Below are 144,179 nucleotides of genomic sequence, written 5' to 3' on the forward strand. Positions count from 1 at the left end.
TTCTGTGCAATTACATTTACTCAAAATCAGTTCTCCAGTCCACAGATTCACTTGAGATGTTGCACATAACTTCATTCTTGGGCTCCTGCCCTGCAGCTTTAACAATATTAAAACAAAGATTCCCTCAGTGAAATACAGACTGAAATGTCAGACTGAAAGATCATAGACCTTGACACAGTATTAAACAAATTTTTTACATACAAAAATAATTATACAGAGGGATATTTTCAGCAGAATACAATCTTTAAATATTCAAGCGAATATACAAAGTATTTAAAAGCAACCTGATGGTCTTTACTGTGTAGTCTGATTTAATACATCAACAAGGGCCAGTGTGGAGACAGGTCATTGGCATAACCACTGTGTGCTTGGGGTTTATTATAACAGAAGACTAACTACTGCAGTAGCAGGAAGGAATTCACAAAACATTTCTTTATGAAAACCAAAACCTGAAAACTAACACACACACACAAACAAAATTAAAATGTACTAAAATTTAATCATTCATAAAAGCTTGTAATTTAATCTGTGACAGTAACACACAAAAGCAATATTAGAGTTGGTTTAGTATATTATATATTTTTGCTTTGAAAGCCATAGAAATCAGTTATCCCAGTTTTTTCCTATAAAAGACCCATTTTTCCAAAGTATTATGCACAAACATTTTTAATTAGAATATAATGACAGAATGAAAATAATGATATTCCATAACTTTTAAATATAAAATGAAGTCAATGATTCAAAAAGTTATTTGCTGCAGTGAGTTCAAAGGGAAAATTCATATAGTATATATCTATATAGTAATAGATATAATGTATAATTGTTGAACATTTTTAGTGCTTGATGGGGAAGAATGATGATAAAAAGGTCAATATGAAATAATTTTAATTATAGTAGTAATATCTAACATTTGAAATGCATCCATGCTCTTTTGTATAATTATCAACTATACTCAATTATACTTATTTTCACATCTGTTAACTGCTATTGCAAAGGACAAATACTATTGTCTTAATTTCCAAAAGATATACACAGAGCAATTTCTTTTTCCAGGGACCTTGTGCAAACCATTATAAGATCTAAATTCTTCACATAATATATAAAAACAGGAGAAGCCTCTTCAGATATGTTGTTACTTTGTCATTTTTTGACATCTGGAATGCTGGCACTTTCCAATTGGGCAACAGTTCTTCATTCCTGCAATCTACGATTTGTAAAAGGAAAAAAAGTTAGGGTCTTCATCATAGAGATGAAAGATCTTAAACAAAGGCCCAAAGATCATTGCTAATAATTGGCCATAGAAGGAAAAGCTGAGAACAAATATATACCACAATTGATAGCATTCTGACAAAAAGGGGTTATTTCACTTCATCATTGTGATTTGTTTCCACTGTAACTTCTCCATATGCATTTAGAAGTAGGAGGAAGAGAAAAAATTGAATTCTTTAGAGACTGTAAACTCTTTGGGACCGAGATTTTTATTTTGTATGTGTCCACAGTGCAGTGATATGAAGCCCCTCTCCTGATTGGAGCACCTAGGTACTACTGTCATAGCAACATGGTCTGCATTTCATCTGAGGCTACAGTATTCCAACTCATCTGGTTTGTATCCATTCACTAATGTTGGAAATCAGGAATGCAAAAAATGGCATTGCTGTGGTGTTATTTCATTAACAAAATGGCTATCTGACTGGAAAGATCCCTTATGGTTTTCTTTAAATGGATAACGAGTTAGTGACCTCATTAAAGCCGATCTTAAAAGCTTAGGTTGTAACAAATCGATTAAACAAATTAAGACGAGGCTCACAAACAATGGCAAGCACAGTAGAGAATCTGATATTTTGAATATCTGTCTCATATTTAAACATTTCTATTAACAAAACTACTAGCGATTCATCAACAAAACTGCATATCCATATTTTTACCAGTAATTTATCAGCAGCATGTAGTCCGAGTGTATACTCACTTTACTCCAAAAGTTGCAAGTGAAACATACTTGCTACACCACGTAACCTATCACAGCATTCCATCTGTGCCAATGAAAAGGATACTAGCTGCAAAGCTGCTGCCATTAAGGACCAGCAGCAAATGACTTCTAGTACTGACAGACCAGCAGATGGCACCTCTTCTAAACGTCACGAGGTAGGTGTGTTAAGAATGGAATCTGCTTGGCTGATGATACACTGGCTAAATTCAAATCCATTGCCTGAGGGCACAGGAAATGAGAGAGGTGTCTGGTACTATTTGTACCATGCTATTTATTTTTTTAAACCATATTTCTTTCCCCTCTTTATTTGTAAAGCATTAGGGTCTAGCCTGCAAATCACTAGGAAAGGATAAAAAGGTAAACTGCATAAAGCCCCAAACCACTAGGAACCAACAAGGTATTCAGATGACTGCTCCAACTCTGACCAATCTGAAAGCTATTTAAAGATGAGACATGTTTACATTTCATGAACTAAGTACATGATAGTTATAGAGATTAGAGAGACCCAGGACACAATGGCTGGGCAGAGGACCACTGATTCATGCAATCTTAGAAATCTCTTGGGAGTTAGTTTTTCCCCAAAGATACATGGCTGCTGCAGGACCGACCGATATACTGCTTCTTCAGATAAATTCTACCTGTACAACGTTAGCAGGGTTGCAAAACATGCATCTATTGATAGGTTGGGGGGAAAAGCAAAATACGTTGTTGGTAAAGTTTAAGGCAACTTTAAGGAACTGAAAGCCAGAGCAGCAGCTGACTATGTCAAATTAATGCTGTCTCTAACTCTTTTAATCTAGCTGGGCTGGGCTACCATAGCTCGCATGGTACACAAGAGCATCTGCTTTTCTGGGGTCCTGCGACAGAGGGCTCTCTGCATTGCATCAACAACAACATAAGGTTTTCTTGTTTTCTGCAGGAGAGCCATCTGCAGAACAAAGTAGTTTCTGGAATGGAGGGGGAGATTTACAAAGTAGCATACGTATAGCCAGCACAGTAGCCTTAAGGGTATAGTGCATGGAAGCTGTGTCATGCCAGTCTCCGTGTATGAGCACAGGCATATTTTTGTCCAAAACATGAAGCTTAAGGAATGATGGTCTCCTTTCAGGAGCACTTTAGACCAATGACTGTAGCACAGAGCATCTTGCTGAGATATGCAGGAAGATTATTTATAGCACGTGTCCAACCATAGTATTTTTTTGGTGAGCAACTTTTCATTTCTTTGCCATTCAAACTCCTGCCTCTCCCATCTCAATTTGTGATTGTCCTTATATCACCTCAGGCTGCGCAACAGCAGCAGCCACACCAGAAGCCACAGGAAGGCCACTAGATTTCAGCAGGGGAGAACAGGGCAACCAGAGGGCTCTGGGTCTTCCTTGCCTCTCACCTGGCTCAGAGCTGCTGCGTGAGGTGTTTCTTAGAGCAGCAGACATGACTTTTTTTTAGGCTTCTTCTTTTCCACTGGTGTTTTTCTATTTATCTGTCTGACCAGGTCATAAAAGATCTGAAAGAGAAAGGTGTGTTTAGCAAACCACGAGTCACAAACACATCACTTGAATTGCAGAGGAGGCTAAACTAGGCTGGTTGGCAAGTTGGTATGTTTCCTTGGTGGCTGAAAACTTAAGTTCTGGAATTAAAGCTTGTGTTTCGTTACAAAAGTTAAGGAGCAGAACATCCAGTGTCAACTTGGGTGAGCACAAGGGGGGGCAAAAGTGACTTAAAGCTCACCTTTGCCTCCTCTGCTCCATCTCAGAGCAGCACAGGGCTGCAGTAATGATACCAGGCAGCAAACGGCCAAAAGCAGCTGAAGACCAACTTAAGGCAGGGGTACCCTGACTCTTGCGCCATTCCCTCTTGGAAGCTGAGCGGGAAGTGGAAAGAGGCCCACCACCACTGAGGATCATCTTTAGATAGCAGCTACCCTCCAGGGGCTGATTAATATGACTTCAGGGCAACATTACACCAATGCCACAGCATAAAGTAGCTTCAACATATTGGAGCATCTGGCCCTCAAGTTCCTGGCTCTTCTCCTAAAACTTTCCTTCAATCTGCTCTGTGGGAGACGTGCATTTTTCAAGTTCTGCTTTTGCTGTACACGTTGGGGCTATCTGGTGACTTACCTCATCCCTCTTCTCTGTCCCAAAATCATGGGGAACCTCAGACTTGGCTAATCAAATTAGCATGAAAGAGCAAGAGATAGCTGCCCAGCACTGAAAACTTCTCCAGAAGGCACCAGTCTCAGTGTCTCCTTACTGCTGTATGAGTGCATTTCTTGTCAACTCCTTTGCTACAGTTTGCTCTGCCTACAATGATACTTAGCTTATTCATGGCAAAACTAGCTCTGCAGGGATGTTTGGAGAGATCTCACAGTATCAGAGAGGATTCTTTATCCCCTCGGAAACCCCCACCCGACTCATTGTTTATTTTTTCCTTTTCCGATATGGCTGATGACTCACAAATGCCTGCTGATTCCAAGGAGCTTTAAAGACCAGAAAAAAAATATCTGTAGAAATGAACCGCAGCATCTGGAAATGGAATATTTTCCTGATATTATCTCCTTTAAAGCACTGAAACATAGTCAACTGGTTTTAAATTAAACGATAAAGCCAGCATCATGGTCAAGCTTTAAAAATATAATATGTTAACAGTATTTAACCAGTCTTTCCCCTGCTAGTGACAAGCAGCTTCCAGTAAAGTATTTATAAGCAAGGGGCCAAGATTTTTGGTGCCCAATTGAAACACCTTTAAAAAAGCCTGAATTTCTGAAAGTGCTGAGTGCCCCCACTCTGAAAAAGCAGCCGCCTAATGAATCTAGCTAGGCAGGCAAAAATGGAGGTACCCACCAACCACAAGTTACACTGGAAAAATCTAGGCTCACACTGTTAGGGGTTTTTAGAGAGAGATTATTGCTAATTGTCTGCATAGAAGATTGCAGCACAGGAACGACATTCCCTCAAAGAGTCAGCTAAATGCCAGAGTTATACAAGCCACCAGAAAGGTGAACTTTGAAGATCTGCTAATGAGCATGTTCAGCATCATCTTTTCAAAGAAGATGCTCAGAAGTTTTCTGTGTACGTGCAAGGTTTAGCAGTACATTTTCAAATAATGGCAAAAGGAATTTAATCCCCCTCGCCTCCATATTTTAATACATTTAAAGAGCATCAAATCCAATATTAGCCAGAAAAATCAAAAGGCTGAATAGCCGAAGTGTTGCCCTTAATAACTCCAGCCTAAACAAACATGTGGCATAATAGTTCACTTTAGAAATGGAGTGTTCCTTCTCTTTGCTTTTCCCAGCTTGTGTGTGTGTGTCACAACCAGATTATGAAAAACATTTGTGGTATTGTCTCCAATTCACAAAATGAGAGCGTCTTGTGGCAGTGTGTCCTGTCAGGCTCAAACACTATGGGGATAGGTGTCCTGGAAACTGGAATATCTGGTACAAAGACAAATTTCACAAAACTGATTAAGCTGCCATTTGTGAGTCAAAGAAATCTTAGTTCCCATGACAATGGTCCCTGAATAAATGCATGTGTAAAGAAGGAATCTTGGGTAACTGGGAGTTCAGATTCTTGCCTGGACTATATAAAGATTAAGCCTACAAATTTGTTAAAAAAACCCTATAAAGCCCCATTAAACAGAGTGCAGAGATTAATGTCCATGGCAATCATTTTCTCTATGACATGCTAGTGGAGTGAATACACAGAGGGGGAATGGCAATATCTTGGTTTACTCATTAGGGATGATTTTATGTAACTGTCTTGTGACTGCATTTGATGCTGTCACTCACGAGTTAAACATATTCATTGTGTACAAGTGAAACTCTCTCCCTCCTGCACGGTTCCCTGGTGTATGTTAAGATGCCTCTGGCCACAGAGTTCTCAGTCACCACTATGTCAAGTGTGGAAATCTTATGTATTTAAAAAAGGTTTTCTGACTGTTCTGTGTAGTCCACTGTGAAGTATTCTGCAACTGATGCACTAGGTTCATGGTATCATTTACACTGCACTGGGGTCCACGTTTTACTACAATTTTAATGTTCACTCAGGGTTGAACTAACAGTACCCTCCACTTGGGGCTGACTCCGACTGCCACTTAGTGCAGCATGGCGTGCCATTCTCCTTCTGACTTGTCACCTTTGGTGCTGTGAACTTCACATGAGCTGCCAATCCCAGGTTCTACTGCTTTTCCTCATCTTTAACCCCCCACTTGGGCCCACCCTGAGGGCCCTTCACCCTCCATGGCTGCAAATCTGGGCTCTGTCAGCCAGGAAATGTTCAGTAGAGGCTAAAGAGCTCAGTATTGCTGGAGAGCAGAATGCCAGAGCCTTGCCACCACAGAATGCAGTGCAAGGTACACCTATTTGCACAGGTGTTTTCCAGTTAAACCTGTCACAAACTGCCCTGACATCACTCTTGTGCTGGGACTTGGCCACAGTAAAATAGCGGCTTAAGAGAGGAGGACGATGTGTCTATTTGGTAGGGCACCAAGACACTATTATACAGCTGATGAACATATGTAAAGCAAATTAATTTTGAGCAGAGCAGACAACACGACTAGAAATATGCTGGGAAATACGCAAACGCCAGTATTCAGAAGATGGCATCTTAAGAAGTTACATACCCACTTGGATAAAGCTCATTTTGGGTGAAATCCCTCCATTTATACCCTCCACTTCTGGCTGAAGTGCTGTGCTGGAGCCATGTACACTGAGACGAATCTCACTTTTTGGTACTTTGGAGAGACTGAAGAAGGGCATTTCATTACAGTGAACGGAATACAGCTATTGTACCCAAGATCAAGACTCCAGAAGCATCCTAAACCTAGATGATCAAGATGTGTACAATGGCCTGAACGCTGCTGCATTAGTGTTATTTCTATGGTGGTGGTGAAGTCAGAATATACAAAGGACAAAAGTGATTCACTATTGCCTAGCAATGGAACAGCTAGCAGTTACCTCATTAACATTGATTTTAGACTTTGCAGACGATTCTAGAAAGGCACAGTTACACCATTGTCTTGCTAAGTTCTGACCCTGTTCTTTGCCAACTACGCGTTCATCTTCCAGGTCACATTTATTGCCAACCAGAATCATTGGAACCTGTGTGGAGAGACCAAGGAGAAGCATATGAGCAAACACTGTTCCAACACACACACACTCCATATAACCTGGACTGGCCCAGAAAAGCCATCAGTGACAAAGGTTATTTCTTCAAAAATCATTGTCTCTGTTTGATAGGGCTACATTTCATAAGCACAAGAAAAATGATACAAGCTGGAGTATATAGTCCACGGACTTAGAGCTACATTGAACTCACAGACTAGACTATAGTTCAGGGACCTGATGGAAAGGGGCTGAAGGAAAATTGTGGCATGCAGCCACCATGACCAAGTTTCACTGACAATTAATCACACCATCTAACAAATGGAAATACTGCAGTTTAGGAAGTTACATGATACAAGGTTTATTTTGAGGTCATCCACTAACATCATACTAGTCAAAAACAATGGTATTGTTGAGATGCTTTCAAGTGACAAGAGGTTAAACTGCATGCCATCTTAAATTATGTTAGACAACAGGGTATGCAACATATTTCCAGAAATATATGCTGAATGTTGTCAGCCGTAGTGACCCGCAGTCTGTTGTCAAGCCATAGAAAATGGGGCCACCTTTGAAAAACACTGCCTTGATTTGGAACGAAAGGGACTAGATGCATGCACCTAGGAAAAGATTTCCATGGCCTTCCACATGTGCTGTCTCTTTTCCCATTAGGGGTGCAGGACCATGCTGCATTAACAGTTCTATGCAAACAAAATGGAAAGCCTCCTGCAATAATAAACATACTGGACAATTTCATGTTCATATTATACAAGTAATTTAGCAAAAATTGCAACTAATTGTTTGTAACATACTCATAAGAATCTTGATTAGTAGGACTGGATGAAATGCCATTTCTTCATTTAATTACACTCATCTTGTTTTAACATCAAAAACTGCTTACTGCCTTTGTCATAGAGTAACCCGCACCACAGTATCCTAGGCCCACTATAGTTAAGCTCTGCTCAGGAGGTTCAATGAGTAGAAACAGCTGTAGGTATGGCACATAATGAGGGCAAACCATCTGTTAAACAATCTGATGAAGGAGCTACCAACTGCTGGCTGTTTGAGGAGCCACCTGTCCATTCCCTCAGAAGGGAAGACATGCCTAAGGGAGCCCAGGGTCCCTGCTACATTTCCTGGGGAGTGTTACAGAAACGGGAGTGCCTTCAGAAAGTGACCTTGGCTACAACACACACTTGTTACTGATTTGTTTGCATTAGACAGAACAGAATGGAGTAGTGTTTACACACATCCAAAGAGCTGGGACAGTTTTTCAACAAACATGAAAGCAAACAATGGATGGAAATGAAGGGTTTTCTTGCACACTGGGAGAGGGCCAGTAAAATTCTTTTCTACTGTAAGTTCTTCAGGGCAGGGACTGTATTTATCTTATATACTGAACAGATTCAAGCATATTGCCAACATTCAATAAATCAAACGTTTCCCTTTCTAAGAATATATTCCCCAAAGCTTCCACGGCAAACAATCAGATGATTGTTTTGACTGTGATTGTTTCTATAGTTTTGACTGAACTACTTCTGAGTGTTTTTAATGGTTATCAGATTGTGTCAATTCAATACCATGTGACAATCCGATAACCATTAAAAACACTCAGAAGTAGTTGAGTCAAAAAATTGGAACATTTTTTCCAGCAGGCTTTAGCAGCGAGACACCTTTGAGGTGGTACCAACACGTGAATTTCAGAAGACTTTTCCTGTTTCTCCTCAGCCTTGTGTTCTATTGACGGATATCCCTGCACACCACCAGGGAAGAACACATTTAAAATGGCAGGGAGGAAAGCCAAAAAAGAGTTGGTAGGACTTCATATTTAAAGCGTAAAAGAATATTAAAGAAAAGAGCTCTCAACTCTACAATGTCTAATCTGTTTTAGATCTCCTGTAAATGAACTCTTTAAGCAACTACAATGTAGTACAGAAAGTCCTGGGTTGCATACCATTCTTTAAATCCTGCATTTCATATAAATCCCAATTCCTGAAATACTGAAATGGAGTTAAGGTAAGAAATCTCCAGCTCCTTGAGCATTTTAAGCACAGAGGTAAAATCAAGATCTGCACTACATTCCACTGCTGCATTTTACTTACATGCACACCACTGTTTCCCCATAGCACTGTAAGAGACAAAATTACAGAACTGCTGATAATGGGTGTGCATGTCATTCCCTTTCTGCACACAAAACTGAGCCACAAAACCTGTACTTTCTGGATGGAAAATAAGTTGCTCTACATTTCCTTCAAAGTATGCAAGTACTATAAAATTTCAAATTACTTTTATTATTTATACTTAATTTTGCATAGAAATGTTCTTAAGCAGAGCCTTAGTCAACTACATTTAAGACTCATTTAAACCTCAAAACAATATGGTTTCAAAAGAGATCAGTCAACATTTTATTTTTGGGAACTATGTTTTGCTTACTACAGCAAAACCTGAAGTCATGAAACAGAAGCTGCATGCAAAACAAAATCTCTGTTTCAGATCAAACTATTCTCCGCTACACAAAATATAAATATTCACAATTACATATGCATAATTAGAATCTCTCTCATTTTGTATGAGGCCAAAAGAAAATATCCATTTTCCCAGACATGGACACTGATGTAGAAATGTAAATATCTGAACACATTCAAAACTAACCAAAGGATGTTAAAAAGTGGTACAGCAGAAAAACGGAACACATAAATGAGATATACATTTGTCTAGATATGGAGAGATATGAGACACATGGTTGTTTTAAATGGCAAGAGTTAACTAACTGCTCCATACCAATGAAATTTCTAGACTTATTGCAATAAACTGAATTTGATTAAGTTTGGTTTTGATCATTTTCAAATTCAAAACACAAGACAGCAATTTATACTTTTTTGCACATAAAACATTTAACAGTTAAAATGCTGAAATTTTAAGAGACTCATTCTGCTAGCACTAAACACAAGATCATCTATATTCTTTTTCTCATGAGTACAAGGCTTAAAGAGGAAAAGATCTTATTGGAAATTTGAATCCATGAACTAACATCTAACTAATTAAAATAAATAAGTTTAATTATCATGAAGCAGAATTAAAGTAACCGTGTCAATTGTTTGATTAATTTGACTAACCTATGGTACAAATGCCACGGCAAGCCGTGTAGCTGGTTGAACAGCTCAGTGCATTGACCTAAATGCTAATAAAAGAATCATGCTACCAGCAAGCATAATCTCCACGTAATGAAGATTAGTTTTACTTAAATAAAAAGTTTACCAAGTTAAACCAGAGAGGGGATCAAAATCATTTAAAAGTAAGGTAGCCAAGGTTAAGAAACAAAGAAGATTTACAGGCAAATACAAAAGTTAAGAGACTACCCTCAGTTTCAAAACACATTTAGCACCACGGATATGTTTATCCTTCAGAGCAAACTACTGGATTGTTCAAACAGCTTTTTCATGAATGGCTATTTAAATACAATGCCTATGGCTTACTTATGATCTGGCCTAAATATGTGCAACAACTCCAGCTCTGTTTACTGATCCTCAGCACTACTCTTAACTGGATGAGTGTAAGAAGATAAGGTAACAACATGTGAATGAGAAGCTACCTCTAGCATCCCAGCTCAGCTTCAAGGACTATATAAATGACTGAAGCAATCCAACTTCAAAGAAAGCAGTTACTTTTGTTGTCAGTGGTTAAAATCTTTTTCACGCCCCTCAGGGTAAATCTTTGAAAAGATTACTAACTGTATTAGTCAGAGTTTAATTTCAGCTTCCTGTCATCTAAACATAAAATGACGAGGGTCACAAAACTGTACAATTCATCCCAACTCTGTCCTGTAAAACATCTGCAACTTCAACTCCATCAGAAGTTTTAGAAATATAGACTTCAGCTGAAAAAAATCCATCATGAAACACAGGACCATGCCACAGAACTAAAGCCTCTAATGACCGGAACAGCTCCATCTACAGGGTCCAGAGGCACATCATTACTGCATATTATCTCCTCCTATGATGTACAGGCTGATCAGTACTTTGCCAGTTAAAGGATTCAGTGTATGTTCTTTTTAAAATCATTCTTCACTTTAAGTGTTCTAAAAATTACCTAACCAATAATTAATTTCTATCATTAGCTGAAAATTTTTCAAAAACTAGAACTAAAATTATTTATTCCACAGCTGCTAGACCCTCTTGGGACTATAAGATTTTCGAAAACAAGGACTCTTGTAATAGAATAGTGGGAGGGACAAAGAAAACTATCCTGAGTTTGTAAGTCTCAAGAGTTTTAAAAGCTATATATAAAAGTAGACCCTTGATACACACACTTGTAATTCAGACTCTGAATATGCATGTTCTCCCTGAGGCCAAAATTCCCCACATCTGGGTGCCTAAAGTTAGGATCATAAACCCAGCCATCTAAATACAAGTTGCCAGATTTTCCTAAGTGATGAGCACCCACGTATCCCACTGTAATCAATGGGAGATGCAGGCTCTGCACATATCTGAAGTCAGGCCACATACATATGTAGGTGCCTAAATATGGACTTGGGAGTAAAACTTCCATACTGGTCTAAGTCACTCCTCCCAGGGCTACCATACACGCTTTCAAAGTTTGCTATCTAAAACCACAGTAACTAAAAACAGTACTGCGTTCAGGAAACAGCCCAAGACATCCTGCTCTATTCAACCTTAGCAACGAGCTTTCAAGATGAGCCAGCAGGATAAATATACAATTGAAAAAGTAGCTATTGACAAACTGCCAGTCAAGTTTTAAATGATATGCTGTTCCTGCAATAATCACAAGTTGATGGCCTTAATACTCAAAACCAACACTGACAGGTTTTGAAATACAGCAATGTTTTTTTGTTCATTGTAGAGTAAGCAGCAATGGAAACTGAACAGAAGCAACCCAGCCTCACCTAGGCCTAAAAAGGATTTATGAAAGTTGCTGCCCAGAGGGCCTTGAAGACTATAGTCCTCTCCTTCAGGACACAGATAGAAACACAGGATTCTCCAGGGAACTGATAATGGGATACAAAGCCTTTCAAATGCTGGTTTACCTACTGGTGAGTAGTGATTTAAAGTAGTTACCCATTTGCCAGCTGTTTGGTGGCCAATATGAAAACGACTTCTTGGTGGGCAGGTATACACATCAGAAACACTACCACAGATGAAATCCTTCTTGGCAGTCTCAGCAGAGACCACAGACCAAAAGGCCAAGGAAACTGGGTCACCTCCTCAACCCTAGATGCATGCAGATCACATGCCTTGGACATTCATTTCTACAAGGTAAAGATCACAATGAAAGCACAAATGTGGTTGGTACAGGTAGCTTGTTAGAGACTTACAAATATTAACCGTTCGGGTTTGAATTCTGCAATACAGTTTGCTTATCCAAACAGAAACCAAGCTACTACTCAGCGTCTAGAATCAAGACTTCCTGATCAGCAAGTGCAAAATGAATTTTTATTCCCCAGACCAGCTACTACAGAACATTATCGCTTAAAAGGTTACAATAGGTGCATGACAAATCTCCACTCACCCTAAAATCACTCAGTTGATATTAATGCAAAGTAAAAAAGTATTTTCAATCTCCAGTGAGGACTGGGGAAATTTTCTTGCAGAAAGAAAACTGACTTTGACCCAGTTTATTAAGACAGGAAATTGAACATGTTTTCAAAATAAAGCTTTTTAAAAACTAGTCACTGGCCCACATGCGACTATAAGCTCTTTGGGACAAGCTGTTTATCTGTATTCTGTATTGTTATAGCCAAACAAAAACCATCCAACACACGCTGAAATAAGTGAGACCTTGATCTTGGTCATGTCTCAAGCGAACTCATGGGGAGAGGGAACAGAACAGTATTCACTAGAGCAGGGGTAGGCAACCTATGGCACATGTACCCAAGGCAGCGCGTGAGCTGATTTTCAGTGGCACTCACACTGCCTGGGTCCTGACCACAAGTCCGGGGGGGCTCTGCATTTTAATTTAATTTAATTTTAAATGCTGCTTCTTAAACATTTTAAAAACCTTATTTACTTTACATACAACAACAGTTTAGTTATATATTGCAGACTTATAGAAAGAGACCTTCTAAAAATGTTAAAATGTATTACTAGCACGTGAAACCTTAGAGGGAACAAATGAAGACTCAGCACACCACTTCTGAAAGGTTGCCGACCCCTGCACTAGAGTAACAAGTCATACAAGACACATCTCTGCCTCATGCAATATGACCTAAGGCTATGTAACTAAGCACACTTCTCAATGCTGCCATTATCATCCATACAGCTGGAATAAAGGTAAGAAGCTTGGCTAACAAGACTTCTTCCCTCCTACATACTCAAGCTCTTACTTCAGTGCTGGTTGCCTCATCTTTAGGCCACACAAAAACGTACGTAGAATTAAAAGAAAGCTTGGCAACGCGTTTTAACCAATTTTATCCATTACTAAGTTTGTGACCCAATGCAAAAATCCGATTAATCTTTTTGGTGACTAGGCTGAACATGCATTTTCTACTTATAGCCCAGGTACAACACATTCAGGATGATTCTTCACATGTAAGCTTCCTCCTCACTCTATGGAAAAATTAGAGGAAAAGAAACTAAAGTACAGTAAAATTTGTTTAATTTTTTAAAACAATATTCTGATATAACCCATCTAGAAAAGAAAATGCCCATACTGGGAAAGACTATCGAAGTTAAAAATCAACTAAGAACAGATTTCCAAAAAAGTTCCGCAATCAGCATTTCCCATTGTTCTCACCAGGGCCACCTGGATGCTGAACACGTCTGAAAATCTGGCCAAGTTGTTTGTATGCCCAATGGGAGAAGAGCTCTTTTGAAAAAAGTCTACCCCTAATTTTGGATGCTGACCTCTTTAAAACCTGCTCAATAAAGTTAAAGTAAAAAAAAAATTAAGTTTTTCTAAAACATCTAGCACAAGCTTACTATACAGTAAAAAACATTCCTAGGCAACAGGAGTCTTCAGTCATCCATCAACTTACTCAAAAAAGCCAAATACCTGCTTGTTTACTTATGGAAGGATTTCACAAAGCAAAAAGTCCTTTACTTACATCTTCAGTGTCCTTAACCCGTAAAATCTGTTCCCTCAGGTCCTGTAAGTCATTAAATGTGGACTGTGCTGTAATAGAATATACTAGTGCAAACCCTTGACCGTTCTTCATATAGAGATCCCTCATTGCTGTAAATTGCTCCTGTAATCAAATATTTTAAAAGATAATTAGTTATTAATACAACAAACATTTCAAAAGGAATCCTTTTATTCTAATAGAGATAAGAATGTAGTAGCTAACATTACATTTACATTTTTACCCCTTACAGAAATTCAATGAAGCCTATGAATTTAATAAAAACATTAACTCAATTCCTTCCCTTCTTCCTCGCCCCTCCCTCCTGAGGAAAAAAATCCTGTTAGAACAGAGAAAAATAGCAAGAAAAAAAAGCAGAGGATGCTATAGAAGTAAATCTGGTAAATATTTTGCAGTGATAAATATGGACTACTGTACATCTAAAGCATATTACTGTTAATATTTGGTTAATATTTGAAATACCAGTGCAAATGTTATTTCGCTGCCAGAGAAGTGACAGTCTGCAAATATGTCCCTGCTCCAGTACTGTGCAGAGACTGCCTAGGTGCCACACACTTGTGTTTTTTTTTTTTTTGTGAACACCAATGTGTAGAAGAAAAAGAGTGAGCTCACATTTAAGCACATGCAACTGTATAGCAGTCATTTGCTGCACGTAAAAGGCTTGAAGGTTCAATGTGATGAAACATAAGGGTATGCAAGAATGGGTTGGAAAATCCAGGGACTGACCCAAGAGCTATCTTTTGTACAAGTCAGTGAAAGAACCTTCACTAGAAATTCTAACCATACTTTGATTTCTATCTGCCTGTGCTACTTTCAACAACATGGTATCCAAGTGCTTCCCAAAACAAACAGGTTTCAAAACAAACAGCAATTGTATTTTAAAACTCTTTTAAGAAGCAGATCCTCCTCCCATAGTGTTCTCAACTACTGGAGTCTGTTTAGTGACTCCCTCCCACAGGATGATAAAAAGGCTTGGCAGGCTTTCAGGAAGCTCGCCTCTTAGTGGATGCTAGGAGGAGGGGGATGACAGGGCTTCCCCCAGCATGGAACAGCTGGGCAGCACAGAGAAGCAGCAAGAGGGGCAGTTGATCTGGACAGGAAGGGATTCCCACAGGAGGCACAAGGCCCTTACATGCTCCAGTCACATGGGCTATGGGGGTGGAAGGACATCCTCAGCTGCTGCGAAGGAGAAGCCTCTCTTCAAATTTGTGCTCTGGACAAGCTGCTGTTTCATTGTGCCCTCCTAACATGGAAAGCAGCTGAAGGAGAAGAATGTCCCTTCCAGCACTATCTGAGGAACAGGCATAGCATGGAAGGCCCTGTTTGTTGGAGGAGGGTGCTTTAAGAAAGGAGGAAGCAGGCCCAAGTGCAGCAGCTTGACAGGGAACTTTGTTTGAAAAATATATTATATATATATAAATCATAGTTTCAATGATTCAGGACCTTCAAGTTGCGTCCATTGTTAGCTTATGGAATGGTGTGGTTTTATGATGGTCATCCCATACCCACCTTTGTCCTCTTATAGCTTGTTACCATCCCTCATGTCTCTGACTGCCAGCTCTTTGGGGTAGAGACTGTATCTTTTGTATGCGTTTGTACAATGCTCAGCACATTGTGAACTCTGGGCACCACCACAATACAATACATTACGAATGATCGTCCCTAAATTCTAGCATCGTGTTATAAAGATACCAGTTTATTCCTATGCAGAGTTGATAAGGTGTTTAGAATTTGGAGAACACTAATCCATTCATATCCCATCTGTGAGGGAAATTCAGCTGGGCAACATCTACAATCACTGAAGAGACAAGGTAGATGAGGTAATATCTTCAGTTGGACCAACTTGAAACAATCTTTCAAACTACACAGAGCTCTTCTTCCAGTCTGGGAAAGGTACTAAGAGTGTCACAGCTACATACAAGATCGAACAGATAGTTTAGTGTAAAAGTAGTTAGCACATATTGTAAGAGACCATTCAAGGTGTAGTGGCCCATTAACATCCCTATAATCATAGGACAAAAACTGTTTCAAAGTAGCAGTCATGTTAGTCTGTATCCATAAAAAGATCAGGAGTGCTTGTGGCACCTTAGAGACTAACAAATTTATTAGAGCATAAGCTTTCGTGAGCTACAGCTTGCTGCATCCACTGCATGCCTCCGATGAAGTGAGCTGTACCTCACGAAAGCTTATGCTCAAATAAATTTGTTAGTTTCTAAGGTGCCACAAGTACTCCTTTTCTTTTTTCAAGAGCATAGTGATTGTGTGCAGTTTTCCTGGGTTTGGCCATGTTCAGGTGACAGATTCACCACACTGGCTTTTGGGTTACTTAACAGAACACTGCAGTTTAGTGCACCTGCAGTCAATCTAACACTTTATTTTTGACAGGATGAGGCTATTTCACTGACAAATCCTTTTAAAATGCAACTTTATTTTTAACATTAAAAATTCTATATTTTAGATTTTTCTTACTGTCCCTGCTGTATCGAGGATTTCAAGCATACACTGTTGGCAGTCTACTTCCACTTGCTGGAAAAAAGGAAGAAACAAGCAACATTAAGAAAAAAAAATTTAATATGCTCAAAAGTGTGCTAGTGTGAGACATACAGAATTACAACCAAAGAGCCCTTTAACTTATGTTTTCCTTCATTCCTTCTCAAACCCACAAAAAAACAAAAACAAAACAAACTTGTTAAATTTTCCAAGCATTCCACTTACTAAAAATAATTTCAGATTAAAGAGGGTAATTCCAGAAAAAGCAACTCTTGACTACGAAGGTTTTAACAATTTTTTCACTTTATTGTCATGCACAAAAATCACCACTTCCTTTCCTTTTCTGGTTTGGAGCCTTTAATTGTAACAATTATTCTTATCTCTAAAACAATGGGGTTCTTTACAACAATCTGAGTGGAGAATGCAGCTCTAAGGATAGAATTACATCAAGCCACTCTATCAAGGATTCGAACAAGAGCTTCTGCTTTGTAATTGCAAGCTCATTTCCAAGAAGGCAGTGAAAAATGTCAGATGCCTTCAAAGTAAGCAACACTCATTTAAACTAAACAGTGAAGTGGTTTGTTTTTTAAAAACAATGACTATACTTCAGTACTTATATCTGTGATATTTGTATTATTTCCTTTACTTATAGTAGAAAATGTTGCAAACGCCATGGCATGATAAATTCTGATTCATTTATTTTTAAATGGCAATCAGTGTTATGTCAGCATACCATGAATTAAGACTCCATGACATTAAGGGTATGGCTACACTGTGATAAAAAAAATCCGGTCGCACCAAGTTTTAGAGCCCGAACTGCGGGGCTAAAAATTGCAGTCTAGACGTTCAGACTTGGATTTGAGCCCGGGCACCCTCTCCCTTTGGGGGGGTCTCAATGCCCAGGCTCCAGTCCAAGCCGGAACGTCTACACGGCAATTGTATAGCTCAGCAACCTGATCCAGCTGCTGCCACGTTACAGGTCTTTTAATTGCACATACCCCAAGGCCCTGATTATGCAAAGTGCTCTATACAGGCACAGAAAACCAGCTGCATGGATCAATTTGCAGGACTGGAGGCTAACAAGCCAACCTCACTACACTAACACAGATCCAAACTCACACCCCTTATGCAGACAAAATTCCCAGAACATGGATAAGTTTTGCCTGAATTAAAAAAAAAAAAGATGCAGTATCAGGCCCTAAAAGGGTTGATAGAAAATAGCATAATTTTATACTGTACCTTTCTGTATGAATCTTCTATTGTGGGGTCATATTTTTCAACAAAAATTCCCTGAACAAATTGTACAGTCTGAAAAAAAGGGAAAACAGTTAAAGAATAAACACAGATATAGCCTACTGACCTTCAAGTAGCAGCTCTTCAAAAACAGAATAGTGTAAATTCTGCGTCACATCAGTATTGCCAATCCAAGCATTCAAAGTCACGAGCCAGGACAAAAATTTAAATCTAATAAAATTTGGGTTTTTTGGTTGTTTTAGTTTTGAAGACTTCAGTATGTATGGTCATATTTTCAAGAATTTCTCAGCAACCATGAGGGTTAGAAACTTTTTTTTTTAAAGTGACAGCTGAGTGTCTCTCAGAATCTCACAAAGGAACTGGGCCTTCAGAAAAACCACCAAATATCGAGAGAGAGACAATACAATCTGGAAAGGTGTCACCACTGTGAAAGCCTCTGTATTTGAGGTCTAAGTTTTATTTAGAGCATCTCAGTCTTATTAAAATGCAGTAACTTTGACTGTAAGCTCTTTAGGGCAGGGACAGGGGTTTTTTGTTCTGTGTTTGCGCAGCACGTAGCACTGGGGTCCAGGTCCATGATTAAGACTCTCCAAGGTGCTAAGATAATACAAATAAAATATTAATACTGACAAAGATATGCAGCAAGATTTCAGAATGACAGATTAAAAAACTCTTTAAATCATTCACCTCTCAGTAACTGCAAAAAGAAAAGGAGTACCTGTAGCACCTTAGAGTCTAACAAATTGTAATTGTTTTTATAAAAATCAAAAAACGAATAAAAACCAATTAGAACAGTGCACCATACATTCAACAACAACAATTTATATTAAAACAGAAGAAAGGAGATACCACTTGTTTCAAAACCAAAGTTCTTTCCTCTCCTATGCATGCACTCAGAGTGAAACTAGGATGGGAAGCTTTTGACATGGCTGGTGTCTGGATATCCAGTATTTATCTTAAATTTGTAAAGGACCCTATATTTTAACTCTGTTCTTTTAGGGCTTTTCCACCAACCACGCTATGGTTTTCTACTTTTGCCCTGTGAGATAGATGAAATTCACTTTCACCTATCCCAGGGCTTCGCAAATGTCTTTCATAGTATGGATCAAATCTGAATAGAAAGGCATGTGCTTTAAATATTTCCTCTCCCATTTGTGATTGCAAAGCATCCCTGTAACAGCACCAGCATTTGCTTACATAGAAGAGTGAGCTTTTTAGCTTCTTTCAATGTGATTTAATAGCGGGAAATGAGGAGGATGTAGCATCAAGTGCGACCAGCCAGATCTCTGCAAGTCACAATTTGAGAAATTCGGAACTGCTCTATTTTCAGGATGGGGGATTTTTTGTTTTAACCAGAAACTGCTACGTAATCTACTAGATAAACTTGGGTCTGTGAACCAGGAACTACTAAATTCTAATGCTAATCTGTCCCTGACTTGCTACATAAATATAGGTAGTAGCAACCTCTGTGCGCGCACCCCCCCCCAAATAAATAGCAGGGCTCAAACATATTTTTGCTCCTAAATAGATGGTTTCAGACTTTGAAAGAGTAGCACACAGCCAGGAATCTGCAAAAGGCATCACTGTATTCTGGAGACTACAAAATGCCCACTGGTTTGTTTTAAACTAGCAAGAAAACAATTTTCTAGCTTTCATGCTAGAGAAGATTTCCTGCAGATGGGAGGCATGTGGCCTCACTCAAAAGCTCAACTCATTCTGTAGTCTAGAACAGTGGTTTTCAATCTGTGGTCCCTAGCCTCTGTGCGTCATTCAAAAATTTAAAAAGGTAGAAAAAACACTGGTCTAGAAAGACAAAGTCTCTTCTTCTCTACCATTTCCCTATCACATTGTATGGTGGTTGTCTCAAAGGTCTCTTCAGATAGAAGATCCCAGAAATACCACTTTAAATGAGATCATCGGTAATTCAATCAGCCATGGTGTTATATAAGGCAACAGGAGCCCTACCACAACAGACAGAATTCCTTAAGATTTTGGTGATTATATCCAAAGACTTCTGAATGGTTACTACAAAAAGGGTACAAAGACTTTGTTTTTGGTTAAGAGGCTAACACTGGAAATTGTGATTCAGTCATGACTCAAAAAAAAACAACTCTCTCATTGGTATACTGTTAATAGTTTCCCCAGGTTTGTAAGTTAGTCTTCACACAAAGGTGCTAGAACCTGGCAGACCACTCTGAACATCTTCTCGTATAATATCCCAACATAACTCATTTTGTAATCAATTTACGGTGCATCTAATAGAAGAAAGTTATTAACTGAATCCACAGGGCCTGGTTTTCAGAAGAAACTATTCAACCGCAGCTCCAAAACACACACTATGGGAGCTGCAGGGATCAACACTTCTGAAAATAAAGTTCCTTGTTTTCACCAGGTACAAGACTGCCCATTACATTGAAACATCACTGTATTTACATTTAACCACACTGTGGTTCTATTTGTTACCTAGTATTACTACTTCATCTTCCAAGCACTTTACAATATTTGCTGATCTCCCCAACACTCCTGTGAGATAGGTAAATAGTACCCTCACTTTATACGTAAGGTAATTGAGGCAGACAGGAGAAGAGATTCAGAAGTTCCTGGCTCCCAGCCACACCTTGTTCCATTACTTACATTACTCTCCTTTAGCACAGAGCTTGAATGTTTGCTCATTTTGTGTTTGTCCAATTATACATATGACCATTTGCAGCCAGATGCTGGTAATTTTACTTTCTCACTGATTGGCCAAAGGATCTTGCTTGCCATTAGAAAGGAGCAGAAGTCCATCACACAACAGATGACTATTAAAAGAAAGCTTTAAAATAACTGCGCATTCATTGCTTATAAAGGACTTTCATTATACGGCCATTAGTGCCAGAGGGCGAGCCAGGAGAAGTGTTGCACTATCAGCATTATATTGGGAAGCAAGAGTCAAAACAAGAAAGGAGGTTTTGCAATAAAACACCACCACATTGTGTTCTCAACTGTCATTCAAATACAGAACTGAATACCAATACCAGCCTCTTTATAAGTCATTTTAGTTTAAGTCACTTGGGGGTGGGGGAGGAGAGAGAAATTGTAAGATTACTATTGGCTAGGGTGATCAGACAGCAAATTTGAAAAATCGGGACGGGGGTGGAGGGGTAATAGGAATCTATATAAGAAAAAGACCCAAAAATTGGGACTGTCCCTATAAAATCAGGACATTGGGTTACCCTACTATTGGCAGCAAAACACCATAGTTATATTGTGTTTTAATCCCTTCCACTGTATTATTTTAAAGCCCATCTCAGAAGCTCTCTTCTGATGGCTGTCTGTTACCTCTCAATGCCATCGGATCTTGACTTGTTAATGGGGAACCAAAAATTAACAATAATCAGCATGTTGGATCAATATTTTCTTATGCAATGCAATGTATGGTTATATAATGTCAATAATGGCATTTGGCTTACCAAATATCACCGGACATGCACACTGACATTATTCTTCATTCATTCCAGTTGTATCACTGGTACAAAGCTGCTGATTAACGGAGTCACCCCCCACTTTACAGTGTTGTAGGTGAGATGAGAATCAGGCCATCATATATATTACTTATAACAAACAAAAAACAAGTTTATTTGTCCACAGAAAAGATCTGAGAATTAATGAGTCTGAAAAAAAAAAAAAAATCTAACTTTTACCTAAAAGTTAAATATTTGGAAAAACAAAAGTTTTTCAATTAAAAAAAGCTGCAAGACTGAACTGATTTAGATTTTACATCATAAGTGAGGAAACTTCTTCAAAGTTTGACATGTCTGACATTTTAGTGGCATGTACAGTAGGTTAGAAAGGTTTCAGAGTAGCAGCCGTGTTAGTCTGTATTCACAAAAAGAAAAGGAGTACTTGTGGCACCTTAGAGACTAACAAATTTATTTGAGCATAAGCTTTCATGAGCTACAGCTCACTTCATCGGATGCATTTGGTGGAAAAAGAGTCTCATTGCAGGACTCCTAAATCACAAATATTCTATTCCTGATGGGAAAAACAGACATATCCTAGGGGACTATGGGGGGAAGAACCTCATTATTAATTGCTGAAGTTACCATGGAAGAGTAGGGTTTTATACAAACACATTGTTAAGAATAAAGTTTTACACCTGCATAGTACCACAGGTTATTATGGGGAAATCGATTAAATAGTGCATCAAACCAAATGTACTGTTTAACAACCTGATATGCTTTACACCTCAGGTGTCTTCTCTCATTCACCCTCTGGATTCTGCAAGTAACTTACCAAGTACATCAGCTTTTCATCTCCATGTGTAAGTGAAAGGATGCAAGAGAAAACAATCTTACTATCCTTAACACCTTATTTTTGCCTACATTAAAAATAATTGGACAGCTACTCGCACCCCTAAGGGACAGGTGGCAGTGAATTTGCTTGCTTTAATAAGTTCCCACTAGTTCCTCCCTGCCTACTCCTTTCAGGAGCGAGCTGGTTGATTTAGATGTGATACATAGCTGACTGCACGCTCAGTACTACAACTAAGGACTGAAGTCTCCATTACAGTGCATGTCTGTCAGCAGCACTGCAACACAAACCACTGTGAAGCAACACTGATACTTCAGAAGTGAGCAGCGCCATCAAGCCACTGTTATCCTGCTACACTACCAGTGGCTGTTTCTTGCCACACTGGGTTTCAGTCTAGTTCCATCTGCAACGGAAAACACGCAGCCTTCGAGGAATGCCAGCTACCCTGCGCCTCAGGCATCCACAGTTCACGAGCATTCAAGCCAATACTCCTTGCTTCATTTTATTCTAGATTACGCATTTTCAATTTACATGCTAGGTTATATACATGCAAACTGAAAATAAAATAGCAACACAAGTCTTTTCACTGAAAACAATCTCAGTGCTCCATCTTTAAAGCTTTGGTAATTTTAAATTTAATACATTTACTACTTGAGCAGTTCAATAGCAATAATCCAATCCAGTGTCGTGTATGCAGAAAGTAATAAAAATGTCCCGATAGTGTAAAATAATACTATTTACAATGAGACATTGGTGAAATTTTTGATACTGCACTCCAATGCACAATTTTCAAGTCAGATACTGAACACTCACTCACCAAAGCAGACTTCCCAACGCCTCCTGAACCCAGGACCACTAGCTTGTACTCGCGCATGATGTGGTCTGTTCAAATACAGGCAATCTGAAAAACAGGGGGAAAGCATGGAATTAGGAGCTATGTTTGCAAGCATCACCTCAGAAACATTACGTTTTCCCAAAGAACCGCTGTCATAGCACATTTATTTGTAGGACAGACTAAGAACAAAAATCTCTTGTATAGCTAAGTACAAAAATCTCTTCAACAGCAGCAAAAAGATTTTTATTTTAAACCTGGGTACCCAAGCAAATGCGTAGTTTGATGGCTGCAATTTACTGTACTCAATGTAGCAACCATCAAATTCAAAAAAATAAATTAAAAACCCACAAAGTTCTTTTCACCAGGATGCTGGTAGATGTACAGAGTCTTATTGTTTCTGTTCGGTATTATTATACGGGACTTACCTTTGTTTGTTTTACAGACGTTCAATTATTCACCTATTTCAGGGAACTTGTGAGGAGTCTGACTCGAATTCATTTCTTCCCTTGGGACACCAAAACTAAGACCTGTTAACTTTTTGGGAATACTACAAAGTTAGTCTTTTCTTTCAGGTATTTGGGAAGAAAGAGGGTCAAATGTGGAGTTATTATGGTGGTATGTTTTGCTGTAATGATAAACGGGCATTTTGATATGTATCCATCCATTAAAGAGAAACAATTCTTCCCTAAAATCTATCTGCACAAAATATTACTACTTGCTTATGGCACCTTTCCTTCACTCTTCCAACTTTTAATTGCATAAAACTACAAGCAATTAAACAAGAAAACTGAACCAGTGAAATAAAAGAACCAGAGTTTACTTCACCCATCCACCCGCAACAGGGAATGATTTAGGAGGTCAATATTTTCTTTCTGAAAAAGGTCAGGCCTAACTTAATGCTGCCAAGTCAGAAACCTCTCTGCTCTTCCAAGCAACGCCTGTGCCTTTTTATGGAAATCTCTCAACTCCCTATGCAGCACAAGAAAATTTCTCATTCTCATCAAGATGCCCTGACAAATAAGGAGAATGACAAAGCCAGCGATAAACATTTTACACTATGTTTACATTATAAGCCAGGCTTGGCTGCCCCATCAACAGAGCCCAAGCAAACAATGACCTCACCAGCTAATTATCTGTTCATTCGTCCCCAGTAAAATAGCACTTTCTTCCCAAGTAAGGATTCAGAAATATGAATGCTATGAAACTGGATAGGTTTAGTTTCTCAAAGGGATTTCAGACTAACTTTGTCACATGATTTATGGGCCTTTCTAGGTATAATCTTATGATTTGTTGTACAAATAAAGATTTATTCCCTGTAGCAGGATATAAAAATAAACCAACTTGCTCACTGGAGTTAATAATGTACAGAGGGCATGGTCTGTGTTCCCAGCTCTGCCTCTGATTCACTCTGGGACCATCAGCAGGTCATTTATAACCTGTCTGTGCCTCAGTTTATACATCCATAAAACAAGGGTGAAGGTTGTAACACAAAAATTCTCAACAAGGAAGTTGCTCTATGAATGCAAAGAGCTACTGATGGGAAACTGATCCTGAACTCCAAAGATGCCCCGTAGCTAAATTACTTGGAGTTGATGTTCTTGAACAAGATCAAGAATCCATAAGTACATCCCCATTTGTTTTAAGTTCAAAACTGACATAGTATGAGACAGAGACAAATCTAAAGGCATTACCTAAAATTACCAGGCTGGATGATATATAAAAAAGTCTGATGTGTTTCAATTAGAGGATCAATCAGTCCCTCACTATAAAAAAAACACTAACATCAGCCTTGATGGAAACGTGCAAGATTTTGTAAATGGGCATACAAAATTGTACATGCACTGTTGAACTCATCCAGCCTGCTCAAACTCTAATCTGTATGTGCAAGTGAGATGCTGTATGCACAAACCAAAATATGTACAAATGTGTGAACAGATTATAGCACCTGCCTTTTAGAAAATTTAGCCCACTATATGTTTACTGACTATGAACAGTAGGGATGGACTGGACCGTCACTTCAGGATAAGCCTTTGTTTTAAAATGTTACGTTTATAACATTTTGCCCTATGATAACTGCAGTCCTGCTGCTTAAATGCTCCATTTTAACCCTTGTTATAACATGCTTGACCTGTGAGCCAATGTTGGGTAACCCACACACAAAACTGATCTTGCCTAACAATCTGTTTTATTTATTTCTCGCTTTTAAGCTAATAAAATTTACAATGGTTCTACCTTACTCCCAACCATAGACCTGATCTAGCAAAGCATGCAGATGTGTATGTGTGTGCGCACACGCAGATGTGGGGGCGGGGGGGCGGAAAAGGTGTTTTCTGGATCAGGGCCTTAATGCTCAGTGTTTTAACAGCTCAGAGTACTGTAGTGAGCTCATCACTGAAGTGAATGTTCATATAGAGCTATATTAAATTTAACAAAATGTATTCTAACAGATTAGTACAGTGCTACAAAAATTTAAACTACACTTGGGGAAATAAATACAAGTAATTTTAACAATGCAATACTATAGCTTTTTTTGTTTATACGTTCATTTACTCATAAATTTGCAACATTTGATTATCTGCAGTGGGGCTCCCAGTCAGTGTTAGCTAAAAGATTCTACCACACAATGTCAGTGGAGAAAAATTTACTGCAAGTATCATCTCTGAAGTCCTTTCTTGTGAGATCAAAAACTCACAACGGAATGCATCACTAACATTTTTAGGTCAGATTGATTTATATAGAAGGCTACATCTTATGGCAATTAATGTATCAATGCCCTTTATAACTAAAACAATAAATCTAAAATCTTGGTCACTATTTTAAGGAGCCAATGCAGTAACAACCTACAGGAATTCTTTGCAGAAGCAAGATTATTTGAAAGTTAGCATTTTGAATGAGACCTAACTACTCACTGTGGGATCTGAGTAACTCTCAAACAACAAGTTTATCCTCACAACGTGTTTGTGAAGTAGGAAAGTATCCCCATTTTATAGTTGCAGATATTGAAGCTGCGAGAGAGATTATGTGACTTGCCCAAGGTCACACAGGTCTATGGCAGAGCTAGTTACTGAACCCAGTTTGCTTGAGTCCCAGACCAACGCCTTAACCATAGACCATCCATCCATGCTCATGTGGTAATGGATGCATAATACATCACAGAAATCAGAGAGAAGAAACTTTTTAGGTCAAATCCCATCTACAAAGATACATAATTCATGAATGCGGGACACAAATCAGAATCTCCAACTGTCACATTAGTTCTAGTATGTGCCTCATGTGGCTAGTTGTGTTTAACAATTGATTCATCTGTAGCCACGTAAAACAGTAAAATATTTTGCAAATAACTCTGCTCACTGGGCCCTATGGAAAAAGCACTCTAGTTCTCTGCAGGATTATCCTAACAGCTTTTATTGAAAAAATAGTTGCAACTAGTAATAGTTGAATATGAGACTTCTAATGAGTCATTGTGGTTCAACGGTGCACAGGACAGAGAGTCAACAATCCAGTGTTCTACTCACAGTGATTCAATGGCAGAGCTGGGACAACTCAGGCAAGTCACTTCCCCTCTCTGTGCTTTAGTCTGCTCTGTACAACAAGGCTCCTTATGGAAGAAAGGCACTTGGAAAGTGTTTCTGAGTAGCAGCTGTGTTGGTCTGTATTCGCAAAATTTGTTAGTCTCTAAGGTGCCACAAGTACTCCTTTTCTTTTTTTTTTACTTTGAAAATTCTAAGTGCTATTAGTTAGTAGAAGTCTTACTCCATGTGGTGTGGCCTGAGGCTCTACCTCTTAATTCACACAGGACTCTGCTAAACCAAGGCCAAACCAAATCCATCTCTACAGGTGGGACTCCACCTCCTGCTTTGGACAGGAACTCTGTCCCAATGCAAGTTTCTCACACCAGACAGAATGATCATCTACTCGTCTCTCAAGGTATCCTTATGCCTCCTTTGCTGTGGTATCAAAGCTCTTGAACGCCTTTTTTTTTTTAAACACTTCTTGTATATAAAAGCAGGATTAATACCCTCTGTGCCGCCTCCGATCTTCAGTGGTCAAGAGTGAATAGCCCGCATAAGTCTGTACATCATTGCGTAATGGTAACTAAACAGGAAATACTAGCATTTTGGAAATCGTGTCAGCGGACTTGGTAACATGGAGGGAGGGAAAGAAAGGAAAGCAAAGCAAACCAGGAGTTGAGAGCAACCAAGTCTCATCTTAACTACTAGATCCTACAGAGACACAAGTCCTTTTTTTTTTGGGTGGTGGTAGAGGAGACCTAGGGAGGAGTGAACACTAAGGCAGGTTGAGTTCTATGGCACAAAAATTACAAGAGGATCTCAAGTTATTAATGAGCCAGACCACAGCAGCAATGCATGGAACACACTGAGTATATAGAAAATCACTGACAATGTTAGATGCAAGAGCTTTTCAAAGGGAGAGCAGTACATCCTCATTGGACTGGCAAGATGAAGTCTGTGCAGTCCAGAGTCTGACAAAATACCTGACATTGTCCTCTCTAACTTGTTAAAAACAACAAGTCATTGGGGAGGTGGTCTTATGTTCAGTTCAGTGCCCTATCCATTGGGCCACAGTACCTCTTCTTATGACCTGAACTTGACACAGGCAGAGGTTGTTTTATTTTAAATCAGTACACCGTTTTTGAAGGTAAAGATGCATCCAAGTTTTCTTTGCAAATTCATTTTGAATGATCGTTTTGCACCTACCACCATTTTGATTTGAGCCTCATTTTCCAAAGTTGCAAAATACAAACAATACTAAGGCCAGGTCTACACTATAGACCTATATTGGTATAATCACATCACTCATTGGTGTGAAAAATCTACACCCCGGAGCAACACAGTTATACTGACCTAACCCCTCCACCCCCTTGCATGTAGACAGCGCTATGTCAATAGAAGAGCTTCTCCCGGCTAACTTAGCTACTGCCTCTCAGGGAGGTATAATACTGTACGTGAAGACAAGCCCTTACTCACCTACCCGTGGCTGTGAACATCTTAACTCCCGTAGCTCAGATCTTGCCTATTTCAGTATCACTGTCTTCCCCAACCTCCCAGATTCTACAGCTGGGGAACCTGAGTCAGAGAGGTTGAGATCAACATTAACTTTGGGTGCCCATCCTTACACAACTTGGGGTTGTTTCTCTAGTGCTGATGAGCACCTGCCACTTCCAAAGACTTCCACTTTGTAAAAACTTTGAAACTAAAAGCAATCTGTGCAGGATTCCTCCCGTATGGCAACTAAATATTTAAAACCAGTTGAACAATATTTCCCTAAGTAGCAACATTTGCTTCCTTTTTTCAAAACCATCATTTTGGACTGAAAAAAAGAAGGGGGTTTTTAATTAACTGTGGGTAATATCGAAAGTAAGATCTATTGTTAGGATTTAAAAGGGAATGGATTTAAGGGAAGTATAAAAGCAGCTTGTTTTAGCCAGTCTACCCTTTCCTTTCCATACCACCACATTCTGGTCCCTCCCATTCAAAAACACAGTAATCAAGTTAAGGCTTAGATTTAGCCATGAACTCTTTCACTTCTTTTTTATAATCAAAAACACGTGGGAAAGTTTCAAATAGGGGTATTACAATAATTCTCATTTTTCTACAGTATTTTCCAGTTACTTTTTTTGTTTTGGATACTACAGGAAATCAAAGATCTTGACCTCTTGTGATTAATCTAGGCACTTATACGGCCATTACATGGATTAATTATCCATGGCACGTTTGCAAGATATTAATATCTGTTTATACAGCATCAACAGAGTGCTAGGGGCTTTTCATACAGGCACTACTACTATGCAATATCCTGGCCAATTTTTCATTTGGATAATTTCATTATATCTATCTAAATTCCCCTTAGGTTTCAGTTAGACACAGTATCACTCATTTCCACCCATAACTTTCTGTAGTGGTACTATGTGCTGTTAAGCAGTGACTACCCTTTAGTGGTGTATGCAGGAATTCCTCTGGATAAAAAGTACTTCTTCCAGCTTAATGATGGAGCACATTCGCTAAGCAGTTTAAGGAATCTTGTATTGCTCTGTGTATGGTATGGATAAATAGAAGTTTTCAGTTCCCAGGGCTTTCCATTGGGCACTTATTGCAAGCACTAATTTCATTTAAAAACGAAGAACAGAAAAATATATAAGAACTACAAGTCCTCTCTGGGGAACTGAACAACAGCTGCTTATTTGATAGACATCCACTTGAAAGGGCCAAGAAAGCCAGTAGGCAATCATAACAAGCACTCTTAAGTTACAAGTCATATGTAGTGGACAGCATTTTGACTGGCATATGTTTGGTATTATATTAGTCAAATAGGCCAGGATACAAATAATTGAATTAGAACTGCCCTACACACATGCAGAAAAAGCTACCTATTTAAAATAGATACTCAAGGGGCTGGTTTCTGATAGTTAGCTCTTTGAATAAGCAGCAATCCTAAATTACTGAATATCTCAGAAGAGCAACTTTCAAGAACAGCAGTTATAAATCCGCTAGGTCTGGATCTTATCTGCAGCAATGGACAAACCTCATGGTCATGTAGAGAGAGAGAGAGCGAGAAAGCCTGAGCAGGGAAAAGTGAGTGCTCTACAGCCTTAGCTTATAGCCAGCTGGCTGTTAGCTCATGCAGTAGAGGTTCATGCACTAAGCTCCAGATATCCCCAGTTCGATCCCGCCTGCCTATGACTGGAGTCTGTTGGCGTTACAGTCACACCACTGAAAATCTGGCATCGCAAGATTAATCTCCCCTGGTTTGTTACAGTTTTTCACTTGCCCCATGTCTTGACCCAACAATCAAAATGTAGCTGTTTGAAACGATGATTTTTAACGCACAAGGGTGTTAACAGACAAGACAACTAGGCAATGAAAAGGACCTGTTTCTAGAACCAGAATTAAAATACCCTCTTATTTTCTTCTATTACTACTGTCACAAATGACAACTTCCTCGAAAGCATAAGAAACTAGGACATCCGATTATTTATGGCAGCATCCATAATGTGCAAGGTTCTTTGCTGACACTCAAGAAGGAATGGTCCCTTCCCTGTGGAAGTCACAGTCTAAAGACAAATTAGGAGAAGGGGAAAGTGTTATTTTAATAAAAGTTAATTAGATGCACTATATACAGCCTAGCAGAAGTAGGTCTAACAGGGTATGTCCATAGTGCAAAAAACTAAACAAAAAAAATCACACCACAATAGCGAGTCTGAGGCTGGGCAACTGATCCCAGGTCATGCTATGGAGCTATAAATAGCAGCGAAAACATTCCCATTCCCTCTGAAGCCTAGGATCTGAGACCCACCCCCTGTCACTAGGTGGCATAGCCTGGGCTCCAGCCCAAGCAGGAACATCTACATGACTATTCTTGTTCCCATAGCGCAAGCCTGAGTCAGATGACCTGGGCTCAGACTTGATGCTGTGGGAGGCTTTTCTGCAGTGTGGATCTATTCTAAGAGAGACAAAGCTCCAGTTTAGCAGAGCACTTGAGCATGTGCTTAGGTCCATCCATTTCAGCAAAGCACTTGAACACATGCTTTAATCCCAATACTTTAGCATGTGCTTAAGTGCTTTGCCAAATGAGGGCCTAAATAAGCAAAGCGTTAGCTGTGGTGCACAAGGAGTTGGGAAAAGGCATGCATAAGGGCCATGTGGGAGAAAACACACAGGGTATGTGTCCACAGATATTAAATACCTGCAGCGGGCCCAGATCAGCTGATTTGGGCTCGCAGGGCTCAGGCTGTGGGGCTGTAATACTGCTGTGCAGATGTTTGGTTTCAGGCTCCAGCCCGAGCCCAAATATCGACTCGGCAATTTTTAGCTCTGCAGCGTGAGCTCGAGTCAGCTGACCCAGGCCAGCCATGGCCATGCCTCAGGTCTTTTATTCCAGCATAAAAATAAAACCTTTTTAGCAAAAATGCAACAAAAAGGTTGATGAGATATGATCCCGTTGATGTAAAGGACGGGACTCCTGCTCACTAGGTAAGTGAATATACATATAGGCCTCTGTCTATTTTAAATATATTTCTCCAAGCACTGTATCTTTGGGGCAAAATAAGTCATTCTTTGTCCTGAGAAAGTGCTTCGGTGCATCACTGCAACCATGCTCTCAGAGGATCCCAGTGAGGGTCCAACTATTGAATTATTACCAGACCTATATGTTTGGCCAATTGTTAACTCAGCATGAAAGCAGAATGAAAACTGTTTGTCATATTTATTGAGATCCCAAATGACACCGTTTTTCAGCAAGACAGCAGATGCCAGAAGTAGCTCAGAATGCCTGTTTTAATTACACAGTCTCTTCACACAGTTCACATGCAGTGAAAGATAGCATACTATCAGAAGAGGACAATTTTATGTATTGTTCAAATAAAGTGGAGTGGCATTCCAGGTTTAAGAATTGTGTAATTTACCAAGATAAGGATTTAACACATTTGTTGCAATACAGAAACAAACATGCATGTTTGAATTGAAAGGGCTGATCAATCCTATGAAAGGGTAACCAAGAGCAACGACAACATGCAGCACTTAATACAGCTCTTTACATTTTTAAAAAGAAAAGGAGTACTTGTGGCACCTTAGAGACTAACAAATTTATTTGAGCATAAGCTTTCGCTACAGCTCACGAAAGCTTATGCTCAAATAAATTTGTTAGTCTCTAAGGTGCCACAAGTACTCCTTTTCTTTTTGCGAATACAGACTAACACGGCTGCTACTCTGAAACCTTACATTTTTAAAACACTCTACAACCACAATTAATCCTGTTATCATCCCTGTGAAGTAATACTCATTTTATACCACGTAAAAACTGAGGCACAAAGTAGTAACTAGCCATAGCCCCCATAGCCACAGGGGAAGAGCCAGGACTGTAACTTGAGCAATGGACTGAGAGCCAGGAAATCTAGTCCATTATATCATATTCTTTCAGACAGGAAATACTGCACTAAAGGGCTCAATCACATTTGCACACACTGTGCTATGTAAGACCAGCGAATGTGCTTGTGCACATACATTAAGACAGATTTTACACAAGACTTAGATAAATACATGTACTTTAGCACTACAGAAGCAGAACAAAAAATATTAAGACATTTGTCAGCCAGCCTCTATTTTTAAAAGCATTTACTCACAGCCATTAAGAGGATTTAAATAATTCTGACTTTATAATAAATACAAGGATGGTCTTTGGGAAGCCATTCTGGAACTCGCAGCTGGTCCAACCCCTTTTTCTACTCTCCCAAAAAACTCTAGTCACTCACCAGGAAATTCCTAACCTGCGCCTGGGGAAAAATAAGCAAACCCACCACTGAACAGATGTTGGGTGTAAGAATTTCACACTAACCTGAAATGTGACAAGCTCTTTCAAACATAACTATGGAGCACAATTTTATATGTTTGAAGAAGGCGGTTTACATTTGGTTGGTTCCCCCTTCCTCCAGCAATTGCTGACGGAGCCACAAGTAACATTAGGTATGTGTCTTGCTCAATGTGCGAAGGCCTCAGCAGAAGTGTGGTTTGATGATTTTGCAAATCCTGGTGAAATGTGCAGCATGACTGGAGACATGTCCCCCATTTAAGCAAGACAGTGACAAAGGACATTTTTTAAAGCATAGTAAGTATCTACATTGCTGATTGCCCCTTCGAGAATATAGAGCTGCCTTCACAAGTGCATGATTCGTAACATTGTGAATGGAGATAGAAGTAAAAACACACCAACTTTTTGTAACTGCAGGAAACAGAGGTTTTTGGTTTGTTTGTTTTTTTTAAACACACTTGTATTACACATTTAGTATATTCTTAAAACCTTCCCCTCTTGCTAATCCAACCCCCACACTTTCATAATTGGCAATCCCATTTAAATATATGCTGAGAACATGAAACTCATACCTTGGCATACAAGATCTCTCATCAGTGTTAACAGCCCTACCGGACGTTTTTTCCCAAGCTCCCTACAGGGGATTTGAAAGGATAAAAAAAAGCAATTTAAAATGTTTCAAAACACTTTCAAAAAGGATACTGTACCATACAGTTTACAGAGCAGTCAAGGTTTTGGTTTAATTTTCAAGCCATTAACTATTTTGTTCCATCAAACAACTTTTGGCTACTGGAATCAAACTACCCCAAACACACAAAGATGCATTGGCCTCACCTCTGGAATAATGCAAGTTTGACTGTTTTAATACACATTGAATAATAGATTCACAGATTCCAAGGCCAGAAGGGACCACTGTGATCATCTAATCTGACCTCCTGTGCCCACAGTACTTCCCCCAAATAATTCCTAGAGATCTTTTACAAAAACATCTAATCTTGATTTAAAAACAGTCAGACTCCACCATGACACTTGGTAAATTGTTCAATGGTTAATTACCCTCAGTTAAAAAATTACCTCTTATATCTCATCTGCAATTTGTCTAGCTTCAGCTTCCAGCCATTAGATCATATTATACCTTTTGTGAGACTGAAAAGCCCATTACCAAATATTTGTTCCCCAGGTAGGTTTTTATACACTAATCAAATCACCCTTAACCTTCTCTTTTCTAAGCTAAATAGATTGATCTTTGTGAGTCTATGTTTTCTAATCCTTTAATCATTCTCGTGGCTCTTCTCTGAACCCTCTCCAATTTATTAACATCCTTCAACTGTGGACACCAGAACTGGACACAGTAGTAGCTGTCCCAGTGCCAAATGCAGAGACGAAATAACCATGGGTTTATCTTCAACCTTTCCAAGGTCCTCCAAGTCCCTAATTTTTCTCTCCCCTTTCACCTCTCAAAGATAGACTGTACTAGTCCTGCAGAGCTCCTCAACTCAGCAGACCTGGGCACAAAGACCCAAGGAAGAGTCTTGAACACATACCCTTCTCTTGGTACCTTTCTAAACAAAACCATTACTGTTAAGTACATCCATGAGAGGCCAGGGTCAATTAGAAAACCTGAAAGTGAATAAAAGTTGGACCAGTCCCCTGCATTCGTGATCTTCTCAAATCACCCACGGAAATTGCTTTTGAAATTGGAGACAATGTATATTGGATCAACAAGATTTGGAAAAGACATATAGTAGAAAATAGTTTTATGGCATGACTTGCAAGCTCAGTCATAAAACACCTTATACAATTACAATTGCATCCGATGAAGTGGGCTGTAGCCCACGAAAGCTTATGCTCTAATGAATGTTAGTCTCTAAGGTGCCACAATTACTACTACTGTTATACATTACGGTTACAGCGAATGGGCTGAAGCGTATTTCATGTCCTTAGCCCCTTTAAAGAGAAATTAAAAGTACAACGCTCCTGACAGAGGTTTCCAGAATCCGGAGAGTAAACCGCTTCCAAAAGGCAATGGAACACATACTTTTAGCAACCTAAATAATTTGATGCTGTTCTCACCAGCCTACCCCCCCATTGTTCATTCTTGCATCACATGCAAATAGCTAAAAGCTGACACGTATAAAAATTGTGTTTATACAAACCAGTGCTAATGGAAGGAAGGTTTTACCAAGGGTGTTTTTTCAATTATGATGAGTTCAAATTTAACTCTAAAAAAACTCCAAAGGTTGTTGTTTGTTTTTTTTTGTTGAAACTTAAAATCAACTCCATAGTGTGAGGGCAAAGGCCATGAAATCAGAGCTGCTCAAACCAGAATAGTGTCAAGTCTGTTTGGGAGCAAAAACCAATGAAAACCACAAAGGCAATAAACAACCGATTTGAGAATGCCAAGAGACCATGCTTTCCAACACTGGATTACAGATACACATTGCCTCGCCAATCCCAATGGAGCGGATATGCAGATTCTAGGGCAACCACAGAACGGGGAGGCAAAACTGGACCTTCGCTTTAGAAGCTAGCAGGCCATGTGGGAAGCTGCGCTTCAGAGCAAGTAGTTCCTGCAATATTACCTGGTTTCTCCCTTTCCCAACAAGCGCACGCACGCACAATTCACACTATCCTGCCAGTGTTCAGACACTCAGGATATCATGTTTTTGCTTATTGCCTCCACTCATGTAATCTGAGGGCTCCAGAAGTATCATTTTTTTTACCCCTTCAAAGTCTTTCTGTTCCCAAGTGCACCCAACAGCTCTAAAACCAAAACACAAATAAAAAGCCCACTATATATTGAAATCTCATGATATTCTGGAGCCTACCTCAGTTTTTGAACACTGGAGTTGGCAACGCTGTACTCCATTATTGTCCGAGTCCGCAACTACTCTGTATACTACAATCTTGCAGGTGTGAAATTAACACAGTCTATATTACAGGACACCACAACTCGTATATAGCTCTCTTTATACTGCAGTTTGCCCTGTGACTCCTCACAAGCAAGACTTACAAGCCAAAAGACACTTAAAGAAAAAAAAGACTGGTGGATACCTAGGGACCATGGTTCTCAAAGTTTTTCTTATTATGGTGCATTCCTCCATATCAATTCACAGGTTACCTCCCATCCAACTGTCCCAATTCAAGTCAGGAAACTTCTCTGTGGCGCTTGGTTATCTGAAACAGTGTTTAATAAATATCAAGGAGACAACATTAGGGAAAAAAACAATAACTTGATTTAATGCCTTGGTGGTGATGGCTGCTTCATTATATTCCCAGTATTTTAGAGCTGCTGTTTATTTCCTCTTCATGACTAGGACTTCAGACTTAATACTGAATCCTCCTCCTCCCCATTCCTCCTCATTGCCTGCATCCAATGTTCAGATTGTTAGCTTTCTTTAAAGGTTGTGACCTTTAATTTTGGGAGTCTGTAAATTGAATTGCACTTGCCTCTTCACCAAAGAAACACTGAAATAAACAAAACAGCTGTGCAGAGAGCAGAAAGAGGTTTAGGTTTTTTGAGTTTACTGGATCCCAAAAGCTCTTGGAAATGAAAAGGGCCAAATTAATTCTTAGTGTAAACCGGTCCAGATTGATTTGCAGAATCCTGAAATTGTGCTATATTTAGCAGGAAACTGCTTGAAGACTGAAAGATGCTTCACCACAGGAACAGCTGCAGCTCCATGGACCACCCACAAGTGATGCCATGAACCACAGTTTTAGAACCACTGGTTTAGCCACACAATGTAACTTTGGGCCTATTAATAAAAATTTTAAAATTTTAACCTCCCAGCACCTCTTCATAAATAGCCCTTTTAGAAATTAACGTATTGAACATACAAGCTTTCACCTTAAAAAGCTTCTCTTCAGATCCCACTTCCTCATACTTGGCAACCACCTCCCCACACACAGGCTACATCATAGCCATCAGACTTCTGGTAGATGCGTGAAAAGGATTTTCTTTGGAGCCAAACAAGTCAACTGCTGAAGCTGACCACCACTAGAAACTCCCTTCCTGGAGCAGACTGTACAGCCCACACAGCACTCCTCGCCCTTGGCTGTCCTGAGTACAGTCAGACTGGGAGTTAAAGAAGAGAATCACATCTAGGTTACAGTGTGATATGGGCCCGGGAGTCTTAGCCTAATTTCACCAGAACAAACTGCAAAATAATCACCCAATTTTGAGGATTCTGTTCCTCCCTCACTGTGCGCAGGCCACTACCATCGCTGTCAGAGGGAGTTTGGGAAATGGAGCAGTAAGTATTGAGTGAGCACACACAGCCCCTAACAGGGTCAGAAACACTGAAAAGCCTTGGAGGCATTCTGGTTAATTCATTTATTTTCTCTTTTTAATGTTGTGGAATTGTAATGTTTATGTTGAAACAGGACTATGTTCCTCCCCAAGTGCATGCACCCAATCCCATGTCCAAGAGATCGGAGTAAGGGTATTTCAATTTAGGCCTTGCATGGATGGGACTGTCAACAACACTCAGCACTGGCCTCTCTCTGCTCCCATTGACTTCGATGGGAGTAGCTTTAGGTCAGCATATATTTGAAAGTTCCATTCTACAAATCACCCTTGTCTAGCACTCCTCAAGCACTCTCATTCTAATGGTTTTTTCTTTGCAACGTAGATGTGACAGTCCAGTTACAGAAATGCAGAGATGGATTTCCTAGAATGGCTGATGCCACTTCCACACTATAAATAAAACATGCTATATAACCTGGCTTCCCTTCTACCCCATAATGTGGCCCAGTTATTACTGTAGTGTTGACGGTACATTGTACTTGTGCCTGGATAGAAAGGAAGAAATACTTCTCTATATCTCAAGCCATGGGGATCATCAGCACATTCAAAAACTAGTGGTCATGTGTCTTTTTATGTGCGTCTTAAAATTGGGTATTTAGATGGCTAAATATTCGCAAATGCACTTACAAAACTGCACTTTCAATTAAACGATAATATGAGAATAAGGCACAATTATTATTAAATAATGATACCTATTTCTTAATTAGCACTTTTCATCAGTAGATTTAAAAGTGCTTCACAATCTTTTTCATGTATTGATCCTCACAACACTACTCTGGAGATAGAGAACCATTATTATCCTCATTTTACAGACAGGGAATTCGGGCACAGATAAGCTAAATGACTTGACTAAAGTCACGCAGGAGGGTCTGTGCTGGAGCAGAGAAATAAACCCATCTCCCCTATGGCCTAGGCCAGTGCTGTATCCACTGGACCACTCTTGCTCCCAACTTGGAGCCTCTCTCAGGGGCGGGGGGGGGGGGACACCTGCTGGAAAATCAAGGTCATGGACTTCCAGGCATACAAGCCATTTGTATTTAGTACAATAACACATTAAGGCAAAGTCTGCCCCTGAACTTTACAGGACAGGGCCATATCATTTCTGTGGTAGTATTTCTCTCACTCTGTCATCCAACCGTCCAGCCAACTGAGGGAGTCTCCGTATTGATGATGATCAGCCTAATTATGATCTACAAGTCTAGTGCTTTTGAAAGAATACGAGACTCCTCAAGCACTTACCACCTTGCTTTGGGTAACATATACCTACAATTCAGATATAAGCCTAAAATGACCCTATGTTTCCTCTCTAGTTACCAAGCATCTTGTAAAACGCCCTTGGTATGCACATCAAAAAGGCATCAGCAGCTCAGAATTGCATTCCAATCCAGTCTTCATCATGTCATGTTAACCAGAGGAGAAGCTCCATGACCACAAACTCCCTCAGGGCAGCTTTTTGTGAGTTAGTGCCGCTGCCTGTTTCTTTAGAAGTTTCATTAATTAATTTCATTAATTCACAAGTTAATTAATATATGCGTAACTTTTAGTTTTATACAGAAATTCCATAGAAATAATTCTCTTTTAATGGACCCTGACACCTACTGTTTGTTAACCACCAGAAAATGACAGAAAAATCTATAGTTCATAGATACCTGCTTGAAACACTTTTTGCCAGTCTGTGGAGGACAATAACATTCTCTCTTCCCATGAATCATTGTAAAATCAATGTTTAAATAGCCTGCCTGCTGTTCCTCTTGTACTGAGCTTTACTAGTCAAAGATGCATGGTATGTTGTTACTTTTGTCCAGAGTTATTTGCATCAACCTTTCAGTAGCTAGGTTTATTCTCAAATCCAGACACGCTTCCAAAGCCCTGTTCTTTTCCTTGCCCTTCTGCAATACCATCAATTTCTTCCCAATAGAGACATTCACCTCTATTACTGTCCCTTGATTTTAAGTATCTTTTTACACTATATGGAATATCCTCCAAGGCTCAAAGGGCAGTTGAATGGTCCACCTCCTACTGAAAAATCAATAGGAGTTGGGTACCTAACTGCCCAATTCTATCTTTAAAAATATTCCTCATTTTGTCCATGCCCTTCCCATCTACTACTGAATTTGTTTTTACAAATACCAAATTTGCACTTTGGGGAAATGTAAACAATTCAATGTAACAGATGGGATGCTTTTCATAATCTCTGGCCTGCAGTACAGAGGGCTCAGTTTGTATCATTTGTCTCTACCAACAACAGCTATTTGTTGTTGTGTCTGCAGGTGTGCATTTACAGACCATGTTTTCCTGGTTTATGTTAGCTTTAATTATTTTATTGTAGTCTGAAATTCACATTGCCATAACAATTTTTCAGAGGAAATTCAAAAAGATAAAGAGCTTGCACTTTAACTATCCAAACCATACCCTACAAAAAAAGTCTTAAAGCACTTAGAATCATAGAATCATAGAATCATAGAATATCAGGGTTGGAAGGGACCCCAGAAGGTCATCTAGTCCAACCCCCTGCTCAAAGCAGGACCAAGTCCCAGTTAAATCATCCCAGCTAGGGCTTTGTCAAGCCTGACCTTAAAAACCTCTAAGGAAGGAGATTCTACCACCTCCCTAGGTAACGCATTCCAGTGTTTCACCACCCTCTTAGTGAAAAAGTTTTTCCTAATATCCAATCTAAACCTCCCCCATTGCAACTTGAGACCATTACTCCTCGTTCTGTCATCTGCTACCATTGAGAACAGTCTAGAGCCATCCTCTTTGAAACCCCCTTTCAGGTAGTTGAAAGCAGCTATCAAATCCCCCCTCATTCTTCTCTTCTGCAGACTAAACAATCCCAGCTCCCTCAGCCTCTCCTCATAAGTCATGTGCTCTAGACCCCTAATCATTTTCGTTGCCCTTCGTTGTACTCTTTCCAATTTATCCACATCCTTCCTGTAGTGTGGGGCCCAAAACTGGACACAGTACTCCAGATGAGGCCTCACCAGTGTCGAATAGAGGGGAACGATCACGTCCCTCGATCTGCTCGCTATGCCCCTACTTATACATCCCAAAATGCCATTGGCCTTCTTGGCAACAAGGGCACACTGCTGACTCATATCCAGCTTCTCGTCCACTGTCACCCCTAAGTCCTTTTCCGCAGAACTGCTGCCGAGCCATTCGGTCCCTAGTCTGTAGCGGTGCATTGGATTCTTCCATCCTAAGTGCAGGACCCTGCATTTATCCTTATTGAACCTCATTAGATTTCTTTTGGCCCAATCCTCCAATTTGTCTAGGTCCTTCTGTATCCTATCCCTCCCCTCCAGCGTATCTACCACTCCTCCCAGTTTAGTATCATCCGCAAATTTGCTGAGAGTGCAATCCACACCATCCTCCAGATCATTTATGAAGATATTGAACAAAACGGGCCCCAGGACCGACCCCTGGGGCACTCCACTTGACACCGGCTGCCAACTAGACATGGAGCCATTGATCACTACCCGTTGAGCCCGACAATCTAGCCAGCTTTCTACCCACCTTATAGTGCATTCATCCAGCCCATACTTCCTTAACTTGCTGACAAGAATGCTGTGGGAGACCGTGTCAAAAGCTTTGCTAAAGTCAAGAAACAATACATCCACTGCTTTCCCTTCATCCACAGAACCAGTAATCTCATCATAAAAGGCGATTAGATTAGTCAGGCATGACCTTCCCTTGGTGAATCCATGCTGACTGTTCCTGATCACTTTCCTCTCCTCTAAGTGCTTCAGGATTGATTCTTTGAGGACCTGCTCCATGATTTTTCCAGGGACTGAGGTGAGGCTGACCGGCCTGTAGTTCCCAGGATCCTCCTTCTTCCCTTTTTTAAAGATGGGCACTACATTAGCCTTTTCCAGTCATCCGGGACTTCCCCCGTTCGCCACGAGTTTTCAAAGATAATGGCCAAGGGCTCTGCAATCACAGCCGCCAATTCCTTCAGCACTCTCGGATGCAATTCGTCCGGCCCCATGGACTTGTGCACGTCCAGCTTTTCTAAATAGTCCCTAACCACCTCTATCTGTACAGAGGGCTGGCCATCTCTTCCCCATTTTGTGTTGCCCAGCACAGCAGTCTGGGAGCTGACCTTGTTAGTGAAAACAGAGGCAAAAAAAGCATTGAGTACATTAGCTTTTTCCACATCCTCTGTCACTAGCTTGCCTCCCTCATTCAGTAAGGGGCCCACACTTTCCTTGGCTTTCTTCTTGTTGCCAACATACCTGAAGAAACCCTTCTTGTTACTCTTGACATCTCTTGCTAGCTGCAGCTCCAGGTGCGATTTGGCCCTCCTGATATCTTTCCTACATGCCCGAGCAATATTTTTATACTCTTCCCTGGTCATATGTCCAAGCTTCCACTTCTTGTAAGCTTCTTTTTTATGTTTAAGATCCGCTAGGATTTCACCATTAAGCCAAGCTGGTCGCCTGCCATATTTACTATTCTTTCGACTCACTTAGTTGTTTCGACACTTAGTTGTTTAGGTACTTGCTTAAATGTAGTATAATCTAATAGCAATTTAAATGCAATACATTCTAATAGTAGGGCTTTGATAAAATTTGAGAATTTGTATGTCTAACACTTCCCAACTCTCAAACTCAAAATAATGTACAAACATTAATCAATCTTCAAAACCTTCCCAGTGCAGTAGGTAAGTATTATTATACCCATTATACAGATGAAGGAGTTCAGAGGTGAAGCAACTTGCCCAAAGCCATGGAAAGAGACTTAGTGGAAGAGCTGAGATAAGAATTCAGGAGTCCCTGGCTCTTGGTCCTGTCCTAAGAACATACCCTTGTCTATTCTCTCCCCCCCAGCCCCAATGTATACACTTTTGCTATTAATATGCTGCCTTCGTATGTCCTAGGTTTATAAAAAAATATACAAGCCAAAATGTCAAAATTCAAAATCATGAGTATCAACAAGAAAGCGTTATGAGAATAAGTTTGAAAAAAACTGTATCAAGAACCTCTGGATTTTACACAGGGGGAATATGGCTGCAAGAGTCATCTTTGGTCTCAAAATACAATGATTGAGGGGAAAACACCTTTGAAGTTTAAATCCTAAGACCTACTAGTCACTACTGAATAACAACTTTTAGGAAAGAGAAATAAATACATATTTGAGAAAGAATCATGTCTTCATTTTAAATGAAACAGCCATCAGTCCAAATGCAAGTCATAGAAGTGTACAGTATGGCTATGTTCAATAATGGTAAATAATCTATAGTGCTGAAAGTTAGCTTAAGAGAAATTCTGAATGGGTTTTGAGTGAATGCTTAGATTTTGAAAATCAGAGCAAGTCATTTATGATTCTGAAAGCGTTCCTCCTGCTGGAATTGCACAGGGCTAAACTTATTGGGTCCATGCCCAAGAAAGTAAGTTCTGAGGTGTCCCTTGTTTCCATACCACTGGAGACGAAACTCATGTGTCAAGAAGAAACCTTCTCCTCCAATAAAGACTTATTCCAGAGAGAAGCCAGTTTTAAAAGAACTATAGATTCAGTTTATATCATACTGACTTAGTTTCTGAATAATTGCAGAATCTTCTACTTGCATTTGTTCATTGCATTTCTCAGTGCATGCAATGTTACGAATAGTGAGTATTATTTTTATATATGCTGTGTACATGGCAACTCCCAACGAAGATGGCTCAGTACCTCTGAAAGCCAGCCATAGTATCTTATTGGCTATGTCTTCTCAATGTCAAATCTCAGAAGAATTACTAATCTGCAGTTTATGATATTTCAGTGATGTCAGCTTGAATATATTACACCTAGGCCTTTCAGGTTATTCGCATTTGCAACAACAACAAAATAAAGCTTTTTTTTCCTGGCACATCGCTCCCCGAATCCCAACCATTTAACATTCCTTCAGCATTCCCAGTTTATGCACTTGTTCCTCAGCTCTGAATAGCTCCAACCCATGAAACTGACTAGAAATGGCATAGAATCATAGAATATCAGGGTTGGAAGGGACCTCAGGAGGTCATCTAGTCCAACCTCCTGCTCAAAGCAGTGCCAATCCCCAACCAAAATCATCCCAGCCAGGGTTTTGTCAAGCCTGATCTTAAAAACTTCTAAGGAAGGAGATTCCACCACCTCTCTAGATAACGCATTCCAGTGCTTCACCACCCTCCTCGTGAAAAAGTTTTTCCCAATATCCAACCTAAACCTCCCCCACTGCAACTTGAGACCATGACTCCTTGTTCTGTCATCTGCTATCACTGAGAACAGTCTAGATTCATCCTCTTTGGAACCCCCTTTCAGGTAGTTGAAAGTAGCTATCAAATCCCCCTCGTTCTTCTCTTCCGCAGACTAAATAATCCCAGTTCCCTCAGCCTCTCCTCATAAGTCATGTGTTCGTCCCCTAATCATTTTTGTTGCCCTCTGCTGGACGTTTTCCACATCCTTCTTGTAGTGTGGGTCCCAAAACTGGACACAGTACTCCAGATGAGGCCTCACCAATATCGAATAGAGGGGAACGATCACGTCCCTCGATCTGCTGGCAATGTCCTTACTTATACATCCCAAAATGCCATTGGCCTTCTTGGCAACAAGGGCACGCTGTTGACTCATATACAGCTTCTCGTCCACTGTAACCCCTAGGTCATTTTCTGCAGAACTGCTGCCTAGCCACTCGGCCCCTAGTCTGTAGCGGTACATGGGATTCTTCTGTCCTAAGTGCAGGACTCTGCACTTGTCCTTGTTGAACCTTATGAAAAACTGCGTAAGGGGGCTCAGGCATGAGGGCCCTGAGCTCCGAGACCCGTCGGGCCGAGGTAATTGCCACGAGGCAACTTTGAATGAAATATATAGCATGGAGCAGGTGGCCAGAGGTTCAAATGGCGGTCCTGGAAGCCTGGAGAAGACTAAATTGAGGTCCCAGGCAGGGACAGGCTGATGCATGTGTGGGAAGAACCTATCCAAACCCTGGAGAAAACGATTGACCATAGGGTTTGCAAAGACCGAGAGACTGCCTAAATCTGTGTGGAAGGCGCAGGTAGCAGCCAAGTGGACCCTTATTGATGACCAGGACAAGTTCTGGTGCTTTAGGTGAAGGAGGTAGTCCAGTATAAATGGCACAGGGCGAGGAGCAGTGGCTGACTACATTGCTCCGCCCAGATGGAGAACCTTTTCCACTTAGCCAGGTAAGTAGCCCTAGTGGAGGGCTTTCTACTACCCAGGAGGACTTGTCTGACTTGGTCCGAACAAGAGAGCTCTGTGGCACTTAGCCATGGAGCATCCAGGCTGTAAGGGGGAGCGACTCCTGATTCGGGTGCCGGAGACGGCCCTGGTCCTGTGTGATCAGGTCAGGAACCAGCGGTAAGGTGAGAGGGGCCGCTATGGACATTTTCAGGAACGAGGTGAACCAGTGCGGACGCGGCCACGCCGGCGCTATTAGTATGACTCGAGCCCGGTCCCTGTGGATCTTGAGAAGCACACTGTGGACTAGGGGGATGGGTGGGAAAGCGTACAGCAGGCAGCCCTCCCACGAGAGGAGGAAGGCATCCTCGATAGACCCCACACCGTGGTTCCTGAGAGAACAGAATGTCTGGCATTTCTTGTTATCCGGAGTGGCAAACAGATCTATCTGGGGAGAGCCCCAAAACTGGAAAATTGAGCTCACCATGTCTGGCCAAAGGGACCACTCATGGCCATTGAATGTTCGGCTGAGGCTGTCGGCCAGTGTGTTTCGCACCCCTGGGAGGTATGAGGCCTGCAGGTGGATCGAGTGCTCTATGCAGAAATCCCACAGTGCAAGAGCTTCTCAGCACAGGGGAGAGGAGCGTGTATCCCCCCCCCCCCCGTTTGTTGATATAAAACATTGCCGAGGTGTTGTCCTTGAGGACTGAAACACATCTGCCTGTTATGTGTGTTTTGAAAGCGTAGCAGGCCAGACGCACTGCCCTCAGCTCTTTGACATTGATGCGAAGAGCGAGGTCCACTGGAGACCAGAGGCCTTGGGTCTCAGGTGGTAGTGATTCTGTGCATAAAAACTAAACAACTCCCGAGGTCCAAACTCACCCCAAAGTCCTCTGTACCATTCCAACCCCATTTAGACCTCAGCTGGAGCTTTGAATTGGAGCTGAGGTGCTAGAAGAAGGCCCCCTGTACTAGAATAAGTTTCACCCTAGAAAAATTACCCATTAAGGGAAAAAAAAATCTCTGAAGAATGAGTTACAGCTTCCAGATGAGCAAATTCTTTTTATTTTAGTCACTAAAAAATGCGTCATACACAAGTAACTTGGCTTAAAAAAAAGTGGGGGAGAAGGGGCAAGAACGTGGAGGAAGCTACTCATATTTAAACTCCTACTTACTGAAGTGAACCTTGCATCTTAAACATGCTGTACTATTAATTGGGTAAGACAGCCAAAACAGAACAGGAAATGATACTGAGAGCGGTGACTAATGCTTCCACTGAGGTTCAAGTACACATCAAATGGGTAGTTTTAGACAGACATGGCCAAATCTGACAAGATCAGAAAACTAAACCATTGCTGTCAACTGGAATTATTCAAACAATACTCAAGCAGATGGAAATATTTTGTTCTAAAATTTTGAGTGTTTATTTTGCAGAATGGACAAAGCTAAATATTTACTCCTCTCCCACGGTTTTTGTTCTCCCCAGAACACAAAGGGAATTTCATTCTTCAGGAAAGAAGGGTGCCATTTACAAACAGCCTTCTTCGCTTTGGATTTTTTCACCCTTTTGCAGTGCACCCAGAAACATCAAACTTACCTTGAAATGGACCGATTGCAAACTTGGATATGGCTATTCAAAAGATGGTGGGAGGCTATTATTGTTGCTACCTTTAGATTTCATTTTGAACAAGCTTTGCACTCAAGCCTTTGAAAGTTTACTTCACATAGTCTAGAAGTGTTGCAGAAATCTGAACACTCTTGGAGTCCAAAAAGGAATCTCTAGTCCACACAATTGGAAACTTTACTCTTATGATCTGAAGGGACATTAGAAAATGGTCCCAGGATAACAAACTTTTGTTTTCAGTGATTACTCTTTGTAAATTTATGAGAAATGTTACAACTCAGCAATTTGTTATTGTAATCAGATTTAATATAGATATCATAGGGACCTCTATTTAGAGTTGACATTGGTCACTAGGTTGCATGTTTTGTTTTTGAAATATGTAAATGCACCCAATACAAGATCTGATAGTTGAAATCTCTAAGTTATACTCAAGCCACCATTTGTGTTACTAACCCGATTCTCAGTGATGTTATTGTGTCCAATGCATTTTGAGAGATGCAAACCACGTTTACTTACTACAAGGAGCTCATGAGAATAGTTGAATTTAGACAAAAATATTTTAAGTTTATGGCTCAATTGTCTGATTAATCTTAATGTGCAGAGACTGTAGCAAAGCCACATGGGAAGATCAAAGTTGCCAAGTGAAAAACTAATTTATGCAATGCCATCTGTGAATTAACTTATCAAAATTGTTTGATGTAGTCTTCCAGAGACTTTAAAAAGAAAACATTCTCATCTCTGCAAGAGAAATATGCAGCTTTCCTATGAATGAACAGTAACTTAACACACCAATTGTATTCCGTGTATAGGTAAGCGGGCTGCTCTGCTACTGACTTGTCATGTAACTTGGGCAAGTTGTTTTACTTCTCTGCCTCAGTTTGTCCAATGTAAAACAGGGACAGTGATCCTGCCCACCTTTGCCCAGTGCCACAGGTTCTACAGATGAAAAGTACTGTATAAGAGTTAAGTGTTTATTATCAAAGCCAGGAGCAGTATTCACTAGGAAGTACTATTTTAGTCAATGGAACTTAGTAAAATGGGAAATCTAGTTATAGACCTTTCTTGTGAAATCATACTTGACTTTCTGTTAAAGAAACAAGAATTTGTCAATATACGTTAGCCAGTAACTGAACCAGCCATAAACCATAAACCTGAAGATGAAGGACCAGTCACCTTGCTTGTTAAGATTGGCCTAGAAATTGGGTTCAATTGCCAGCTGTTCCACAGCCTCTGTCTGATACTGGGCAATTAGAAGTAATGGAAGAGGAGAAGGACCTTGGAGTATTGGTTGATCATAGGATGACTATGAGCTGCCAATGTGATATGGCTGTGAAAAAAGCTAATGCGGTTTTGGGATGCATCAGGAGAGGCATTTCCAGTAGGGATAAGGAGGTTTTAGTACCGTTATACAAGGCACTGGTGAGACCTCACCTAGAATACTGTGTGCAGTTCTGGTCTCCCATGTTTAAAAAGGATGAATTCAAGCTGGAGCAGGTACAGCGAAGGGCTACTAGGATGATCCGAGGAATGGAAAACTTGTCTTATGAAAGGAGACTTAAGGAGCTTGGCTTGTTTAGCCTAACTAAAAGAAGGTTGAGGGGAGATATGATTGCTCTCTATAAATATATCAGAGGGATAAATTCAGGAGAGGGAGAGGAATTATTTCAGCTCAGCACCAATGTGGACACAAGAACAAATGGGTATAAACTGGCCACCAGGAAGTTTAGACTTGAAATTAGACGAAGGTTTCTAACCATCAGAGGAGCGAAGTTTTGGAATAGCCTTCCAAGGGAAGCAGTGGGGCAAAAGATCTATCTGGTTTTAAGATTCTACTTGATAAGTTTATGGAGGAGATGGTATGATGGGATAATGGGATTTTGGTAAGAAATTGATCTTTAAATATTCAGGGTAAATAGGCCAAATCCCCTGAGATGGGATATTAGATGGATGGGATCTGAGTTACTACAGAAAATTCTTTCCTGGGTATCTGGCTGGTAAATCTTGCCCATATGCTCAGGGTTTAGCTGATCGCCATATTTGGGGTCGGGAAGGAATTTTCCTCCAGGGCAGACTGGAGAGGCCCTGGAGGTTTTTCGCCTTCCTCTGTAGCATGGGGCATGGGTGACTGGAGGGAGGCTTCTCTGCTCCTTGAAGTCTTTGAACCATGATTTAAGGACTTCAATAGCTCAGACATGGGTGAGGTTTTTCATAGGAGTGGGTGGGTGAGATTCTGTGGCCTGCGCTGTGCAGGAGGTCGGACTAGATGATCAGAATGGTCCCTTCTGACTTTAGTATCTATGAATCTAAGTCATCTCATCTGTCTGCGCCTCTCAGCCCCTCCTGCCTATTTAGATTGTAAACTCTTTGAGGTAGGGACCATCTCTCACTAAGCACCAAAGTAAGGGCTACTAGGTACTCCTCATACAAATAATAAAAAGTCAGGGACTAACAAGAACATTTCACTTCCCTATCTGAAGGTGGAAGAGGATAGGAACTGAATCCTGACCTCAAAAGATTCCTGAGTGGATGTAGCCTGAATGAGCTTGTCATTTGAGTATGGAAAGACATAGACCCAGTTATGGCTCTTTTCCCAGATGAGACTGCATCTCTTTACATAACCACCCACCTCATGTTGCCAGGACCTTCCCTTTAAAGGTTGCTCAGGATGCCAAAACACTATTGCAAACAACACAGCTCCCCCTCCTCTCCTAAAACCAGAAGGGAGCTCTCCCAACCTGTTCTCCCTGGTTTGAGTAAGCTGTGCTCCCTTCCGCCTTGACTGATGCAATAAGCGTTTCCCCCACCCTGTTTGCGTCTTTATCTAGCAGCTGTAACCCTTTGAGATTGTTTAATCCAAAGCCATAGGCTGGTGACAGGGGTAACCGTCCTTGTCTAAAGGATGACAAGGGTGCACGTCCCTCTACATTACAGAACTTTCAATTTCTGCTGAAGTGAAAGAAAGCCTGCTTTGCATGTGTAATACCATGGTGCAACAAACTAATTATGTTTCTTCTCCCACCCCAACAAAAAACTACATAGGCAGAAAAATCTTTTCGTCAAAGAACAAAAGATAAAGTTTAGCTCCTACTTACTCCTTCCTTCAGAGAAAGAGAGAGCGTGCACTCCTAACTATTCACTGTCCTATTCCCAACTCCCAACACATCTTCAACCTTTCTGCCCCATTTACAGAATAATGAGTCTTTCCATCCCTCAAATATAGTAAGTCAACCAAGCTATCCCCCACCAAGGCAGGATTTTTCCCCATTGTGTATTTATCCTTTCTTCATGCCCGCTTCCTGTGCACCAGGACCCACCCCTCTCGTTTAAAACCACTCTTAATAATCTGGACCCTCACAGACTATGTATTCCAGGCCTTTATTTTTTGGACAAAAACTCATCCAAATTACGAAGACAAGGCTCCTGACCTGGGGAAACTACCTTGGGTTTTGTAAAGTTCTTTGTACACTCGCAGCATTCTATCACGGTTAAATATTAGCCTTTTAAATGCTTTGAAGGATATTAAACAACAACACGCAACCAGGTCCTCTCAATTTTAAATGATAAGTAGACAACAGCTCACTTAATTATACTGGCTCTGGTTAAGTTCAAGGGGTTCATTAAAAAAAATTATACTTGTGAATTATCGGGGGGGTAGCCGTGTTAGTCTGTATCCGCAAAAAACAACAAGGAGACAGATGCAACTGAAGTGGTTTTTTACCCATGAAAGCTTATGCCCAAATAAATCTGTTAGTCTTTAAGGTGCCACCGGACTCCTTGTTATACTTGTGAATGTTTGTTTTTGTTTTACTTGTTATAGGTAATACCTAAGGTGTCCAAAAGACACTATTTTACTCTGCTTTGTTCAGCTTGTTTTCTTTGTGCATTTGACAGCATTTTGAGTACACTTGGTATCCCTTTCATCTGTGCATGGCCCCGAACCTACAAACAACAGTGCCTGGGCAGATTGCTGCATTTCCGAGGATCCCATTAAAGTCAATGGGGCTCCATGAGGGTGAAGCAGTCTGCCCACGTGCTCAGCTATAAGACTGGGGCCCGACTCTGTTTCACTTGTTGCACGAGTCTTCTACACAGCAAGAGAAATACCAACTTTTTGTCAAGTTGACAGTGTCTCTTCAGAGCTTATCGAACCCTGGTCCCTACCCTTGCTATGGGGTACCAGCGTCCTTGCAGATAGGGGCCTGAGACATTTTCTTTAAAATTTCTCACAAGTGCTACCACCAGTTAGTAACAGCAATGAGCATACTAGGATCGTCAGGCTTCAGCTGGCAGCTGCCACTTTAAATATTCTGTTATATAGTCCTACACGTAATAAGGCTACATCACAAATAATTGTGGCTACATGGAACGCTGTTTACATGAGGGCTCCCATTACTGCTACCCTCAGTGAGGAAACATGGGAAAAAAATGCTAGTGTTGATGCAGACTTAACGGTCTTCAAAGTATTCCTTTTTGGAAGTGCCGACTACCAAACTCCTTCAAAATACTAAAAGCATGAGCACCATCAAAATAAAAATATAGACTACTTTCAATAGAAGTAGCATTCAAAATCACACTGGTAAATCATTACGCTTTGAACTTAACATTTTCCAGACATGGCATAAAAAGAATCTACACTAAGACAATGTATATGGTTCTCTTGCTACAAGAATTTGCTCATAGCCAAGTTACATATACTTGAAAATAGGAAGCTAGAATCAAGGTGCTGACACAGACTCAACTATAGGCTTGTAGACAGAGATGCTATAATTAAACTATGTGGATTGCATTTTTCCTGAAGAACTGCAACCCTTACAAAAATTAGACCTACAACCCTACTTTTAAAAAGTATGGGGGAGGGAAGAAGGGGAAAGGCAGACACCAAAAAACAACCAGCAAAAACATCAACTCCTACAGAGAACAACAACATAGCCACCAAAATGTTTTGCTTCTACACGTATTTGCACTGCAAACCAAGATTATTCTTCAGTATTTCAGTCCTCTGCTGTTCACTTGAAAGGCTCATATTGTGGCACTACTGAGATACAGATCAGCTGAAGGGAGGAAAGGAAGTGGAAGGAGAGCAAGCAACAACATTTACCAAACTGGTAGGAAAAAAAAATAGATGCTACCTCCTTTTTGTACTCCGACTTTCACATCACTTGTAACACCCTCTTATTTTTGGTAGGATACATCTGTGCTGAAATCAAAATATTTAATTTTTCAAATGGAAATAAGTTGCTAGTGTTTTAGAGTTTGGGGATAAAGACATTTAAATGAATGCCTGTAGATTAAACTGCCACCAGTTCCTTCAAGCTGTCTGTACTACAGAAACAAATGTCACTTTCTCCATTTTCCACCAAGAGATGGGCAGACACTTGGAATATTACAGCCACATGTTCTGGTTATTTTTACCTTGGAGTTAAACGTGATTCATTGCAACTATTACTATAAACAAGCCTGTTTAATTTTGAACATATGAACATATCACATGCCAAGTTCAAAGTTACTATAAACCAAGTCATGAAAAAATTTCTTATGATTTCCTCCAAAAAATTAATCTCTCACAAATACTCAAGCCCCAATCTAAAACCCACCATTTTTGGAATGGAAAGTTTTGTCTTGATCTACACTGTACTAAAACTGAAAGCCCACTCTTCTACATTGCATACTGAAATGTACAGGAGGAAAGATGGTCTGTGTTAACAGCACAGGACTGGAAACAGGAGACCTGAGTTCTACACTCAGCTTTGCCAAATTGAAATCTATGGACTATTACCGGTCCATTGAGAGACAGCAGGACATATAAGCTGGTTTCTCATTTTCAGCCGATAAACTGTATTAAGAGAAGCTAAAAGTCTATTAAATACTTTCCTAATATGAATTCTTCACGTCAGCAATTGTGCAGTTGCCACAGAATGTTATACAATCGAGAATGGGAAGGGAAGTGGACTGTGTAACCATAAACGGAAGGGAAGGTGTCCATCAGACTCACACTACAGAGATATGGTTCATATGAAAAAAAAATTACTGAGTCCATGGCAGAGATCTCAGCAACACCTCTGGCAAGTCACTTAATCACTACAATCAATTTCTCATCACTTAAACATGCATATTACATCCTCCACCCTTTGAGAGGTTTTAATGAATTTATTTTTGTGAGGCAAAGACCACCACAAAAAAATCACTATAAATAAATGAACAAAGTGGACTTTCAGCGCTATTCTCAAATTGAAATTAAAACATGATTTGACCGATGTCTGTTCATCTCACAGTCTATCTGCATTATTGTAACAGTCCCCATCTCTGTAGCAGTTACCACTGCTGTAACTATACAAGATAATTTTATTTAAGTGTCAAGAATCAATTACGCAAATACTCAAAAGTAACACAGAAGAAGAAGTATCACTATTACTTTTATTTTCAACAGTGTCATAGCCAATATGGAATAAAGTATAATGCAGAAACTATATAATTAACTATCATATACATAACAGAGTTGTTAAACCAGTTACTATGCAACACAGCAGACTACTTACTCTGTACTGCAGATGTAACCTTTTCAGTTAATAGGGTGTTTTTTCCCTTTTAAATTCAACCCAGGTAATGGCCTACATTATTTCTTTTAAGAACAAGAAAACCATGTAGTTCCAGGAACTCCAAAGAGACCGAATTAGGATTTTTGTACATCTGTAAATTAAAAATAAGGCAAGTGTTTTTTTTTGGACATTCATACAGAAATTTGTTCCTGGGGAGTGCAGACACTTTGTATTCCAAAATTTTCAACTAGAAGTGAATCTTCATAGGTGAGTAATAATGTCCTAAAAGTAAGACTTATGAATATGTTAAAGGAAATAATTTAACTACATTATTGAATTACTTCTTGGCACTGAAGTAGTCCAGGGTCTAATTCTATTACTAAGTGTTTAATTCAATTTGAAGTGCACATGGAAAATGCATTATTTGATTTAAAAAGGGAACTTTCAGCCAAGATTGATTTCGTTATGGCAACTTTCTAGTTACATGCTTCTCACAAATGTCTGGTAACCACAATAAGTCAGTTTAAATAACTCTTAAACTGGTCAATTAACCTCCATTTCCAAGTATCAGATACCACATTTACCCACTTGGCAAAGCTAATGACTAGCCAAGAAAACTATCAGCTATTTGAAGATTGCTTTTGTTCTTCATGTATGTCATTGGATATGTAGTTTTACAATAAAAAAAGGGTAATGCTCAGAGTTCAGTATGTTAGGGACATCTCAGGCTACATGCTAGTGCTACTGCTCCTATACAGTCTCCACTTAGTTCACGGGCACATGTTCACCTTCAAACCCTCTTACACGAAAAATCACACAAAAGACTTTGGACATATCCTTTCCTACAATTCAGCTGAGTATGTGCCTTCTATGAACTACTGTCCCAAAGAATCCTAGTTTCCTCACAATAAACCTTGAAGGATCTCACATTAGCGAGTTGTGAGAATCACTACCACCTGAGACTTTTTATAACTTAGGGCCCAATTCTGTAGCAGTCCAGTCAGCTTCAGTGTGACTACTCACATGATTAAAGTTAAACACCTGGTTAAAAGTTTTGCTGATCTGAGACCTTAGTTCTGTACTGCAGTTCATTTCAAGATAAATCAGAGAAACATTTAAAAGAGCAATTCATTAGTCTTGAAAATAGACCTGCCTCAGCCTTTTTCTTTTTAAAATAAACTTTTAGCCATAAGCATCAAAATACACACTTCTAAGAGACTGACTGCCCAACCTCCTTGCCATGCATTTTGAAATGCTTGCTACCAGCACTTCAACTAGGGAACAATACTCTGTGCATCTACCAGCCTGAAGTGCTCAAATGGCTAGGGTTATTTTGGGTCCTGTTGGTCTGCATTTCCAGAAAGTTGCTAGGGACATGTGCCAAATAGACAAGACAGAGGAGGAGAAAGCCAGAGGCAAAGCTCAGAGACCAACACATACTGCATCCTCAAATTAGACCAAATCACTGTGTCACTGGCTGTAATAGGCAGGCTCCCCCCAAAATGGACTGCAGTACCACTGCAGATTTAATACTAATGAGTGCTACCCTGGGAACAGAAAGACAGGAGCCTACCTAAGTTGTGCTTCCACAGGAAGTGCTTTGTATCTCTACTGTGGAAACACAGCGTCACAGTGAATTACACAGTTCAAATGTAGCAAACCACACAAGAATAAAAGGTCCTCCTGAGAAGGCATTAACACACAGCTGCATTTGGGCATTTCTCAGCTTTTGACCTCAAGCTACTAAAAGTTTTTAGCACAGGATTTTACAATATGGAAAAGTTCTTGACAGCTTTTCCTCTCTACGAGGAGACGACTCAGATCTTCTTTTCTCCCTCCACCACCATCAAACAAGTAAATGTTAAGGATACAAACACTAGACAAGTGATTTTGTGAGTGGTCATCTTCCATTTGTTGTCTGCTGACTCGTACTGTATGTCATTCATTTCAAATCATATATAAATTTTCATGTTACTTCATAAGGTTGTTGTGTAACTATTTTGAGATATTTGGTAAAAGATTCAACATGGAGCAGAGCTGAGGTTGTTTTGTTGAAACGTGTTATCCTTACCAAGTAATTTGTTATATAGACAGGGTAAGATTGATGATGTTTTTAACTATTCACTTCCTTGTTTATGTACTTAGGTTTTGTACGTGACATGATAAGGTGGTAGATGGTCACTCAGCAACCTTAACTCGTTTTAAAACAATGATGTTAGTTCTAAAACAACAGTCACAGATAAACCCACTGGCTTACTCTCTTCCAAAAAGTTGCATTCATTTTAAGAGGAGAATTTTGGCAAAATACGACTTTACGCGGTTATTTCTTTAATCCCATATAATGTATCGATACAATATTTTTTGCCAGTGAGAGCAGAGGAGGATACGAGTTTAAAGGATTTTTTTTTAAATTCAAATTATAGTACAATATGATGTTTTAAAAGCTGGGTTTTTCATTCTGCAATCATTCCTCGAAGGAGCATTTTAGATTCACACTACATCTTAAATATGAATATCTCCCAAGGTTAAACCAGTGTTTTTTGCAGCAATTGAGAGGCTCACTTTAAAGAAATGCATGTATGGTTAATATGAAATAGTATCCCATCAACTGTACTTAATGATTGTTTAACATCATCAAGGAGTTTTAATGAGATCAAACAAAATTAAAGTGAAAGAAGATTGTCCAGGGCCGTATTCTAACACGGTTTGTCTAAACTGGTTGTCATTTCACTCCTTCTGTGTCTCTTGCTTAAATCTCTTGTCTTCCCCCTACTGTGCACTTTGTCTTTATCCTCTTCCCCCAACCCTGGTGTTTTCAAGCTGTCCCTAGAAGCAACCTGCCAAGCCACAGGGAAAACACTTTGGAAACTAACACCGACATGGACTATGCATTTTAAAATTGCTTTTCTTCTTGCATTCAGGCTACCGCAGCTTTCAAGAAAAACTTAGGCTACCTCACAAGAGCTGTATGTTTAAATGCAAGTCTCAGTGGTAAAGAGTAAAGTCATGGACTTCTGATGAAAACAAAACGTATTTTTAGATAGCAAATCTTGCTAATTTGCTCATCCACCTGTTGTGTGCGATTACTGTTTTTTGTGGACAAGTTCTCAGCCACGATATCTATACGTACAGAGCTACAGCTGCACCATTGCAATGCATCTGGTGAAGATGTTCTATGCCAACGGGTCTCCCGTCATCATAAAAAAACCCACCTCCGCAAGTGGCAGAAGCTTTGTCGGCAGGAGAAGCTTTCCTGCCAACATAGTGCTGTGCATACGAGTGCTTGTGTCAGTGTAACTTATGTCGCTCAGGTGATGGAATAGTCACAGCCCTGAGTGACGCAAGTTTTGCTGACAGGCTGTAGTGCAGACCACAGGTTCTCAACCTTTTTCCTGAGGCCAACCCCCACCCCCCAACATGCTATAAAAACTCCACGGCCCACCTGTGCTACAACAACTGATTTTCTGCATATAAAAGCCTGGGCCGGCATTAGAGGGTAGCACGCAGGGCAATTGCCTGGGACCCCATGCCACAGGGACCCCCCCCACAAAGCTAAGTGCTCAGGCTTCTGCTTCAGCCTCAGGTGCAAGAGCTCAGGTACTAGGGCTTCAGCCCCACACGCTGGGGCTTCAGCTTTCTGCCCTGGGTCCCAGTGAGCTTAACACTGGCCCTGCTTGGTGAACCACCTGAAACCTGCTCTCGCCCACCCAGGGGGCCCTGGATCCCTGGCTGAGAACCACTGGTGTAGACATAGCCTAAGTGAGTTCTCATCTCTGTAAACCCTCATTACATTACTAAATACACCACAGCACATTTACTAGTTTTTTTTTTTTATTAGAACTGGGTGAAGGAAGGAAATTCCAATTCGCTGAGAAATTATTTTTATTACAAAATTTGGTTTCATTCCAAATCAGAATGAAATGCTTAGTCTAACTAAAGTCACGTTTGGGTCACATTTTAATAGCTGTGATATACAGGAGGTCAAACAGATGCTATATGGTACCTTCTGACCTTAAACTCAAACTCTATGCAATTCTCTGCAAAAGGAAAAAGGAGTCCTGGCTCCAGGACAGTCCACCTGGTGAGCTGCCCCAAAGCCACAGACCTCGGGAGCCTGGGCTGTTGAAGAGCTATGAGCAGCACATCCAGGACTTCCAGGTTCCTATCAGCTCACCAGCCAGGCTACCAAGGAGCTGTGAGCCTGGAAGCCTGCGCTGCCACGGACCAGGGTGGGCAAGCTGGCAGGGACCCTGCCTGGATTCTGTCGGAACTTTGTCAAAAAACGGTCTCCACAAAATGGTTCGATTTTGATGAATGGGCAAATTCAGATTAAAAAAATTTCATTTCAATTTTTTCCAACAGGCTGTTTATTATTAATCCAAAAACAGCTTCTATCCCAAGCAGATGACAACTGTATTCTCATTCAATTTTGGTGTAACGTTGACACTTAAGTATTCTGGACCTCTGATCCTCATCTGTAAAATATTAGCAGTTCTCTACCTCATCAGGATGTTGTGAGGATAAATACATTAATGAATGTGAGGCATATAGATATTATGGTAATGGGGGCTGTAAGTACCCCTGGCAGAGTGAAGAAAAAGAAAGAGGAGAGAAGACAAGAAGCCAAGACACAAGGCGAGGAGGGAAGCACCCTTTGTGCACTACAGAGCTGCCACGTATTCCACATTTAAAATGTGTTTTACATAAGAGGGAGGGGAAAATGTTCAGCCCTTAACTCTAGGTCAGTGTCTGCTAGATTATAAACCAAATTCCTGAAAATACTAACATTCCTTGAATAGCTGAAGCTGTATAAATCAAATGTATATACACAACCCGATTATGCTATGCAGCCTGCTCTAAAGGTCATGTTTGCATATGCAAGTCTAGGGATTCTCACTACCTTAAAAAGCACTTCCAAGTTTACTGTATAAGTAACACAAGAGCAACAAGACTGTCCCTACCCTCTATGCACATGGGCTAATTAAATGTCTGTTCTAACGATTATTGTTGAATGAAAAACATCCATTTTATGGTAATTAATTAACAATTTTATGTGTACCATTTTATATTTCAATGCCTTGGGTGATGAGCACCCATTTCAGAAAAAAAATCAAAATGCAGTGCTCAAATAAATCTATTCCTAATCAAAGATGCACCTCTTAAAGTTCTTTCACTAAAAAGCAAGAGCAACACAGACTTCACAGGAGTCTGTCTTGCAGTATGTTAATTACTCCACAGAAAAATAATTTTAATAACTTCATTTTATTGCAAGTGAGAGCATCTAGTATGCCTGCTAAATCCTTTATTATTCATCTCTCTCATTTAGTATTATTCCCCAGAGCCTGAGAAGAAAACCACACACACACTTCATTCCAGCACTAAAAGGCACTGAAAATCCATACACAAAAGTTAAAACATCAAAATACCAATATCTATATTGAGCATAAAAAGCTCTGCTTTCCCCTGGAACTCTCAACAAGCAGTGCAAAGTCTGTCTTAATTACCTGTTTGGTACAGTGTTCTGAAATCTTTCAAGTCTGCTTTTAAAACTATCTATTTTGCTCATAGCACAAAGAACTATGGAAGCTTTAGGTAAAACTTAAATATGTTCTCTTCATAAAGGGCTTTGGTAATTTGAAGACGACCCATCACCCTGTATCTGTGAATCAGTTCGAGGGGATAGCCAGGCATAGTGTGAGCAGACAGTACCCAATTCCCTCACATAGCTCGACTGCACCTCCATCCATTCTTGTGAGCCAACACCCAGGATATTCCACTCTTGGGCCTTTCTCTAGCAGACACTGCCAACTGTGTGGTAGAATCACGAGAGATGCAGGAAAGAAGGCTGGGAGGAGACCAAGTTTATTTTTGCTTGTAACCTAAACTTCACACAGCTCTCCATACGGTAGCATGAATTTGAAAGTTTAATTCGAGTATACATTCTGTACAGGGCAAGTAGCCATGCTTTCACAGGGATCTGGCTTTATTTGGCACACACAGTTTAGGCTGGACTCAGTCACATGTGAAACGGTCATAAACCTAAGTGAAGTAAATGTCTCTAAATTGCCTACCTCCCCACAAATGATACTGGCAAGCAAACCTCAAGCAAAATATTTGCCACTGTAAAGCACCAGGATTACTTTAACCCCTAAATTAACTAAGATGATCTTTTATACAAGTAAAGACTACACAGAACAGATGGTTCCACACTTGATGACACTATGACAACATTTATACAGCACTTTTTCAAAGATCTGATTAAAAGAGGATATATAGATGGGGAAACGAAGGAATTGAGAAGTTGACTGTCTCAGGATCACACAGCAAGTCAGCGGGAGTGGGGACCACCACCAAAGACTGTTCTACCCTTTAACACATGCTACCTAACTGCACTACCATGCAAGTGACCTAGGTTCTATTTTTAAGGTTGGTCTCTTGCTTCCTTGGGCCAAGCCCTGATATCTTTACCCAGGAAAGAATCCCAATGACTTCAAAGAGAATTTTGCTTGAGTAAGGACTAGAACATTAGCTTTTGGTTTACAAGGACCGAAAGCATTGCAAATTCTCTCTGATGATGATTTTAACTGAAGGGATATTCAGGTTTTTGACAGCTCTATTATCTACTCTGGGGAGAATCACATTCAGTCTTTCTTGGGCAGCAGAAGATCCTACAACAAAGGCCTTAAATGTTCTAAAAAAGGGGTACCATTACTTTCATGCTGTGAGTTTTAGACCTCTTGCCAGATTTTCCTAAAGATTTAAATCTTTCCAAAGCTGACAGGCTTAAGTGGACAAAACAACCTTGGCAGTCCATCCCTAAAACTTCTTAGGGAAATTAATTTTGCACCCATCTTCAAAAAGGAAAAGAGCTTCCTGTAGTTTAACACAGTTTTGTAGAGTCAGTTTTAGCTTCTAAAAAGATCAAGAAGCATTTCAACAGAAACAGCTGTTCAAAAAAAAAAAACTTATGGGCAATCTGGTTTCAAAAGATGACACTGAGTTTAACTTAGAGGAAAAAGAGAAGGCATCAATAATCATACACCATCTAATCAATGGACCAGGTAAGCAGCAATGGCAGTGATCCAGAAATACTCCCCTGCTCAACAACTCTCCTAGATAGAATTAAAAACCATCTCCAACAACAGCGGTTGCAGAAGTAATTTCAAGAGACAGGTTAAATATGACTGAGGCAGACAAAAGCCAAAAAAGAAAAAAAAGTGTCTCTTGAAATGATAAACCGCAAGCAACTAGAAAAGTAAATTTCACCAGTTTTAGTGCTGGAGATTCTTGCTGCAGTCCCAAAAAAAAAAAAAAAAAAAGCTCACAGCTTAAAATGCTTGAAAAGAAAGCTAAATTGCACTACATAACCGTACACAGAGGACTGTTTTGCCTTTAAACTATCACATGCACTTAACTTCATAGTAGGTGGTATATATATATATAAAAGGGTATTATCTTGGATGTCAGTTGTTTGTAAGGAAAGAGTTTTTCTGACTAGCCTCTCCCTAAAACTCCAGATGTATTCACATTAGAGAAGAGAATGCTATAAAAAGGGGCACAAGAAGTGCCAATTTGAACCCCTACTGAAGTCAATTCAATAAATCTAGCTCAACTCCTCCTCTTCCCACACGGGCCTTTCCAATTTTGTGAGCAGTCCACCGTAAACTCTATTTTCAAGTAATTTGTCAAAAAAAGGTACATGATACCATCCAGGTCAACTATATGAAACAGCAGAGTTCATCAGAGCCTGATATCCTGAAGTGCTGAGAGCCCACAACAGGGTGACAGGAATGAGAGCTGTCGGCGTTCAGAACCTTTGAAAAAGTCAGGCTCTACAGCTATTAGAACACATGCAATATTGCAATTTCAATGACAAATGTACATGTTCTAAACATGAAAACATTCAACATGGGTGATATCTTTGGATCCAACAAATACTTTAACAAAAACAAACATTCCAACAAGCCTCTAATCTGTGGTTTCAGCCACTCAAAAATTAAATGCAACTGGTCTGTTCTCCTGTAGTGTTCTCTCAAGCAGCAAAGTTATGCAATGTGGTTGATTGACAAACACAGTAACTGCTACTAGGTGTAACAAATTTCCAGAACGTAGTCTCCTCCAACAGCATTTGATAAAACAGTAAGTTACCTACTATTCACTCACTCATTCCAGTCCCTCAACACATATATTAAACACTGAACCTGCATACACATTCAACAGTCCCACTTAAAATGATGTAATTAAATTTATCTGCTTCAGTCATTACATCCATCACTGTAATCGTTTCAGCAACTCCATGATAACAGAGCTGAAACTCCTGTAAGGCAATATAAGCTCTGCTTATTGAGAAAAACAAATAAGCAGGCCCAAAAATCACACGTACGCCAAGTGCTCACGTATGAGGATAAGCACAATATAAACACCTAGACACACTATCAGGGCAATCCAATTTATTTCCCAACAAAGGACTGAGTAGCACAAGAACTAGTCTCAAACTTCTTTTCTCTTTTCGTAGTGTCCTCTTAAGTGACAGTAAGACAACAAGCTATCGTTGGTCAGAGCAACATCACATAGCATCTATACACAGAAATGTTTCACTATAGTCTAGGAAAACGCATAAAGGCCTAATAATAATAATAGCTGGTTTATTTGCGCTGCCTTAAATCCAAGGACCTCAGAGCATTTCACACACATTGAGTTAAGCCTTGAAACACACTTGAGAGGCAGAAATACACCGAGGTCACAGTTCACCTAATGTAAAGCACCACTGAAGGCCTCCCTTAATTAGGCTAAGCAGCTTTCACATCCAGTTGCAAAAATGATTTAGCAAAGCTTCATTTTAACATTAAAATTTTTTTACATTACATGTATCTGAATAATAATTAAAGAAGTCTGTCATTAACTATCTCTCTGGTTAATGGAGTAATTCTTTGCAGAGCAGGCTTTATTTAAGTGTCAGGGATTAAAAATGTCACTTTCAAAACAAAAAAAGAACACACACACACACACACACACACACACACCAGATTAGGCTCTCATTTATATCAGTGCCAATCTGGAGTCACTCCACTGACTTGAGGTAAGAACTGAACTTGACCTCAGTTGAAAACTGATTTCAGTGGAGGCACTCTGAATTTACACAGTAACACAAAACAGAATTTGGCTTTAGATTTTAAAAAGTACCTAAAAGCAGTCAGTCAAATTCATTTTTAGAAAGCGAAGGTCAAAGTCAATTACTGTATGTACACATGATCTTGCCCTCATCATATACTGGGGGTGGCCAACCTGTAGCTCCGGAGTCACATGTGGCTCTTCAGAAGTTAATTTGCGGCTCCTTGTAAAGGCACCGACTCTGGGGCTGGAGCTACAGGTGCCAAATTTCCAATGTGCCGGGGGGGTGCTCAGTGCTCAACCCTTGGCTCTGCCACAGGCCCTGCCCCCACTCCACCCCTTCCCGCCTCCTCCCCTGAGCCAGCCATGCCCTGGCTCCTCCCCCTCCCCCCCCAGAGCCTCCTGCACACCACAAAACAGCTGATTGGGAGGTGTGGGGAGGGAGGGGGAGGCGTTGATCGGTGGAAGGCTCTGGGAGCTTGGGGGGGTGCTAATGGGGGGCTACTGATGTGTTACTGTGCCTCTTTGGAAATGTACATTGGTAAATTCTGGCTCCTTCTCAGGCTCAGGTTGGCCACCCCTGTCCTATACAAAGTCAATATTTTAAATCTGACCATGGCACCCACTTAATACAGTGATGTGTACTGTAAAAAAAACCCTAGAAAGATGAAATAATCTAGGTATAGTAGATAGAACATTAACTCACAGGATAGGGCTGACCCAATAAATGGGCAGACTACTGTGTGGTGTTATAAAAGGCACAAGTTTCTCTGCAAGTTTTGTACCTCGTTTAGTTACAAATCCCAAAGTTACCATAATAGAAGCTGGCAAGGAATGTATATCCCATCCCCCACTCTCAATGTTTTCAGTCTGTTCACTCTGTGCATTTGACAGCATTGTGTGTAGAATATTATTTTTCACTGTTTCCACAGTACATTCTGCTTCTCCCTAACTGCAAAGACCATTAGAGCTAAACCAAAATAAAATGATTACTGACCAAAAATAAGCCATCCCTCCACTTCTGCCCTTAACCCACCCACACAATTTCAAAATGAGATTTAAAAGGTAAAAATAACTTTGTCAAACCAGTGCAAGTTACAAACGTCAGAGTTGAGGGCTCCTCCCTGAAAATCCTAACCCAACCCCCCCGCCTCTTTATGTTAAATGCATTAGCTAGAGTATGTCAGATAGCCTTAAGTACAATGGTATGTGGGGAAAGGCAGTCTCTCAGAAATCAAGGTCTGACCCATTTAAAGATGTGATAGATTTAAACTATCATTTTATACTGCATCTGGAAATGAACAGGAATAAGAATCTAAAACACAGGTATTAGGTGCTTCAGCAAGAAACATCAGTTACCAGCAGGTGGTCAGCTATACCCTAAAACGGATAAGTTTCACCACCACCTTCTATTCAACCTCCTCCTTCCCCACGCCTCCCCTCCCAAAAATGAGTTTAGAGAATGGGCAATAATTATCTAGATTATCAGAGTCACAGGGAAGCTGGGACAGTCCTCGAATAATGGGCCTGTTATCTCTCCATAAGGTTTTATCAACCACCAGAGACATGGACCCAACTGAAAAGTGGTAGCTTGGGGTCCCCGTGCCCCACCACTACAGGAATACCAACTGAAAGCCAAGCAGTGAAGACCTTGCTCTCCACAGAAGCTAAAAGCTCAGTCTGTTCTAATTGACCTTATCATCAATGTACAACAAAGGTTCCTCATGGTAAACAATGCTCTGCTGCCAAAGACTGCAGTCAGCAACCATTTGTCAAACTATCCACCATTCGATATGAGCCCACAGATCAGAACCTTCTGGATGCGATGGTGGAAGCAAAGTCACAGTTTTTCCATCCCAAACGGTCACAGCATGAGATGAACAGAAAGGTTACAAAGTGGTTTCATAAGCCTGTGATATGGGACCAATAAAATAAATCACCTGTCCTGATGGGAGAGGTGCAACCCAACCTCAGTACCCAGGAAGTAGTGGCTAGTCTATGAGAAAGCTCTGGCCCTTCCATTTCCATGAAACAACACTCCTCAGCTAGATGGAGCAACTGTGAAAATCCTATGGTTGTCATGGCAGCCGTAACAAGATACTAAATAGTTTTACACGGTTTGAATAAACTGAAAACGTAAGATGTATGGCCTAAATTTTCAAATTAACTAATGGTTTTTGGGTGCCCAACTTTGAACGCCTTGAATGAACCTGGTTTTAAGAGGGTGGATGCTGAGCATTTACTGTAAAAGTCAGGCCACTGGAAGATGTCTCAATTTGGGAACCCAAAATTACTAGTTACTTTTGAAAATATTGGTCTACCCATCAGAGTCTTTGTTTAATTGGAGTGAAGAGAGCTAGAGAAGAAAGCAATTTGTCAAGCTTCCACAACTGCCTGGAGATTTTTAATAAGATGCTTTTAAGAATCTACCTTGACCATCCATGTATGAACTCCTTTAATAACTTGTCAAATATGCTCAATTTCCAATAGCATAAGGTAAACTGGTCTTAATGTCATTAGCTATCTGCTTTATCTACCAAATCAGGTTTAGTATGAAAGAATTTTTAGCACATGCCAGTCAATGTACACAGAAACCAAGTTGCCAGCTATACAAATAAATCTCATTTGACCTTTGAGGATTCTCTGTTGTGGCCTGCTTAGACACTTATTAAGAAAAGCACGATCAAATCAATTCAGAACATATTCATCTGGGGCCTTACAGCTTAGATTAATGCCATTTAATCTTGTAGTTTTTTTCAAACGCTGGTGATTCTCTATGAAACAGAATTGAGACATGATTTATATACTATAACCAGGTTTTATTCTGAAAGCCTTACGTTACAACAAGCAATACTATTTTGACTAGTAAACGTGACATTTAACATAGTACCTGTGGAAGAAGCATATTACATGTCCCTTTATAAGGATCACTTTTTTTTTTAGAAACCTAAATTGATCAGACACAACCTATTATATGTTGCTGGAGGAAAGGAGAGTTAGAAAATAACTTTTATATAATAGATAAGTTAAGATCAAACTATAGAAAGTAATCTCCTTTGTATAATTCATAAAGAATGAACTAAGCAAATCTAATTAGGAAGGACAGAATTGGACATGTTCACAGTCATCTTCATAGTTTTTACCAAGCATAGTGGTTTTCCACACTATGGCTGAAGTGGGCCTATATTATTAAGTTAACATAAATGAACTACATCAGGAATAAATTTGGTTTGTCTCAAGTCTTGGAGTCCGAGTCCAGAGATGTTGTAGAAATGATAGCTCCCTGCCAAAGTGTCTCCATCCACAGACATCTAGGATTTTCCATGGGAACCCATGTTAGTATTCCAAGGAGAGGTGGAAGAGAAACACATAAAGGCCCAAAATGAAGGAGTAGGGGATCTTTAGGACCAGAACTGGGCACAAAGCCAAGTTCCAATCTGAGAACCTCCACTTAAATTATAAAGGGAGGGGTCACCAGAAGAACAAACTTCAACTGAATATTTTATGTTTTCTCTAATTAAAATAATTTGATGCTCAAAGCTTGTAACATTAAACAACATCCAAATGAGTAACCATTTCTGCAGTAACTTGCTTATACGCCCAAGGATACTTTTATTTTTCGTCCAAAATTAACCCTGAAACTGTCAGTGTGGAAGAAATGATCTAGCCATTCTAACATCCATTATTTCAACTTAAAATTGATAAGATGATATGCAAATCTAATAGATATGCAATAAGGTTACTTTTGTTTGTCCCCTAAACTACAAAATTCTAAATTTAGTCAAAAGTAAAAATTCAGCAAGATAAGAAAATAAAGGAGCTTAACTCTATGACTAATGACAACTTCTGTTCTTGTACAAGTGTGAAGAAGGGGGAACAAGTTTATTCCTAATTGTATTGATTTAAGAAATCAACCATGTTTGAAAACAATTCACACACAAAATTAAGTCCCTTCTATTGGGCTGATCTAGTCAAAATCATAGGGATTTATCATTCATATGTATCACATGTACATGATTGAAAAATTCATCTTGCATAGTGTTTTATGCTCTATTTGAAATACAATGAACTTCATTATAATATTTACAGTTAGCAGCAGAAAGCATACTACATTTTCAATCATATCCAATATCAGCAAAAAGCTAATAATGCTACAATCCCCTTTCCATGGTATGTCTTTACGTAAAGAGGCACTTCTTTGTCTGCACTGCACTCACTGTAAGAGGAAATAGTACAAACTCATTTGAAGTGCGGGCTTTTAGGACATTAATTGGCACTCTAGAGCCAACATGGTGGTTTAGCAAATTAATGAAATATTCTCAAAGCTTTGTTGCCACCCACATGGGCTATGGCAATAAATAAACCCTAACCTCTCTATGTATGGCATCTGAACATAGAAAGATTGGATCAAATAAGGTAGCCAAGTAAGATTAAATTTTCTTTCCAGCTTGTGACACCATTACTTATGGGATTTGGTTGGTTGGGGGGGCATGTGCACAAAGGCCTGGTCTACACTATAGAGTTAGGTGAACGTAAGGCAGCTTATGTCGATTTAACTCGGTGCATCTATGCTAAAATATCACTCCCACCGATATAACTTGCTGACTTGCACTGACTTAACTCCACCTCCGCGAGAGGCATAGCGCTTAGGTGGACATAGTTAGGGCAACACAGTGTCACTGGAGACACTGCATTGCTTAGATTGCCTGTTGCTGAATCTGTCCCACGATGCCCCACACTGACAGTTAAATTGGAGCAAGTGCTCCTAGTGAGGATATGCACTACTGATACAAGGAGTGTGGTGTGAACATGCAAAAGCAATTTAATTACTGCAGTGGCTATAAGTCGACTTAACTTTGTACTGTCCATTTGCCCAAAGAGTCATGTTTCTAGGATCAGAAGCTTTCACAAGTTATGTACACAGTTAGCTAATTAAAGCAAGAGTTGACTAAGGCACAAGGTTCACTGAGCACTCTTCTAAAGAGAAGGTTTCATGACAGTTGTGCTTTTTTTCTTATCCTTCTGCTAAATAATGACAAACATTTCAATTAACCTAAACCATATGAACATAAACGTCATTGTTTATTCTGCAGTTGTCCAAATGCATTCTTAATAATAAAATACCTATCTTACTGCCACATCAGATCAACATTAAAAACTTAACTGTTGCTCATCAAGAACACTTGCAACTGCTGTATAAACTGTTATGTGAACATAGGCTACTAGACAAGCTGTCTTCAACAGAATGAAAAGAAAAAACTTTAATCAGAGTGAAAAAAAATCAATATCTATCTCACAGCTTAGTATAAAGATACACTCTTGGGGGAATTCTGTACCACTGCACATGAGCAGAATTTATGTCCCCTGCAGATTTCTTTGCTTCCCCACAGAAAAATGACTTTCTGACGGGGAAGCAAAGGGAAGCCACAAGCCATGGTCATGCAACCCTCCCCAGCAATATGTTTCAGGGGCCCAGGGCAGCCGGAAGAAAAGTAAATCACTGTGCGGCAGGAGGTGATACTGGGGAAGGCTCAGCTGGTAGTCGCAGCTGGGCTGGGAGGACAGGACTTCCTCTTCCCCTGCACAGCATCCAGGATCAGGTCAGACCCACCCCCAGATTTCTTCTCCACCTGAAGGAAGCTCTGCAAACTTCCCCCCCACCCCCACCCCCGGGCTTCCTTCACCCATTGCTCCTCAGCTGCAGGGGGAGGGATCCCTGTACAGAAGCTGCTTTCCCACATCCACCCAACCCCTGTGCATCCAGACTCTCCTGCTGAGCCTCACCCCTCCCGCACTCAGAACCTCCCCCCAAAATGAGCCCCACTCCTCCTGCACCACCCTGACAAGCCACCCACACCCGGATCCCCACCACGCTCCAACCAGCTGCATCTGCCCCCCCCACACTGAGTCCCCCAGACCCATACCCCCCTGCCAAGGTCTCTTCCCCCCCACACCCGGACCCTCCCTCCCCCATTGAGCCTTAACCACCTTCACCTGGACCCTCCTGCCGAGTCCCATTACCATTGCACCCAGAACCCCCTAACAAGCCCCTGTGCATCCACTGAGCCACCCACACCCAGATTGTCCCACACAGAACCCTCTCAACCTACACCTGGATCCCCCCACACTAAGCCCCTCCACACTTGAATCCTTGTGCTGTGTCATGGTTGGGTGCAGCCTTATCTCGGAGTCCATGTCCCAGGGGAGCTGTACAGTGATCTCCCACCTCTGTGCAACCAGTGGCCTGTACTCCCCAATGCCATGCTGTAGCCTCCACATTTATTTGACAAATAAAATGTGCAGAATTTTAAAGTATTGTGCATAGAATTTTTATTTTTTTTGGCACAGATTGCCCTCAGGAGTAACAGAGACTTCAAAGAACTGTACTCTAGTGAGAAAAAAGCAACAACAAACTTCCCTTTACAAACGAAAGTAGGTCTACAATGGAAAAACAACCACCTATCCAGATACAACCCTGGAACTGGTTGAAGCTGGTTACCTGCCTCCAAAGTCCACTTCTATTAGAAGTAAGTACACAAAGTCAGCAAAAGTGCTTAAGGAAAATTGAGGTTCATACCACCTCATTTTAGAAAATACAAGGACATGCATAAATGCAGAAACTCTCTATAATAGTAATAAAGAAGAAGAAGAAGAAGCTAATGCCACTATTTTTTCAGTCCCAGTCCTGCAATCAGATCCACAAGTGGATCCTTGTACCCATGCAGAGGGCCAGTGAATTGTCTTCAATAGGGCTCCATACAGCACACGATGCTACCTACAGCAATCTGATTGCAGGACTGGGGAACAATTTTGAGTTCTAAGTGCGCACCTCTGCAAACAGTATCCCAAACATATGGAGTAAAGATTTAAACTTTAAATATGTTCAAAAGAGATCCACTTCCTGCATCACTAAAAATAGACACATTCCTTTAAACCAAGACACTATGGTTTTTTCTTTTAAAAAAATTAAATTGGTGGTTGATAACTTGTCTGTAGTTTTATACAACATTAAGTAATCTGGAAAAGAGAGACTATGTATCCATTAAAGAATATATGTAAAATTGCACTGAATGAATTTATTCTCCAGATAACACATCATGTCCTCTATGTGGACGTAGTATTACTTCCGTCCTGTACTATGATGCATCAGGACATACTAAATTTTAGATTTCATTATGCATGAAGACTGTGTTTCAAAGTACAGTTAAAATTTAGACATTATAGTATGCTCACATGTTGGCATTAATGCCATCTAACTAAATTTCAATTCTCTAATTATATCTGCAATGCCATCCTCATATTAGGTGAAGATGCATCAAATATCTCACAAAATAGTCTACATATATCTGTATATTTGACGTCTTTGGTTTCAATTCTAAACTATTCTGACATATTGTGTAAACACCAGTCTCCAAATGAAAACATTAATATGTCACTGGAACTACACTGTGCTAGTAAATTATGCCCTGTTCAGCATGTATTCCTCTCTAAAATCTTACCAAAAGATACCTAACCTAACCACAACCAAACTGAAGCCAAGAAACATGATTAAATAGTGTGTGTTTGGTTTAATTTGAGTCCTCAAACCCAATATAAACTTTGCTCTTCAAATACCAAGTGGGTCTACTAAATGCTAGCAAAGTTTTTGCATTTTATGTAGCCCCTAGGTTAGTTCAGTTACAAAAAGCTTTTAGATTCAGCTATCCTAAGTTTATAAACACCATGAGAAATAGCTATGAAAATAAAAGGATAACTCACTTCACTGTTGAGGATCTTAGTTTGATGGAACACCAATATTCCCCTTGTCCCCGTGTGTCCCGCTTTGATGAAAATACTGTGTATGAAAACAAATTATTTTTAGACTCACTATGTGAAAGCACAGTACTTCCTGTCTCAGCTCCACCTTAAAAACTACACTCTTTTTGAGTTCTAAAGCTAGTATTTCATAACCCCTGCTATCAAATGCAATGGAGAGGATGTCGAAGGGACAAGGTGTTAGAAACTTGACATGTCAATTCCCTAGACCATAACTCAGCACAAGAAAAGTTTGGTTAAAATACACTGTCGCTCTTAAGGCAATCATGTCATATTAAAACGATGGCATTTTTATCTGTCACAGCTATGAATAGACTCAAATATTTTTATTTATAACACTGATCTTTTCCATAGCAACAGGATGTGAACATGGCATTCCCAGTGTAATGAAGTCACTATAGCAACATGATAATGATGTCAGAATAATCAGAAAGTATTTCATACTTCGGAGATGGTGCACCGCACTAGCTGTATGTAAATTAAAAAGTTACAGATACTGTAGAATCTAGCCTCTTCTGCTTTAAATTTCTCTTTCACTTAAAACTCACAGAAACAACATTAAGGTATACAGTGTGTTTGATTATTAAGATCTGTTTCTTAGTGACTTCAGTCCTTATTGTCTCACAATTTCAGAAACGTCCATTCTAAACATATTTCGCCTCGAGGAGTCTGCCATGGCCAATTGGATAAAGAATCAAGTGCTATTCCATTAACAAAGGAGGAGAATTTTTTCAAAATATTACACAGCAAAACAGGGCAGTTCACAATTCAACCCTGGCCTTCCTCAAATAACACAGTGAGTTAGATTACTTGACATTGCTAAAGTTCAAACACATTTGGTGCCACATTTTAGACTGCGAACAATACACAAAGCCAAAATTACAAACTACTATTCTGTAAATTAAAAGCAATTTAATAAACACAAACACGAACAAGAAGTTGTGGTACACATTTACAGATTATTGAAAATGAAAGAATTTTTAAAAATCTGGTTTTCGTTACCTGTGGTGTTTGTTTACTGTTTGCAGTTCATTCCAATATATGACTAGAACAATGAAAATAGACAAGTCAGTTTCAATTTCTGTTTTTCAGACATTAACACGAGATTGCAATGCTTGGTTACAAACATTGCATAGAAGGATTTAAACTCAAACTCAAAATTATCTGTAATTAAGTTTTAAAAAAACCATACTGGCAACATAACTATAGCTATTAGGTTTTGTCAAATTTCCTAAACAAAAATGCCCACAAAATTTGGAGCTAAACAGTGTGCCTTTCACCATGAATAATTTTTGCAGTTCGATGAAGGGGGAAAAATTAAATTCGATGGTGTCTGGAGGCATAATAGTTTTTTTTTCTACTGAATACTACTGGAAAGACTACCCTACTGGTAATACTTGTGGTAGTCAACTCCCTATTTTAAAAGTTTTAGAGTGATGTAGATAATGTAACACAACCCATGCTCAATAAATCATTTGATGTTTAAAAGTTTCAGCGCCGATCAGAGGTACATACTATTCTATGTACATGCCAAAGTTAGCCAAGAAAAAATTCTGAAAGATTCCTACAAGTCGGAATTTAGCTATCAATAATGAAAGCAGCCCTTGAAATATATAATTTGATGTCATGTACTACCCAGACTTGGAGGGCTGTAACTTACAAAATTGAAACAATCCCGTTCACCCTCACATTTAAATAGAAGACTGGCAGAAGGCAAGGAGAGAAGACAATCCCCCCTACAGTGACACCTTCAGAAAAGTGACAATGTAATAAAATGTTTGAAAATAGGAAGTACTATGAAGACATGATCATGCAAATGAAAGATGATGCTCTTTTCCCCTTTCCCCTACTGCCCAAAATAGCAATCCAAAGCTAGCTTGTTGCTCTCAATGCCTTGATAATTCAGGTAACATTTGCTTTGTATTGTTTTTTGTTTTGATTTAGGGCCACAGAAAACTTTAAACCCATGTTGGAGAACAGTTTACAAACTGTCTCAATGGCCCTTCCCAAACTTTCCTCTTCAAAGTCAGGGCAGTAGGAACAGGAAAATAAACTCTCAGAATCGAAAATTCAGAAACACAAATCCAAGTATCACCCACCTCAAATAGATCTTTCCCACACAGACCACCTAAGCCTCGTCTCACATGTTAGCCCCAAGTTATCTTCAAAGACAAGGTATGAGAACCACAACAGCCTTTTATGCCCCCTTGCAATGACTTTGGGAGCAGTGAGATGGCCTGCTCCCCTTCAACTTGGGTTCCTTGCCTCCCTCTTCAGTCTGGGCTGTAAAGCCCCTCTAGGACTGAGAAACACCCCAGACTCCATGGACCAGTAAGAGAACTGGGGGATTGTCTCAGGCCCAATTATACAATCTGGGGAGAGTTTCTGCTACTGCAGCACTGAAAAGGCAACAGGAAGCGGTGAAGAGTCCAGGAGCGAGGTGGGTATGCCAGGTTGCCAGACAACTTCACTCCCTCCTCACACCCCAAAATAGGGAAGTGCAGCATCCTTGGCAGCTGATCGTCCCCACATCTGGAGGTCTGAGAGACGCTGGGGAATTCCTGGTTTCACTTCCTCCATTACCATGGCTAGCATGCACCAGGTGGGTCTAGGAGATGTGGGAGCCTGGCTAATGGCAGCATCTCAAGGCATGCACGAAACTACCCTGCTAGCTCCCGTGTGGCACCCGTGCCCATGACGGCTCAGGCCGTCCCCCACATGCCCGCCGCCAGCCAAGCGCGGTGCCAGCAGGGCAGATGGGCAGCCCGGGGCCAGTGCCCACCCCGGGGAACCACGACGGAACCAAATCCAGGGGAAGGGAGAGAGAGACCCGCTGCCGGGCAGCGCCGCCAGCCCCGGGACGCCCTGGGGGCAGCGCCCCGCCACCTCCCCCTTTCTTCCTCCACTCAGTGCCCCCCGCTCCCTAGAGCCGAAGCCTGCCCCGGGCGCCCCCTTCCCCCTGGGGGGTCAGCGGGCCCCCTGCCTGCCTCCTGGGGCCCTTGGTTTTACCCTGGGGGTAGGAATCCCGCCCCTCACTCCCCTCCTCCCGCAGGGCTGGGGGAGGACACAGGTCAGTGGCCCCCCCAGGGGTCAGGGCCCTCTTTACCCCTCGCTCCCAGCGGCCCCCCCGTTAGCCTGGGCTGGGGAATGAACGCCAGGGCCCCCCCCATGCCCCCTTCCCCAGGGGTCCCACTGACTCGCCCCGCTTTACCCCGGGGGTCCCCGACCTCCCCCTGCCTGGGGGGGCCCGGCCCTTCCCGCCCCGGGGACGGGCGCCCTCGGCCTCGCTGCGGGGGAGCCCCGAGCGGGCCCGGCCCGGCCCAGCAGCGCCGCCGCCCGACTCACCCGCCGCCGGTGCCCGCCGGGCCGCCGCCTTCCGCCCGCCGCTCGCGCTGGCTGCTCCGCTCGGGGCTCGGCTGCTGTGCGCGGCGGCGCCGCGTCCGCCCCGCCCCGCCCCGCCCCCCTCGGCCCCCGGCTCCCAGCGCCCCGCCCCCCCGGCCCCCGCCCCGGCCCCGCCCCCCGCCCCGGGCCCGGCCCCGCCCCCCCGCCCCGGGCCCGGCCCCGGCCCCGCCTCCCCGGCCCGCCCCGGGCCCGGCAGCGGCCTGGGGAGGAGCCGGCGGGGCGGGCCCGGGACAGCCGGGGGAGCTGGAGGGGACCGGGCCCCTTGGAAGGATCTGAGGGGGAGGGGGGTCCCCGGCTATGGGGGGAGGGGGAGGTGGAGGGGTCCCCAGCTATGGGGGGGATCTGGAGGGGGCGAGTTGGAGGGGTCCTGGGCTATGGGGCAGGATCTGGAGGGGATGGGCACCGTTGGAGGGGTCCCCGACTATGGGGGGAGCAGGAGGGGATGGAGGGAGGTGGAGGGGTCCCTGGCTATGGCAGGGGATCTGGAGGGGATGGGCACCGTTGGAGGGGTCCCCGACTATGGGGGGAGCAGGAAGGGGCAAGTTGGAGGGGTCCTAGGCTATGGGGCAGGATCTGGAGGGGATGGGTGCTGTTGGAGGGGTCCCCGACTATGGGGGGAGCAGGAGGGAATGGGGGGAGGTGGAGGGGTCCTGAGCAGGCAGGGCAGGCTCTGGAGGGATGGGGGCTGTTGGAGGGTTCCCCAGCTATGGGGGGAGCTGGAGGGGATGGGGGGAGGTGGAGGGGTCCCCAGCTTTGAGGGGAGCTGGAGGGGGCGAGTTGGAGGAGTCCTGGGCTATGGGGGGGGGGAAGCTGGAGGGATGGGGTCTGTTGGAGGGGTCCTAAGCTATGGGAGGGAGCTGGAGGGGATGGGGTGTTTGGAGGGGGATGTGGGGAGGTGCTCCGGCTGGAACTTTTCTATTGGAAATTCCTGTTAACAATTTATCTGGTTCCTACTGGTCTGAATTATTGACCAGAGTTAGGGCAGAGCGAATTGTGCTGCTGGTTTTTATTTTTCCTATCACTTGATGTCATGTTTTATTTATTTATGCAGGGCCCTTTGCGTACCTCATGCTTTACAGACAAACAAAATACAAGTTTCCTGCTATGAAGAGCTTACAGTCTGTCCCCAATTCTGTTGTCACTTGTTCTGTGTGGGGGGACCTCTCCCCTCTACTCCTCCAAACTTGGTTAAAAATCCACTTCTTCAGGTGCACAATACCCACAAAAGCTTATGCCCAAATAAATCGGTTAGTCTTTAAGGTGCCCCCGGACTCCTTGTTGTTTTTGTAGGACATGTACTGGCCCTCTGCAAAGAGGTGCATTCCATCTGTGACTCCGGAGAAGACAAGTAGTTCTTCTTCTGTTGTCTCGGGGGGCCCACAGCCCATTTTTCAGCTAGCGGTCAGCATCATACTTTTTATTTCAGCCTGATTCAAACCTAGAAATGCTTCTCAGCTTCAAGCATGGATGTTTTGGATAATGTAAAGCGGGGGTTCTCAGCAAGCGCAGGAGTGTGATCCCCTTATAAACACATTTTAAAAATATATTTATTACTATAATAAATGCTGGAGGTGAAGCGGGGCTTGGTGGTGGAGGCTGACAGCTCATGACCTCCCACCTAATAACCTTGTGACCCCCCCTGAGGAGTCCCAACCCCCAGTTTGAGAACCCCTGATATAAGGTGTTCATTATGTGCACATAATTGTTAAAAGGCCAACTGCAGTTTCATTTGCTTTTCATACATAAATTTGCTGATCTCTTTCAAAATTCTTTCAATTTATGATGACTTAATAATCCTGATTGTGTAACAAAATAGAATAGACCTGGCAAGCCATACATAGCTGCTGGGCCGGGATAAATTTACAGACAGAAAAAATCATATCAATTTATTTTGGACCATGGTGTAAGCCATTTAATTTTAATGCCATAACTCAGTTTTAATAAATATAATCTCAGGAGAGTATGAAAGTGCTCATAGTTCAAAAATATGATTGGATTTACTGTAGCATCACAGTATAATCATTAAATATTGTGTTACAAACAGCACTTTACACTGAGAGATTGTCAGGCTCCAAAACAATGTAAATATTTATATGGAGTTTACTAAACTTCCAGTTTAGTTGAACTAGTTTTTAAGCCCCAGTTCTATTAGTATATTAAACTTTCAATTGATTAGATTGTGTTGGATGTGCTGCCTGCTTCTGTTCTTTATTGTTACTTTTTCTTTTACAGCACCCAAAAATGCCTCACTCCTTACCGTACAAGATAAATTGCACATAGTTCCCAACTTAGAGAGTTTGTACTCCTTTCACTCAGGATGTAACCAGGGAAACAAGCAATTGGCTGGGGAACTGCTGGCAAAGAAACAGCTCACACTCTAAAATGACATTGTTACTTGTTTTTCAACAAAGGCATGTGGCTCAGCATAGTTATAAAATAATGTAAATAAATATGTATCACAAATGTCTCAGAGTGAAATTCACCTTCTGCAAAGGGGCAATTCAAGGCCTATTTAAGGTTGAAATCTTAAGTGGGACTTGAATGGGAAACAGGACTTGAATTTCATCCTAGTAAAGCAAGAACGTGGTTGATCCACTTCATGTGGCTGTCTTGGTAGAAGTAGATCTTAATGAGGAGTGGGTAATGGCACTCATCTTGCTTTAGTTCTCCTTTTAGCCTTGTCTACTTCCAGATCTCATGCTGGTACAACAAACATGTTCTGCTGAACTAGATTCATCCATGGTATAACTCCTGGCTTCCCCATACAACAGCAGGTAGGAAAGTATTTAAATAAAGACAAACATCATGAAACTAACATGACGCTTGCTACTATCTCCTTGTTCATCTTGTATATTCTATCCCTTTCACCTACCCTTTGTCTGTCTTGTCTCTTTAGAGCAGCGGTAGTCAATAGGCAGACCATAGGCCACATCTGGACTGCCAGATGCTTTTGAATGGACCACAAAATCAATTTACTTACTTATTATTTTTATAATTATTTTCTCTGGAGTCTGGACCTTCACTATACCTTGACCGAGAAATTTGGACCTTGACAAAAAAATAAATTGACTACCCCTGCTTTAGACTGCAAGCTCTTTGGGGTGGGGGCTGTACCATGCTTAACACAGTAGAGGCCCATTCTTGACTGGACCCTACACACTACTGTAATAAACATGATAAATAATAATAGAAAACCCTGGCTGGTCCAAATTCATTTAAGGGGTGGACCAAGGAAAGCTGAGGAAATTGACAAAGTAGCTGAGTGAGGACATCCCAATCAGCATGAGAAGACAGATAAGGAAAGAAAAACACCCTCTCACTTATCATATCAAACAATGTGTTGACAGTTAACAGTGCAGGGTGGGGTGTAATGTCTTCAGGAGGTATTGTAAAGTGGAACCATATTGAAGAACTGATGACGTGATGTAAAGTTTTAAAAATCAAAAATACATAATAGAACAGCAGTAACATTGAAGAACGGGAATATATATTCTTTCATCTCTTCTTCCTATTTTGTTTTTATGTTGATTTTCGATTAGACTGTAAGCTTTCAGGGGGACTGGGTCTTACGTAATATGCAGAGAGTCTAATTCAAAGCCCACTGAAGTCAATGTAAAGATTCTCATGTTCTGAGGGCTGTTAGACTTCTTCCCCAGTTGTGTAACTTATAATTCATCTGTAAAATACAGGTTTGAATTTTGCTCAAGACAAGCTCAGATCTAAGATAAACCAGTTTTAGAAAATATACAGAATGCCTGTTTTTGCCAGTTTAAAGCTTTAAATGCCCTTGAAAGTAAAGCCATTCAATCTCTCTGAATTTGAATGTTTAGCTCTCAGTGAGTATTACTGGAAACCAATAGAAATATCTCTATGCATTTTAAGCACTGCTTTTTCTAATTATATAACCAGCTGTCAAGAGACATAAGAACTGCAGCCACTACCTCTGGAGATATTCCAGGTTAGGCTACACAAAGGACTCTCAGGCTGCTGTGAGAGGTGATGCTAAGCTGCCCTGCAGCAGCTGCAAGCAGATAGAATGAGATGACGCATGGTCCTTCACTATGCCCCTCATTTGTCTATTCTGCTCCTATTTCACTTGTGAACTTCAATGGATACGAGTAGGAGATTTTCATGAGGACTGATTATAAAATAGTAGTACTTTGCATTTACATTGCCTTTCATCCAAAATGCTCTAACAGAGATGGGTACATATTATTAGTTTCATTTTAGAGATGCAGAAAAGGAGAGGTTAAGTGTCTTGCCCATAGTCATACAACCAGTCAGTGGCAGGGAGACGAATAGAATCCTGACACCCTCCTCAGCTCTAACTACTAGATAATACTGCTTTCTCTCACTCCTTCTTTCTGTAGTGGAGATCTATAATGCAGCAGAATTTTGCTTCTAGCTGCAATTCATGGGTTTTGATAATGAGCTATAAAGCCCTATCATTTGGGGCTTGAATCTTAGCTACCTGCAACTTCTTTCTCTCTCCCTCCTTGTACCATCCTGACAGATGAATCACTCTTGCTCACCATCCCTTGATTTAAGAAAAGGAGTACTTGTGGCACCTTAGAGACTAACAAATTTATTTGAGCATAAGCTTTCGTGAGCTACAGCTCACTTCATCGGATGCAACCTTGATTTGTATGGCTCAAGGCAGGATGTTCTCAGCAGAGGGCTCTCTGAATCCACTCCTCCTGTAGGTCTAACAGAGTGCAGACTAGCTAACCTTTAGGGCACTATTGACTCAGGATTTTGTCTGAGAGAGCTCTGACTACAGCGTGGGGATGTTCCCTTTGAGTTTATATATATTTCTGTGGAATCTGTAAATGTAGGGAGTGTTCTTCTGACAGAAAATTACTGGCTGCATAAAGTCAAAAATAGGGGGCCAAATCCTGAAGCCCGCTCCTTACACAGGCAAACAGTTAATGGGAGTTTTGACTTTAACTGCTGTAAAGTCAATAGGGATGAAATTCAGTCCTGTGTAGAGGGCCAGCACAGGGGTGAGGCATGACTTAAATTCCCCTATTTCTTAATGGGGCTTAATGGAATTGAAGTGCTACATAAAATTTGTGCTATGCCTTGGCACAAGGGTGAATTTCACCTGAGGAGTCTCTCTAAATATATAATAAACAGTGCCCCTAATATCCATCCATCCATCTTCTTTCTGACTCAGCATTACTGATTCTTCCTTTATTGTACCCAGTGAGTCATTCACTGTTATTCATTTCATAACCAGCATTTGGGATCATATTCTATGTTTCAAAACAATAAGGAGGGCTGAGGCACTCAGGGCCTGATTCAGCAACAGGACCTGTTTAGCTTATGTTGCTGGAAAGGTTGATTTGTCCAAGTTTCTGCTGGTTTACATGGAACCTGAGCAGATTGATTGCTGAGTCAGACCCTGCAGGTGTGTGAAATCAGATCTGATGGAATATGTACTTTGGTAACAAAGCAATAAACTCTTTTAGAGAGAGAGAGAGAGAGAGAGAGAGAGAGAGAGAGAATGAATGAATGAATGTAAGGCCAGTTCCAATGTCCATTGCAATTAATGGGAGTTTCCTATTGAGTTCAGTGGGTGCTAGACTGGGGCCTTAGGTCTGGTATGATGCACCATCCTGACATCTCTGGAAACGTGATTCCCTCCATTTATCAGCAGAGTAGGTATTGCCACAGTAGCACAAGCCTCCATACATGGGGCCTGACTCACCACTATATTACTCCACTCTCCCTTGTGCAGTGGATGCTTCTTTGCTGGTAAGTAGACCGAGATCGTTGCCTCATAGTGGTAAATATTGTAAACATACCCAGCATCTTTTTGAGACTGGCACATTCTCTAAATGAAAACACTCCATTGCACACACACCATTGAGCAACCCTCCCCTGGTACCAACTTGCAGGCCTAGCTCTCTTGGGCTGGATTTGAGCCAGCATCCTTGGCACAAAAGACTGATTTTCTGCTGCTTTGCAGTTTGTGTCACTACTTATACCCATGACCTAGATCCGAATGGCAAGAGATTTACTTACACTTTGCAGCATAGGTGCTGGGGGTGCTGCCACCACCCCGACTTGAAGTAGCTTCCATCAAATACAGGGGTTACAGTTTGGTTTGGCACCCCCCCCCCCACTATACAAGTTTTTCCAGCGCCCCTGCTTTGCAATGTACATGACAACACGAGCTGCAGGGCACAGAATCAAGCCTTCTATATCCCTGTTACCTGCACCCTGAGCCTTGCACTCCCTCAAGTGATGCTGAATTTTACAGTTTCAGCACATATCGAAAAAACTATCTTCAGTCTTAGTTCTACAAAAGACCTGAGTTGTTGCACAAAAATCTTATTTCCAACCAAATCCATCCCTGGTGTAAATCTACCGATGTCAATGAGGTTACACCAGGGATCGTTTGACCTGCTATGTTTGGGATCTGGCAGGAGTGAGACTAAATGCAAAACATGGTCATCCTGACCCCCTGCACTGGGCTTGAAACCCATTGCCTGGAAAGACTGCACCGGTCTGTGGGTTAGACAGATGTTCATACAGACAGATGAAAATGAATCAATCCCCTGGGATGGTTTTTAAAATTACAATTGCCCAATTGGATCAATTATCACAACTTCAGCTGATGCAAACATCTACTTAATATCCATTTGCCAACTTAATGAAATCCAGAAACAATTTGCAATCTCATAATGAGCCTGGATTCCTAACTGATAGAATCACAGGACTGGAGAAGAGTGGTCATCTCAGCAAAACAGATCAATGGTACATTTAAATGAAAATGTGTTTAGCACTATGCAGGCTCCTAATATGTTATCAGCATCAGCATCATCATCAAGTGAAGTGCCAACTTCATTATGACTGTCTGAGCTATGCAAACAGTACAGAAACAGGGTCGTTTTTTTACCTCCAAGTTTTGTGTTTGATTTTTAAAAATATCATTAAATAATTGCTACAAACAAACTCATCATGAGCTTTTGAAAGGCAAACAATTTTTCCTTAACATAATAATGTATCATTAGATAAGATTATTAATTATATTAGCAATGCATAATAGCTAGCATTTTTATGGCTCTTGCACACAGCATGTATGTGTGTGTGTGTGTGTGTGTGTGTGTGTGAGATCAGAAGCATTGCAAGTGCACTTTGCCTCATATCACCATGCTATGCACCACCATGATGCAATGCACCAAAAACATTCCTGCTGGAGGTTAGACGATGAAGATCATTTAAAGTGCACCAGCAACCTGCAAAGTGTCTGGAGGAAGGTGAACTGCTAACATATCAGAGAGACATCACAAGATCAGGCAGATGGGCTCCTAGACTGAATACGTCCTATGCCTCCAAACTGTGGTGGGTCTAAGCATATGCACTGTCCTATGAGCCACAGTATGTGTGAACCTATGTGGCTAATCATTCCTTCCCCCAACTTCTGGGAGCAGAGTAGACCCTGAGTGGATGGGTCACTCCAAGGGGGCCTGGTGGTTGGTGAGGCAGTGTTGATTCCGATGCATCATTCTCTCATCTGCTTCCTGGTACCCTACAGAAGCGCCTCTGCCAGTATTCAATGTGGCTGCTGGGAGCAGGGGCTGGGGCCAAGAAGAGAGGTTTTTGCTCTCTGTGCCATTCTCCTCCAGAGTCAGCAGATATCTTCAAGCAGGTTTATGGGTGTTTTAGGGCTGGATCCCCGTGGGAGGCCTTGGTTCCAGTGGGAGTTAGGAATGCCTAGTACTTCCCAGGACTGAGACCTAGCTGTGACTCAGTGCCTGCACCTGCAAGCATGAGGCAACTTCCTGGAAGAAGGGGCCAGAAAATCAGTGTGGGGGGGGACTGACCATTCACAAGGCTGGGGCTCACTTCATCTTAGAAATGCAACATCCAGCAGAGTTGTAGTCTGTGACCTTCCCTGCTCTGTGCCCTTGAGGGGAAGATAGGAAGGGAACTCCTCAAGATGAGCCTCAAGGAGTTTCCTCCTGCCTCGGCAGGTGCAGTCTGGCACAAACTCTCCTTTCAAACCCCCCAGCTTGAGATACTGAGCAAAGCATTGTCTCATGCTCCTTTCTTGTTGCCTTTGCACAGGGAGTCGATGCATTTCCTCAGAGCCCGAGTCTTGCCGATAAAACTCCCAAAAGGCAGCGAACTTGCTAGGGAGGGCAGCATAGATCAAGCCTCCTGTGGTTTGACTCTAACAAGACACTGCTCATAAGCACAGACAGATTCCCATTTTTTGGGTGAATGGGATCTTAATGGCCCGATTTTATTATTTGCCTTCCAAAAGCAAGAGCTTCCCTGTGTGAGGCTCTGAAAATGTGTGTTTGCTGCCAAGATCAGCTGTTGGCAATGAGAAAAGCCCAAGTGAGCAAAGGATATGAACCTCCTAGCTCTAATTATGTCCCTTGCTTGCTTTCTAATCACAGCCATTGATTTCATAGCTATATTTAAAAATAGTTTTCCAAGCAATTTGTTATCCAACCCCTCCCCATGTTGTCCCTGCAAGTCTATTCATGGAAGAGAGAGGTGCTTTCAAAGTAGAGCTTGGAATGTTTATTTTTGGACAGTAGAAGCAATTTTGTATTGCTTAGGCATCAGCCAGCCAGTGGCAATAGGCCCATTTCTCCCCTGCCTGCCACCTCCTGCAGTCACTTGTGCAGAGTGGGTGTAAGCTATTACCACCTCTTGGAAGGCATGGAGAATTCCAAGTGGGGAGAAATTTACTCCTGCTCTGGGCAGGTTTAAGTGGCTAAACCAGGTGAAATGCCACAGAGAATGTGGCCCTGGGAGTCAGGACTCCTGGTATGTCCAGCCCAGTACTGGGCTGGAGCAGTGTCTAGTGGGCAACAGGAAGGGACTGGGTGTTGAAACACCTGGGTTCTGATCTTATCTCTGCCACTAAGGTTCTGTTTCTCTTTGGGAAGCTCCCTTTGCCTGTCAAATGAGATGGCAGGAGGTTTAATTAGCTAATGTATGTAAAGATCTTTGGACTTCTCCCCTAGTGCTGGAGCAGTGCAGGAGAACAGAATGAGAGGGCCTGGTGGGAGACCTGGTTAACAAACTAGCACGCTGCCGTCCCAGAGGGGTATAGCCAGACCTTGGTTTCTCTGCACTCACGCTGCTTTCAGCAGTGCGTGCTTTTCCGTTTCAGTAAGAAAAGCTGCGGAGTACTTTGCCTGTGGCACCAGAAGTCATGTGATGGCTCAGGGACTCTCCACTCAGTTGCTAGTGTTGTTCCACAGTCCTGCTCCCAACATACTTGTAAACACAGAATTTTGGAGAGAGGGTGAGAGATTACATGAGCAGCAGCGCAAAACTGCCATGAAAATTTAGCAGCCCAAGCGCACAAAAAAACAAAAACAAAAAAACCTACTCATCCACCCTTCTCTCTGACACTTGGTGGAAATGAAAATAATGAATATTTTAGTCATCCATAAAAGAAGAAAGTTACTCACCCCCAGCAAGAAGAACTAGGTGAGGCTGTATGATGGCATGGTGTGGCGCAGTGTTCATTCAGAGAAATGTAATGAACAAGAGCACAGCAAACAGTGAAACAGGCATTTATACAATATTTGACAACCCATCAGTCCTAATCTTCATGCAAATTCTCTAACATTTTCAGGCATAAATCCAGCTTCCTGTTTCCTTCACTACAATATATCCTTGGACCCGACTCTGCTCTCCCCTGCACGGGTGTAACCTGGAATAACACAGCTGAAGCCAATGGATATGCCTGGTGTGAATCAGGAGTGAAAGGAGAATCAAGCCCCTAAATCTACAGAGCAGTTCTGACACCAGTAAAGGGTCACTGGAGAAATTCTCTCCAGTGTGCAAGGGCTGATATACCAAGTTCAAAATAGAGAAAGGAGAAATATTATTCCTTTAGCTGGCGTCAAACTGTTTGCTGATTCAGTGATCAAAGGCAGTTGCAGGCACAGTTTCTGCCCTCAACCAACTTCCTGTTGCACCATACTCTGGATCCTAATTTTCGCTCATTCAACTTTACTCAGTGCTACCAAGAAGCAGCATCTTATCTCACCACCCACGATCACCTTACAAACTCTTTTTTGTCTGCTCAGAGACAAGGTGAGATGCAAAACTTTACATGTGAGCTCACATCTTGACAAGGTCTCTTTCTATCTGGAAAGTATTTCAGCCTTCATGTTGCCAATCAGAGCTGAAATCAGGGGAGGAGTATGACCATGGGAAGGAGGAAAGGTGGGGAAAAAAAAAAAAGGTTAAGTGAGATTTTATGAACTTCAGGAAAAGTTTTGGAGCTTCAGTTTGAATTTGAAGCAAAGTTCTTCATTTCATGCAAACAGGGACTGCAGGAACAACAACAACAACAAAACAGCAATGGTTTGCTTATACACAGCACTTTCCATGCATTAGTCTTCAAACACACATCTCTCCTTGCACACAGCTGTTTCTCTCTCTCTTGGGGGTAGGGCACCACATTGTTATCCCCACTTTACGAAGTGAAAACTGAAGCACAGAGAGCTCATTCTCTTCTCACACCAGCATAAAATAGAAATAATCCCTCTGAAGTCAATGGAGCTGAAATTATGTGAGAACAGGGTCTGGCCCAAACAGTTCCCTTGACTTTCTGAAGGGCACACAGCCGGATAATGGCAATCAGGAATAGTACCCAGGGGCTGGATTCCCCATTGTCTTGCACTAGGGGGAGTCATTTACACTTGTGCAAAGGCAAATTAAAATGCTACAAATTAAATGGCACCAGTTCATGGTCACTTTGCACAGGTGTAAGGCCCCAATTCTGCAAAGCACTTAAGAACATACTTAACTTTCATGGGACTTAAGCATGTTCTGGAGTCCTTTACCAGATCAGGATCCAAGTGCCTCCACAATGTTCAAGCCAATATAAACCCAGTCAGCTTGGATCAGGTGCCTGACTTCTCTTAAATCTGAAGTGTATGTAAGTCACTCTTCTGATCCAGAGCTGGTGCTTACTGGTGTCAACACCTAAAGATTACAAAGAAGGAAAGTGTGAGCCCTCAGCTACTTCACTTTCTGCCTCCACTCCTGACAACCATCCTCCAGGAGCATTAAAGATGGAGCATTTAGCACCTGGCTAAATTAAATGAGGCAGGAGACCTAATTGCCTGGGGTTGGTTTGGGCAGATGTCACTAACCTACGTGGCTGGGTTTGTAAGGACAGCTGTGAGTTAATGCAATCACTGGTAACTGGATAAGAGAAGTGGGTTTTCATGTCAGGCTGCTGTGATATCCAAGGAGGAATTATTTATCCCATAGCCTTGGTAGCCATCTGGCATGCAACAGCAATGCCTCCCCACCTCTGCTCCTTCAGGTGCCGTTAGCTGCAGCACATCCTGAAGCAGCTGTTTCAGAAAAGCTCATTTCACAGCTCTTGCCTATTAACTATTCCACTATAATTACATTTAAATTATAATACTTAGCTTTTATATAGCACTCTTCATGCTCTGGAAGCAATTGGAGGATGAGCCAATAATAAATATTTGTGTTCTGTTTCTCCACCCACAAAGGACAAACATACATTCATTCAGGGTGGCCTTGATTTTAGGCTAAGAGAAGAAAGCAGGAAAGAGAAAGTGCAGCCTGCATGAGAGAGCGAGAGCACATGCGTGCGCACACACAGTACATGCATGTCTCCTCTCACTGTCTGCATAGAATTAGCAAAATAAAAGTGTCTGCTGCACTCCACACACAGTGGGAGAGTGGTTAACACTTTAACCATGTAGAAAACAAGGCTTCCCCACCATTGTGAATGGTGATTAACACCTCCTGAAAAAGGATGGTCTAGTGGTCAGGGCATTTGGCTAGGCAGCATCAAGAGATGTGGATTCTACTGTGCCCCAAATCTCTGTGCCTTTGGATAAGCCACTTTGGGGCTGTCTATGCTGTAGCTGGAGGGGTGGATCTCCCAGCTCAGGTAGACATCCATGAACTAGCTCCACTCGAGCTCGCACTCTAAAAATAACAGGGTGGCAACAGCAACTCAGTTCAGACCCCAGAGTGCAGCCCCTCACATGCACCCAGGTGGCTCGCCCAAGCCCCCGCCACAAAGGGACTGGTTGTACTTGGGGGCTAGTCCAAGTGGCTGCTGTCACACTGCTGCTTTTAAAGCACTAACTCAAGCAGAACTCATGCATGTAGGTCTACCCGAGCTACAAATCGCAGCACCCTGCTGCCATGTAGAGGTACCCTCACTCTGCCTCAGTTCCCCATTGGTATGGCAGGACAATATTTCCCTGCCTCACAAGGATGCTGTGCAGATGAATACCTGAAGGGGTTCAGCTCCGGGGTAACGTGGGCCATATAGTGTACAAAGGGCACTGGGGGACACGGTCATCCTTACGCTGCATTGTCTGGACTTGCTCGGAGCAGGTTGCAGCTGACCTCAGGCCAGATTTTCAGGTATTCAGCACCCAGCACAAACATAGCAGGCTGAGCTCCCCTGAGATTCCAGCCCATGGGTGTGACAACTCCCACAGCTGCGCGAGCCTGGTCTGTTTGGTACCTTCATCATTGCTACTGCTGGGGACCTGCAACAGCTGGAAATCTCTGGCAAAATAAGCCTAATGTAGATCCTCTCAACTTGTAAGGCAAATCCTGAACTCCTCACTGGAGTCAACAGTTTCCTCCTTGCCCAGTAAATAGGCTAAAAGCTGAGAAGCAATGAGCAGGTCTGATTCCCACTGAATTTAGGGTCTGCCCAGTCAATTGGAAATAGGAAGTTTTACCAGAGTAACAGCTGGATGGTTTGTCCCGAATTCTCCAAACCTTTTGAGGCTTCCCCATCAATAAAATAAACCCATAGGGTCAAATTCTGCTCTCAGTTATATCAGTGCAGCCCTGTTGGCTTCAGATTGTTTGCTTGACTGTAACTCTGAGCCAAACTCAGCTCATGGTATCAAAATACTTTAATCACACCATGTGCTGACCTGCATTCCCATAGCAGAAGTAGAGGGGAAAGTAGCTGAATCTCCATGAGGTTACCCACAACCTTTCATTAGCACAACGCATGCATTTCTGCAGCGCCTTTAGCAAAGCAGCGTGGCTGCATTTTGGACATATTTTGGCGTGTTAGCTTTCACCACATTGCCAAGGCTGTGCTGGGAGAGGAACTGTTCGCATAAATAACTGATGGATTTTAAAATAGTTCATCTACCATCCCAGTGTTTAGCAACAGAAATTAGGAAAGATAACACACTAGAATAGGACATTAGAAATATAGCAGTTGGGCTTCTGAATAGCTGGCCATCCCTTGCAGTGCTTTTAGTTTATTGAGCAGCTTTTGTGTCGCTATCCAGCTCCGGACACTGCAGCATATCGGGCCAGATTGCTCATTTGCTTGTAAGATGATTAGTTACATGCATTGCAGCTATTAGCACTGACAATTTTTTCAGCATGTGGGTGAGCAGTTGACTAGACAGAGGCAGCCATAGTGCAGGGAAAAGTTGAGCAAGCTTCTCACATACACCTCTCTCAATACATCTCAGTCCTGATAGGCAATACCTCCAGATAGCCCTGCCTTATGCCATCACACGGCAATACTAACATATCTCAGTGCTGACAAGCAGCATTTCCTGCTACTCCCATCCTGAGACCGCTCCACATTTCAGCCCCCTACCCCTGCAATGTGTCTTATTCTGAACCAGCAGCACCCCTGCTATTCCAGTTCTGGGACCTCGCACAACTGTCTAGTCATCTTAATCCCAGTTTGTGACAACACGGCTAGTCCAGTGCTGGGTGCCTTTTGAGAATAGATGGCCAGCCATGCTACACTGGATGTAGGTGGTGTGACATGGGTAAGTGAGGGGACTAAAATGCAAACCTCCATGTTCACTGAACTTGTAACCCAAGGCAGGGTTTGTCACACTAGCAATGGGATCAAGGTACCTAGAAAAAAAAGCTTCCTAAAAAGCTATTTGCTAATGATTTCCACATTAGAAGAAAGAATTTAATGACGCTACAGTCCCACTGAAGCAGGGCTGTTTTAGAGACCATGTCTGAGGTGAGAAGATTTACACTTGAACCACCCTAGATCGGGTCTGTTCATGACCAGTCACAGGATACATTCGTTACTTTCCCTGCGTACACAAGCATGAATGAGACCTCTAAAGCTTCAAAGCCTTTTCCTTCACTTTGTCAATGGTCTTAGTTCTTCCCGAGATACTAGACACACAAACAAGTTGGATAAGAACAAGAACCAGCCCTACCTTGCCTCCAAACTCAAACCTGATTGAGTCGGTTCCATCTTGAGGTGCAAATGCAAGTGTCTAGTTAACTTTATTGCATGTTTATTTTAACTTTTGTGGCTTGCGCTTCTTGCTTTCAGGGAGGAACAGAAGCAGAAGCATCAAAATGGCTCGAGAGAAGCTGTTCAGTCCTCAAGAGATTGAGACTCACCTGGTATCTTTCTCCTGCTTTCAAATGATTGATAGGCAGTAAGAGATTACCTTTCTCCGGTGGGCATCAAGCCATCACAGTTTTGTTTAGTGACTCGTCATTCACTTCAGACATATTTTTGTTGTTGCTGCTTTTTCTCTAGCTTTGCTGAGAAAAGATCATCAAGCCAAAATCCAGAGGAAGAAACTCAATTTCTGCTTTGGGGAAAGTTCACATCTCTGTCCAGCTGATGTGAAATTGTGAGCTGAGTGATTTTTTTCCCCCCCATTTCAGAAAAGTAACAGAGCATTTATTATAAACATTGTTCAGGCTTTGGCTACAAAGTATGGCTCAGCTGATATAATGATTCCTAAACTTCCTACAGCACAGACATGGGAAGGCTTTAATTTACAGTGTGTATATGAAACTTCACAGAATATACACCTGGAACATTCTTGCACTGTAATCTTTCAGAAAGCACAGTGTTGTCATTCATGTTGCTATTCTGTTCCCGGTTTCCCTCATTCTATTAACTAATAAAGGCTCCTCCTTACCAGAGAAGAGGATGATTTTTTAATTAAATATTTTTGCATGTGAATTTACTGCTGGTGAAAACATAGCATTGACATCCATAGCGATTAAAGCCCATAGGCCAGGTTTAGCACAGACAGCATTGTCTAGTGCAAGTATGGCTACAGCATTTAGTAACCCCTTGCTAGCACACCTCAACCACATAGAAGGATAATTCCTTCTGCATGGCACACACACTCACAGCCCTAGTTTCTGCCAATTCTGGGCATTAATGTCATGATGGAAATGGAGCAAAGTCATTAAACTAATAGCACATGGGCCCAGGGTTACCAGCTTTTTGATGCAAAGTGAGTGGGTGTTTGAAATACCTGGTACCTCAATTGGTGTGTGTAACTGGGCTCAGACTCACTAGCAGCACCTCCTGCTGGTCATCTCAGGGAATTAGCATTCCAGCCTCCAGAGCACCCTCTTCAGGCCAGTGTCTCACCTTGCTGCTGGCTCCCTTGTCCCTCCCAGGACCCCAGTACCCCTTTCACTGGGTACTGCCCCCTGGCTGTACCCCACAGTTCTGGGTCTCCCCCTCCCAGGGGAACCCCCCAACCACTATCCCTACCTCGCCTCAGTCATAGACTCCTGCCAGTCACCAGCTAGCCTCCATGCCCTGGGGCAGACTGCGGTATGAGCCACTCATCACAGGCAAGGTTGGGTTTGGACCTGCTGCCTCTGCCTACCCCTGCAACACCCATACCTAATAGACTTAACCAGGCCCTCAGCCTGGGGCTTGCCTAGGCCAGAGCTCCCTTGGCTTTTCCCCAGCCCTCCTCCAAACTAGGTGTCCTGCTCAGCACCTTAAAGCCAGGTCCTTTTCTCTCTAAAGGCAAAGAAAGACTTTAGGCTTCTGGCTCACAGCCTTTTAAGGCCCTCTGGGTCTGTTTGCTGCATGGCCCCCAGCTGTGGCTGCTCTGCCAATCAGCCTAGCTCTTCCCCTGCCCCAGCCCTCTCCAGGGCTATCTTAAACCCCTCTGGGCCCCAGTGGGTGTCCACCTTGCTATAGGGTGACACCACCAAAATACATGCAGGCAACTGGGTATCCCACTGTCTGCTTAATACTCCAACAAATATTCTGTGCTGCAAGCAATAGCATTGTGAGCAAGTCACAAGTCCTGCAATGGAATCATTGTAAGGCACATAATAGAACTGTGCTCATGAGACCATCATCCCAAGGAACAAATATGCTGCAGATGGGGGACTTGTTTTCCAGTGGCTTTTAGAGTGGTTTACCTCCCATCAAATACATCAACTTTCAGGGATCCCATGATATCCACCAGCTCATAAGCTGGCAGGAAGCTAAATCATCACTTACTATGCCTTTAAAAGGCTTCACTTGCATTTGCAAAACTAATGCACAAATACAGCAAAGATATATCAGGCTGTTTAATCTTCCTGTTTTATTGGCTACAATTTATTATGCATTAAGATATGGTACCTGACTGACTGGTTCTCTCTGCAACATGAATATATTATAGCTGGGAAAAAATACATGCAGCATTTCAGGCAGAGGCAATCAGGATTCTCTTGTACTAAGTGAGCATACCCATTGCTGATTATCTCTACAGCATACACCCATGCTGATTTCTCTCCCATACAACACATCTGCTGTTACCACAGGGCTCCAGCCAATATAGCTATCTCTGCCATTCTGAATCTATCTCATTGACATTCTAGCTGTGACACTGATCTGCCCTTCTATGGGCAAATAGAAACGCTTCCTGTCATCCAAGTTGCTATGTAGCAGACACACCCTCGCAATTGCATAAGCTCCAATCAGATGTCAATAGTCCTCTGACTCATACCATGCTGGGGCATTGGATCTCTCTCCATTGATATATCTGGATGCTTGTCATAACCATCTAACAGATGTTCTGGAAACTAACCATTTTTTTCCATTGTGGTTTAATGCTCAAAGAAGGGCTGATCTCCCCATAGGTAGGTGCTGTGAAAATGTCCCCTGCATGGCTCTATCAGTGCACATGAATTTTGACCTGTGATATCCCCTATTGTTCCATTACAAATTTGCCAGTAGCATGGAACCTGGAAGGGGTGGCCTTGTGACTTGCACATGTGTCCTCATGGACTAAAATGAGACAATCACATTCACACTTGTGACAAAGTCCACTTGGAGCTGAGGGCAGCAGTGTGAAAGCCCCATTTCACTATCCCACAGCACCACTGATTAACTTGTGCATAAGCCACAGCACCATCCACCTACTAGTGCACAAGCGTGCTGTACCATGAGCTAAGAGTGAGCTAATCCATTGTTTTCTCTATTAGTGCACCAGTTCTCCACACCATCGGTCCACCAGCACCCGATCACATTTGGCCAATTATCCTCTGCTCAGATCCCCTTTTAAAGTGCAGTGTTTTCCTCTTCTGACAGTGATGACATCAGTGATGGTGAACAATAGTGTAAACAATTAGAGTGAGCTGTTAAGGCCTCAGACTAAGGTCCCCCCTAAAATAACTCTAATGGAACTAGTACTAGGTTTGTCCTGTATAACTCTGTAAAAAGGGGAATTCTGTTGAAGGATGATCCAGTGGGATCACTAGCCCAGGATTCAGGTGAGCTGGGTTTACTTCCCTGCTCTACTGCAGACTTCCTGCATAACCATAGACAAATCACTTTGTCTCTCTGTGCCTCAGTTCCCCATTTGTTAATAACAGCACTTCCCGCCCTCCCTGTGGTGTTGGGAGGATGGGGTCCATAGAAGATCCAGTGGGGATGGGGCCCATAGAAGTAACTTAGAAAGAGTTGGGACTTGAACCTAAGAGTCTTGACTCCCAGCTCTGGCAGCTCTAATTCAAGAGCACACTCCATCCCAGAGCTGGGAGCGCTACTCTGACTCCGAGTGCTCTGCTCTAGTCACGAGAAGGCACTGCTTTCTAGTCAGAGCCAGTCTTAGTCATGAATGAATTACTGGCTCTGTTCATGACAAATATGACCTGCCTAGGAGATGCAATAGGCAGGAAATGGACCAGGGCCAGTTTCCTTTCCCAAGGGAGAGAGAGGCAAAGAGTGCAGAGGGGCTGGGCTATGTTTTGCACCGCTGGAGCACATTTCTGCTGGGCTGGATGGCAAGGATGTTGTTCTTGGGCTGTGGGTGGGTAAGCTTTGCCAGCAAGAAGACCAATGGCCCTCAGGCTACTGAGCTGCCACTCCCTCCGAGAGACTTTTCTCTTCCATTTCACACAGGGAAAAGCAGTTGCTTCAGGACTGTCCTTGTGGGAAGACAGGATCTGATCTGAGTGCTTCCTGACTGGCCCAGTTTGTGGTGCTGAATACAAACATATGTGTGGGTGTGAGTGAAGTTCTGACCCTTCCAGCCCATCCAGTGAGGGGAAAGGCATGGAGGTGAGCTGGGCTGCATCTGTAATTTACCATGGAGCCATCCTCCCTTTTCCTGCTAGCAAATAAATAAAGGATCTCAGAGCACACTTCTCTACAGAGCAAGGCTATTTGGTTCACCTTCAGCAACTCCTTCACTCACCCATAGAGTTTCCGCTTTCCAAGTATTGAATACAATTACATTACACAGCATGTAGCAGCCTCTCCTAACAGGCCCTGTGGCCCTCCAGCTTTGCTGCAGCGCTCTGGACTGACTGCAGCAGAAATGTAATCCGTTTAGTGATCGCAGCGAGTGGAATTGAAAGTGCACTCTCCCAGGCTCTGACACGCTTGGCACTGAGGGGTAGGAGCACGCAAGGATGCAGGATGCTCAATGCATGATTTCCCCCCCCCCCCAAAATAAAATAAAAGGAAGGAAGGAAGGAAGTGAATGTAGTGTGGGCAGAAGGCACTGGGGTTTCAGACCTAGAGAATGAAACGCACTGGCTGCAGGACAGGTACAGTAAAGGCAGACACTTCCCCAAGCCTGGCCTAGAGAGAGCAAGTCTCGGAGTAAGCTGCTCATGCATCCAATGAAGTGAGCTGTAGCTCAGGAAAGCTTATGCTCAAATAAATATGTTAGTCTCTAAGGTGCACAAGTCCTCCTTTTCTTTTTGCGAATACAGACTAACACGGCTGCTACTCTGAAAATTGGTCATTCAGTTTCTTTGTCTATTAATTACTGTGGCCATGTCTATGCTGCAACCACTACAGCAGCACTGCACTGCACTGCGTGGCACTGCAACCACACCACCGTAGCACCCTTCTTCCAGTGGCAACAGAAGTTTTCCCATTGAAGTCGTTAATCCAAGAGGCAGTAGCTAGGCTGATGGAAGACTCCTTCCGTCAGCCCAGCCATGGCTACACCAGGGGTTAGGTTGACCTAACCGTGGTGCTAATTGTGTGAAATTTTTCGCAGAGCAGCTAGGTCGATCTAATTTTTAAGCATCGATTAGGCCTGAGCATCTCCTCTGTGAATGCCAACAACGGTGCTATTTAATGCTGCTTGTGATATGGACATAAACAGAAGGACTCCAGGGGATGTAACCACCTGTCTATATCAGGAACACGTGTCATGGTGCATTGTATCTCCAGTGGGGGTGTTCACTGGAATAGCTTGATCAGTGGAGCTACATCAGCACAAACACCCCTCTCTTCCACTCCCTGCATATACAGACACTTAAGCGGAACATCTGGAAAAAGTCACTAAGAGGCAACTCTTCTAGGGGGAAGCGTGGAAAGCTCCATCTCTTGGACCCTTTAAAATTGCACGGGACAAAGCATTAAATAACAATGCTGGCACCAAAATCTTTCACTGTGATGAATGCATAACAGGAAACATAGTACCTGATTTGTCTTTCCTTTGCTCTAATTTTACACTACAGTAATTCCATTGACTTGGAGCAGAGTTACACATGAATTGCACCAGCACGAGAAGAGAATGAGGCCAATACATTTGAAGTAAGAGCACTCCGGAATCTTATTTATTGTATTTATGTTGATTGATCCTTATATATATTAATGAGAGGTAGATTTCTGCTTGATCACAGCTACTCTCTAGCTAGCAGTGTAGTCTCTGGAAAAGCAAACACTCTGCTCCTCATTTGTCATGCAGTCAATATCACCCACATGATATAAACAGGAATAGTCTTGGGCTAAAAGAACCTTTTTATTTTGCTAGAAACAGTAAAAAAAAAACCCCACCTTAAAAGCCAGGTGACATTTGCTCAGCGTTATGCCAAACAAGGTTCTGGATACAGTGTGAAATGAAGCTGCAGCTTTATATTCCAGGCATGTTTGTGCTGAGCTCTACTTAACAAATGCTTAAATAGTCCCCAATTAATCTGTAACTCATTTTTGTCTTGTAAAATACATGTTCAAGTCAAGGGAGCTCTAAGTTAAACAGTGAATATTTGCTGTCAGAGAAAAGGAAATTATTTACTACGCCTAAACCAATATTTAGAGAAGGAATATGGAAAATTTAGTGCAAGCCATAGGGGGAGCACATAAAAATAAAGTGTGTGGGATAGCACAGCCCAGTGGTTAGAGAAGGGGGGTGGGGCACAGGACTCTTGGCTGAAAAGCTCACAGGAGCAAGCTTGCTAGCGGGATTTTGACTACATCCTGATTTCTGATGGGCCAGAGATACAGTGAGGAATCTTTTCTTGGGGTATTTAAATATTTCCACCTGTGGACCCAGCTGACATCAGAACTGCAGAGAGATATGCTAAAAGCATCCACTCTCCACATATATAATCTCCACATGTTCTAAGCACTGTCCCAATATTCATGAATCCTCCCAGCAATGGGAGGGGAGTGAGCATTATTAACCTTATTTTACAGATGGGGAGACTGAGGCACAGAGATTGAGGGCCTGATTTACAGCGGTGCTGCGTTGGAGCTGGAGGTTTGGGGCTCATGACTCTACAGTCTAGACCATACTGCCACTCAAGCACAAAGAGAAAGAAAAGTCACTTTCTCTAACCTAAATAAAACCTTTAAAAATAAAATCACAGGGCCTCGGCTGCTTGTCGGTGTACTAGGAGGCCTCTCTGTTCATCTGAACCAGTTCCGCAGGCCCTAGCTGGCCAGCCTCCCACCCAGGCCCAGAGGTTTTCTGATAACTCAAAAAACTGACTAAGAGCCCGAAAGTGCCTAACCCTACAGGGAGGCCCTGACTCAGTGCCCACTGAAGTTAATGGGAGTATTTCCAGTGACTTCAAAGGGCATTGGATCAGGCCCTGAATGTGGTACAATTGGTCTGGCCATGCACTCAGGGGTGCACAGGGACTGACACCTCCATATTCCCAGGCCCCAGTGCACTGTGTCCCTAAGAACGAGGAGGAGGCAGGATCCTGGCGTAGCCTACTGGTGACATGTGTCATGCCTCTGGTCTCAGAGCAGACTCTCGCCTGGGCGTTTCACCTTGTGGTTCAGTATGGGCCCCAGGATCTCCTCATTTGGCTCCCCCTGCTGACAGTTGCTCCAGGCCTGCAGCAATCTACTTCTTTCTCCTTACTTTGCTTACCAGCCTGGTCACATATGTTCCTGCCCTTTTTGGGCTATGCTATAGCCCGGCGGTCTCATCCCAGGTTTCCAGCCCAGCAACAAATTTCAGTCTTTTCCAGCCCTTATTTCCTGGGCTTCCATGCCACCTTTGTCATTGGGCTGGTAGGGGAACCCACATCTGCCTCTGCTCTCCAGGCTAGGGTCCCTGCAATAAACAGCTACGGTCTGCCTATTCAGACCCACTGCTTCCTCCCGACTCAGAGACCTGTCTCTAGACCTTTCCAGCAGGGCCTTCCTGGGTGCACAGGCAGGATTGTGTCATTTGTCTTAAAGGGGGGCAGTGCATCGCATCCAGAGCAAAACAGAATCCTCTAAGATTGGGGTAAGGAGCTGACTTTTCCTCTGTCTATCGTAGAATCATAGAAATGTAGGGCTGGAAGAGTCCTCAAGAATACACCAAGTTCAGTCCACTGTGCTGAGATAGGACCAAGTGAACCTAGATATTGGTATATGCCATTGGTAAGACCATTACTGGAATACGGTGTCCAGTTTTGATGCCTACACTTTTAAAAGGGTGTAAAAAAATTGGAGTAATTCAGAAAAGAGCCACAAGCATGTTACCAGGTTTGGAAAATGTATCTTACAGAGAGATGCTTGAGGAGCTCCGTCTAGTTAGTTTATCAAAGAGAAGGTTAAGAGGTGATTTGATCACGGTCTAAAAGTGGTGAGAAGATCTCTGATCATAAACATCTCTCTAATCTAGCAGACAATGGCATAACAAGGACTCAAAGGATGCAAATTTTTCACAGTGAGGATAATTAACCCTTGGGATGGATTACCCAGGGGTATGTTGGATTCTCCATTGTTTGACTGCTTTAAATCAGGATTGGATTTCTTCTCAAAACATATGCTCTAGTTCAACTACAAGTTATTAGGCTTGTTGCAAGACACACTGTATGAAATCTCATGGTCTGTGTTGTGCAGGAGGTCAGACTCAATGATCATACTGGTTCTTTCTAGACATAAAATCTATGAATCAAGCACCCAAGAGTTTTAATGAAGGGCTTTGTAAGATGTCTTTAAACTTTCCTATGTTCTTTGCAATCAAAGACAGTGTTTCAGGGGACAATTTAAGGTGGCTATAAATCACCCATTTACCCGAGTGACCCACTATTTTGGGAGCTGATTAAAATGTTTGCTTCTGGTAACCTAGTAACCTGCAATGCTATGATGTATTCACCTACAGCATTATGTTCCGTGGACCCTTGGTTGCACGCTTGCCAGACTTATGGTAACATAGCTGCTTTGGAGATACTTCCTCCCTTAATGTTGCTGGGCAGGCAGTGGGAGATGGGATTTCCTCAGCAAATTAAACTTCCAGAAGATAAGGAAATCAAACATTTGCTGGCTGCAGCAAACAGCATAATAAAAGGCACAGTGCTGCTAAATGCCACAGAGACCTTTTGTTCCATGGAAGCCTCACTCCATGTCAAACACAGAACTCAGATATGAATTCTGGGGCCAAATTCTGCACTGGAGCCAATGTACTGGTGTAACGGAGAGCCTCATGGATCCATTATGGATCTGACTGTGCAACCATTAGTCATGCATATGGGCACCTATTCACCTGAGTAGTCCCACGGAAGCGATACCTGAAATGGTGTAGCAACCCGTGGGTATGTTGTCCACAGACTTTGTCCCATCTCAGATGAACACCTAAAGCTGCTCCCCAGACTTGCTGCAGCAGCAACACAGAACTTCAGGCTTAGCTAGGAAGAGTTATTCCTTTTGCCTTTGGGGCTGATCGTCGTCATCTCCTGTCAAAGCCGCCAAGGTGCTTAGCACCCTGCAGGATTAGGCCTTGTGTTACTGGGGCCCAGTTCATCAAGGCGTTGAGCCACTGACTTCCATGACTCAGGCCATTGTCACCCACATCTCAGCATTAATGGACTGTGTTTCCGCCCTGAAAATGGGTAAAGCTAAAATTAGCAGGTTCCCTCCCCCCCAACTTTAGGCAGCATAAGAGGAAGGACCCCAAAAAAGGGAATTAGTGATGCCTTATCTTGCTGTATTTCAGGACACACTTTCCCCATATTTCTTCTTTAGCGAAACCTTAATGATTGTGCCTCCGCCACCTCCCATAAATACAGCCAGTCTGTCACCTTGCAGGCTCCTTATTGGGCTCTGATGTGCTATAAAGCACTAAATCCCATTCACAGGCCTCTAACAAATGTTTCATTATTATTTAGCAGGCAATCCATGTGGTTTTAATTCCCCTCCACTTAGAGGGAGTATGTTGCAATTTCCCCAAAGCCACCCTAACTTATAGCAAGCACTTGATGCATTTTTATGAGGCTCCGAGATTTATCATTGAGAAAACTGATTGTGAGCAATCTATTTTCCTAAACATTGCTGCTGAAGTCTTGGCAGTGAGTGAGATTAGCAAAACTGAGTTTTCTTCTCCACTAAAGGGAATGTGCCTGTGTGCGTGTGTGGCTGCAAAGAGATTTTTTTTTAACTTAACTCTGTTTTAGAGGAACAGAGCCCCCCTGTCAAGATGCTTGGAGATGAAAGGAAATTGACAAAGCCTCCATTTCTGGTCTACATAACGGAAAAGATTGGATCCAAAAAGCAGAAATAAAAAATAAAATGATATAAACAGTGTTTCCTTCCCAGAGAGCTTCCCCAGCAAACTCAGAACACTAACAAATTCTCAGCGATCAGGGTGCATCCAGTTTATCTTCTTGTTTGCACAGAGACTAGTCCTGAAAGGTGTGGCCGAGCTCGCTTTGAAATTCATGGGCGTTCCACACACTCCAGACCTTTTCAGGATCAGAACTTTGGAAAGCAATTTGCTTTCAAAAGTTCTGGTGGTGCTACCAAAGAAACCCTTCCTTCCTTCCTCCCTGCTTCACTACTCACATCCTCGTATATGATGTCTCTTTATTTTCTTCCCAGTGGAGATTGTTGCTGGTATATATGTGTATAGATATTGGACCCTCTCATCCCTTTGCACTTAGAGTCAGGTTTAACTTTCTAATTATAAAATATTTATTTCCCCAATACCCCCTGGAACTAGCTGACTATGAAAAGAACATTTCTGTTGCAAGGGACATCATCATTGGATAGACTTATCCAGCTAGGGTTAGGTTTTTAAAAGTGCCTAAATGATCTAGGAGCACAAATCCATGTGACTTTCCATGGGATTTGTGCTGCAAAATCACCTACACCTTTGAAAATTCCACCACTAGGTTCTTACCTAGCACTTGACCCCTTGGTATCTGAGGGATGGGAGTCAGGACTTCTGGGTTCTATATCTGCTTCTGCAAAAGACGGATTATGTGCTCTCATGGCGCAAGTCTCATGACCATTTGGGACTCCAGTTGGCTCCCCTGTAAAATGGGTATAATAATAATAATACTTTCCTACCATGCTGAGGAGTTGTGGGGTTTTATTATTCACGTTTGTAAATCAGTTTCACACAAAAAGGCTACACATGTTTAAATGACTACTTTTTGGGGGAAAAGAAGGTTGTGCATCCACCTGTGAAGAAACAGACACAGGAAAACACTTCTTTCAGTTATGGCCATGTAAACCCAGAGTGATTCCAATTAGTCCCTCCAATTTGAAATCATTGGGGCTACTCTGTATTTACACTGGTGAAAGCAAGCACTCTCCTAACTAAGCATTTTGCTCAGAGTATTATTTTGGGCTGGAGGGAAGCATTATAAAGATATGCAGAAGAACCATAAGCTCCAAAGCTCTCAGATACGATGGTGATAAACATGGTATAAGAACCTAGAATAATATAGAATAAAATAAAATAGAATCATTACTCTTTCTTGATAATTACTATTGTGAATAATAATATCTAGCTCTGATATAGTGCTTTTCATCAGTAGAATTCAAATGCTTTATAAAGGAGGTCAATATCACTATCCCCATTTTACAGATGGTAAAACTGAGGCACTGGGCAGGGAAGTAACTTGCCCAAGGTCACCCAGCAGGCCAATGGCAGAGCTGGAAATGGAATACAGGTCTCATAGATTCATAGATTCATAGATACTAAGGTCAGAAGGGACCATTCTGATCATCTAGTCCGACCTCCTGCACAGCGCAGGCCACAGAATCTCACCCACCCACTCCTATGAAAAACCTCACCCATGTCTGAGCTATTGAAGTCCTTAAATCATGGTTCAAAGACTTCAAGGAGCAGAGAAGCCTCCCTCAAGTCAACCATGCCCCATGCTACAGAGGAAGGCAAAAAACCTCCAGGGCCTCTCCAATCTGCCCTGGAGGAAAATTCCTTCCCGACCCCAAATATGGCAATCAGCTAAACCCTGAGCATATGGGCAAGATTCACCAGCCAGATACCCAGGAAAGAATTTTCTATAGTAACTCAGATCCCATCCATCTAATATCCCATCTCAGGGGATTTGGCCTATTTACCCTGAATATTTAAAGATCAATTTCTTACCAAAATCCCATTATCCCATCATACCATCTCCTCCATAAACTTATCGAGTAGAATCTTAAAACCTGATAGATCTTTTGCCCCCACTGCTTCCCTTGGAAGGTTATTCGAAAACTTCACTCCTCTGATGGTTAAAAACCTTCGTCTGATTTCAAGTCTAAACTTCCTGGTGGCCAGTTTATACCCATTTGTTCTTGTGTCCACATTGGTGCTGAGCTGAAATAATTCCTCTCCCTCTCCTGTATTTATCCCTCTGATATATTTATAGAGAGCAATCATATCTCCCCTCAACCTTCTTTTAGTTAGGCTAAACAAGCCAAACTCCTTAAGTCTCCTTTCATAAGACAAGTTTTCCATTCCTCGGATCATCCTAGTAGCCCTTCTCTGTACCTGCTCCAGTTTGAATTCATCCTTTTTAAACATGGGAGACCAGAACTGCACACAGTATTCTAGGTGAGGTCTCACCAGTGCCTTGTATAATGGTACTAAAACCTCCTTATCCCTACTGGAAATGCCTCTCCTGATGCATCCCAAAACCACATTAGCTTTTTTCACAGCCATATCACATTGGCAGCTCATAGTCATCCTATGATCAACCAATACTCCAAGGTCCTTCTCCTCTTCCGTTACTTCTAATTGATGCGTCCCCAACTTATAACTAAAATTCTTGTTATTAATCCCTAAATGCATAACCTTACACTTCTCACTATTAAATTTCATCCTATTACTATTACTCCAGTTTACAAGGTAATCCAGATCCTCCTGTATAATATCCCGATCCTTCTCTGAGGCTCTGTCTAGTACTTTAGGCTGCAGTGCCTCCCTGGTGGCCTAACCTAAAAATGCAAGTCAGAGAGCGGAGCCTCACTGCACAGTTAAATAACACAAAGGCACTCCTTGTCCCACAGGCCTCAGAATCTAAGAAGTAGGCAAAACATGACCGGTGACTACATAGAGAAATGGAAGGGTGGGGAAACATCTCGCCAATTCCTGCAATGCGTACTCACTCCTGACTCAGGCTAAACTCCTATTGAAGTTAACGGGGGAGTGTCATAAATTATCAAAGTGGGCCAACTCCTGGCAAAACTTTAACGGGAGGAGGAATTAGCTGAGACGTGTATCGGAAAGGGGGGGATAATCTTGAGGTTGCAGAGAACGCTGGGCTTAGAGATGAGCAATATGGTTTGGATAAAATAAGAGCAGAGTTAATTCTTGAATCCAGACGCTCATCAAAATTGTTTTGAGGCTTAAAATAGTTCAGATCACTTGTTCCCCTTTATTGTTCACTTCCAGGCACCTCAGCACTTCCTACTTATGACCAGGACCAGAAGCAGAAATGCCAAAATACCATATGAGAAGTTTGCTGTTGCAAAATATATAGCCATGTTTTGCAAGGGGCCTGGATAGTTCAGAAAAGAGCAGGAGAGCATCTGAATCTGGCTGCTTCTCTGGCACAATAATACCAAGCTCCATCCATCATTAACTCAGGCCTCCTGTGTTTATTAAAATATTCATTTTTTATTTAGCATCTATATTGCCCAGAGGCCCCAGTCAGGATGTGGTCCCAGTGGTGCTAAGATGTGAAAGTACATAATTTTTCTCTCCGGCTAGCCAGACAGCAAAGCAGAGTCCTTTGAACAAGGGAAAGGACAGAATATTGGAATGCAAAGGTTCTGCAGCAACTAGGACTGGAGAACTCGGAAAGTTTGACTCTGGATGTGGTCATTAGGAGTGGCAGACAAAACTGTGCAGAGGGAACCGGAAGGCTGGGAATGACTGTTGGGAGGCAGAGTCTGAAGCATGTCGAGAAGACAGCAGAGTGAGAACCACCACTGAAGAAAGGTGAAAAGGAAGTACAATGCATGAGAAGAAAATGGTCAGAGCCATGAAAATGAGCTGATGAAAGAAAAAAGGGATGGAACCAAAGAAGAAACCAACAGAATCAGGGAGCAAGTGAGAGCAGAGAAAGTGGGAAAGAAAGAAAAACAGATGAGAGAAACCCCACCTGCAAAGGTAAGTGAGCCCCTGATTACTATCTCTCAGTGCCCTGAATGTGTGGGAAGAGCTTGCATTGCTGCTGGGCTTGTCCTTTGTTTGCATAATGATCATTGTCAGTGTTTACCCAGTGTATTTAATGGAGCACACGTGGCAAAGAGCGAGGGAGATTCCAGAGCATTATATCATCCATAGTAAAAGCGAATGCTCCTTCCATGACCAATGATGACTGGTGTTTGCTTTTCTCTGCAGGAAACAGCAGCCGGTGTCTCCAGGTGTGGGCCTGTATCATGGAAAACCTATGATATAATTAACAATCTCTGTCACAAGGACCAGACAGGCATTTGAGATGAGAGGTGTTTACACTGGCTTTTCTGCAATGCAGCTAGGTCTCTCCAGCAGTGTCAACGGGCTTTAGATCAGGCCCCTTCTCCTGTTGAACGAAATTAGATCCACTCTTATAATTTTTGCTTAGTCCATAAATCCCTTTGTTAGCTGTGGGGTTTCTGAAGGCTTTCCCCCTCTTCATTTGTGCAACTTCACTGGCAGTGGGGAAGGGGAGGGAATTACTTTCAGGGGATTTTGCTGCACAACTGCAAAATGAAGCAGAACTGTCAAAAACTTTTTGCTGGAGCAATTAAATATTCAGGGAAAATTTGGAAATACAGTGACCAGGCCCATTTGTGTAGTCAGGTTACATGATTGTGCATGGAAGGGAAGAGCTCTTCCACAGAGATTTCTGATCTGGTGAGATCGGGGGGCAAAATCTCCTGAAGCCAGTTCAGAAGATTTCAGAAGCTTTCTAATCTGAAACCCTAACACTGGTTCAACCTCAGGACCACACCCCAGGCCCTAGTTTAATTTAATCTGGATCTGCATGGGGATCCAGCTGCCACAGCCTAAATCTGTTTGAGTTCTTACATCATGCCCATCACTAGGATGTATGAGCAGCTTTGTGGTACCTGGGGGAATAGTTCTATCAGACATACGTTTCCAATGTTTGGGGCCTGAGTATAGCCCCTGTCTGAACTTCCCATACATCGAAGCAACAGCGAGAAGGGCGTTCTTGGCTGTCATCGCAGCAGATCATATTGACCCTGCTGATCATATTGACCCTGCTCTTTCCACCGCCTCTACCCCTGCATCCAAAATTGAATTTGCTCTGATCTGTTCTTTAATTCCCCCACCCTGAGGAGCCTGCATCTGCATGCTCCTCCTCCTGCTGCCGCCCACTGGCTGAGTCAGCATGTGTGCCTGGGTGTTGGCTCAGAAGGGTTTTTTGTGCGCACTCCTGGCACTCCTTTGTGTTAGAAGTGAAGGGCTCCATGCATTACAGTTACTGTCAGCCAGCTGAAGCTGCCAGCATCATGACTTATTAGCTGAGGAGTTGGGCAGTGGGTGAGCAGCAGCTCCTCCAAGAGCACATGCCAGCACTATTATTCAGAGAGACAGCAATCCAAGAAGGCAAAAATAATGTGGAAGCATTGCTATCTGCTGCTGTCTTCATTCCCTTTGAGTGCACACAATGGATTTCACTCCTGTGCCTCTGACCTCATGGGGTGAAGACTTCATCCTTCAGTGCATCACACATGGGTTTAGTTAACACTCTTTGGGCCAGGGTACAGAATCAGAGCAGCACTTGGCTTTGTCTAATGCTGTACACACAGAGTATCCCAAAGAATTGTTACTAAAGCAGTGAGCTACATCCTGGCAGAGCCATGACTGTGCCGGCAAATGCAACAGCCATACTGAATTCAGCAACAGCAGCCGGGGACATTAGAACTTGTCTTAGTGAGCAGAAATGATCTATCCATCCATCCATCACCTTTTTGATCTTTCTGTTTTCATATATGCCTGCCTGCTTTCTGCCTCTCTATCACCATATATAATCCTCTGCCTATTTATCATGGTATCTAAATGCTGTCAGTCTGGCTCATCCTCTACATTACCCAGAAAATAACATGGGACCTTTCTTTTCCACCCCGGCAGCCCTCCCAGAGAGGATCAGAAGGAACCCCGGCTTGCGTACCTCCTCCAGAGGGAGGCGGAGATTAAATGAAATATCATTCCTATTTCTTTCAAGTCCAAAGCCCTGATTCTAACTCTTAATCTGCAGCATAAGTGTAGGGAAAGCCAATGGAGTGACTCCACATTTACACCATTGCAGCAAAGAGGAGAATTTAGCCTAAATATTTCAGAGGTTGCACAATTCTACCCCAGATCTCCACAGGCTCCTATGCTTTGCCTCTGAAGCCCAGACAGGCTTACGGAGTCATTCCCCTTGTGATAAGGATCAAAGCGGTGGGCTGGCTTGTGCCCATCTTCACATAGAGGCAAATGGGGGCTGTAGCTGAGCTGACAGCAGTACTCCTTTCTGAGGCGATACAAGCGGGATGGAGGTGGTGTGGGATAGGGGATGGGAGGGGAGAGGTTTTCCTTCAGAGAAGCTCAGAGGGATTGACTTACAGCTGGAGCTGCCTGTGTATCACAGCCACTCATCCCTGAGCTATGAAGTACGGATGCAGATGCAGATCCAAAATTCCCAGCTGGCCCCAGAGATCTGGTTCAGGCCTAACTAAGGATATATGTCAGGTTTCAGAGTAGCAGCCGTGTTAGTCTTTATCTGTAAAAAGAAAAGGAGTAATTGTGGCACCTTAGAGACTAACAAATTTATTTGAGCATAAGCTTTCGTGAGCTACAGTTCACTTCATTGGATGCATTCAGTGGATGAAGTGAGCTGTAGCTCACGAAAGCTTACACTCAAATACATTTGTTAGTCTCTAAGGTGCCACAAGTACTCCTTTTCTTTTTAAGGAGATATGTGACTCTTTTCAGATAAAATAAAATCTCTTTCTAAACTGGAGGCCAGAACTCAAAGTGAGCCTGAGCCTTTGGACTTTTCCTCAGGTGGGAAATAGTTTGGTCAACTTTCCCCTCCACATCCCACTAGATTCCCTTTTCACCATGGAGCCTCTAGGGTGAAATCCTGGCCCCATGGTTGTTAATGGTAAAACTCCTATTGATTTCAGTAGACCAGGATTTCACCACAAGTTTCCAAGGAGCTCCAGTGGTGGAATACAAGGAAGAAGGCTCTTCCTACAGTATTTCCAGTCCAGGAGGGAGCAGGAAGAACTCAGAATGCTACCTGGAAAAGATGCCTTTTATGAGCCTTCCAGCCCCATTTCACAGACTCACTGCATCTGGATTAGTGCCTCAGATTCTGGGAAAAAGAAAAGGGTACTTGTGGCACCTTAGAGACTAACAAATTTATTTGAGCATAAGCTTTCGTGAACTACATTTGGTGGAAATGCATCCGATGAAGTGAGCTGTAGCTCACGAAAGCTTATGCTCAAATAAAATTGTTAATCTCTAAGATGCCACAAGTACTCCTTTTCTTTTTGCGAATACAGACTAACACAGCTGCTACTCTGAAACCTGTCAGATTCTGGGGTTTGTCCAAATGGGCCCTCTAGGCCTTCAGCAGATAGCCGATTCTTCATCATAATGGGCCATATCATGTCCTTTACTTCCATGAGCAGAAGAAACAAACACAGGAGAGGACCTTAGGGTCATGTTTTGGGAGCATCACAGAAGAGGGAAATGCCCCCTCTCGTGCATTGTCACCCTGACCCTGAAAGTCCCACAGTCCCAAACTTTGGCAAGTTAATGGCAGCTCAGTCAACTTTTCCTCTCTGCCCTGTACATCCTCTCTCAGAGGAGGTTGCAGGGCTCAACCCTTGCAGAATGGAGCATGCTCTTTGGAGGACTGAAAACAGAAGGAGAACCCAAGAGGCAAAGATAGCTCTGTGCCTTTGTAGATCCTGGGGGATCTGCTGATTTTGTGAAGGACAAGCCCTGTTACTTCCATGGCAGGACAAACCCAACCTCCTGAGGGAAGAATGCAGAGGGAATTGTGGGAGTGCAAACTCCAATGTGGGGAACATGCTGCATACACAGTCGCTGTCACTTCCCTTCCTCCAAGCTGATTGAGAGCTCAGCTTTTCCAAGAGAGAGCAGGCTCTCAGCAAGTCAAGCAGCATGGTGTGGCATGGATTACCCAGTTTCCCACCACTGGACGTGCCATGTCACCCCTCATCCCTGGGAATTAAATGGCTCTATGTTGGTTTCTAAACCAGCCACACTGATCTGACTGTTTGGCTGGGCCAGCTCAAGATGACCGAAATTTGACCCTGGGAGCTAATTAACCAAGACACCTAACCCAGACTTTGCAACCAACAAAACTTGCCTGAAAAACCATTACAACACCCCTGACTCACTCCCGGCCCTGGTGAAGATTAGGAGAGTCCTTTCTTAGGCATTTTGTTGCTTGTTCTCTTTAGAAATTGTGTTTATTTGCAGCTGGACAATAACTGCAGAGGAATGATGGAGAAACACTTGCAAAGAATCACAACAAGGAGACAGGCTCAGCTAGGCCGAGGTAATTGGTATTTGCAAGGAATCAGAGATTCTGTATGAGATTTTTTTATTAGCACTCATAAAAAATATCACATTTTACATTGAATGTGTTCTCTTCACCGAGAAGGAACCCAAACTGTTTTACAATCTATACTTGAGGATCACTTCACTCATCACTTCACTGTAGCCACCTCTGGAGTAGAATGGACTGCGGCAGCTGTTTAACAGCACACAGCAACACTACAGAAAAGTTTAGAGCTAGAAGAGTATCAAATCCAGTTGAATCCATAGAGGGATTTAGGGAGGTGGAATGTAATTTACCTGATTTTAAATGTAGTAGCCAAGACAATGGAGTTAAGACTTCAACTTTCACAGAAAATTTCCATGGGACTTTAGTTTTACATCTGACCCAAGAGTTTGGATCTTCAATCTTTTGTCCAAATTTTAGATTTTCAGTAAGAAGAAAAAGCAGGTATTTTAAGAGTTGGAAACTGAACAAGTGCTGTGCAGAGCACTAGTTAAGAAGCACTGATATAGTCTATTACCTGGCCGCTTTCTGCAATGTACAGATGTGTTCTTTATGACTCTGCATTTTTCATACCAACCAAGAGCATTTGTGGGTTATGCTATAGATAAATATTCAAAATTAAAGAAACATATAGTATACATGATTGAACTTATAAATCTACTGAAGTGCATACAAATGTGGTGTGTGTAGGAACTTCAAGAGATTGGTTTATCTATACCGTATATATAAACAAAGGAAACATATCATTCATTCTTTAATCTCATTGACAGTGAGAACTTTTGGGGCTCAGTTTTGATTGTGAGCGAAATGAGTTTGTGGTAGGATCAACTCAGCCAATAGTGGACACTTATCCACACCAAGAAACTCCTACACAGCAAGTTTATAACACATGGTCTTGAATAACCAAGGGCAAGAAGTGCCTCCCAAAAACTAACCTGTGATGTTTGTGGGGGAGCAGGGAAGTAAGTGAGCTTTGGCTAACACAGTCTGCACCAAGTTGGTTTAAGAAAGAAGTATTGATATCCCTATTTGAGAGATGGGGAAACTGAGGCAAGGTGCAGTTAAGTGATGTGTCCAAGGATGCTGTCAGAGCTGGGAACAAAGCACAGACAAACAAACAAATTCCTGCCTCCAATTCCTGAGCTAAAGCCCTGCATCGTACTCCCTCCCTCTGAAATGTTAATTTCATCATGGTTAAATGTCAGAGTTATCAACCATCAGCAGAGATGCTTGATTAAATGTCAAAACAGTTTCTATTGTGTAATCCAGATAATCTGGCTAATTTATTGGGTTGATTTAAAGGCCTAAACCTGTCCTCCAGCACTTCAATTTATTAATTTTTTTAATGAAGAGGGAAGGAAGGAAACTCCTGGGCTACGAAGCGTCGTATTCAGTGAGTTGCGTCTGATTGACAGCTGCCAGAATCCCTCCAGGAGCGTTTGTTTGCGGCTGCCTGTCAGGTACACAGTAACAAGAAAGTGGAAAGTCTTTCAGAAAGAAAGTGAGAAGCAATTTCCTCTAATGTTATGTGGGAAATGAACACTCAAGACTATTATCACTTTATGGGTTTTGTGTCTGTGTCTCCTGTGCACCGGGCTAGAGTATTAATCCCAGGAACCAAACACTCCAAAAAAGGTTCATTTACTGAGCATTACAAAATAGCTAGAAAGAGTAAAAGAAACCATTTCTGTGTTTCTTCAAAATAACCACCTGTTTATTATCATTGTGCAAATAGGAAATTAAATAGGGAATGGGAGACATGGGATGGATTACTTGATGATTCCCTGTTCTGCTCATTCCCTCTGGGGCACCTGGCATTGGCCACCTGCCATTGGCCATTGGCAGACAGGATGCTGGGCTAGATGGACCTTTGATCTGACCCAGTGTGGCCGTTATGTTCTAAACTGAGAGAAAGAGTGACTTTGACACCCTCCCCTGGAAGTGTAGAGTAGTGGACAGGGAGTCAGAAGAGCTGATTTCTATACCGACTCTGCTGTTCTCCTTATGGGTAAGTCACTTCATCTCTCTGTCCCCTATTTCCCCTCCTGCCCCTTGTCTATTTAGATCCAAAGCTCTTTGGGGCAGGGATGGTCTCTTGCTATGTATTTGTACAGTAAATAGCACATTGGGGCCTTGATCTCAATTGAGGCATCTGTAATACAATAATAATGACATATAGTGCCTTATTGAAAAGTCTGAAAGAATTAAATAGGTTAATCTAATAAGGTTCTACAGAAGTTACTCTAAATGCTATAAAATATCAACTCAACGGTGTATTTTCTGTAGTGTTTTTTTAAGCATTCCATAGAATTCTAGAGCAGGGACATAAGTATTAAATTCTATAGTATGGTCCAAACAACTTATAATTTCCTATTAAATTCTACAGGACTCTGCCCCAAAACAAAAAACAGAACTCAAAGGTTTGCAATGGATCTAAGCCCTCCTGCTTCCAGGCATGAACCAACCTCTAACTAACGCGGGATAAGGAAGAAACGTCCCCTGGGGGCAAGTTAGCCCACATTTTCCCACTACTGGATTTCTTACACCATCCTCAGAAATAGCTGGCTCAGGCCACTGTTAAACATGAAATACTGGAATGGATGAAGCTCAGGTCTGATGTGGAAAATGAGACAGGTTCAGCTATCCCAATCCCAAGGGTTTGAATAACCTAATAACTCAATGGCCTGCATAAAATGGTGTGTGTGTCTGTCTGTCTGGGTGGTGTCAGTCTATTCCTTTGTAGTGAGCTACCCATTTCATAACTGACTGTAACCGGCATCGCCTTTGATGACAACCTCGGCTGAGAGGCCAGGTTGTGCCTTTATCTTTTGCCCCACACCTAGTGCTGGCTGGGCAGTCAGGGATATGTAGTAAAGTGCACATTATGTCTTTACTCCACAGGTTGTTGCAGTTCTGTGGGGACTGGTTAGGTGCTCCGATGCTGGGGTAACAAGTGCCATGTAAGCACCTACAATAGATATTTAGTTTAGCTCCTGATTGAAACTTCCTTCCTAGTTTCCCCTGCTGAGTGCCTATGGCTGCATTGTGGGGCAACCATATTGGCATATAGAATCATAGAATCATAGAATATCAGGGTTGGAAGGGACCCCAGAAGGTCATCTAGTCCAACCCCCTGCTCAAAGCAGGACCAAGTCCCAGTTAAATCATCCCAGCTAGGGCTTTGTCAAGCCTGACCTTAAAAACCTCTAAGGAAGGAGATTCTACCACCTCCCTAGGTAACGCATTCCAGTGTTTCACCACCCTCTTAGTGAAAAAGTTTTTCCTAATATCCAATCTAAACCTCCCCCATTGCAACTTGAGACCATTACTCCTCGTTCTGTCATCTGCTACCATTGAGAACAGTCTAGAGCCATCCTCTTTGAAACCCCCTTTCAGGTAGTTGAAAGCAGCTATCAAATCCCCCCTCATTCTTCTCTTCTGCAGACTAAACAATCCCAGCTCCCTCAGCCTCTCCTCATAAGTCATGTGCTCTAGACCCCTAATCATTTTTGTTGCCCTTCGTTGTACTCTTTCCAATTTATCCACATCCTTCCTGTAGTGTGGGGCCCAAAACTGGACACAGTACTCCAGATGAGGCCTCACCAGTGTCGAATAGAGGGGAACGATCACGTCCCTCGATCTGCTCGCTATGCCCCTACTTATACAACCCAAAATGCCATTGGCCTTCTTGGCAACAAGGGCACACTGCTGACTCATATCCAGCTTCTCGTCCACTGTCACCCCTAGGTCCTTTCCGCAGAACTGCTGCCGAGCCATTCGGTCCCTAGTCTGTAGCGGTGCATTGGATTCTTCCATCCTAAGTGCAGGACCCTGCATTTATCCTTATTGAACCTCATTAGATTTCTTTTGGCCCAATCCTCCAATTTGTCTAGGTCCTTCTGTATCCTATCCCTCCCCTCCAGCGTATCTACCACTCCTCCCAGTTTAGTATCATCCGCAAATTTGCTGAGAGTGCAATCCACACCATCCTCCAGATCATTTATGAAGATATTGAACAAAACGGGCCCCAGGACCGACCCCTGGGGCACTCCACTTGACACCGGCTGCCAACTAGACATGGAGCCATTGATCACTACCCGTTGAGCCCGACAATCTAGCCAGCTTTCTACCCACCTTATAGTGCATTCATCCAGCCCATACTTCCTTAACTTGCTGACAAGAATGCTGTGGGAGACCGTGTCAAAAGCTTTGCTAAAGTCAAGAAACAATACATCCACTGCTTTCCCTTCATCCACAGAACCAGTAATCTCATCATAAAAGGCGATTAGATTAGTCAGGCATGACCTTCCCTTGGTGAATCCATGCTGACTGTTCCTGATCACTTTCCTCTCCTCTAAGTGCTTCAGGATTGATTCTTTGAGGACCTGCTCCATGATTTTTCCAGGGACTGAGGTGAGGCTGACCGGCCTGTAGTTCCCAGGATCCTCCTTCTTCCCTTTTTTAAAGATGGGCACTACATTAGCCTTTTTCCAGTCATCCGGGACTTCCCCCGTTCGCCACGAGTTTTCAAAGATAATGGCCAAGGGCTCTGCAATCACAGCCGCCAATTCCTTCAGCACTCTCGGATGCAATTCGTCCGGCCCCATGGACTTGTGCACGTCCAGCTTTTCTAAATAGTCCCTAACCACCTCTATCTCTACAGAGGGCTGGCCATCTCTTCCCCATTTTGTGTTGCCCAGCACAGCAGTCTGGGAGCTGACCTTGTTAGTGAAAACAGAGGCAAAAAAAGCATTGAGTACATTAGCTTTTTCCACATCCTCTGTCACTAGCTTGCCTCCCTCATTCAGTAAGGGGCCCACACCTTCCTTGGCTTTCTTCTTGTTGCCAACATACCTGAAGAAACCCTTCTTGTTACTCTTGACATCTCTTGCTAGCTGCAGCTCCAGGTGCGATTTGGCCCTCCTGATATCTTTCCTACATGCCCGAGCAATATTTTTATACTCTTCCCTGGTCATATGTCCAACCTTCCACTTCTTGTAAGCTTCTTTTTTATGTTTAAGATCCGCTAGGATTTCACCATTAAGCCAAGCTGGTCGCCTGCCATATTTACTATTCTTTCGACTCATCGGGATGGTTTGTCCCTGTAACCTCAACAGGGATTCCTTGAAATACAGCCAGCTCTCCTGGACTCCCTTCCCTTTCATGTTAGTCCCCCAGGGGATCCTGGCCATCTGTTCCCTGAGGGAGTCAAAGTCTGCTTTCCTGAAGTCCAGGGTCCGTATCCTGCTGCTTACCTTTCTTCCCTGCGTCAGGATCCTGAACTCAACCAACTCATGGTCACTGCCTCCCAGATTCCCATCCACTTTTGCTTCCCCCACTAATTCTACCCGGTTTGTGAGCAGCAGGTCAAGAAAAGCGCTCCCCCTAGTTGGCTCCCCTAGCACTTGCACCAGGAAATTGTCCCCTACGCTTTCCAAAAACTTCCTGGATTGTCTATGCACCGCTGTATTGCTCTCCCAGCAGATATCAGGAAAATTAAAGTCACCCATGAGAATCAGGGCATGCGATCTAGTAGCTTCCGTGAGTTGCCGGAAGAAAGCCTCATCCACCTCATCCCCCTGGTCCGGTGGTCTATAGCAGACTCCCACCATGACATCACTCTTGTTGCACACACTTCTAAACTTAATCCAGAGACACTCAGGTTTTTCCACAGTTTCGTACCGGAGCTCTGAGCAGTCATACTGCTCCCTTACATACAGTGCTACTCCCCCACCTTTTCTGCCCTGCCTGTCCTTCCTGAACAGTTTATAACCATCCATGACTGTACTCCAGTCATGTGAGTTATCCCACCAAGTCTCCGTTATTCCAATCACGTCATAATTCCTTGACATCACCAGGACCTCCAGTTCTCCCTGCTTGTTTCCAAGGCTTTGTGCATTTGTATATAAGCACTTGAGATAACCTGTTGATCGCCCCTCATTCCCAGTATGAGGCAGGAGCCCTCCCCTCACAGACATTCCTGCCTGTGCTTCCTCCCGGTATCCCGCTTTCCCACTTACCTCAGGGCTTTGGTCTCCTTCCCCCGGTGAACCTAGTTTAAAGCCCTCCTCACTAGGTTAGCCAGCCTGCTGGCAAAGATGTTCTTCCCTCTCTTCGTAAGATGGAGCCCGTCTCTGCCCAGCACTCCTCCTTCATGGAACACCATCCCATGGTCAAAGAATCCAAAGCCTTCTCTCCGACACCACCTGCGTAGCCATTCGTATGATTATTCCAATACTTTGTTACCCTGGAAGGCTTAACACAGGGCATGCAGGTCATGGTAACATGTGCAACCGTCTAACCTCTTACTGTTTGGAGGCCAGCATGGAAAATAAAAATTTCCTTTAATCTTTAAAGACAGCAACAGGATATTCCCCTTTAGTTCTAGCATTAACAGCTACAGGGGTTTGGTTGGAGTCCCTGCAGGAGACAGATTCCCTCACTGAATGTAGGGAAATGCCAAGTCTCAGAGATCCCCACGCTCCAGTTTGAAAGCTGTTAGAGTGTTTTCAAGCTGGGAGCTTTAGACATTTATATTGTATGATCACAAGGCTTTAGTTATCCAGGATTTTTCACAAAGGGCATGTTGCAATCGTTTGGTTGGCAGAACTGTTATGCATTAAGAAAGGGAATGGCTTCGCTCTGTAGTCATGATTTCAAGTAGCAGACAAAGGGTATTTTGTTAATGCGCTGGCCTGGAGGAATTAAATGCATTTTTGCTGGAATGATTTGGGTCCATTTCGTCAGGCTTGGCAGAACTAGATCTGAGAGAGAGCTGCAGATTCAGCAAAGATGTAGCCACCTCTCCCATATCCCTTGGAATACTGTGATTGCTATCACAAACACTCGCACACTCACACGCATTTGAACAGGTACTGGTATGACACTTGATACACTGGGGGTATCTAAAATAACAACCAGGCTAGGGAAGGATTAGTTCTTTAAATGGTCAAATTAAGGAGAACTCACTTAGGACTAACTTGGCTTTCCTCATAGGGTACAAACACAGGAGATCTGATCTCAACTGGGAGGAGGGGATTAGATTATCCCTAGCTCTATGTTATTTAACTTGGCTATTTAAACAGCTAATTATCCACCAATGGGTCTACTTTGCCAGATATCACATTTTATCTAGCTGAGTGGTTCTCAAATTTTTTCAGACAGATTCTTTCTTTCTTTCTTTCTTTCTTTCTTTCTTTCTTTCTTTCTTTCTTTGAGAGTCCATTCAGTTCTGTAAATATAATAGGAAAATTCATAATTACACACGAAAAAACAATTAATAATGTACAATACATGTGTCAGGGATGCAGAAACTTTAGTAATCAGTTCATAATCACAAATGACCCTAATAGCATTATTTGTGTCCTAGAGTTGGTAAAGGGTGCTAAACAGATAATAGAATCCTTGCTGACACGATATTTTAGTTTTCTAATAGAAAATTAATTACTTTTAGTTTTGTAACTTGTGTCAGGGATGCCTGGATAGACGCCCTTTTCTATAATTGGAGAACTCCATCATCATCATCACAATGATAATAGCAGCCACAGATACGAGCACCAGTCTAACTCAGTGCCAGAAAGTAATGAAAAGGAGTACTTGTGGCACCTTAGAGACTAACAAATTTAGCAGCCGTGTTAGTCTGTATTCGCAAAAAGAAAAGGAGTACTTGTGGCACCTTAGAGCCTAACAAATTTTAGAAAGTAATGAGTTAATCATAGAAATCATAAAATCATGGGACTGGAAGGGACCTCGAAAGGTCATCTAGTCTAGTCCCCTGCACTCAAGGCAGGACTAAGTATTATCTAAAGCAGTGCTTCTCAAGCTATCTGATGTGAAGAAATGGCAATTTTTTTTCCAATGTGCGCACAGACCGGCAGCTGATGGCTCGCAGACTGGCACCGGTCCGCGGACCACCACTTTGAGTAGCACTTTGAGTAAACCATTTCTGACAGATGTTTGTCTAACCTGCTGTTAAAAATCCCCAATGATGGAGATTCCACCATCTCCCTAGGCAATTTATTCCAGTGCTTAACCACCCTGACAGTTAGGAAGTTTTTCCTAATGTCCAACCTTACTTGCCCTTTCTGCAATTTAAGCCCATTGCTTTGAAATGTGGTGCCCAGAACTGGACACAATACTCCAGCTGAGGCCTAATCAGCCCGGAGTAGAGCGGCAGAATTACTTCTCGTGTCTTGCTTACAACACTACTGCTAATACATCCCAGAACGATGTTTGCTGTTTTTTGCAACAGTATTACTCTGTTGATGCATATTTAGCTTGTGGTCCACTATGACCCCCACATCCCTTTCCGTAGTACTCCTTCCTAGGCAGTCATTTCCCATTTTGTATGTGTGCAACTGATTGTTCCTTCCTAAGTTTAGTACTTTGCATTTGTCCTTATTGAATTTCATCCTGTTTACCTCAGACCATTTCTCCAGTTTGTCCAGATCATTTTGAATTTTAATCCTATCCTCCAAAGCACTTGGAACCCCTCCCAGCTTGATATCGTCCACAAACTTTGTAAGTGTACTTTCTATGCCGTTATCTAAATCATTGATGAAGATATTGAACTGAACTGGACCCAGAACCGATCCCTGAGGAACCCCACTTGTTATGCCCTTCCAGAATGCCTGTGAACCACTGATAACTACTCTCTGGTGATAGTTTTCCAACCAGTTATGCACCCACATTATAGTAGCTCCATCTAGGTTGTATTTCCCTAGTTTGTTTATGAGAAGGTCATGCTAGACTGTATCAAAAGCCTTACTAAAGTCAAGATATACCATGTCTACCTCTTCCACCCTATCCATAAGGATTATTACCCTGTCAAAGAAAGCTATCAGGTTGGTTTGACACGATTTGTTCTTGACAAATCCATGCTGACTGTTACTAATTACCTTATTATTTTCTAGGTGTAAACTGCAAACTGATTGCTTAATTATTTGTTCCATTATCTTTCTGGGTACCGATGTTAAGCTGACTGGTCTATAATTCCCTGGGTTGTCCTTATTTCCCTCTTTATAGATGGTCACTATATTTGCCCTTTTCCAGTCTTCTGGAATGTCTCCCATCTTCCATGACTTTTCAAAGATAATTGCTAATGGCTCAGATATCTCCTCTCAGATCCTTGAGTATTCTAGGATGCATTTCCTCAGGCCCTGGTGATTTGAAGACATCTAACTTGTCTAAGTAATTTTTGACTTGTTCTTTCCCTATTTTAGACTCTGATCCTAACTCATTTTCACTGGCATTCACTATTTTAGATGGTCAATCGCCACCAGTCTTCTTGGTGAAAACCGAAACAAAGAAGTCATTAAGCACTTCTGCCATTTCCACATTTTCTGTTATTGTCTTTCCCCCTTCATTGAGTAACAGATCTACTCTGTCCTTGGTCTAATATACAAGCACAAAGGGAAATACATATTTCTGTAAATAAATGATGTTATTTATAGGCATGATGCAACCAGCTGCAGAGTAAATGTGTTTTTCTAACATCAGTTGCAATGTACACATTATGACATGTCCAACCTTCACATTAAATGAGTTATTCTGAAGGATGGAAATGTCATAAGATCATCCAACCAGCAGCGAAGAAATGTCTAAGAAATGATAGTGCAGACTAAAGAGGGGAAGCCAGGGGAGGGGAAGGATACCACAGAGAGGGCAGGGAGAGATCAAATCCTGAAGACCAAATGAACTATAAATGCTGTTGGAGAAAGTTATAGAAGGTGACATGGCTCAACTATTTTTATTTTATTTTTATGCACTGGGAATCATTGCCCTTTTGACATTGCCTAAATTATTCTCTCACTCATTTTAATTGTTTTTAAAATATTATGACCAGATTGGCTGAGTTTCCCTACAGGACAATGGGCTGGCAAGATAGTATTAGAAATCAGGGAGGGTTTTTATTTTATTTTAATGCTTTGTTGATTAATTTAGAATTCACCAAGTTAATTACAAAAAAAGCAAAGAAGCATCAGAAATGGTAAACATCCTCTTTTTGTTATAATGGTGAAAGGGGGCTGGTCTATATACAGCTTGCACCACGATTTAGGTGTGTCCATGCTAGGAGCGTTTCACCAATGTAACTAACCCTGTTCCGAGCAAAAACTGTGTCTTATATAAATTGTCTCTGATGACACTTGTCTATTGTTTCAAAGACATTCCCTCACAACAGGTAGGGAAATAAGTACCATTACCCACATTTTACAGGTGTTTCAGCAAAAAAGATCAAGTGATTTTCCCCAAGCTATAGAGAATTCAGTGTCAAGAATTCTGTCTTTAGAACTCAGGGTCCCAGAGCTAGGGTCAGACTATATTTTCTCTCCCTTATGGAAATTATCTTCCATATGAGGTTTTCTCCAGAATGAGATGCAACGTTTTAATTACCAGCAAATTTGTTATGCTTGATTGGCGGTGTCAAGGCATGCTACGTTAACGGGATCTCTGATGACAAGTCCTCACCTACCAGTACAGAAGCATAAAATAAAAACCAAAGGAAACATTGTGCTTTCCACTTGACTTCCCCACCTGATGGGATGCAATGAGACAAGGACCAATTTGTCTCTGTGTGATGTGTCGCAATGCAAAATATCAGCCTGCACTAATGGAAAAGGAAAACCATGGCCTGAGAAATCGGGGAGGGGGTTAGTTACGTGCACAAATGTAGGTCAAGTGCTTGCAATGGCACTTGAATCTTTTCAGCAAGTAACCATTGGGTCAGTAGGAAAACACAGCTCAGCACAGTCCTCTGTCAGCCCAAGATATTTCAAGGGCACCAAATCCAACTGGACAATAAGCGATTGGATAATCGGGGGGGTGGGGGGAGGACACTTTCATGCTTTGGGACCTAATTGTGACCCAGGTAAGATGGATTTCTGGTGAAACGGGACCCTGCATTACCTGCAGAACTCAAAGACGCAATTTCACCCACTTAAAGAGATGCAGCCATTGAACACTTTTAAAATGCTAATTACAATGTAATTACATTTGAAATATAAAAAATCATCCATCTTTCTTTCAGAGTTAGCACCCCTTATCCTTCAGGACTTTGCACTGCAGCCATCTTCCTCGGATAGAGAGTGAGGATTGAACATCGGGAGTCCTTGCAGAGCTCCCAGAGGCCACCCCACTATTGTCCAGGGGGAGCCACCCTAGAGCAATACATGTGAGGCACCCCTTCTCCTCACTCCACAGGGGTTGTGCTTTACAATTGCCTGAACTGAAAAAAACCCAGGTCCAATCATGCCCAGGTTCCAGGGTGATTAAAATCCAAAGCTGAATGACATGCCCAGGCAGAACCATGTGGGGTGCATCGATTCCCCACCAACTCTAGAAACCCCTTGTGTAAAGGTTTTGCTTTTGGGTCAGCAGCTCCTTCATCCCCAGGGATAAGTGTTCCGTTCCCAAAGATATGCTGGCTTGGGGGAAGCATCCACCATAGACAGAATGTCTTGGTGCTGCTGTGTTTCCCTGCAACAGATCAGGGACCTCTGTCTAGCTGTGTCCTCAGAGAGCATTGGAGCAGCCAGCCACTGAAAGGATACTTCTCCTGCGGTTGAAAGGATGCCATCCCCATAAATGGAAGTGGCCATTACAGTGTGAGTTTTCCCAGGTCCTCTGTACTTAAAAGGAGTTAAGTTCTTTTTGCAGCCAGTGGGTGTGGCCTGAAACTGGCAGTCTGCTCTCTGGAGGTCCTAGGTTCAAATTCACTTGTTATGAAACTTCTGTTCAGTCCAGCCTCTTTCTGCTCACACAACAGAGCTGTCAACAGCCCAAAGGGCTGGGGCCATGTTTCTTAGAATTGTCAAGTTGTCAAGCAATTAATCCACTCTGGAGTGTCTCGTGAAGTCCCTGGGAGTGATGTCCGAGGCTCTACCGCTGTTTACAGTATAACATTTTCCAGAGCGGGACAGGCAATGCCAGGTTTGTGAATGCTGTGTCTATTAGCAAGTGAAGGGATCCCTTCAAGTTAAAAGAAATAACCCAGAAGTGTCACCAGATCTTAGCTCACTAGAGCAGAGAGTCAGGCCCTGAGGCTCCTGAAGAAGGGAATCCTTTGTCACATATGTACACAGGATCTCGCTTGGGGGAATGGGTAAGATTTATTAGTAAATTGTTATTGAACCATCCCTAAAGAGATGACTTTGACTAGATGGCAACTCCTGTTCCTGTTCTTCCCTCAGTGTCTGAAACCTCGCTCACCATTGGTCACTGAACAGATTTGTGAGCTCTCTGGGGTTGTGAAAATAAGGTGCCTTGCTGTCTCTGCAAATGTGGGGTGAAGGTTGCTAGATCAGTTATGGGGCTTAAGCCGCAATAAACAACCTTTTCTTTCCCAGGACTTTTGCATCCCCAGCAAATTCACAGATCAACTCACACTTGTCAGATATTTGTCAGATCACTGCTGTGATATTTTTTGACTGCTAAATAAATTATTTGACTGCTATGATCTTCATTGCTCCCCTGGTTCTGTTCAGGAGTCCTTTCAAGATCCTTCTTATTAATGATTCACATGTTCTGCTTTCACTCTTTCTCCAAGGTCCCAGTTCAGCAAGGCATTTAAACACAGGCTTAAGTTATGCACGAGCTTAAAGGGGAAGTAAAAAAACGCAGACACATTTTTCATTAAGGATTCCGACCGCTCCATAAGCTGATTGAAAAACAATAACAATATTCCATAAAAAGTTTTGGGGGAAAAGGTGCCAAAAGTTCCAACCAGCTCTGCTGCTAAAGTGCTTTGTCAGCCAGGGCCTTATATTTCTTCCAAGCCCTCACCTGCCACCTTCACTTCCTGGCATACATTTCCTGTATCAGGCCAGGAATCTGCTCACTGACTATACTATTCCCTCACTGGGGAGGGGTCAGCAAAGTCATCAATACTCTTAAAGAGCCCACAGATAAATACCCAGGGTGTGATCCTGACAACGTGTGAGTAACCTGAACTATGGAGTAGTCCCATTGGCTTTAGGAGAACTTCTCCTGTGAGGAAAGTTACTCTGGTGCTTAAGTGTTTGCAGGATTGTACCCTTGAGGATCAGTGGTTTAGGAGGCAAGTTCCTTAGGAAGCCAAATAAAGCCCCAATAGTGGTATCTGAGAACCACTTCTCTCAGCACTTGTGTTTGCTTTCCAGGAGCTTGTTCTAATGCCCCAGGAAGTCAGTTAGGAGACAAAAATAGTGCAAGGTCTGGTCTTGTCACAATATCTCCACCTCCCAGGAACTGACATACCAAGCGAGCACTGGAGATCGCATTATTTTAACCCGATAGTTGGATCCTTGAGGCTAAGAGACCCATGAAAATGGGAGCACAACAAAGACGAGCACATTATTGTCATGATCACTGCTAGGGCTCAGCTTTGTTTACTTTATGATGTTTTAATTATTGTTTATTTACTACTGTACTTTAATTGCCTGTGTGTCATCCTCATGGGCCGTGGTGGGGTTAATGAATGATTCAGTTACTAATGATTATTCCTCTGGCCTTTGCTTTTGTGAAGTCCCAGGCTGATATGCTCTTCTGTTGCGCTTCATTTGCATGGGCTGTGATTCTGCAGCATCCATAGCTGTGGTGTGCCAGGTAATTTAAAGAGAATGGGTCAGCCCTTCCGCAAGTGGAAACCAGCGTCACTCCATCGCAGTCAGCAGAGAAAAAGGACTTGGTCACTGGAGTTAGCAGAGCGGTGGCAATTTATACCAGCTGAAGATCCATCCCCAAATGCTACAACAAAGCCCTTCTCTGTGTATTGCATTGTATTGACTATTATGTAAAAATTACAAGCTGTCACGTTAAATCCTAAGGGGTTACCTGGTGCTGCTTGCTGGCTAGGGTGCTCTGTAGGAAAGTGTACAGATCTGTGTCCTCGGCAGTCAATCTGCAAAAAGCCCCAGCCTTTAGTAAGGTGGCGTGAGTTGTGGCTGTTTTAGGGGGCAGCCTGCTTCAACTCTCTCTCTTTCAGGGTACTTGTGCATTATCGTTCTGAATTCTAAGAAATAAAGTAGTTACATTGCAACATTGCTGCAAGAGTATTTTATGTTTTTATCTCCCTTTTGCTGGGTGTAGGCCATGAATGTAACATTTTCTAACACTGAACAGGTCTCTGGGCTGGAAGTTACCTTTCCTCAGCCAACATATCTTATCGTCTTTCCTGTTAGTGTAATTGACAGAGTGGCTGTAAAACTACAAGCAGGACTAAAAAAACAAAAGCTACAGTCTATCAGATTCTTCCTGTGGATGATCCCCAGAGTCCAGAGAGGCTCTTGCAAACGGGTGCTATTGGTTCGATTAATTTTTGTCATGACTCTTTTTTCATTAGTATTCAGCAAAATAGTATCCTATAACATCTACCTGTCTGTCTGTGCTTCAATAAAATGCTCAAACAAACATGTAATGTTTAGAAGCAACATACAAAAGAAACAGTGAGCCAGATCCTCATCTGGTGTAATGAGCATAGCTTCATTGCGTCTTTTTCTTCCTTGGCTTCAGTAGAGATTTGCCAGTTCACAGCAGCTGAGGATCTGGCCAGTAGGACGTAAGGTCTGTGCATGAACAAGTTGGAACACCTGGGTAATTCTGGAACCCTTTGAACTTCAAGGAGTTCAGTGCTGGGTCAGAGTTTGAATGTCACAGTTGAAGCTCATCTCTTGTATTGTCACTCCCTTGCCTAGTGGGAGCAGATGTTTGGAGCTTTGAAGGTTGACTTCCCATTGGAGGAGAAATCAGTGACATAGAGTCAAGGTATAGTCATAGTGTAACTTGTGTATTTTACACCAGTCCTTGAACAGAAGTGGTCACGAACAGCATGCGGGAAATCCCCTCTTTCAAACCTCCCAATGGCAGAGTCCCCAATGGCAGATCTCAGGCATTTACTCTGCCCCAAGAATTGATTGTAACTAGAGAGATTAAGGCATAAAGCAGACTCCCTTGCTGCTTGCCACAATTGCCCTAAAACAAAACCACCTCACAAAATTAACAACACTATAACATTTCTTCAAAGACTGCACAGTGCTCACACATGAAGAAAAGTGTAAGAATCCTATAACAGAGCCATCTGGGGGTGCCAACCATAACAATATTAATCCTGGGGTGAACTTCGCACCCTGGCCCAGTTTTATTGATGACTGTAAATAATGCAGGACAAGATGGACAGAGACCCTGCGCAACTCCCCTGAGGATAATTTCCTTTAGGGAGCATAAGTTTTGCTTTTTACTCTTCCTTTATGTTTGTGATGAGTCATTTTCTATACCAGGAGCAAGTATTTTCTATTGAAAATGGCTCATGGCAACGAGATGTGTGTGTGTGAACATGTATGAATGCATGACACTGTGCGTGTGTGTGTGTGAATACGTGTGACTATCTGTTTGATATGCAGCAAGGACGCAATGATAAGCTCTGGAGAAAGAAAAGGTGGTTAAAAGTTTGATCCAGCTGTCACTCCAGCCCATGTGCTCTGCTGGGCTCTGTTCCTAAAGCAGAAAGGAAATGCTCAGGAGAGTTGTTTCCTTTCCTTCAACCCTGAATGCTTTCCTGGCTGCACATGCAGCAGTCACTCTTCCCATTGGAAAGTGTCATCTTTAACCAGCAGTGACCCCATCATACCTCAATGAGCGCAGGGTCGCACGCTGCAAAAGAAGGAGGCATATGCATCCTGGGGTGGAAAATAGGTATTGGGGGAGGGAAGTAGGGCTGGCCTAATGGTTCCTGGGGTTGATCATGAGACATGGATCCATTTACCTCTAAATCGATATCTAGAATCCAGTGGTGGCCAAACACTGTTGCAATACGATGGCTGTTCCTTTACTGGTATAAGATGAATTGTGGACACTGTGGGGAAGCTGGCACTGCTAGTATCTGGGGTGGACGGAGGCTGGTCAGAGCCAGAACCACCAAAATGTAGGCTCTCCTCCTCTTTCGCAAAATACAAACTTCTCCCCAGCCACCTCCAGGCCTTCCTCTTATTCCCCCACTCTGTTCCTCTTATCTCTTTCCCATGGGTCATTCACTCCCAGCACCTGGATTTGACCAGGATGGGGAATTCTGGCCCAATCTGGAATTCTCTAGAGCCTAGCTTGAAATTCACACCTGTGCAGAGAGTCCTTTGGGCTTAAGTGAGGCTTATCTTGTGCAAAAGCCTTCAGTACAAAGATAGCTTCACCCCTAGCCTGCCTACTGCTGGTCAGGGAATAAGGGTAGAGAATGTTGGAGGATTTTTTTGAGGGGAGTTGCTTCTTTTGACTGAATGTCCACACTGGATCCCAGATGGTCACTGGTTCTGTACCCATCCTGAGGATAAACAGAGTAGTTCGCTCTCCCAGAGGCTTCACCAGCACATTGGAGAAGTAGAGAAAGGTGTCAAATTGCTGCTGGGAGCAGCTAATTCACCTTTTGTTCGTGAAGAGAAATAAACCATGGATAGGAGAAAGCTCAGGGCACTTTGTCTCCATTACAGGGGTTCTGAATCACTGGGTTGCAGTGGTGTTTGGAACAAATAGATTTTCACTGGAAATTAAATGATGCGACTTCAGCAGCCAGAGGTAGGTGAGGTGACAGGGGATGGGTCCATCTCATCTCACCAGCCCAGCACATCTCGCTCTTGAAAACAAATAAATTGTGGATGAATCAAAAAGCATGAATGCCTGTCAGGGTTCAAGGCCTTGAGAATGAAACGTGGAAGAGAAGAAGATGAGTTTTCTGGCTCGGCTCTGACTTTCCAGTCAGTTTGCTCTCAGTTACAATTCTCTCTGGAGCAGAAGGCAGACTCCAAGAGGAGACCAAATAGTTTTGTCTTTCTGCAAAATTTGGCACGGGGAATTTCCCATGTTTTCCCAGAATTATGAATGAGCTTCTACAGTAATTATGTCTCCATTTTTGAGGAGTTTGGAGTAATTATGTCCCAATGTTAAAAGCTTCCAAATTAATATGAGTACATCTGAAAAATAGTAAAATCCTGCTGTTATATAGCACTTTTCATCTGCAGATCACTGAGGTATAGAAACTTGCTTAAGGTCACTCAGCATGGGGTGGAGCAGAGCTGGAATAAAACCCAAGGCCCCTGAGTCCAAGACCAGTGGACCACACTGCCTCTCTGTCAAATTGACGTGACCTCTGCTTCATGTTTACATCCTGTTTCTGCTTTGTTTTCCTTTGAAACACAGAATAGCAAACAGGAATATTAGTCTCCATTCACTAAGTCATGTGGTATGAATCTTTCTTTTTAAGATCCAAAATCCCTGAAAAGCTCCTGTACACCCTCTGGCATAATAGAATGAAATCTTGCAATTTAATAACATATACAATACAACTGTCTAGGAAAGCAGAACACAGAAAAATATCCCCCAGCTGCACACTTGTGAAGTGTTGTGAGTGCCTTGTATTTGGAAAGGCTGCCCGGCGGCTATATCAGTCTAAACGTTAGTTCTCTTTTCCCAGAAGTTGCTAGGATCACATCATTTAGTAGCATACAACCTCCCCTGCCATGCTTTGTCTTGGAACTTTCAATCCAGTGTCCGAGCTCAGTTCCAATGACTGACAGTCTGTCTGTCTCCTGCATTTTCAGTCAGCTGTTTCCCATCTGTGCTTCTTGTTCTAAACTGTCCTGCAGCATTGCTCCAAGCTTTTAAACAGCTGCCATCTTCTGCCCCTGAGGTAACTGGGTTTCAGTGGTGGGTGTAGGAACACAGAAGTTAAAGATGGAAAGGTCATCTTGTACTTACAGCCTAAGGCCAATACAGATTGGTTCCCTACAGTTTATTTGCCAATGCCTTGGCCAGTCTAGTCTTTGGCAACAGGGCTTCTACCACTTTTCTTAAAGTATTCCATAGTCTCATGGATTCATAGTGGCAAAGTGATCCCTGAATATATGGGGCCAGGTCTCCAGATGATGTGTATCAGTGTTTATCAGCTCTATTGACATCAATGGAGTTACACCAGTTTTCACCAGTCAAAGATCTGGCCCAACATCTGTAGAGCATTTTGGGGAGCTAATGGATTTTAAATATTGGAAATATAAGACATTGCCTCCATCTGAAAGCCTGAAGTGAACATATAAAAATAATGTGGTTGAAATGGCACCTACATACCAAGGCAGCTTGTGCCTTATAAATACCTTGCTGGACTAGAATGGGACATAGGAACTGCCATGCTGGACCATGGTCCATCTAGTCCAAGAATGGCCAGTACTAGACTTTGGGGGTAACACCACAACTTGTGCACAGCAAAATACTATGGCTCCTGCTAGGTCCCAAGATGCTGGAGTACCTGTCTCCAGTCCCAGCTCCTGATACTGCCTTTATTGCTTACATTCCTCGCCACTAGGAGAAGGCATGGCAGTTGGAACTGGCATTTCATGTGATGGCCAGGGGATAGGGGCAAAGAGAAAGGGAGAGCAGAAGACCCGGACGGGAGGAGGTAAGAGACAGGGAACACAAAGGGAAATAAATGAAATTAAAGAGGGAAGCAATCCACAAAATGGGGTAGTAAAGATAGATGGATATGCCCAAGCACCAAAGCAAGTGAGGCAGAGATGGACAGAAATTACATTACATCACCAAAGGAATGCAGACTCCAGGAGGAACAGACAGGAGCCCTTATCTTGCTCTGTAGTTGGGTGAGATGTCAGCTCTGTCTGGAAGAATGCAGCTTTCTTTCCCTTGCAAGTATTTAATATCCCTGCCAGAACAAAGGGGGGATTGTTGCCATTGCTGAGTCACATGATAGCGTCATTGTTACAGGACTTTTTTTTTTCACATCTGTGTGTCACTTAAGAGAAATATTTTCTTCAAGAGCTGTAGCTAAGATTTAAGATATATTGTTCCCTTTCTGATCCTTATCTGACCAGAATATAGGACCCCTCCCGCCCCGTCCACCAGCATGCAAATTGGAGAGGGGGCCATTGGAGCCTGTTGTTGGATCCATAGAAATGCCTAGCAAACAGATTGGAGCTTTAAAATGGCTAGTCCAGCAAGCCCAACCACAGATCCCCTTGGGCTAGGAATTAAAAGTGTGCCAAGATCACCGTTTGCTATCTACCTCAGTCTAATTGACACATTCTAACCAGCAGTTAAGACAAGGCAGGTTGTGCTCCAGATAGCTTTAAAGGACCAAGTTAAAGCCCTAAGCTGTCCTCTGTGCTTTAACACAACCAGGTTGGTACATTATAAAGTACAACTTGCCTTGTCTAAACTGGAGTTTTAGAAGGTGCAAGTTAAATTCAGCTAGCTACCATGATCTAACAATACCTCTTAAAATCCTAAGCAAGACAAGACCTTTGTGGCAGAGTTAAAAACAGCAGTGTAGACGTACAGGCTCAGGCTGGGCCCCAGACTCTGAAACCTGACTAGGGGGGACAGTCCCACCGCCTGGGCTCTAGGGGCGCTGCAACCGTTTTTATAGCGTGCGTGCTGAGAGCCACTGAACCAAACTGCAAACCTGTGTATAATGGAAACCACTTCAAGCCAGAGGGTCCTGCGACATCCTCAGCACCCGTAGTTCCAGCACCTAGTCTGGGCTCCAGCCTGAGCCCGAATGTCTACACTGCTATTTTTAGCACTGTAACACAAACCCCGCAAGCCCAAATCAGTTGCTCTGGGCTCCGAGACTCACTGCCATGGGTTTTTTTTGCTGTATAGACATACCGTTAGACTGCAGAAATTAGCCCTTCTTGAGGGCTGCAGTGCTGTAGGGCCTTGGAGTGTGAAGGGTGATGGGGAAACAAAAGGGATTATTAGATTCTCACCCCAAAACCCACTGTGCTAAGATAACAGTGTGTTGTGTCAGCCTGGCTGAAAGCACTAGCTCCAGCCCATGACCCCCAGAGGTGATGAGAGCTCTGCACTTGCACTGAAGTCAATGGGGACTGATAGTGTCAAGCACTCTGTGTACCAGGGAGCACTGAGGAGGTCAATTAGTCTTAAACAAGATCTCCTTGCGCCTGCTCTTCACAGCAGACACTGTGGGTGCCAACAGCGGCTGAAGCTTGCAGGGTTAAGGTGGGGGGCTGTGGCTGTCAGGGAGGTTTCTCCGCATTAGCTTGTGTTTTGTATTTAGTGAGGATTGCATAAGAGGAAGGAAGGAAACGAGCGCTCTGTTCAATTCCCTATTGATAACAATGCACAGCGCCGTTAGCAACTTGCTGTGTGAGCCATAAGCAGAGCAGCTTTCAGAAGCATGGGGTAGTCAGTGTTCCTGTCCTGTGTTTCAACTGCACAAAGCTGCTGAGATACTCAAAGGAAGTGGTGCATTCTTCCCAGGGAGGGGTGAGAGCCACAGTGAGAGCTGAGGTCAGAGCTCTGTGCATTCTGTGAAATCTTGGGGAGGCAAATTATCAGCAATGGGAGGGAAGTTGGGAGCTGACATACAGCAGAGCAGACCATCTAGCTTGACATCCCTCCTCCTGCCAAGCCAGAGCAGATTACCAATAGGTCCAGTCTATTGCATCGATGATGTATAGTCTATTATATGGCCTTGTCCAGTGGCAAACACCTGCCTGATGCTACCAGGGAATGAGAATAATAAATACCAGGCATAACCTCTGCCAAATTCTGCTCTCCATTAGAGCTGGTGAGCTTTGCTGTTTTGGGACCTGCTAGGAGAGGGCTTCATGTTTTTCAAAAAGTTTAAACTTTGATGAAAAAATTTTCCCTTGAATTTTTTTTCATTTTTCAACAAGTTCTAGAGTCAATAATTCAAGCCACAAATTCCCTTGTAAAGAGCTTTGGCAGCATCAGTGCCAAATGCTCTAACTCACAATGGTGTAACTAACTGCAGTTTCAGATTATTACTGTGGGTTTGTTTTTCTTTTTTTAGAACATAAGAATGGCCATACTGGGTCAGATCAAAGGTCCATCTAGCCCAGTATCCTGTCTGCTGACAGTGGCTAATGCCAGGTGCCCCAGAGGGAATGAACAGAACATGTAATCATCAAGTGATCCATCTCCTGTTGCCCATTCCCAGTCTCTGGCAAACAGAGCCTACGGACACCATCCTGACTAATAGCCGTTGATGGACCTATCCTCCATGAATGTATCTAGTTCTTTTTTGAACCCTGTTATAGTCTTGGCCTTCACAACATCCTCTGGCAAGGAGTTCCACAGCTTGACTGTGTGTTGTGTGAAGAAATACTTGCTTGCATTTGTTTTGTAAGGGATTACTCAATGACCCTCACTCCCACTCCCAAGAAGGGATCATCACCAAGGTCTAACTCAGGACTAATGTGCAAATCTCTATTGATTGAGCTAAAAGACTAACTCCATTAGCTAGCAGCAGTACCAGGCTATTATCCTATATGTGATCCAGCTTCCAGAAGGGGACATGACACAAACTTAAGGTTCCAAGATTGAGTTTAATTTTATTGAGAGCTAGTAAATGAGGGGGCCCTTCCTCAGATGTCTGACTACTTAAATGCGTCCCATCTATTAATAGTGAGAAGGAATACATAAAAAAAATACAGAGTAGCTGTAATAAATACAGAGTAGCTAAATGCCACAAGGAACCAGATTACAAACCTCAGCCTCCTGCTTTCCTGCACAGAGCTGGGGAATTTTAATCATTTCAAAAGTTGTAAAATCCCAAGCTCGCTGTTTCCTGGAGCCGGTTTTGAAGAAGCTGCGTGGGAAAGGGAGGTGGGTGCCCAGTAAAACAGGAAGCCCAGCCTGGAAGAGGAGAAATGTGACATCTGCTTGCAGTGGTTTCACGCTGGTGCATGAAGCTGACACGCTGAGGACATGCACGGGTGCGGTCCGTAGGGAACTCTGGAGAAAGGAGAGGGTTGTGAAAGGGTCTCATTTGCTCTGTGGCAAAGGAGTCACAAAAGTCCAGCAACCTGATTGTTTAAGTTTAGGGCAGGAAACAGATGCTGCCTGACTGAGGAAAATATTCCTATTTTGCAGCATCCATGCCAGGAATGGTGTGGGAAGAGTGGGCTATTACACTGACAGTCATTTGAGCAGGTGCAGCTCAGAGGGCTTTAGTGGAGTTGCACCCGTGTGTACCAATGGTGAGGTTGGCCCAAAGAGACTGCTTGGTTTTATTTCTTCTTTGAATAGCCGGGCAGCTGACATGTAATAACTGGAACCTGCTTCTTTTCTATCCCCATGTGCACGACTGATGCATGGGTTTTAAATCCTCATTTGCACTGCCCCTTTTACAGCTTGTATTCTGAAAGCAGACAACAATAGGGTAGGCACTGTTTACACACACCAGAAGAGAAAGCCCTGGTCCCGAAGAGCTTTCACCCTAAGAAAATCTATAGATCTATTATACCTCTATTAAATTCTATAGACTGGTTCAAATAAAACCCTAAAGAAAGAGTATCAGTCTCTGTTGCATACTGTGGGATTTTCCATAAGGGTAGGCGCTACTGCAATAAGAAACATGCAGTAAGAATCCATCCGCAAGGCATCCTTGTGCAATTCAGAGCGGCTAAGCCTCGTCCCAGTGTATCCCCACCTTTCTAGCTCCGATGTTGGACTCTACTCAGTTCTCAGAGTAGCAGCCATAGTAGTCTGTATTCGCAAAAAGAAAAGGAGGACTTGTGGCACCTTAGAGACTAACAAATTTATTTGAGCATAAGCTTTCATGAGCTACAGCTCACTTCATCGGATGCATTCAGAATACAGAATACGGAAAATACAGTGGGGAGATTTATATACACAGAGAACATGAAACAATGGGTGTTACCATACACACTGTAACCAGAGTGATCACTTAAGATGAGCTATTACCAGCAGGAAAGCGTGTTGGGGGGGGAGGAAGAAAGCCTTTTGTAGTGATAATCAAGGTGAGCCATTTCCAGCAGTTGACAAGAACGTCTGAGGAACAGTGGGGGTGGGTGGGGGGAATAACATGGGGAAATAGTTTTACTTTGTGTAATGACCCATCCACTCCCAGTCTCTATTCAAGCCTAAATTATTTGTATCCAGTTTGCAAATTAATTCCAATTCAGCAGTCTCTCGTTGGAGTCTGTTTCTGAAGTTTTTCTGTGAAGAATAGCCACTCTTAGGTCTGTAATCGAGTGACCGGAGAGATTGAAGTGTTCTCTGACTGGTTTTTGAATGTTATAATTCTTGACGTCTGATTTGTGTCCATTCATTCTTTTACGTAGAGACTGTCCAGTTTGACCAATGTACATGGCAGAGGGGCATTGCTGGCACATGATGGCATATATCACATTGGTAGATGCGCAGGTGAACGAGCTTTTGATAGTGTGGCTGATGTGATTCTGTTTCACTCATCAGCCACCTTCTCGCCTTTTAACTCTGAAAGAAGAAATCCGACAAGGCCAGGATTGGGCTTTTGTAACATTCTCTAGTGGCTTCACATGCAGAGCGACATTTGCTCTTTGGCAAAATACCAGGACAATTCTTTGTAGCTTCACTGCCTTAAGGACAGTTGCCTTAAATAGAATTGAGAAGACAAAAGGGAGCACTCTGAAAGGAAGGACCGGTATGGAGGGGAAAATGACATCTAAGGCCAAAGTCAGCCCTGGTGACAACCTGCTGGAGTCAACAGGCAACACCCTGGCGGAATTTTGGCCTGATATGATCGAGGTCGAAAGGGTGGAATTTATTATTTTCCATCACATGCCTCAGAATTGCTAATTCTTCTAATTTATTTGTATTACCATAATGCCTCAGAGCCCCAGGCACAGAGCAGGACCTCATTGTGTCAGGTGCTGTACAAACACAGAACAAAATCACGTCCCTTCCCCAAAGCACTGATGATCTAAGTGCAAGAGGAGAGGACAGGGGGAGGACAACGGACAGGCGGGGGCAGCACGAAGAGACAGAACTGATTAGTATGATAAGCAGCAGTCCCAGCCCACCAGCCATCTAATCATTGGCCAGGCATCACAGCAAAGGGAACCTCTGAAGATTTAATTGTCACGTTAGATACTGAACACCCATGAAAGGGGAGGACTAACTGAACAAGTCTGACTCTTTATACCATAATTCCCTCTGCTAGCACTGGTGTTAATCAACTCACAAAACTCAACAGAGACATTTTCTCTCCAGGGTGGTTTGATTCAGGAAAGTGCTGCCATCTTATGGCTGGTTTCAGAGTAGCAGCCGTGTTAGTCTGTATTCGCAAAAAGAAAAGGAGTACTTGTGGCACCTTAGAGACTAACAAATTTTGGGGGCGATGGCTCATCTTAAGTGATTACTCTCCTTACAGTGTGTATGATAAAACCCATTGTTTCATGTTCTCTGTGTGTGTATATAAATCTCCCCATTGTATTTTCCACCAAATGCATCCGATGAAGTGAGTTGTAGCTCACGAAAGCTTATGCTCAAATAAATTTGTTAGTCTCTAAGGCGCCACAAGTCCTCCTTTTCATCTTATGGCTGTTTTTCAGAAAGTTTACCCATAACCCTTTTTTTTTTTTTAATTTTTAACTCATTCTTTTTCCATCCCTGGATCAGCAGCTTTAACAGCAGCAGCTTTGGATGGACTGATGGAAAGTAGCCTCAAGCTGTATAGTTCACAGATGAGATTCTTCAAAACTACCTAAGGGATCTGGAGGTCCAACTCTTATTAAGTGTCCAAATCCCCTAGAAAGCTTTGAAAATCTCAGCCCATATTGCTAGCCGTGTAGCGTCATGCTGGCCACTGATTAGCAAGTCTAAGCAATGTGCAGGGTCTGGAATTTGGGGCCAACTTTTCAAAAGTGCTGTCTAAATTTTGGAGGACCAACTTGTGATATCTAGGCCCCAGATAATGAAGTGCTGAGAACCTGCATCTCCTATCGACAGTCACTGGACTTTTGGGTGCTCAGCAGCTTTCAAAATCCAGCCTAAATTGGTGCTTTAGTGTCCAGTCTCAAGCTGGGCATCAAAAAACTGAGGCACCCAAATCAGTGACTACTTGAGAAAATGTAAATCCTAATGAAGTGGGCACCATCCTTTAGGGACCAAAGATTCTCCTACATCCAAGGATCAGCAACCAGTGAGACGAGGTAAACCAGGCTTCCAGGGATCTCTGCATCCAGGACAATTGGAGCAGACACTTTGTAGGAGCTGGGCCTGAGCATTCCAGACTGCATGTTTCAGACTACATCCCATCCCAGACCTTGTTCCTTCTGACAATCTGCCTGTCTGTGGTATTTGTGGAGCACACAGTGCTTTGATAGATGGGCATTGAACTGGATACAGAGTTTATAAACATGTTGATTAAAAATTTTTTAGAAACAAACAATCTTTACTATCTTTCAATCATTTTGCATCAATGTCACTGCTCATTACATTGACACTAGATATGGATCAGGCTCCAGGCCAGAACAGAGAGCAGCTTCTTCTTCTCTCCTTTCATAGATGTGCTTATGTGTGAACCAGTGGTTAAGCTTGACTTGCTCAAGTGTGTATGTGTGTTGCGGGGGGGGTGGGGGATGCAAAGGGACATCAGGGTTTTAAGTTTCCTAATAGATGTCAAAAGAAAAGGAGTACTTGTGGCACCTTAGAGACTAACAAATTTATTAGAGCATAAGCTTTCGTGAGCTACATCCGATGAAGTGAGCTGTAGCTCACGAAAGCTTATGCTCTAATAAATTTGTTAGTCTCTAAGGTGCCACAAGTACTCCTTTTCTTTTTGCGAATACAGACTAACACGGCTGCTACTCTGAAACCTAATAGATGTCATATATCTTGACTTTAGTAAGGCTTTGGATACTGTCTCAAATGACCTTCTCATAAACAAACTAGAGAAATATAGCCTAGATGAACCTAGTGTAAAGTGGATGCACGACTGACTGGAAATGTGTTACTCACTTTGAGAGTAGTTTTCAATGGTTCCTCACCCACCTTGTCTCTCTAATATTCTGGGGCCGACATACAACAACACTGCATACATGAAAACTATTTGTGTGAGACTTGATTAAACAAGACCACCTGAGGGGTCAGTTGGAGACATTCGTAGTTCTGTGGCCATTGACCCTGTCCCCAGAAGGAGCTGAGAGTTGGCTGGGGTGGGATGTGGGGAAGTAACACCTGTTTACACAGGAGTTCTAGATCCTAATGTCTTCAAACACTAGGCAAAAATACACGAGCTTCAGGAAACTGTGACAAGGCAAAAGGAAAGTGAGTGGGACTTATTCTTGTAGCTCATAACCTTTAACTCAGGCTTGGGTAAGTAGTAACGCCTCCACTCAAAGACTGATCTGACTCCAGCCCACCAATCTTCGTTATCTATAGGCTTCTAAAATGCTTCTCTCTGCATTGCAGCTCCATGCGTGTGAAGGGGGCTTCCTACCAGGTATCTGCTAGATTTGAAAGCAGTTACAGACAACCTGATAAGGTTATCTCTTAATCCTATCTTGCTGCAGAGCAGCTTGGTACAGGCTTGTACGATATCATGGCCTCCGGCTGATTGAATCTCAACACAAAAACACCACGCTCCCCCACTATCCTAGAATGCCATCTGCACTGTCCCCCTGCCGCCGGAGGCCAGAGCCCCCCCCATCATGGCTGCTGGCCCCTGCCCCAGGCTAATGCCCCTAGCCCCGGAGTGCCGGGGCAGGCAGTGCAGCCCCAGCCCCAGCCCCCTCCACCCCCTGCATCCCCAGAGTGCTGGGAGGAGGGAGCAGCTCCAGCACCAACCCCAGCCTGAGCCAGGGCCATGGCACAGGGGAAGAGCCACCCGCAGAGCAGGAAGCAGGAGGGGGCTGGGAGCGGAGCCATGCCTGGCTGTTTGGGGAGGCTCAGCCTCCTCCAGCCTATGATACCCACCGCCCATGCTCCTCAACCTCAGCTGAGCCATCAGTCGAAGAAAATAGATCACCACACTGAGTGGGTGTGGGTTCTAGTGTTACTTAAATTAATATTTATGTCCATGTATCGAATACTGTCCTCACATTTTCAGTGTTAAGCTTGGCAAGGCTTTTGGAACTAAATGCTGAACTCTTTTGAGGCAGTTGCTGTGGAAGCCTGGGACGCTGGAGAGGAACCAGTTGTGGTTTATGGTGACCAGGGAGCGGGTTTTGATTGTGAGTAAAGCTGGCTCTCCAGTGGAACACTGCATATTTCCACTGAATGCATCCGATGAAATAAGCTGTAGCTTATGCGCAAATAAATTTGTTAGTCTCTAAGGTGCCACAAATACTCCTTTTCTTATTGCTGACAATGTTACTCTGAACCCAAAGAATGCAATTAATACCCCACAGAAATGAATGGGATGGGTCCCCCCTCTCAGAGCAATTGTTTCAAGCTGTCTGCAGACTCAGGAAGATGTTTGGTTCATATTTTCAAGGATTTCTTCTCTGCTGTAAGCACCATTTTTTCAATGGAAAGTGAGATTTTGTAACAGTATTTTGTGGAAGATGATGGATTCCATGTCATATTCTGCTGCCATGGAATAGACAGGGCCAGGTCACACAGAAAACACTTTTTAAACTAGAGATGGTCCTGAACCAAAACCCAGTCCAAATACACCTGAATCGGTTTGGGATGGAGGGAAGAGTGTGTGTTAAGAATCCAAGTGTTGTAGAAGGGCCCTGTTTTAATAGTGGGCTGAACTGAACAAATTCTGTGAGTAGGGTAACCACTGGAAAAGTAAAATGTTTCTTTCCAGGAGACATTTCTCTCTCTTCTGCCCTGTGGTTGCACTTAAGATAAATTGGTAAAAACTTGCATTCATTACTAACCTGGCCCAGATTTGAGCTGATGGCCTAGAGAAGAAAGGTTCCATATCTAATTATTGGTACCTAGACCCTTTAGCCTACCATCTCGGCCACAGTAATCAAAAATGTACAAATAACTGCTAGTCCAGACAGTGAGATTTAGAAAAGCATAGCTTAGTTTGAGCTATTTCCTACAACTCTAGCTACTCCCATATCATTAGGCCTGGTGTACATTACAAAGTTATGTCGACATATGTGTTGGGGTTCCCCCAAGACCTCTTTCACTTGGTTCCCCAATAACTGAATTAAACTCCAGTCTTCTCACTCAGATTTCTCTATCTGGCACACAGCAAAGCTACGCTGAGTTGATTAGACTTATACTCACTCCCTATGCTTGAGTCTCATCAACTCAGCGTAGCTTTGCTGTATGCCAGATAAAGAAACCAGCAAGTTACCTTGCATCGACCTATTTGTGCATATGTCTACATCCAAATTTGTTTCCGACTGATGTAAGAGAGACGGTAACACCACCTCCCCGAGTGGCACTGAGCCATGGTCGACCTAATGAGGTCAATGTAGTGAGAGTGTAGGCACTGCATGACCGATGTACCCCTTAATAGTCCTCCGGCAATTGTCCCATAATGCCTAGCAGTGACTGCTCCGGTCAGAAACATGAACTCCACTGCCCAAGGGTCATGGGGACCAGAAGCCATTCCCTCCCCCACTCTAACGCCCCTGTGTATTTTTGAAATGCCTTTTCCCGATATCCCACCTTGGTGAGCATGCCCAGTTGTTCCTTGGTTGTGTGTGACTGCCCAACCCACCGTGCCGGCTCCCTACGCTAGACACACTCCTGTCAGGATCTCCTGGGCCTACGGGGAGAAGGCACAGCTACGGACCAGCTGCAGAAACATAGACATTTACAAACAGATTGCACTGGGAGGCAGGCTAAGGGGTACGATAGGGACCAGCAGCAGTGCCACGTGACAGTGAAGGAAGTGCGGCAACATATCATGAGGCCAGGGAAGCCAACAGTCCATCTGGTGCTGAGCTGCAGACCTGGTGCTTTTACAACGAGCTGCATGTCGCACTTGGCAGAGGTGCCACAAGCACCATGCAAACCACTGTGGATACCTCCGTGGAGCCCGAGACAGAGACCCCTGCCATTATCAGCAAGGAGGAGGAGGAGGAAGGGGTTATGCCTGTGTGACTCACTGCTGCTCCACCACACATTGGCAGCATTTCCCAAAAGACAGGGTGCTGGATGGTGGTGAGTCGCACACTGGGATACCACCTACCCCAGGTGCACCGCACTGTACTCTGTCACGAGCGCTCCTGATCAGTACATACAAAGCCAATGCAAGGAGCCAAGTGTGCACGCACACAAGCGACACACTAGCTGCAGCAGCTTTATCAGCTCTCAAAAGTTGCATCAACCAAAGTGTGTAATGTAGCTATGGCTTAGTGAGGCTCTTCTTGTTATTAATCGTGTTTGTCACAGGAGTGCCTAAGGCCAGCCAAGAATGGGGCCCCTTGTGTCAGGTGTTGTACAGACAGAATTACACCATAGTAGCTGGTCCCTTCCCCGAAGCACTTACAATCTAAATAGACCAGCGAGCCAGGGGGTGGGAGAAGGTGCAGAATGCACCAGGAGCATGAACAATGTGATGGCAGCAAACCAGCTCAACAAGATTTTATATTTTGGAGTGGGTTTACTAAGGGAAGGGAAGGAGCATGAAGGGGACAGGACAGGCGAGAAGAGGGTCAGAGGGGTAGTTAGTTGTGGGGTGAAGCTAAGGTGAAGAGACTGTGAGGCCTGGAGCAAACAGCCATTCAGCAGAGGGCAGAGAAAACTCAATCAGAACTGTAGAAAGTTCTCAGAACCTGCCTGGCTGGTTTTGCTCCCACCGGCTGGACTCTGGCTGGCTTCTTTCTGCAGTTTTCCCCCCAGGCCACATGGCAGAGGTTAGGGGAGGCACCTCCTAGTGGCCCCAGCTTGAGGGGGTCTCCTCTGTAGAGTTATGGATCCAGGAGAGTGTCCAAAGGATGGGGTGTTCTTAGCTGGGCCCCATTATATCCGCTCCCCGCTAGTGCAGCAGTCCTTGTGGTTCTATTCAGAGTGGGGGGTGGGGGAATTCAGTCTGAGTGACAGGTGCTGAAAGTCTCATGCTGCCAGTACTAAAACGTCCTCACAATTTCTAAACATTATTGATGAAAATTTCCTAACTCAGAAAAGTGTTGCATCAGCAGGGGGAATTCTATACTAGACCTCGTCTTGACACATAATGAGGAATTGCTCACAGACCTAAAAATGCCCGGGGGTTGCTCGTGAGTTGATCACATTTGTTGTGTGCAAACAGAAATAAAGTCCATACCAGTAATATATCAACTTGGTGCTTTAAAAGAGCCAATTTCACAAAGCTGAAAACAATTATGAGGCAAATCAAGTGGGAGAAGATTTGAACAGAAAAACGTGAATGATAATTGGGAAGTATTTAAGAATATTTTACTAGATACCCCAAAGTACACCATCTCAAGGTTGAGAGAGGTGACTACGATGTTAAAAAAATCAACCAACCCCCCCCCCCCAACAGTATATAACACATAGGAAAAAGGAGAAGTTGATGCCAATGAATATAAAGCAATGAATATATATTAGAAGTTTGGAATGATAGAAAATTGACAAGGGAAACAGAAGGACACAGAGAGAAATCTAGGGCCTGAAGAGTAAAGGACAAAGAGGAGTCTTTAAAGTATATTAGGACAAAAAGAATCCTAATAATGGTATTGGTCTGTTATTAGATGGAAATGGTAGACCTGTCAGTAATAATGCAGAAAAAGCAGAAGCGTTCAATACATTTTCTGTTCTGTATTTAGGAAAAGCCTGACAATGTATTCATATCAGATGACAGTGATGATATACTTTCCATTGCAACAGTAACTCAGGAGGACGTTACACAGCAGCCATTATAGGTTTAGACAGTTAGACATTTTTAAAAATCAGCAGGTCTGGCTAACTCGTATCTGAGAGTTTTAAAAGAGATAGCCGAGGAGGGCACTGGATCATTAATGCTGATTTTCAATAAATCTTGAAACACTGGGGAAGCTCCAGAGAACTAGAAGAAAGCTAATGTTGTGCAAATATTTAAAAATATTTAAACAGGAAGATCCAGGAAATGATAGGCCTGTCAGCCTGATTTCAATCCTGGGCAAATTAATGGAACAGCTGGTATGGTATTTGATTAATATAAATTAAAGGAGGTTAATATAATTAATGCCAATCAACATGAGTTTATGGAAAATGCATCCTGTCAAACTAACTTGATATATTTTTGATGAGATTATAAATTTGGTTGATAAAGGTAATAGTGGAGATGTAATATACATAGATTTATAAGTATTGCATTACATTTTGATTAGAGAACTAGAAAAGTACAAAATGTATATGGCACACATTAAATGGATTAATATCAGGCTAACTGATAGGTCTCAAAATGTAAACGGAAAGTCATCATCAAATGGGTGTGTTTCTAGTGGGGTCCTGGAGAGATCATTCTTGACCCTATGATATTTTAACATTTTTATCAGTGACCTGGAAGAAAATATAAAATCATCACTGATAAAGCTTGCAGATCACTCAAAGACTGGGGGAGTGGTAAATAATGAAGAGAACAGGTCACCATACAGAACAGTCTGGATCACTTGATAAGCTGCGTGCAAGCAAACAATATGTGTTTCAATTTGGTCAAATGTAAAGTAATACAGTAGGGAACAAAGAATGTCGACCATACTTATAGGGTAGGAGACTCTATTCTGGGAAGCAGTGACTCTGAAAAAGACTTAAGGGTCATAGTGGATAATCAGCTGAACATGAGCTCTGAGTTCATTTGCTGTGGCCAAAAGGGTTGGAGGGCTTCCTCATGGCGCTGCTGAATACAGGATGTGGTGAATACTCTTATCTGGTCACAGGTAGTAGGAGAAGAAGAAGAAGTAGATGTGTCAAGTATCTCTGAATAGGAAGGTTTCTTTTTTCCAGCTTTGTTTTCAAACAATCTTTTCAAATTAGTAGTACTAGCCCCTGCTCTCTAGCATACTTCTCTGGACCATGCATAACTTTAGTGTTGCCAGGAAACAAATGTAGCAAATAACCCATATGTGTGAGTTTTACAGGCGCCTTTATGTACCCAACATGTGTTCACACATCATGCATTCATGCACACCCTTCCTTCAGCAACCTGGTTGGTTCACAGTCTATGCTACATGTGCACACATATATCCCTATCAATCTGCTGAATGCAGCATACTGCAGCACACAATAACAGGAGACAAGGTCATTCTCAGCAGGCAAAGAGGAGTGTGGGTTTGTCAGTACTCAGTTTTACTTATAGCTGGGTAGGTGAGCGAAACATATCTATGCTGCCCACCAGGGCTGGGGAAATCTGTTCTAGCTGAAATTGTTGCTTGTTCTGCAGACAGCTGGACATGGGAATTTCTGCAGATTTGGATGCTTGCTGTGCTTATTTATAAGTTTCAGAGTAGCAGCCGTGTTAGTCTGTATTCGCAAAAAGAAAAGGAGTACTTGTGGCACCTTAGATAGCATAGCAAGCTTATGCTCTAATAAATTTGTTAGTCTCTAAGGTGCCACAAGTACTCCTTTTCTTATTTATAAGCTAATTCCTAGCATGCACTCCTTGCCCTCAGCTTTCTCATTGCCAGACTAGAATCCACGTTCTAGGAGCACATGGATAGTATGGGTAGATGACGTGTGCCTTGACTTCTTGTATGTGTTCATTGCAAGCCAGAACGGTGTCTTTGAATGAGGCTTATTCTCAGCATAAGTAGTTTCTGGTATGGCTCCGCGTTCTACAAGGGCCTGATCTTAAATCTATTGATGTCAATGGAATGGATATGACTGGGGTTCACAAGGGACCTGCTCCATTGGCTCTGGTGAGCTGTAGACCAGACCCCTAGGGAACCTGAGTCACATCCCAATGCAGCAGATAACAGCCAGATTAATGATCTACTGTCATTTCACTAAACTGAGTTCTTCTCTGAATTGCACCTGGGTCAATGAGGAGTGACACCACTGATGACAGTGAGGTTACACTCAGGGCAAATGTGGCCCAGTGTCTGGTTTTACTGAGCAGGCTGTGCAGAAGTATCTTTGCTTTTTCATTTTAATTTTCCCTGCGTTGTCTTAACACTTAAGATCCTGAGCTGATTTCCCTTCCACATCCTGGGCTCTGGTGCCAAGCGATGTCAGCTTCAAGACAACAGACATTGAAGGAAGTGAGCACTGTACACGTTGCCTTCCAAATATTATGTTTCATTTCATTCTTTTTATTATAGTATCGTTTATTATTTACATTAGGAAGATAAAGTTACTCCCCGATGAGTGAGCAATATAATATAGGCCATCACAACACAAGCAGTTAAAGGCCAGGCATGGTAGTGGGATTAGAGGGCACTGGAAAGGACATCGGGGTGGACTCTGAAATAGCAGTGTCACTTGGGCTGGATTTCTGTTTTTTACAGAACACTTTTGGAACCTGGATAAGAGTTTGAAATTTATGACTGTTTTCATCTTGCCATTCTGCCTTGCTTCTGTGGTTTCTGTTTGCCTGTTCTGGGGTAGCATGTGTTTATCTGTATGTTTGAGTACCCAGTTACCATGAAATACAAATTTAAGGGTCACACAAATGCTTTCCCATAACAAACTCAGCTTAGTGTAGTTATTCTCTCTCTCTCTTTCCTAATTCCCTGCTGCCTTTTCCCATCACTTCTTTCCTCTATCCATGAACAGTACTGGCTCATTCTTCAGCAGTTTCATGGTACGGAGACCTTTCTGCACCTACATACCATGGTGATAGATGCAAACTAAGAACTGAAAGAACTATGCATTACTCTCTGAATATGATGAAGCTTGAACTCATTCTGATATCTAGCACTAATGAATTCCACAGCTCAGGGCCTTCCATTGGAAAGGCTTTGCCTCTGCATCATGACAGGACCATCCTAGTCACAGCAGTGTCCCACAGTGCACAGCTGTCTCAGAAGGTCAGCAGTGCTGGTAGGGGGATCTCCAAGATAGCTGGGCCCTTCCGGCCCATTCAGAGCTTTAGTTGAAATTTAACACACCAGGAGCTGAAAGTCAAGGGGGGAGCTGAAATAAAACAGAACATTCTGGTGACTTCCTCTTAACTGCCTCACTTCCTAAGAAGAATAGAAATTGCTTATCTAGAGTCTGATGTGGTTAACTGACATGGGTAAGTCTAAAGAAAAAAAGAAGCTCAGAGCTCTAAAATAAAGTCTCTGGGGAATGACAACAGCTAGAGGAACTGAAGTCAGGTTGATTTTTGGCTGGGTTGCTACCAGATTTCTGACCACTTCAAAATAAATGTCCAGAGTGCTCAAAGGATATTGAAGGAACCACAAGATGTTCTGGCATTAAGGAGAAATCACAAGGGAGGATCACGTGGCATAGATATCCAGGTGCAATTTACCTTATGCAATGCTAAGGAGGGGTAACAGCCAGTTAACTGCATGATTCCATGGTGACAAAGTTCTCCACAGTTCTGTAGTTATTGTGAGGAAAGTCACTGGGAGAGCCGAGTTTTGGTGCCATTGTGGAAGAAAAATCCCATTCAAGGTTGTTCCTGTTGGCATCTTCCTCCTTCCTTCCTGCCCTTGAGCCTGCAGGGGAGGCACTTTGCTCTTCACCATGACAAACAGCAGCTTGACTCTAAGCAGCCTGGATGCAGTTTACATCACCATTGAGTTCATTATTGGGATATCTGCGACTGTGGGCAACATCCTGGTCATCTGGGTGGTGAAGTTGAACCCAGCTTTTCAGACAAATACCTTCTACTTCATCGTCTCCTTAGCACTGGCCGATATAGCTGTGGGCATCCTTGTCATGCCGCTGGCTATTGTGGTGAGCCTCGGAGTCATCATCCACTTCTACTCCTGCCTCTTCATGTGCTGCCTGTTGGTGGTTTTCACTAATGCCTCCATCCTGTCTCTCCTGGCTATAGCAATCGACAGGTACCTGAGAGTGAAGCTGCCCACTAGGTGAGTCAGTCTGTTTAGGTTGTTGCATTTTCAAGTTATTGTTCATATTACATGGGGGGCTCAGTTAATGCTCTAATGCTCCTCCTGGTCTCCGCACCCCAGCTCAGACCTGGAGGCGTGCTCCCACATCTCCCCCAGTGCTCATACCCCCATCTCACACCAACCCTGCAACACCTGTGTTTTACTCTACCCTGCCTCAGGGTTGGAGGATAGACTAAATGACCTCTTGAGATCCCTTCCAGCCCTACATTTCTATGGTTCTGTGATGACAGATGCTCCCTGCTTCCTCATCTATTTGAAGTGGCTTCTAATCAGGTAAGTTTCTGAAGCAGTAAACTCACTTTAAATGTATGTTCCAAAAAGAGTAAGATTATCTCTTTGTAAAATCAATTTAAGAGCAGTTCTTTGGGGGCAGGGACTATCTTGTGGCTCTGTGTTTGTACTGCAGCTAGCACAACGGAGTCCTGATCCGTGTTTGGGGCTCCTCGGTGCTACCACAATATAAAAAATAAGTATTAATTATTTAATTGCCTATAGGGATCAGAGAGCTGCTGGGATCATGGTGAAACATGATTTCATTCTTCAATCATTTTGTTGGGTGTATAGCCTGATTTTTATATTATTTCTGTGTTTGATTATTTTGGGGCTAGTCACTTCAAATACTCCCGTCAATGTCAGCACTGGATCAAAATGAGAAAGGGGCATAGAGTGAACAGCAAGTTCTAATAAGAGGATTTTATAAAAACACACCTTTTTTCTATAACTTGAGTGTCCAAGTGCATGCATAAAACACTCCTCCCCTCCCCTGCACCAAAAAACACCAAACCCAAAAACCATGGCACAGGGGCAGACAGTACACGGTCCTGGTGTAGTAATTGGGTCTACAAATTTACCTTAATTGTGAAGTCAACTGTAAGGAGTGAGTGAAAGTTCATAAAAGTTTTTTTATGAACTGTAACAACATATGTTGATGGGAAAAGGTGCAAAAGGGAGACAGAAAAACTGCACAAGTCTAAACTAAAAAACCTACAGATATAATTAAGGACTGTGTTAAGATTATGCCTGGTAAACAAGAGAAGTGTGGGACCAGTAATCAATGAACCAAAATTGGTGAGTCAGAAAGTAGGTCTAACAGATGGACAAGATGATGAGGGGATAGGCTATTCCACCCACCACTCCTGTTGGAGATCCTTAAAAGAAGAGATGTTGGGGGAAAAGTTGGCTACAGTGATGCTGTCTGACTAAAAGATGAAAGAAGGGTTAGGAGTAAGCTTCACCGTGATGACTGCCTGCCCTGCATCTCCCCGGACTTCTTTCATCCTAATTCTCACAAATGTCGTGACCAGATTGGGCCATGAGAGAGGGACCCAGATAACGTCGCCTCCTCTATCAGCTCTGACTAAATCCCGAACACTGTCTAGGATGTGAGACTTTGTCACCCCTCACCACTCCGCAAGATGCCCTTTTCCTTCCACATCCTTATTTCTTCTCTTTCCCATGTTTCTTCTTTTGTCTTCTATCTAAGAGTCTGGGTCAACCAGCCAAGACTGTCTATTTTACCACACTAGTGTAAGCCTATGACCAGAAAGACGCAGTTAAAAGCAATGCCCTCAAAAGACCAACACTGGTATGAGTTTTCCAGATCTCGGAGTGGCTGATGAGACTACATGCTGGGCCTGGGTTTTTCCAGCGGTGAGAGTCAACACCAGAGAGAGAAGTTCCATTTTCTATCTTTGCCATTCTTTTCTTTCCCCCTTTGTGCGTGTTTGTTTTGTTTTGTCCTCTGGGAAGTGAGACTGAAGTTTAACAGCAGCATCTATGACAGGTCCAGCGCATCATAACTAACGTCTTCTCTTTTCCCTAAAGGACAGTTATTACCATCTAAGACACTGTCAAATGGGAAGGGGGAAAGGGGTTCTTTCTCAAAACTCTCTCCAGCGAAAGGGAAAGGGTCAGGATGTTTGTAAAATGAAAGCCTGGCTTAATGTGTTACATTTCAAAGGCTTTCACTGTTTTTGAGTTTTTTTTCTGCATCTTTAATAAAAAGGTTTAAAAGACTTTCAATAGCGTGTTTGCCATGATGCTAAGTAGGCTGAGGTCTCTGTTTACCAAACCCTGAACCTTGTTTAATGTTGGGCAGTGACTGGGTCAATTTAAATCTTTAACTCTTTGGGTTCTTTTTTCCCCATCTAAATTAATAGAGCAGGCCATATTTCTATGAGCAAAGGCCCTACATTAAAAGATACCAAGAGGAGAGGAATAGTATAGTCTGGGGGAATAGCGTAAATTACAGTATGAATGGAGACGTCCTTAAAGGAAAGCTGGAAAGTAGCAGAATCAACCGCTGGCAATGGCAATCATATCCTTGCCTCAAACATGCTGAGATCAGCACCAGACCAGAAATGCGGTCATCCAAAGGCCAAATGGTAAGAGACAGACTTGGTTAAAACCAGTTAATCATTCCACATATGGTACAAAGTACCTGCAATAAGATACCTTGTCCAAAAGACAGCTGAGCACGCAAGTCAGCCACAAATGAACCTACAGCCCTTGAAGGCACGAATTCTTGGATGTTGCTTCACTATCGCTAAAGAATCACATTTAACAGGGGTGGTGTTTTTCAGGTACAGAATAATCACCACGAAGAGAAGAATTTGGGTGGCTCTGGGAATTTGCTGGCTGCTATCCTTGCTGATAGGCTTTGTCCCCATGTTCGGATGGAATCAAAGGATTGACACAAAAATGCCCAGTGAACTCAAGTGCAAATTCACCTCTGTGATGAGAATGGATTACATGGTGTATTTCAGCTTCTTCGCCTGGATCCTCATCCCTATGATCCTTATGTGTGCTCTGTATATTGAGATCTTCTACATTATCCGGACAAAGCTAAGTCAAAGTGCAACAAACATGAATGCAGCAGGAGTGTTTTATGGGAAGGAGTTCAAGGCGGCCAAATCTTTGGCCCTCGTCCTCTTCTTGTTTGCTATTTGTTGGCTGCCTTTGTCCATTCTAAACTGTATCCTCCATTTCTGTCCCAAATGTCACATCCCATCACCTCTGTTGTACGTGAGCATTCTGCTGTCTCACTCCAATTCGGTCATGAACCCCATTGTCTATGCTTGCAAGATAAAGAAGTTCAAAGACACTTATACTCTTATTTTAAGAACCTGTGTTCTGTGCATGAGTCCAGCATGGAGCAAACATCAGACTGTGACTCAGCAACCCCTTGATGCCAACTGGCAGAGGGTCCAGGGGGCATGCATAGGATTTTACAGGAATTCCCTGGGTCACATATATGCATAATAATTCACCAAAGGATGGCAAATGAGGTCTCTACCAAGAGCCAGTAGCCCACTGGTCATCATAACCACTGCAATATGAATGGATGGATAATATTTTAAGGAGTTATGTATCTACATTGAAAATAATGTTCTTAAGGTCTTGGAGTTAAAGCAGGTCACATACCATGGTAATGTTCCTTTCAGGCAAGTGGTAATATCTCCCTGTCTGGTCATTTGTGTATTGTGTAGTGTGCAATGTATGCCTCACAATGTATGACTATTTGCATATTGAGCCAGGTGCTAATTAAGAGACAGTGAAAATCTACAAGAGAGGAAATCTACAGGAAGAAAAAACAGCAGGAGAGTGTCCTGCTTATGAATAAAGACAAATGATTGTTATGGGTATATCTTGGTATGCAAAGGGACACACTGAAACTTTCACCTTGGAGGCAAACTGACAGCATGCATATCTCATGCAAGGGGTGGGAGGGTATCACAGCTAGCCTGGCTGGAAAGTGCTGCAAGGATTTTAGATGAGCAATATTCTACTAGCCATGAGAGTATCTTGTTAATTAAGTCTAGGCTCTAGAATGCATGCTATAATTTTATTCTTTATGGAACCATTTGTTTCCAATTCTTCTACTTGCTTCTACTCAAATTGTTATGCTTTGTTAAATAATCTTGTATTTGATTTAACTATAAACAAATCTCAGTGCTGTATGTTCAGCGGAGTGGTGCTCTGAAGTGGGACTGGTAAGCTGGCTTGTACCATTTCTTTGGAAGCACAAATCTGTGAATACTGTGAGTGTCCAGTGGCACAGGGGCTAGTCACTCCAGGGAGATGCTCAGAGATTGGAGTGTGCCTATTGCTAACCTGCAGAATGACAACGGGGCCTGCAAGGCCTAGAGGAGAGTGATTATGTTGCCCATGGCCGGTGGAGTTAGGGAGCTGACCCCCAGCAGGCACAGAGAAGGTGTCCTCATGCTAAGGGCAGATGGTAGCAAGGTGCCTCAGAGTCCTGGGTACTCCCAGAAAGAATCACACAAAGCAGTGGTCATAAATCAAGAATGGCAATTGAATTATCTAGGTAAATTATATCCATATAACCTAAACAGACTGATAACCCTGCTGCATTAACAAGCTCTGAGAGAAATATATGCTCTGAATATTCTGCTCACTCATTCTACACATGCTGGAAAGAAAGGCTTCACCAGAAATACAAAGGTAGCAGGATTAGTAGAATCTAGTCCAAACTCGGCCATGTTTTTCTAAAACATATTGTCTGCACCAGCGATTAGCTTATGGGTTTTAAGGCCAAAAGGAATCATTATGAGCATCTAGTCTGGCCTCCTGCATAACACAGGCCATAGAACCTCATCCAGTGATTCCTGTAACCAGCCTATAGCTTGTGGTTGAGCTAGAGCATTGACTTGTTTTGGTATTTTTAGAACGATCTCCGGTCTTGATTCAAAGATGTGAACTTTTCATGGTGGGGTAATAGCTTTGTCTACTGATAAATGAGACATAGATCCTTTTGCATCTAGTTCGTCAGCTCAGATCTGTCCCAGGATAGCAATGAAAAGCAGTTATATTATTATTAACTGTTGTTTACAGG

The 144,179-nt window shown here is 42.6% G+C and overlaps 2 protein-coding genes across 8 annotated transcripts; one reads left to right on the plus strand and one right to left on the minus strand.

Moving 5' to 3' along the window:
* Nucleotides 1–479: 479 nt before the first annotated feature.
* RAP1A (RAP1A, member of RAS oncogene family) lies at nucleotides 480–72,374 on the minus strand. 7 transcript variants are annotated; one of them, XM_038379932.2, is made up of 11 exons: nucleotides 72,273–72,374; nucleotides 69,930–69,972; nucleotides 68,871–68,946; nucleotides 32,953–33,014; nucleotides 23,039–23,122; nucleotides 17,914–17,982; nucleotides 16,654–16,710; nucleotides 14,149–14,289; nucleotides 6,945–7,088; nucleotides 3,375–3,491; nucleotides 480–1,204 (listed from the first exon to the last, which is right to left on the minus strand). In XM_038379932.2, exons 5-10 carry the CDS (start codon nucleotides 23,093–23,095, stop codon nucleotides 3,405–3,407), a joined length of 555 nt encoding a protein of 184 aa, XP_038235860.1. In that variant the 5' UTR covers nucleotides 23,096–23,122; nucleotides 32,953–33,014; nucleotides 68,871–68,946; nucleotides 69,930–69,972; nucleotides 72,273–72,374; the 3' UTR covers nucleotides 480–1,204; nucleotides 3,375–3,404. The 7 variants fall into 7 exon arrangements, with proteins under 7 accessions (XP_038235860.1, XP_043356227.1, XP_038235861.1 ...); XM_043500292.1 differs by lacking the exon at nucleotides 72,273–72,374 and adding an exon at nucleotides 71,027–71,266; XM_038379933.2 differs by lacking the exon at nucleotides 32,953–33,014.
* Nucleotides 72,375–138,539: 66,165 nt separating this feature from the next.
* Nucleotides 138,540–143,265, plus strand: ADORA3 (adenosine A3 receptor). Its single transcript, XM_038380110.2, is given in 3 exon segments — nucleotides 138,540–139,282; nucleotides 141,907–142,469; nucleotides 142,472–143,265. Coding segments are annotated over 3 exon segments (954 nt in total). The 5' UTR covers nucleotides 138,540–138,932; the 3' UTR covers nucleotides 142,513–143,265.
* Nucleotides 143,266–144,179: the final 914 nt, after the last annotated feature.

This window comes from Dermochelys coriacea, chromosome 21 (genome assembly GCF_009764565.3).
Source record: "Dermochelys coriacea isolate rDerCor1 chromosome 21, rDerCor1.pri.v4, whole genome shotgun sequence".
Taxonomy (NCBI): domain Eukaryota; kingdom Metazoa; phylum Chordata; order Testudines; family Dermochelyidae; genus Dermochelys; species Dermochelys coriacea.

Coding starts and splice junctions, on each gene's coding strand:
- RAP1A (XM_038379933.2), bottom strand. CDS start 23,095: ATGCGCGAGTACAAGCTAGTGGTCCTGGGTTCAGGAGGCGTTGGGAAG. Junction 14,290..16,653: donor TCCTCGATACAGCAGGGACA/GTAAGAAAAATC, acceptor ATTTGATTACAG/GAGCAATTTACAGCAATGAG. Junction 3,492..6,944: donor CTAAAATCAATGTTAATGAG/GTAACTGCTAGC, acceptor TTTCTCTTTCAG/ATCTTTTATGACCTGGTCAG.